The 139,988-nt window shown below is 37.4% G+C and overlaps 17 protein-coding genes, 3 non-coding genes and 1 pseudogene across 23 annotated transcripts; 9 read left to right on the top strand and 12 right to left on the bottom strand.

The window, feature by feature from the left end:
• Positions 1 to 15,830: 15,830 nt before the first annotated feature.
• Positions 15,831 to 19,184, bottom strand: LOC137710400 (probable inactive purple acid phosphatase 27). The gene is made up of 11 exons (XM_068449407.1): positions 18,821 to 19,184; positions 18,532 to 18,623; positions 18,282 to 18,348; positions 18,049 to 18,171; positions 17,767 to 17,859; positions 17,545 to 17,674; positions 17,243 to 17,457; positions 16,942 to 17,147; positions 16,730 to 16,855; positions 16,317 to 16,620; positions 15,831 to 16,231 (listed from the first exon to the last, which is right to left on the bottom strand). The coding sequence occupies exons 1-11, from the start codon at positions 19,070 to 19,072 to the stop codon at positions 15,926 to 15,928; spliced, it is 1,914 nt and encodes a 637-aa protein (XP_068305508.1). The 5' UTR covers positions 19,073 to 19,184; the 3' UTR covers positions 15,831 to 15,925.
• A 1,119-nt stretch (positions 19,185 to 20,303) lies between these two features.
• LOC137711566 (uncharacterized) lies at positions 20,304 to 22,722 on the bottom strand. Its single transcript, XM_068450819.1, has 5 exons — positions 22,350 to 22,722; positions 21,394 to 21,744; positions 21,162 to 21,240; positions 20,780 to 20,873; positions 20,304 to 20,692 (listed from the first exon to the last, which is right to left on the bottom strand). Exons 1-5 carry the CDS (start codon positions 22,668 to 22,670, stop codon positions 20,629 to 20,631), a joined length of 909 nt encoding a protein of 302 aa, XP_068306920.1. The 5' UTR covers positions 22,671 to 22,722; the 3' UTR covers positions 20,304 to 20,628.
• A 422-nt stretch (positions 22,723 to 23,144) lies between these two features.
• LOC137710138 (uncharacterized) lies at positions 23,145 to 25,692 on the bottom strand (annotated as a pseudogene).
• A 10,266-nt stretch (positions 25,693 to 35,958) lies between these two features.
• On the bottom strand, positions 35,959 to 40,102 carry LOC137710623 (ubiquitin-like modifier-activating enzyme 5). Of its 2 annotated transcripts, XM_068449696.1 has the most exons (14): positions 39,804 to 40,102; positions 39,258 to 39,326; positions 39,056 to 39,169; positions 38,828 to 38,956; positions 38,585 to 38,653; positions 38,231 to 38,383; positions 38,111 to 38,147; positions 37,647 to 37,729; positions 37,453 to 37,527; positions 37,197 to 37,271; positions 36,950 to 37,036; positions 36,726 to 36,841; positions 36,505 to 36,551; positions 35,959 to 36,355 (listed from the first exon to the last, which is right to left on the bottom strand). In XM_068449696.1, exons 1-14 carry the CDS (start codon positions 39,891 to 39,893, stop codon positions 36,222 to 36,224), a joined length of 1,278 nt encoding a protein of 425 aa, XP_068305797.1. In that variant the 5' UTR covers positions 39,894 to 40,102; the 3' UTR covers positions 35,959 to 36,221. The 2 variants fall into 2 exon arrangements, with proteins under 2 accessions (XP_068305797.1, XP_068305798.1); XM_068449697.1 differs by lacking the exon at positions 39,804 to 40,102 and having other exon boundaries at positions 39,052 to 39,169.
• A 10,655-nt stretch (positions 40,103 to 50,757) lies between these two features.
• On the top strand, positions 50,758 to 52,427 carry LOC137711037 (F-box protein At5g50450-like). Its single transcript, XM_068450233.1, has 3 exons — positions 50,758 to 51,040; positions 51,137 to 51,299; positions 51,381 to 52,427. Exons 1-3 carry the CDS (start codon positions 50,871 to 50,873, stop codon positions 52,110 to 52,112), a joined length of 1,065 nt encoding a protein of 354 aa, XP_068306334.1. The 5' UTR covers positions 50,758 to 50,870; the 3' UTR covers positions 52,113 to 52,427.
• Positions 52,428 to 55,099: 2,672 nt separating this feature from the next.
• On the bottom strand, positions 55,100 to 56,167 carry LOC137710137 (uncharacterized). The gene is made up of 4 exons (XM_068449088.1): positions 55,981 to 56,167; positions 55,679 to 55,817; positions 55,455 to 55,479; positions 55,100 to 55,183 (listed from the first exon to the last, which is right to left on the bottom strand). Exons 1-4 carry the CDS (start codon positions 56,165 to 56,167, stop codon positions 55,100 to 55,102), a joined length of 435 nt encoding a protein of 144 aa, XP_068305189.1.
• Positions 56,168 to 59,308: 3,141 nt separating this feature from the next.
• TRNAL-AAG (transfer RNA leucine (anticodon AAG)) lies at positions 59,309 to 59,389 on the top strand. The gene has a single exon. It is a non-coding gene; the product is annotated as a tRNA-Leu (tRNA).
• Positions 59,390 to 61,846: 2,457 nt separating this feature from the next.
• Positions 61,847 to 62,633, top strand: LOC137711612 (zinc finger protein SHOOT GRAVITROPISM 5-like). Its single transcript, XM_068450868.1, has one exon. It carries the CDS (start codon positions 61,897 to 61,899, stop codon positions 62,407 to 62,409), a length of 513 nt encoding a protein of 170 aa, XP_068306969.1. The 5' UTR covers positions 61,847 to 61,896; the 3' UTR covers positions 62,410 to 62,633.
• A 5,095-nt stretch (positions 62,634 to 67,728) lies between these two features.
• LOC137711170 (TITAN-like protein) lies at positions 67,729 to 72,609 on the top strand. The gene is made up of 7 exons (XM_068450378.1): positions 67,729 to 68,188; positions 68,382 to 68,506; positions 68,671 to 68,991; positions 69,126 to 69,202; positions 69,307 to 69,361; positions 69,593 to 70,020; positions 70,539 to 72,609. The coding sequence occupies exons 1-7, from the start codon at positions 67,905 to 67,907 to the stop codon at positions 70,557 to 70,559; spliced, it is 1,311 nt and encodes a 436-aa protein (XP_068306479.1). The 5' UTR covers positions 67,729 to 67,904; the 3' UTR covers positions 70,560 to 72,609.
• LOC137710136 (arabinogalactan O-methyltransferase 2-like) lies at positions 71,354 to 72,292 on the bottom strand. Its single transcript, XM_068449087.1, has one exon. The coding sequence runs from the start codon at positions 72,290 to 72,292 to the stop codon at positions 71,354 to 71,356; it is 939 nt and encodes a 312-aa protein (XP_068305188.1).
• Positions 72,610 to 73,513: 904 nt separating the features above from the next.
• Positions 73,514 to 76,424, bottom strand: LOC137711334 (nuclear transcription factor Y subunit C-1-like). The gene is made up of 2 exons (XM_068450564.1): positions 75,544 to 76,424; positions 73,514 to 73,724 (listed from the first exon to the last, which is right to left on the bottom strand). Exons 1-2 carry the CDS (start codon positions 76,254 to 76,256, stop codon positions 73,721 to 73,723), a joined length of 717 nt encoding a protein of 238 aa, XP_068306665.1. The 5' UTR covers positions 76,257 to 76,424; the 3' UTR covers positions 73,514 to 73,720.
• Positions 76,425 to 79,536: 3,112 nt separating this feature from the next.
• LOC137710135 (uncharacterized) lies at positions 79,537 to 82,794 on the bottom strand. Its single transcript, XM_068449086.1, has one exon. It carries the CDS (start codon positions 82,792 to 82,794, stop codon positions 79,537 to 79,539), a length of 3,258 nt encoding a protein of 1,085 aa, XP_068305187.1.
• A 4,911-nt stretch (positions 82,795 to 87,705) lies between these two features.
• Positions 87,706 to 90,953, bottom strand: LOC137711133 (protein NUCLEAR FUSION DEFECTIVE 4-like). The gene is made up of 3 exons (XM_068450340.1): positions 90,384 to 90,953; positions 88,646 to 89,589; positions 87,706 to 88,545 (listed from the first exon to the last, which is right to left on the bottom strand). Exons 1-3 carry the CDS (start codon positions 90,717 to 90,719, stop codon positions 88,050 to 88,052), a joined length of 1,776 nt encoding a protein of 591 aa, XP_068306441.1. The 5' UTR covers positions 90,720 to 90,953; the 3' UTR covers positions 87,706 to 88,049.
• A 6,851-nt stretch (positions 90,954 to 97,804) lies between these two features.
• LOC137711602 (thylakoid lumenal 17.9 kDa protein, chloroplastic) lies at positions 97,805 to 99,521 on the bottom strand. Its single transcript, XM_068450858.1, has 4 exons — positions 99,196 to 99,521; positions 98,633 to 98,747; positions 98,287 to 98,356; positions 97,805 to 98,199 (listed from the first exon to the last, which is right to left on the bottom strand). The coding sequence occupies exons 1-4, from the start codon at positions 99,486 to 99,488 to the stop codon at positions 97,979 to 97,981; spliced, it is 699 nt and encodes a 232-aa protein (XP_068306959.1). The 5' UTR covers positions 99,489 to 99,521; the 3' UTR covers positions 97,805 to 97,978.
• Positions 99,522 to 100,516: 995 nt separating this feature from the next.
• On the top strand, positions 100,517 to 100,598 carry TRNAS-UGA (transfer RNA serine (anticodon UGA)). Its single transcript has one exon. It is a non-coding gene; the product is annotated as a tRNA-Ser (tRNA).
• A 296-nt stretch (positions 100,599 to 100,894) lies between these two features.
• LOC137710631 (non-specific phospholipase C6-like) lies at positions 100,895 to 103,573 on the bottom strand. The gene is made up of 3 exons (XM_068449706.1): positions 102,327 to 103,573; positions 101,594 to 101,770; positions 100,895 to 101,371 (listed from the first exon to the last, which is right to left on the bottom strand). Exons 1-3 carry the CDS (start codon positions 103,435 to 103,437, stop codon positions 101,070 to 101,072), a joined length of 1,590 nt encoding a protein of 529 aa, XP_068305807.1. The 5' UTR covers positions 103,438 to 103,573; the 3' UTR covers positions 100,895 to 101,069.
• Positions 103,574 to 106,854: 3,281 nt separating this feature from the next.
• On the bottom strand, positions 106,855 to 111,960 carry LOC137710514 (CBS domain-containing protein CBSCBSPB1-like). Of its 2 annotated transcripts, none has more exons than XM_068449557.1 (15): positions 111,541 to 111,960; positions 111,132 to 111,314; positions 110,588 to 110,756; positions 110,311 to 110,443; positions 110,051 to 110,221; positions 109,805 to 109,889; positions 109,604 to 109,717; positions 109,389 to 109,455; positions 109,085 to 109,190; positions 108,934 to 108,992; positions 108,449 to 108,558; positions 108,217 to 108,350; positions 107,820 to 107,905; positions 107,624 to 107,713; positions 106,855 to 107,392 (listed from the first exon to the last, which is right to left on the bottom strand). In XM_068449557.1, the coding sequence occupies exons 2-15, from the start codon at positions 111,266 to 111,268 to the stop codon at positions 107,207 to 107,209; spliced, it is 1,647 nt and encodes a 548-aa protein (XP_068305658.1). In that variant the 5' UTR covers positions 111,269 to 111,314; positions 111,541 to 111,960; the 3' UTR covers positions 106,855 to 107,206. The 2 variants fall into 2 exon arrangements, with proteins under 2 accessions (XP_068305658.1, XP_068305659.1); XM_068449558.1 differs by having other exon boundaries at positions 109,805 to 109,883; positions 111,541 to 111,959.
• Positions 111,961 to 119,180: 7,220 nt separating this feature from the next.
• LOC137711762 (U6 spliceosomal RNA) lies at positions 119,181 to 119,278 on the top strand. The gene has a single exon (XR_011065109.1). It is a non-coding gene; the product is annotated as a U6 spliceosomal RNA (small nuclear RNA).
• Positions 119,279 to 125,810: 6,532 nt separating this feature from the next.
• Positions 125,811 to 126,562, top strand: LOC137711541 (uncharacterized). Its single transcript, XM_068450791.1, has one exon. It carries the CDS (start codon positions 125,914 to 125,916, stop codon positions 126,121 to 126,123), a length of 210 nt encoding a protein of 69 aa, XP_068306892.1. The 5' UTR covers positions 125,811 to 125,913; the 3' UTR covers positions 126,124 to 126,562.
• Positions 126,563 to 132,672: 6,110 nt separating this feature from the next.
• Positions 132,673 to 134,992, top strand: LOC137711651 (agamous-like MADS-box protein AGL19). Of its 2 annotated transcripts, none has more exons than XM_068450906.1 (7): positions 132,673 to 132,878; positions 132,970 to 133,057; positions 133,845 to 133,906; positions 134,030 to 134,129; positions 134,266 to 134,307; positions 134,428 to 134,469; positions 134,607 to 134,992. In XM_068450906.1, the coding sequence occupies exons 1-7, from the start codon at positions 132,697 to 132,699 to the stop codon at positions 134,718 to 134,720; spliced, it is 630 nt and encodes a 209-aa protein (XP_068307007.1). In that variant the 5' UTR covers positions 132,673 to 132,696; the 3' UTR covers positions 134,721 to 134,992. The 2 variants fall into 2 exon arrangements, with proteins under 2 accessions (XP_068307007.1, XP_068307006.1); XM_068450905.1 differs by having other exon boundaries at positions 132,684 to 132,878; positions 134,613 to 134,992.
• A 929-nt stretch (positions 134,993 to 135,921) lies between these two features.
• LOC137711103 (gamma carbonic anhydrase-like 2, mitochondrial) lies at positions 135,922 to 139,675 on the top strand. The gene is made up of 2 exons (XM_068450306.1): positions 135,922 to 136,352; positions 139,006 to 139,675. Exons 1-2 carry the CDS (start codon positions 135,980 to 135,982, stop codon positions 139,380 to 139,382), a joined length of 750 nt encoding a protein of 249 aa, XP_068306407.1. The 5' UTR covers positions 135,922 to 135,979; the 3' UTR covers positions 139,383 to 139,675.
• The last annotated feature ends 313 nt before the right edge of the window (positions 139,676 to 139,988 follow it).

Here is a 139,988-nt window from a genome sequence, read left to right as displayed (position 1 = left end):
ATTCGTGGGATTTTATCACCCATAACTTCAAATGTTGTTCCTTGCTGTTTTAAGGTGTTTTTAAGTTGTTTTAGAGTGTTTTAGTATGTTTTGTTTTTATAACTCCGAAAAGCACATAAAAATTTGAAAAATTGTTTTGAAAAGCCTAAAAAGAGTGTTTTGAGTCGTTTTTGTGAGTTTGTGTCTTAGGGTACCTTCCAACACAATGATAAGGATTTGGTTTGTAATTGCATGACTGTTAAAAAGAGTTATAAACATAGAGAAAAGTTTGATTTACTCTTGGTTTATGCTTAGTTATGGTTATAATGTATGACTTCACATGCAATCATAAAAGAAAAATTCGTTTTTGTAACATGCTTGAAGGAAGGAACTCAAACAAACGCTACAACCCTGTGAGACTCGAGCCATTACCTTCTTTGGAGAGTTATTTTCTGTGATTCTTTGTTTTCTAAAGTTGTTGAATGATCTCATTATTCCTTGCTTGGTTGCTACTTAGAATGCAATTGTATCATGATAGAACTAAATGCTAGAACTTATATCCGTTTCATTCAAAGCATGATATTGAGTTGCATAACATATATCAAGATGAAGTTGTGTAGTTGCCACCATAGCCAAATAGCCTTACTTCCCATATTTCGTATATATTGTAAGTCTTAACACCGTTGAGCCTCGTTTAACCTATTTTCTTTGCTAACCATATCTCCCCTTACCTAGCCTAGATTAGGACCATCCGTACCCTTGTTCTTAAAAGATAGTGAGCATGACTTAAATGAATTCCTTTTGAGTACATTTTGCAAGAAAATGAGTGTGGGGGAGTAAAAGTTTGTTCTTAAGTTTGTATGTTTTGAGAGTCAAAAGAAAAGAAAAAAAAAAAAATTGTGAAAAACATATGAAAAAGAAAAACAGAAAAGAAGAGAAAAGAAAGAAAGAAAAAAAAAAAAAAAAAAGAGCTTGTTCCCCCTTGTTGTTCAAAAGTTGAGTTTTCATTCAAAAGTGAATTCTACGTTAATTCAAATGCTTTGCTCGCTATTTCTTTAAGAACCTTTGTTTTCCATATACCTTCTTTGTTAGCCAAATACCTTTAGCCCCGTTACACCCCTTTGACTTCTATCTTGATCGTTATGTGTTCAATAATGTGGAGTTTGAAATTGATATGAGCTTATGGAATCACTGGTTCTCATTCTAAGTAGTAGCATTCCATTCATGAGATCATATTCATGTCATTATCGTAAATCCAGAAAATGCTTTCCTTGTTATAACATATGTGAGTGTTCGTCTACATGTTTACATCAATCTTCTCACATATAACTAGCGTAGGGTGTGTAGTCAGAAAATCTGTGTGAAAAACGAGTGCATATCTTGTAAGGATTTGAGCAATTTCTCTAAGGCATGTTACTACATTCGAAATGTGTTTTAAATGCTTAATTGTGAACTAGTATGTGGTGACTATGATTAAGAATGTACTTAAGTGTAATGATGGCAAAAATCTGTGGGAATGATGATTTTTAACTTGTCATGTGCTTTGGAAATCCCTAAGACGGTTGTTGGAAGGTTTAGGTTGTGTTTTACTTGTTTTGTTTCGTTTGGTTTTGTTTTGTTTTTCTTTCTGTTTTGCTCGAGGACTAGCAAAAGATAAGTGTGGGGGTATTTGATAGGAGCATATTCATGCGACTTAAATGGCTTGTTCTCGTGCATTTACGTTATGTTTCTTTAGTTATTTTAGTACTTTAAGCTATTTTCGTGTGTTTGTAGGTCCAAAGGGCTAAAGGAGCAAAAAGATGCATTTTGGAGACTTTTGGAGCACTTTTGGGCTAAGGACGGATAGCTTATGCTTGAAGCCAAAGTGTTGGACGAAATTGAAGACCTAATTGGAGCCAAAGTGTTGGAACCTTGTTCTCTTTAGTTTTAGGACATTTAAACCTTTCCTAATCCCAATCATGCCATGCATAACACACATCCATTCTAACACATTGTCATTGCACATGCATTTCCTTCATTAGTTAACCCACATGCACTTATCACTTATTATCACCACATATCATATCACTTAATCACTTATCACTTATCATCACCACTTAACCACTTATCATATCATAACCACATATCATATCACTTATCACTTATCACTTAACATATCATCCACCTACTTCACCTACAACATCCACCTACTTCACCTACAACATCCACCTACTTCACCTACAAATGACATAGCCATATGTTCCCTCCACTACTCCTATAAATACCCTTGCATTCATTCATTCATGGACATCTCATTTCATACACAACACACCACAAACACATCCCTTTCTCTCTTAGCCTTGAGTCTCCCTTAGAATCCAAAAACCATCTTTCCATTTCCATCACTCCTCACTCCATTCCACACTTCCATTCCCCCAAACCAACTATCCTTAGACCTTATGCTACAATAAAGAGGAAGAGAAGAGGGCCTAAACGTTCATACAATTCAAGTTTGAGTTGTTGGAATGTTTAGGTGTTTCTTTGATTTCAATGTTTAATTTTAATTCTCTTTGTTTTGTATGAGGAACTAAACCCCCCCCTTAGCTAGGGGGTGATTCGAAATATATGTTTATGCTTGCATTTTGATTTGATTACTTCTAATTGCATTTCATAAGTTGTTGATTCAATTTGTTTAACCGTTTGATTGATAACTTATTTATGTATGTTTATTAAGAATGCGCGCTTAATTTTCATGCATGAATATGACGCTAGAATATAAGTGATTTTCACCTAATCGTTATGTACTTATATTCACAAGTAGTGGAGGTTGCTTATAAACAATCGCGTTAAATGAATTCTTGGCACGAGTTTCATGCTCATCATAGTAACGAATGCCTCGTCAACACTTATAGTTTTCATAATGCTTAATGATCTTTGATTGTATCTTTATTGTGCTGTTCACGTAAAGGACTTTTGGAGAATGTTGTGAATTGCGTTGCGCTAACCCATCCAATTCATTAACTTAAGGAAAACTTGATGGTTAATTTAAGCGGACCTAATTAACTTGGAGTGTTGAGAATTAATGATTTATTGAAATGCAATTGGAAATCGTTTTATTATGCAAGTATAACATGTATGGAGATGAACCCCTTAGCTAGCATTCATCCATAAATTTCATATTTACATTCTGTCTAGTTTATTAACTTGTTTCGTTATTTCAATTTTCGTAAAAACCTCAATCCCCCTTTTGCTTTAATGTTCATTCTAGTTAGAATTCAATTTAGTTTGTGTTTTTAAAGCATTTTGAGTTTTTGGTTTGTCTTAGTGTTTTGAACTTTAATTTTGCATTCTTTGAGTCTAGTTTAGTGTTTTAAACTTTATTTTACGTTTTTGAGTCAGTTTCCAAGAGATTTGCAATCCCTCCTAATCCCCGGTCCAGAACGATCCCTACTTATACTTATACTACAATTGTCAAAAAGAGGGTTTAATTTGTGCGCGTATAAAACTCGCATCATATTTCACGGTATTACAAATGCCCATATGTAACCTTCTAGGTTCAACATCTTTTGGCTATTTGTATTGTATCCAAGTATATAGGTCTATTTTTCTACGTTCTTACAAAATTATAATGGAATTTGCCTTTCTCCATCTTTAGCCCATAATTTTGTTGATGGAAAAAAACGGGACTCAATATCACCACAGCTCATTGATGAATTTAGTAGCTACTGGTAAAAACCAAAATTACCATTGGTTATCATCAATCTGTGATCCCACATTCTCATGTGCATGCGCATGCATAAAAGCTTTTCATTTCTTTTGGGATATCCATTGCCTCTTCAAGGGCATTACACTATCTCTTCCAGGATAGTTATAATTTAGAGAATGCGGATCATAACCTCATTTTGAGAGTTATAGAGCTTGGATTTTAATCTCCACTTCGGGAGTTGAGTCATTAGAACCTATACGTCTATCATGCTTCATGCATGAGACATCAATATTCTCATGTCCGCGGATTGACCTTTTCGGGACAAGTATCCTTACGGCAACTGTCATGCGTCTGGCATGCGACAGTTACGCTTCGGGAATGCAATAGTTCAGTAGTGCCATATTCTTCTTCTTTCGAAGGACTGAACCTTTTGAGTCTTAGGGGTTGCCACGCTTCAGGCGTGTAACAGATAAATCATTTGCTGCCATATTATTTTGTCCAACAGGGACATTAATTCTTGTAGGCAAATTTGCAGCAAGCATATGTGATTTTATCACTTTCGTTGCATCATTAAATGCATCTAGCATTTGATTTGCATATCGTTGCATCATTCAATTATTCTCACTTTGTTTGTATATTGATTGCTTCATGAATCAAAATACGACAAATTCTCTTCGTTCTTCTGGAACGGTTTTTTTCTCATCATTCTTCTGGAATGATATTTGCTCATCGTTCTTCTGAAACAAAGTTATTTTCTCCCCCTAACGGCGGGAAAATTGTCTTATCAAAATGACAGTCCGCAAACCACGCGGTAAATATATCCCTAGTCAAAGGTTTTAAATATTGAATAATAGATGATGTTTAACATCAATGCCTAATCCGCAATGATGCTTCATTTCAGTATGTTGTGGCAGTGCAATAGGCACATAGATAACACAACCAAAAACTCGTAAATGTATAATGTTTGGCTGGTTCCCAAACACGAGTTGTACTAAGAAGTATTGATGGTTATCAACAGGTCTCAACCAAATCAATAATGTATCATGTAAAATGACATGTACCCATGTAAAAACTGGCAATTTTATTTTCATCAGCAGAACGCGGGTAATCAATTTCATCCGCTTAATAAATGCTTCTGCTAAACCATTTTTGAGGATGGACATAAGGAACTTCTGGTCCTTATTTAATAGTCTGCAGACTGAGACTCTTATGACTTTTATTGCAATTAAGTTGAGGCACTGCGGCACTTCAAACTTAAGGTACTTATCAAGGAACTTCATGTCCTGATCTTTTTGTTTGATGGAACTTCAGGTCCAATCATTTTTATTTGGTGAGGATCAAGAAACTGCAGGTTCTGATCTGATCAAGGAACTTCGGGTCCAGTATGTACTCATCGTAACAAAAAGAAGTACAATAAATAAATTAAAGCAATATGCGGTAATTCCAGCCATAATGAATAAATTGCATTTAAGTAAATAAAGCTTGGGACAATGGCTTTAATTTAGCACCATTCACATAAATCAAAACTTAAAGCAGTAGGCGGTAAAACCGTCCATGATAAATAAATTGCTTTAAAAGAAATAGAACTTGTGAAAGGGTTTTAAACCAACACCAATTCACATAAGTAACAAGAAGTATCATACCTCATTTTATTTATTATTTTTCTTTCTTTTTGTCAGCACTTATTCAAACCTTACTTTTCTTATTTCTGTAGCATGGTGCCATGCACCAACAGAAACCATTTATGTCATTTTGACTAAATGGTGTCATGCACCATTCTGCACCATTCAAATCCAATATATATATATATATATATATATATATATATATATTTTGTTAGGTTGCAGTCAACATCTCCCTTTTTTTTTCTTTTCTGTCTCTGCCAATCTCGAAACGCATGACCTGCTGGGTAGTTATGGAGGTTGCTCAAAATTCAATTCACTCCAAAAAACGCTACCAGAGGCTGGCGTGGTTCTTGCATGACCCAGGGAACATGTCATCGTTAAGCAAGAACCTCTTTACAGAGACATATATGACAGTGGGGTTGACGAAGGCACAAGAGAGGAAGGTCTGTGTGGATTCATTCTTGCCATCACCATCTCAAACAACCAAGTATTCATGGGAGTTCTCAAGATCCGTCGAAAACAACGTGATCTGGGTTTCCAAGTCTGATGAGATTCTTCTGGATCTCTGGAAACCAGTTGTCAAGTACGAGTTTTCTCATCTCGTGACGACTTCAGGTCGTAAATTTCAATTTTTCACCGGAATTCGGTGGGGCGCTTCTGGCGCAGTGGGAGAGACGAAAAATGGACATACCTTTTATTCTGTGAGATTTTAGATGACTGAGATGAGAGGTGGATAGTGCTTTACCGGATTTATGGCGTTATGCTTTCCACTGACATAAGAGCTTTTCGTGCTGATAACGTGTTGTAAAATCGATGGTGTGTGTGCAGTGGAATAAATAAAACAAGACACAAATTTTACGAGGTTCCTCTACAGTCAGTGTGACTGGAGTACGTCATCGGGCAGTAGTGATGCTTTCATTATAATTGGAATAATAAGAGTACAAAGATAACTCTATTAATTCTCTCCTCTCCTCTTCCTCTCTTTCTCTTCCCTCGTCTCTTTTTCTCTCTGTGCTCTCTCTTCAAAGTATACGGAGTGCTCTATTTATAGAGCAACTCCAAGCACACATCTTTGACATTACAATCTCCACATATCAATATTCTGCCAAGGTTTTCAACCCTTTGGCAATGTTTTCAATGTTGTGGCAGGTATTCAATACTGTGGGCATTCATTACCCACTAGTATTTTCAACAAATTCATATATGTTATAACTAAACTTGTCCTAATATTTTTGCGGTCTCCAAATATCTTACAGAGTCTATCGTCCAAAAAACAAAAAAATAATAATGTCAAGGTCACATCAAAATTCATATCGACCATAAAAACTAGCAGGCCACACAAGAAAGTAGTTGTCTGCCACTTTGAATTTTTGACTCTGAAATCAACGATCCATATCAGGTGACCATTGTGATCCAACGGTTGCATTTTTTTTTTTTTTTTTCACCCATATTTCTGCTCTCCGCCATCCAAACCGTCTCCAATCCTCTTCTCGTGTGTCATGTATTTGGTGCCTTTCATAATTGTTTTTCATGCGTTTTGAGTGTGAAAAGAATTTAAATGTAATTTGTGTGCTCAATGGATGGTTTAGTAAATTTCATATTTGTCGAAATTTTACAACTTTTAAATTAAAATGTTCATAAAAAAAAACTAAGATTACTTGTATAAAATATTCTTTTTTTTTTAAATGTTAAGAAAGAAAGAAAAAGACTAAAATAGTTTTAGCATTTCGCATTTCCTTATTTGGAATTTAGCATTAGGATATCTTATCCTTACTGCAAATAGGACACAAAGAAATGATTTTTTTTATATGAAAAAAAACGAAAGCGTGTTATATGTACAGTGATCACAGCATATCTTGTGAGATATGCTCCGCAGCTCCTGTCCGAAGAAATTTTGGCCCGCGAAACTAAAAGTCTATCAGTTAATTGACAAAGGTGGATAATTAACTTGTCTCCGCTTCTACAGTTGTTTCGAGGGAGGATGGCCTTTAGGAATGGGATTGTGTTGAGCTTGGTGTTTAAAATATCTGTATTAGTAGAAATGTTGATATGTAAATTTGTGAAAATATTTATAGATATACTGAATATTGAATATCGATATCGGTTGCTATCAATAGAAATGATGAAAGTTTAACAATAAAATTTTAGGGATTGTCAAACATTAATTTCGAGGAAATATAAAATTTTCTCCAATATGTAATCAATATGTCAGAAATATTAGCAATATATGCTTATTTTAGCTTAATTAACAATGTGAAGTGAAGTTTAGACTTCAACCCCCATTTCTATATCTTTCTCTGATTTTTTGCATATTTTCATAGAAATGTCAACCGTATCAAAGAAATTTTTAAACTCTGGTTGAGTCGAGCCAAAGGGATTGTTTAATACTTTGTTCTTTGATGTAAACGTTACCATTCAAATCTAATGAAATTTCTAACTTTAGAAAGAAAAAAAATTATTGCGTTTCGAATTCAAATTCTTCTACTATTTTTAGTGTAGAAAAATTATATATATATATATATATATATTGTAGGCATAACTTACTGAACAATTATGGAGTCCATAGAAAGAGAGGGTGCAACACATAGAGAGAAGAGAGAGATGTGTAATTGTGAGGTGTGTGTTCTATTTCATCCCATTGTACCTTTATTTATAGTAGTAGAGAAGCTTAATTCCTTACCTAAATAAGATTACAACTCTAATAGGATAATATGTAACCCTAGAGAATATTCCAAGATATCCTTAAATACACTAGGATTTACACAATCACATTCCTAATCTAATAAGACTGCAACACTATATAAATGTAAATTTTTAAAAGTAATGTTACTCTTACCATTTCAATTAAGAAGAATCTTATGACAAATGAGGCAGATAATCACATAAATAAAAAAAATAAAAAAACTACGATTTTTTCATTAATAAAAAAAGATTAAGAAATCCATCTCTTGCCATCGTCGTCTTGGTTCTCAAGATTAAAAAATCAATCAACCTCTAATTTTTAAGTGTCATCAGTGTATGTTCCTCCCTTCCTCTTGCCATCGTCACTTTTTTTGTTGAAATTATTGTAGGCTTCTTGTATTTTTTTTTTTCTTTCAATTTTTATATGTCACTAGAGTTTGGATGGAGTGCCAATAAAAATACGAGAGAGAATAATTGAAAGGAATGAGGGATGAAATGGATGAGGATCCTCTTTAGATCACTCGAGATATGAATGGAAATGAAATGAGAAAAGAAAACATAAAAATCACAATCTATATATTTTTAATTAAAAATCTATGAAATTTAAAAACTCAATTTAGCTGATGTAGACATGTTCAACTCATACGCCTCCAAAGCGAATTATCGTGAAGATGTTCTTCACAACCTGCCGACATTGTTGGAATTTTGGCAAAGAAGTGAAAAAAAAAAAAATACAAATTTCGAAACTCAAATGTCAGCTCCAATAAAGTCTAGACTGGGAGGTAATTAACTCTCTCTTGGTAGATGTGGCCTCTTACACACCAAGCATTTGTCTTGGTATTTTATATTATATTGAAACAACTTTAACATTTCAACAGACATGAGAGGTCATGAGTATGCATAAGATAGGGTTTTCTTTCTTCTTGAACCCTCTTCGCCAAGCTCAGCCATGTTCATGGTTTTATTTCCAGATCACAAATTTATATAAGAAACAAGGCAAATGGTACTAATGGTATATTTGGTATGCAATTTTTTTAGCTGTTGATGAGCATATTTGAAGTCTTCCATGTTTAAAGGCCCGATATCAGCACTCCCACTCAAGCCGGAGCTGGTTTACCTTCTGCTAGGGCTGCAGCTACCTCTTGCATGCCATCAGTGAAACATATAAGATTAAAGTTACGTTAAAAAATGGTGAAAAAACACGAAAGATCGACCTTTTTTTTCCTTCTCCAAAAGCTCTTTAATCGGATGGCGTGCAGCAGTTACACATAGATCCTGCATTGTAGTAATAATTTTTCATATAGACACTAGATCTGTCATCAAGGTAAAAAGAAAATTGTTACTAGTACTTCGAAAAAGAATTCAGATCCTGACTTTCCGTTATAATTTTAAATAAGGAGTAGTACAAAATGATGTGTTTGAAGTGCCAATTACAACTTCCCACAAGAAGCAAGAAAATGAGAAAAACAATATCACACATTTATATATTACCTTAAGGTTACACTCGCTATTGCATCAAAATCAGCATCAGAAGATAAGTCCTCTTTGGCCAGTATGACTTTCAATATCTTTGCTATATTGGGGAGCATCCGGCAAGTTTACCATCAACGTGTGTTGAATGCAAGAAGCTAATATAAACGAAGGAAGTGTGACAATACGTCAATCTTTTGAAGGCATAAAATGATGGCTTAAAGGCCATCCCACAACCTTCTCTAAGACCTACTTCAACCCTTAGAGCAACTCCAGCCCATGCCCAATGGACTGGCACCAAGTGAAGAAAATGGACTGGCACCACATTTTTCTGCTCCAGCCCGTGCAATTGACTGGCACCCAGCCCGTGCCAGTCAACAGCCCAGCCCAAAATGGACAAACCCATTCCCCGGTCTGTGTCTTGGCGCGTGCAATACACGCGGGTTGCGGGGCGAGTAGCCGACAGGCGTTGCAGGCGGCGGGGCCCGCTTGCAGGCCAACTTGCATGAGTCCGGGAATGTGCTACGTGGCCACCTTAGAGCCGTTGGATTTCCAACGGCTAGTTTTTGTAGGCCGTTGGATTTCCAACGGTAAAAAAAATTTAAATTTAAATTTTAAATTGGACCGTCCGATCACAGATCAACGGTCCACGTTTATTTCACCAAAAATTTTAAAAAAAAAAAAAAAAGGCCCAACGGTTAGAAATTTGACTGTTGGCCACGTGGCAGCGTGTTGGCTGTTGGATTTGATTATTTTTCAAATCCAAGGGTCCAGATTAATTACAACATTAAAATTTATTAAAAATTAATTAAAAAATGTCAAAATTTTTTTTAAAAATACAGAAAAATTTTAAAAAATTAATTTTTTTTTTCTATAAATACCTAACCCTCATCTTCCACCTTACACCACATTTCAATATTTTCTACACTTTCTACACTTTCTACATTTGAATATTTTGTACACTTTGAGAGAAAAAAATGACTTCGTGGAAGCTCAGTGAAGATGTTACGTTGTGTGAATGTTGGGTTCGCACTACTCATGACCCGATTACGGGTAATGAGATGGATAAGCGAGAAATGTGGAGTAAAATTACGAAATCGTTCAACGATGTACATGGAAAAGATGTACATGGAAAAGATGCCAGATCTAGTCAAGGTCTTCAAGGTCGTTGGAAAAAACTCAACGCATCCTTTACTTGTTGGAAAAACGCCCTCTCTCATGCTTCTGGTAATTTGCGTAGTGGGACAAGTTTAGCGGATGAGGTAACAATATTTTTATTTATTTATATGCATTCCACCCGATTTGATTATTTTAATTTATTTAATTTCTTATGTAATTTTTATGTAATATGCATTCCAAATACTTATGTAATTTTTATGTACTTTTTATATAATTTTTATGCATTAATCCACAATTCTTATTTAATTTCTTATGTAATTTTTATGTAATATGCATTCCAAATACTTATGTAATTTTTATGTACTTTTTATATAATTTTTATGCATTCCACAATTCTTATTTAATTTCTTATGTAATTTTTATGTAATATGCATTCCAAATACTTATGTAATTTTTATGTAATTTTTATATAATTTTTATGCATTCCACAATTCTTATGTAATTTTTATGTAATTTTTATAGACACTACAAGCACAAGCATTCTACAATGCAAAGAACCATAACAAATCATTCAACAAATGGGAATGTTGGCAAATTGTCAAAGATTGCCCTAAATACCAAATTGTGGCAACCGGTCCAGAAGTTGTCATGCACGGTATGGGTCTACACAGTTCGCCAGAAGCAGACACAGCCGAACAAGAAGCCAACACATTTGAAGACACGGAAGGGATACCTGAACAAGTGCCAGAGACCCAACCGACTCGTCAATCCCTCAGGCCTCAAGGTAAAAAGGCATCAAAGAAAAAAGGTAGTTCTTCCAAAAATGACTACACTAAATATATGGAGGAACTTACTCGTCAAGGTGAAATGAACATGACATGGGAAAAGGCTAGAGATGAGGAAAAAGCTGCTGCTGTGGCAGCAATTATTGCAGCTACTGAGGCTCGTGATGCGGCGTCTGAGAGACAAAGAGAAATAGTTAATCGAGAGAACGAGATGATTAGAGAAGCACTTCATCGAGAGAATGAGATGCTTAGAGAAGAAAGGATGGCTCAAACAGATCGTGACACTATGAACAAGTCTTTAGTAGGACTGTCTCCGAATTCAAAATATTTTTGGACATCAGAAAAAAGAGATGTCGTGCGAAGGAGGCGTGCAAGAGATGCCGAAACAAGTCAAGGGGGTTCCAGCTACAGAAATCCTAGCAACCAAGATCCTAGCACCACATATCCTAACTCCACAGACTTTGTATAATTTCGCATTTATTTGTACTACTTTACTTAATTTCTTATGTAATTTCTTATTTATTTTTAGAACTTTATTTAATTTCTTATGTAATTTCTTATTTATTTTAAGAACTTTATTTAATTTCTTATGTAATTTCTTATTTATTTTTAGAACTTTATTTAATTTCTTATGTAATTTCTTATTTATTTTTAGAACTTTATTTAATTTCTTATTTATTTTTAGAACTTTAAAACACCATTTAAACTTAAAACACCAAATAAAATTACATAAAACACCATTTAAACTTAAAACACCATTTAAACTTAAAATTACATAACCTCACCATTTAAACTTAAAACACCAAATAAAATTACATAACCTCACCATTTAAACTTAAAAAAAAAAGCAAACACACTAAATAAGATCACTTAAAAAACAATACACTTTATTCTTCAACCACAAGCCTTATTTTAATTATCTTCGCCTTCGTGCAATCTCCACTGATGGTCAATCAAGTCATTCTGGCGGGCTATGTGCCAGTATGGCTCTTGCAATGAAGTGTATCGTTGAACGATCAATTCATTGTAACGTCCATCCCGTTCCAACGGCTCGTGTTGCACGGGATCTTCGGTCCGGTCATGAGCATAGTAGATTTGTGTTCTTGAGTTGTTCATCGGATCCGGCTCGTATTCATCGACGGCATCATAATCATACTCATCTTCAACAATCATGTTGTGAAGAATAATACACGTCATCATGATGGATCGAAGAGCCTCGACATCAAACATTCTAGCTGCACTCCTGACAATGGCCCAACGAGCTTGCAGGATGCCAAAACAACGCTCGACATCCTTCCTACACCCTTCTTGACACTTTGCGAAGTGTTTATCTTTTTCACTCTGCGGGTGTGGCACTGTTTTGACAAATGTTGACCACCTTGGGTAAATACCATCTGCAAGGTAGTATGGTCCCTCGTATTTAGTACCATTAACCCAATATGTGCATCTCGGCCCACGCCCTTGTAGCAGTTCGTCAAACACTGGAGATTGGGCAAGGACATTTAGGTCATTCTGAGCTCCTGGAACACCAAAAAAAGCATGCCAAATCCATGTATCAAAAGAAGCCACCGCTTCCAAAATGATGCTTTTGGCTCCTTTTCTGTCGCCATAAGCTCCTTGCCACGCACTTGGACAGTTTTTCCATGTCCAGTGCATGCAGTCGATGCTTCCAATCATGCCAGGGAAGCCTCGCATCTCACCCTTCCTCAGAAGCCTTCGCATGTCCCTTGGTGTGGGTTGCCGAAGGTACTCATTGGTGTAGAGGGCTTCAATTGCAGAGCAAAACCGCATTAGGGACTCCAGAACTGTTGTTTTTCCCATCCTTGCGATCTCATCCACTTGATCTGCAGATGCTCCATATGCAAACATTCGCAAGGCAGCCGTAATTTTTTGCTTAGGAAGAAGACCTAGCACATGAAAAGCATCCTCTTTTTGCACAAAATATGGATCATGGTTGCAAACATCACTCATGATTTTAGCGAACAAACTTCGTTGCATTCTAAAACGACGTCTAAAAACATGATCAGGGTAAACGCTGTTGGGAATAAAATAATCTTCCAAGAGATCTTTACCTCGTCTTTCCCTTCTTCTATCGATGTTTGCCGCACGTTCGGGTTTGGCTATCTGACCCATAGCTTGCATGATACGGCGGGAATGTGAGGCCCTCCGCCTTCTATGGTGATCATCCTCATCCTCCTCCATTGCGAAGACCTCATCTCCACCTCCATCTTGGTCAAGATTGACCAATTCTTCCTGTTGTGCCAACAACCTTTTCTGCTGCTCTTGCAACTGTTTATACGCTCTCCTTGAAGAAGACATTGTAAGAACTCAAGATTTGAAAACAATAAAGAAGAATTCTGAGCTAAAAAAAAGGATTGAGTTTAGTGTGAGGATGGATGTAGGGATGTAGGGTTTATATGGACAAAAAAAAAGAAGATGAGGTTCTGGACAATGCCACGTGGCACTACGTGATTGGTTGAAAATCTTAGCGGAAATCTATTCAAAAAATAGTACGTTCGGATAATGACACGTGGCGTGACGAGATTGGTTAAAAATCTTATCGAAATCTTGCCTAAATTATTGTAAACAGGAAGTGACACGTGGGTTGTCGGGATTGGTTGAAAATCTTAGCGGAAATCTATTCAAAAAATAGTACGTTCGGATAATGACACGTGGCGTGACGAGATTGGTTAAAAATCCTATCCGAAATTAAAACTATTTTTTTTTTATTATTTTATAAAAAATTATTTAATATTTTAAATGGACTGGGTGCCAGCGCATTTTGTAGGGGTGGAGATCGTTTGTGCCAGCGCATTTTTAGACTAGGTGCCAGCACATTTTTTTTTGGGGTGGAGATGCTTTGGCCTATTACTGTTCATTGAGTCTGTTACTGTTCAATTAAGTGGATAAATGGGCTGGGTGCTGGCACAAAGTGGATAGGGGTGGAGTTGCTCTTAGAGTAAAACTCAAATTTTAGGTTCTAACTTACCCCAATTTGCTCCAACCCTTGGGGTGAATATGAGTTAAAATTCAAAACTCATTTACGAGGCAAATTTAGCCCGGGATTCCCTTTGGATTAGGGGGCTGGCCCACCATATATGTATATATTTTTTTAGTTTTATATTTATAAATTCATTGAATCCAATGGTTAAAATCTAATTTGATCAAATTCAACGGTAACAAAAAAAAAAAAAAAAAATCTAACGGTTCAAATTTAAATACAACGGCTAAAGTAATTAAAAAAAATTTATTTTATCCGTTTCATATTCTTTCGTAATGTTCCACAAGTTTCATGGAGCCGGTTTAGTGATTTTTTAATATTTATCGGAATCTAAATATTTTTAGGCTAAAATGTTCATAAAATTAAATTAGGATATTCTACATAATTTTTTTTCCTTAAAAGTTACTTTAAAAAAAAAAATTCTAAATTCATTATTTAATAATTTCGGGCTAAAAATTTAACTGAGAAGGGTTGGAAGAGAAAAACCGTTTCTAGATTAAAATTTTTAAATTTTAATCCAAGGTTGGAGATGGTCTAAGCTTGCAAAACAGGAGACAAAAAAAAGTCACGTAAGTTATCAAAAACTCATCAAAACCTCACGAAACTAATGAGTTCTTGACATATCAGAAATAGCGCGCTTTCATTTGCAAGTATTTGATCCTTGATGCATAGTGTCTTGACATTTCAGGTGCTGCTTCTCTGTATATGTTTACTTTGATCACTCGAAAGTCTAACCGCAACCTTCCTTCCAAACATCCTTAACGTAGGCTGTTTGGTCCAGTGTGACATTAGCAAGAAATGCGACTCCAAAGCTTAATGTCTCGTTCGAGTCACAAATCTCTGCTATTTTGCAAATTTCTTTCTTCTCTCTTGGAACCCTTTCTTCACAGTTACAGTGAGACTTGCTCACTCTGGAAATACAATGGACACGCTTGCGCTGCAACGTCTTCATTGTGATCTTTTTGTTCTTTTATCTGCATAATTTTTCGAAAAGTTCAATAGCGCTTGTCAGATTCATATCACAGGGCCAACTTATTGACTTGGACATGTCTCTAAAAGTACCATTGATTAACTGAATTTGTGACATTCCTGGACTATGAAGGTGAGCTTGCTTCGGACAAGACAGCGGACATAGCAGAGGGTTTACTTCATCAATTCACGTCCATTACGAACATAGTAAAGAGTCAACAAGAAATGCAGAAATACTGGACATAGCAAATGATTTTATAGTTCTGTAACGTAATGTGATGGCTAAATTTCGGATGGATACCTTTCAGTCGTTATACCAATTAAGCGATTTAACTTTGTAATGTGGCGACCTTTAGATCTGAAATTCCTTAGAGAAGCGCCTTCTCCAAATGTACTGAAAAACACTTAAAAGACTTTTTATACTGAACATATTTTAACGTTTTCTACCAAAAACTCACGAATACGCGGTCTTAAATGCAGTTTTAGTTATCTGAAAGCGCTTGAAATCCCCTTCAAAATACAATAATACTTCAAGAATACATTGTCGATTGTTCGATGCACAATTTCTTGTCAAGAATACATCATTTGTTGATCAGAAAACAAGTGTTCATCATGTAGCTAAAGTAGTTGGTTCACAGCCATCATGAACACAAGCCAAAACATCTTTATAATCCCTTGAGATAGTGAAGGAATCATACACCTTCCCATCCTTGCTCTTCTTGTACTCAAACAGAAGCGACGAGTGGTTAAATGCCGTAAGTTTTACGAAGCCAAAGTCGGAATCTCTGAAAAGGCTCCAACTCGTTTGCACCGGGCCAAAAGCCGATAAGTGGCTGCCTCCTCCACCAACAACAACATGTATAGTTCCATTCACAGTTCCCGAGTAATGAGACTTTTCTGTATTCACACACTGATTCTGCAGCACACGAACGTCATTGATGAAGGATCAGAATACAACATGTGTGCAATTTCTAGTTAATACAATCTTTTGTGTTCGTTACCTGGTAAATGGGGCATGTTCTTTCGTAGTTATGGACATGACCGTAAAATGCAATGTCCACCTTGTACTTTTGCCAAAGCTTTTGCAAGCTTTCCCTTCCCATAGGCTCGCCAAATGCGCCATCTTGCCACTGTGTGGACGAATAACCAAGAACACGATGAGCAGCAAATATCAGCCAAGGCTGTTTCTGCCTGTCCGCGGACGCAAGGCATTTCTCAATGAATTTGTACTGCTCAGAGCCTTCCCTCCAATCATGCTCACTGTCAGCTATGCAAAAGTGGAACATCCCATAATCTGTCGAATACCTGTAAAAGAACAGTTACAATATGCTTAACTACCCAATTTATCGGATGATTGGTATACAGCAAAATAATTGGTTAAGTAGCTTGTGACACAAGCATTCTCGTTATTTACCAGAACTTCGCTCTGTTCTCAGCAGGAACATAAAACATAGTCTCCGCCAGGACACCACATTCGCCACCTGAATCATTGCCGTCATAGAAGGATCCTGTCCCTGGTGCATCGCGTTCGTGATTGCCACTGTCAGAACACTTCATATGAGTTTCAAAGGGAAATGTGAACTTATACATACATGCACAGAAACAAGGATAAATCAAGCAACAAACCTTGCAATCATATATGGCACATTTGATGCAATCGGCTCCACCTGTGACGTGAACTGATCCCACTGTGAGATGTATCCATTGGCATAGACAATATCTCCGATGTGAAATACTATGTCAATGTTATCTAAGTCCTTTATCAGTGTATCTGTTGTATTGAGTGAGCCGGGCTGATAATCAGCGTATTCATTTGAACCGTCACGCTCAGCCTGAAATTTATGAAACGAAAAGTAAATTTTCATGACTCAGCTTGATAATATGAACATTCACCAAGCCAGATAGTTCTTATTTTTATTGATGTTACCTTTCCCATGTCGCCAAATATAACTACGCGCTGTAATGAGTCCTCCCCCGGGTATGGTGATGACTTGAAGTGGTAGGACTTGCTCCAGATATAGGAACCATCAGATAATTTATGACCGAGCTTGTAAGTGTACAATGAGTTTGGCCACAAATCTTTTAGAAAACTTGTATGGATGAAACCAGGATCCCGCCAACCAACTGTTCGAGCTGGTGGACCTGCGAATCACAAGAACTTTGTTACATTAATTTTCTTGTTTCGATTGGCCTTATCTGTATGAATTGGATTGATCATATGATCCGTACCACACAAGCTTCCTTGAGGGAAAGTCAGTGTTCCTGCTGGAGATCGAATTTGAGCTTCGCCCTTGAGACCCCACTTCACAAAAGGTACAGCTTTGTTGATGTTGTAGCCACTTGTCCAGGTTACTGTCATCTGCAAAAGAACAAAAGAACATTATTATAACTCAATTTCCGTCCAGATTTTTATGAGAACGGAAAGTGGTGGATAAAATTATATGAACTTACTTCATTCCAGTCCTTCCCTTGAGCAAGACGCGGGTAAAGGGGTACATTCGGATTAGCAAAACTTATAGAATTAGAAACTGCCACCAGTTTTGGCTGCATTTTGTGGATATATAGTTAGACAACACTTGAAGTGTCACAGTTAGCGTGAAGAAACACACGAAAATGGTGACACACTTGAAGTTTGATTAGCCTTTCCAAAAGCAATCAATTAGCTGAAATATTGAAACAGTGATATTTAATATTGTATGAAGCAAAGCTGAAAGAGAAGGGACATGAACGCACGGTAGACAGCCCGCCTGAGAATAATGCGAATGAAAAATCCGCCCGTTGATTGATCAACTGAAACTTCAAAGAAGCTTTGCCCGTTTTTGTATAGCCAGCATTGGAATCATTGGCAAATCTGTACTGAAATGAGAACATCAAGATTTCAGTACGCACGTCAACGGTTAGAGAACAATAAGAGCTATAATTTCCTCAAATTCCAAGAGAGATTATGAATTTGAAATAACACAAACCTTTATCGGAGCTGAGCATATATTTGGAGCCACTTCTCTATCGTCGGTAGGTGGACAAGTCGATGAACTGCCATAAAAGATTGAGTTCGTGAATCTACTAATTTTTTTTTGGTGTGAAAGTATGACATTCTATATTAATCTAATCAATGGGGAAAGCATCCGCTCTAGTCAACGTGACTACACCTACGCTTGCAAGAAACGGATTATGTTGAAAACAACGGAGATTAAGAGTTAACAAGATGGACATTACTTGAAATCTGCAGGAGAAAAGACTGCCAACCAATCATCTTCAGCAGGCTTCGGACTTGCAACTTCAATAGTTACCCACTGAGAATCTTCCCCCTGAGCATAAAGTGAATTTTTCAGCCAAAATCATCGTGAAGATTATATAGATACATATATATATATATATATGTATATATGTATATGTATATGTGTATGAGAAACTTCATAAGGGGATTCCGCTCCGCTGTTCATGTAGCGGGATACCCGATGTATATACGTATGGGTTAATAGCGAAGAGATACAGGTTGACATACTTTGGTGCCAAGAAGGACAGGGTAAGCTTTGACGGAAGCATTTTCGTGAAGCTCGTAAACAGCTCGGTGGATTTGAATCTTCGACAGCGGCTGCACCCCGTCGCCGGCGTGCTTCTTGTGACTGTGATCAGCTGCTGTGAACTGCACCAGCAAAACCAACACCAACACAACTTTGACGGACAAGAAGCTGTAGCCCTCCATCTGTCCAAACTTCTGAGACCCCAAGTGTTTAATCCTTGATGTTTCAACCATCTTGTACAGTAGCAGGCCAACCAAATTTGTCTCTACCTCTTTCTAGCCTTTCGTAATTGTTGACTAAAATTGCCGACTTTTGTGTTGAATTTATTGTTAAGCCTGCACCACGTGAGTGAGCAAGAGAAGCTGCATTTCTAAGATTCTTATTATTTATTTCGGTGAACAATCGATTGCGTTTTAGAAGTATTTCTCTCTACTTGTACGTGAAAGGTTTCAAATTCGAGTTGTGAGGATGGCGAGTTTAATATCAATATTACGGTTGGCTCGTTGTTCGACTTAACTAAAATTCTCAATTCTTTTAGTTTAATATCGTCAGATAAAATATAAAATTAAAAAACATACAAAATCAGAGTCTCACCCATATTCCTTATTGGTTAGGTAATAAACAATCACATTTTTAAATATTAAATTTAACCTTGTACAGCTAATTAACTATTTTAAGAATCTTGCAGTGTGTGGATAGCCGATTGACAGGACTGTTTTCGTATAAGTTAATACTAGAGAAATTAAATTCAAAATTTAGTCTCGCTAGCATTACTCGTTCGTATATCCAAATCTATAAAACAAGAACGGATATGTAACGAATGAATCCGATTCTTCACATCTCATACTTGAACAACCAAGTATCATTCTAATTTATGACTTCTGATTCCAAGTCGGTAAGCACGCAGCCAGTGTAAACACATACCAAGCACACGGCAGTTTCTAAGCAATAACTTAGTCTACACATTTGAACAAGTAGACTTTGAAAAACCTAAAAAATGTAGAATTATGAGAGCATATTCTCCGTATCATGCTCTTGCACCACAAGCTTCTTCAGTTGACGAAATTAAAATCCAATGCAAGTCAAGGTTAATGATTCATTAATTTAGGAGAGGCAGTGTCAGTACAATTACAACGGAAATATATAATCTCAGAGAAGTAGTATCCGGGTTTCCCACTGTTCTAAAAATCCCCATCTAGTGCCGTCTAGGTCTAGACGCTACGAGGTTGGCCACCGTCCCAATTAATGCTTAAACGTTTGAAAATTAAGGAATGGCGCATATACCTGTATAGATGCCCGTCTAAACTACCTAGGCACCCGCCTAGGTTGCGACTCACTTAAATAGAAAATAAATAACTTCATTTTACATTTTATTTTTTTCAATAAATTGTAAAAGACTTGTTGAATACTTAAATAAACACACATTATATGCTAGTTCCCCATGTTTTCATTATGTTCCAATACTTCTTAATATATATGTCATTCTATTTTGTAGTTTATGATGTAATTACATATATTTTAAGTATACACAGACACTTATTTACACGAAATATAATAAATTTATTTAAATTCGCCTAGCCCCTCCCTAGTTGCCTAGACGCTAGGCCCCAACTTGCCGCCCGACTAGCGTTTAGCGTCTTTTAGAACCTTGTTTTCCTAAGAAGAACCATCATTCGGATCAGTTAAAAGCGAAAAAAACTAGTAATGTGCCAGCAAAGCTCTAGCTACATTACAGAACTACAAAAGTGCAGGCAGGACTCCGGCACGAGCTTGGTGTTACACATTCCCTTCATTTATTCGTATCTACGCGCGCTAAAAAGATGGGGGCAAGCAGCTTCTCCAGCTCCACTAATCTGAAACCACATCAAAATAATTAGTAAACAAACAGAAATATGTTCTGGAGCATAAAATGCAGCAGAAAACATCAATCGTGGACTTACATCTCGTATTTCTGAATTGCTTCCTTTCGTTTCATCGCATATGCATCACTATCTTTAGGTACATTGATCAACGCATTGCATACAGATAGTGGAGCTGGGAAGCAGGTCAAAACAACAGAATTTGTGTCAAATAACAAAATTAAGAAGAAAAAATGCAACAGCTTGTATAGCATTTAATATAATCTATATAGCTATCAATAGCCTTTAAACCGAGTTTATTTTGTTCATTAAACAGTTTATTTTGTTCAATTTTAGGCAATGGCTCCATTCTCCGTAATGCAACCAAACTAGAGAATGTGCTGTCGAAAGGACAAGCACATCGATCATTCGATTTAGAATGGTTTTCAAATATTCCCTAGATTATAAAGAAAATGGTCCATACATGGCACTGGAGCTTCTTGTTTCATCTGCACGTCTTTGTGAACCTTTAGAGCGGCTGGTGTGTCGGGCTGCACGATACCCTGCTCAACACGAGCAATATAACCAAGTAAACCATCTAAACAGCATACAGAAATACATAGCAGTCGAGTGAAACTTTTGAATAGATTATGATCATTTAGTGGATGCATCCTCCATTGCAAGAAATAAAAACTACTGAGACAAACAATTCTTACTGATGCGGTCCATATGGAAGAAGCATCTGCATCTTCAGACGGACGCTTGGAATTTTCTAGGGTAATTGGGCTAAAACAAGAAGTATCCAATAGCTTCTTCTTTTCCCGCCTCTTCAATATCTTCATATGGCACTTCTTGATATAGTGCATCAAATGATACTTAGAATGCCTAGAGCACAACTCTGCTTGGATATCCGGGTTCTCAGTTAGCCAGTCTGCTATATCTTTGGACTTAACCACGTCATCTTTATCCAACGATTCTAACCAAATGTAAACTGGTCTCCATTGATCAGTGCGTTTAAATCGAGCATGTGGAATATCAACATCACCTTGGTTTTCTTCCTTTCCTTCCTGCCATTTAACATTACAGAAACCATGTCAAAACTTCTGCATAATACAAAAAGAGCATTAGTCTAAAACCGAAAACCAAAGCCAAGTTACATAATATTATCAATTCAAACATCAATGGTGTGTTTCCCAAAATCGATTAGTAAATTAGAAAAAACACCAATGACAGTTATAAGTTTTACAGAAACACAAGAGCTTAATTAGAGAAAAGAACTCCTCAACTATCTACTCGCCACACTCTAATGGATTCTTAGTTGCGAAATTCCGTTCTTACCTTTCTCCATTGCAAAGCAACAAGAGTATTTTTCTGAAGCATGGGGTTCGAGGTGGCCTTTCGCAAAGTGTAACCTTATCAAGGGTTTATAAGCGAAAAGCCCGATCATTTTAACTCTATCCATAACCACATTTGCCTAGTAATCTGCCAGAAGGTATAACCACATTTGCCTAGTAATCTGCCAGAAGGCACCCAAAACTTTCACTAATTTGCCTAAAAATCTCATCTTTCTAATCCCAATAGCTTCATCACACAAAGATTACACCTTTAACAAAAACCCAATTTTTATTCGAAGGATTATCAAAATTTGAAACCGAATTGGTGAATTTGGGACCTGACTGGGGAGTCGCATGCAATTCTGAATGGCAATGAGGCGGTGGCAGAGGTCGGCCCGGGGCATGGATTTGATGCCTTGGGGTATGAAATCGAAGTTGGAGTCGATCCAGGCTTCGACCTCGTCCATGGAGACAGCCTTGGCCTCGGGAAACGAGCAGAGCCAAGCTCGGGCCATGGTCTCCCATTCCTGGGAGGACTGCTCGCTGGCGTTGTCGGTGTCGGAAACTCTCTGTTCCGCCGCCGCTTCTTCTTCTTCGGTTGCCGCTGGCGGTGGTGCTGGTGGTGTCGCTGCTAGGGTTTCGTCACCGGAGCTCGACATTTTGCTTCCCGCGAAGAGAACGGAAGCTGACAGCGCTGCGAATTTTTGCAGCTTTCTGTGAACTGCAATTAAAAATCGGGGGCGGAAACGACGTCGTTTTAATGGTGACATCTATTTTCTTTTTATTCATATTTTAACCCCAAGGGTTGAGCTGGGTTTCAAAAATAGGCCACAGAATCGTAGTTTTAGCTTTTCATACCCTGTTTAAATTGTACCAATTTAAAACTTCCATCACGTTGACCAAAAGGTCCGCTAAATGCAGAAATGATCGTGTGTAAGAGGAGAACAACTCGTACAGTCACCATGACATCCAGTACCGATAATACAATGCTATATGACGTCCGATGACGATAATACAAAGCTATATGATGAGATGCATGTCACGGGACAGGACGGGACGGGATGCCAACATGCCTCACAAATTCCATCTAGGAACGTGAGACTTCATATGGTATAACATCATGACATGCGAAATAAAAAATAAGGATTATGTTTCTCATATATCAAGAGTATATGTTGTAGTTCTTAATTCTTAGCAAAAATAAAAAGAGTAAATGTTGGAAGCTAAGCAATTTTCTTAACTTAAATTTTGTAACAAAATTTCCGGAATGCTTTCTCAATAACTGCATCCATTTCTCTATATAGTTATCCCAAGCAGAACTACCTGGTCTTGTGTGCTTTGGCCATCTTTTTCTTTCGTTTCTTCAGAGCCTTCGGCACTTTAATTTTCCGAGCTTCCCTCTTCTCTTCTTTCACTTTGTTTTCGTGCTCTTTTATAGCAGCCTTCTTTTCGAGAGGATCCTGTGCCTTGGTTTCGGAAGAGAAACTCTGCCCTTCTGAGTCACTTGAGTTCTCGTCATCTGTATCAGAGTCGGATTCAGTCTCAGGATTTTCAGACTGCTCTGCTACAGCAGTAGCATCTTGTTGCTGCTCTTTCTCCGATGGAGCTGGTTGACCTTGAGGAAGAGCCTCCTTCAGTCCTGTAATCGTTTTATAGTACATGTCTCCAGTGTCCTCTCCGCTAGTTAACCGTATTACATCCCGCTCAGCATTCTTCACGTCATCTAATGTCTTCGGAATGTGTAACTGGAAAGAAGAGAAGAAAAACATATCAATATCTCAAAATTTTAGGTGCCCACAATCACGTAAATACGCAAAGTCAAAGCCATTAAATAAACACAGTTACATTGTCATCACCTGTACAAATACAGAGTCTGCAATTTCCTCCTCTGCAGATATATCTCCTCTTGCCGTAACCTTTTGTTGTACCTGAAGTCAGCCAGTCAAACAGAGATCTTATTTAAGTTGTTTATCTATTTATTTATTGTTTGTACGGACCTAAATTCTTTAATATTTGAGAACAAAATGGAAGAAATCAAACCATATCGACATAACCCTCGACCGCATCATCAGCAATTGTTGGATCAACTATAAAATCAAGGAGCTCGCGAATTGTCATAACAGCTACACCATGTTTTCTGAAGAAATCCTGTATGCCGACAAATGCTTGGTAAGCTCAAAACACGAAATGCATTACTTCTACTTTTCATAAGCAATGGACGCAGAACTTTAGAAAGTGACCTCAGTATGAAGAACTTACCGATACATGGACACAATCTTCACGTAGGAAATCAAGGGCATGAGGGTGGTTCAAATCAACTGCTTGAGAAACGTCGATAATGTACAAGTGACCCTGCCAAAAAGGAAGGGATGACACAAGAACATAGCATATTATCAAGTAAAATAAGCTCCAACTTCAAAGTGGTTAAGTGCAACTCACCTCAAAGTAAAGTATGTTGTATTCACTAAGGTCTCCATGCACCAGTTTGCTCTTCTGATACATTGTTCGCATAGCAATAATCATCTGGCAAAAAATTACTCCGTCATCACTTCAGTACCCAAAGAAAATATCAAACACAAAAAACATTTTCCTAGGATTGCGCTTGCAGTATCCATGTCTGAATCGGTAGTCCCCTTGTACATATCTATCCCTGTCCCTGAAATTTTTTGGCCGGCAAACAAGTAAGATATATTATAAATCTATTGCTATAAACGCACGTATGGAATCCAGCATGCTAACTAGACAGAAAAATGGAACAAAGAATGCAGAGATGTTGGACGACTACAAGGCTGTGCAAATTGCATCTGCCATCACTTCATTTAATAAGGAATGTTTGTAGGGTTTGGTGCATTGCCAACTCCCAAAACATTTTTTAAGAGTGGGGGACAAGAGAACTTAAACAAATACTACACCCATTCTCCTCCAGATTTGATCCTAGCCCTTCATTGAGGTTTTAGAATGTACACTTGTCACTCACACACACACACAAAGCATTTAAACTGAAAACTGTTGGCGTGAGTCAACTTTATGATTTAGGAATGTAATTAGAATAGGATTACTTGACTGATTCCTTGGCTATTTGGGATTCTTGTTTCCTAATTTATAGGGCCTCATGTATGACTATATATATGCCTCCTAGAGAGAAGAATAATATAACAGATTAAACCCTAAACACATATAATTTTATCTTGGTATCAGAGCAGGTTTCGGCCTGTCTCTTCCCAAACCCTAAAACAAGTCAAACCCAAAGCCGTGCATTCTGCAAAGATTGCATAAGAAAAAAGAAAAAAAAACAAATCCTGGTGTTCTTAGAATTTGAACCCAGAAACCAAACAAAACCCTTGTGGCTTTGGAATCATCAAAGCTACATCAAAATTTGATCTTGCCAAATCACAACTAACCTGGTGCGATGGCAGAAGATAGAAAGTTTGGAGAGTTGGTTACCGTCCAACCCATGTCCAGTTCGCTGGAGTCCACCAACATCAGCGGCGTACCGTTTGGAATTCGATTGAATGACACAAACTTTAAAGTTTGGTCAAAGATGATGGAAGTCCATGCTGCAAGCCTCGGCAAGCATGGATATTTGACTGGGAAAATTCCAGTTATGGAAGAAGACTCTCCGGGCTACACAAAGTGGGTCACCGAAGATGCGATCGTGCGAGGGTGGCTGTTGAAAACCATGGAACCACACCTGTTGAGTCTCTTCATTGATCTTCCGACAGCCAAAGATATCTGGGAGAGTGCAACCCAGATGTTTTACGACGGATCCGATGAGTCTCAGTATTATGAACTGAGATGTAAGGCTACACGGACTAAACAGGATGGTCGTCCTGTAAATTTATACTTCACAGAACTGAAGGGAGTATGGCAAGATCTTGATAAAAGACGTCCTATCAAGATGGTTTGCGCAGTCGATCTTCGAACCCGTAAGGAAGAGCTGTCAAAAGATAGGGTGTATGATTTTCTTGCAGGCTTAGACAATGACTTTGATCAAGTCCGGAGTGAAATCCTAAGAATGAAACCCATTCCTGGGATTGAAGAGTGCTTCAGTTTGGTTCGACGTGAAGCGCAAAGAAAGACAACTATGCTTGGGACAAAAGCCACGACAACAAGCTCCTCTATGGCAATGGTCACCAAGTCCCCATCATCGTCCATGCGTCCACCATTCACGGGAACACCACGTCCGAATCGTACCCAAGAAGACATCGACAAGGATAGACTTCGTTGCAATCACTGCAATGGAAAACGGCACACTGAAGAAACATGTTTTGAATTACATGGGTATCCAGAGTGGTACTGGGAATTGAAAAAACAGTTGAAAACCAAAGGGAAGCGCATAGGCCAGGCCAAACTGGCCGAGTCTGGAGATGGAGGAGCTGCTATAACAGCAGGCCGAATTGGATCCAATTGCAACATTGGGCAAGTTGCTATGGCAACAAAGTGTTTTGAGCCTAGGCCCCACACATCAGCCCACGGCTTGGAGAAACAAATAGGCCACAACCTGGGAGGAAAATTGCAACCCACGGCAGAAGAAGGTACTGACCAGATGCTCTCGTTGACTAAGCAAATATCAAATGAGGATACAGGTAACATGAGTACTGCACTCTTAGCATCCATTAAACGAGATTCTGGCTGGATAATAGACTCCGGGGCTACTGATCACATGACATACGACAAATCATTATTTCACCACATGACTTCCCCACCAAAGGAAAACGTTATCACGGCAAATGGCGAAGTTGCTCCCGTTACAGGAGCTGGTTCGTTGTGTGGCATATGTGCATCTTCAAAAAAACCAACGGAGTAAATTGGACCCCTGTGCGGTTCGTTGTGTGTTTTTGGGATTTAATAGCCAACAAAAGGGATACCGATGTTATCATCCCTCTACTAGGCGTTTATACGTCACCATGGATGTTACGTTCTCTGAAACTGAAATGTTCTTTGTTTCACAACAAACCCACCCTACTCGTCAGGGGGAGTTGGTTGGTATACCAGACGAATATCGGTGGTTTGATATGCCACTAGAGCTATCCAATGGGAGAGTGGAAAACAACCAAGAAAATAATAAGCTTGCTGCTAGTACACAAGGCAGCGGCCCAATCATTAATCCATGCAGTGATTCATGCATTAACAGCGAACCAAGTCCTGATCCGTGTATTGAATGTGGGGAACATGATGTGGGGTCTTTGGGCAGCCCAAGTGCTGACCCACATGCTGTTTTTGAGGAGCATGCTGCGGAATGCAGCATTGGACCGACAGGAGAGCCTTTGACTAGGCCTATAAATGGGCCTGAATTGTTTGGGTCAGCGAGAATGGAAATGGATGGCACCAAAGCAGCAGCAGGTCCAGCAAACCATAACCCTTATTCTCCTCTGCCAGTACACGCTCATGTCCCCGAGGATATCCAAGAGGTACGTTCTAATAATTCAAGTATTATTGAAAATTCGTATGTTTTACCTCCTAGGAAAAACCGTGGTAAACCACCTGACAGATTCTCTCCGGATGGAAAAGTGAGATATGCAATTGCACATTATATGTCAACACATCGTTTATCACCTAAGTATCAAGCGTTTGTGAGTCAAATGGCTGGAGTCAAGATCCCAACCAAAGTGGAAGAAGCCCTGCAGGATCCTCGTTGGATAGAAGCCATGGAGGTTGAGATGGAGGCCTTACAAAGAAATGGAACATGGAACGTGGTACCACTACCACATGGGAAGAGACCGGTGGGATGTAAATGGGTATTCACCATAAAACACAAAGCAGATGGATCCATAGATAGATACAAGGCAAGATTGGTTGCTAAAGGGTACACGCAGACATTTGGAGTTGATTATCAAGAAACGTTTGCTCCAGTTGCAAAAATGAATACTATTCGAGTTCTTTTGTCCTTAGCTGCTAACTTTGATTGGCCCTTGAAACAGTTTGATGTGAAAAATGCCTTCTTACATGGAGATTTGGAAGAAGAAGTTTACATGGATTTTCCACCTGGATACGAAATACCAAATGGAGGTGGAAAGGTATGCAAACTTCGAAAGGCCCTTTATGGACTCAAACAATCACCTAGAGCATGGTTTGGGAGGTTCACCCAGGTAATGAAGAGTTATGACTACAAACAAGGAAATGCAGACCATACACTGTTTATCAAACGTATGGGAGGTAAAGTCACTTTGTTGATAATCTATGTGGATGATATGGTAGTCACTGGTGATGATACAGAAGAGATAAAGAGGCTGCAAAGTTATCTTTCTTCGGAGTTTGAAATGAAGGATTTAGGGGGCTTGAAATACTTTCTCGGAATCGAAGTTGCTCGTTCTCGCGATGGTATTTACTTGTGTCAGCGCAAATATGTACTAGATCTTCTCTCTGAAACTGGGATGTTGGCATGTAAACCAGCAGAAACTCCCATCGTGCAGAATCATCACCTGGCAATATACCAAGATCAAATTCCGACTAACAAAGAGAGGTACCAGAGGTTAGTAGGAAGATTGATTTACTTATCACTTACGAGGCCAGATATTGCATATGCAGTTAGTGTTGTAAGTCAATTTATGCACTCTCCTAGTGAGGATCATATGGTAGCCGTAATGCGTATATTGAGTTATCTGAAAGGTGCACCTGGGAAAGGATTAATTTTCAAGACACATGGACATATGGAGATAAAAGGGTATACTGATGCTGATTGGGCTGGGAACATTACCGATCGTCGCTCCACATCTGGCTACTTTACATTTGTAGCAGGAAATCTTGTAACTTGGAGAAGTAAGAAACAAAACGTGGTGGCCAGATCCTCAGCTGAGGCGGAATATCGAGGTATGGCACATGGGATTTGTGAATTGTTATGGATCCGAATTCTTCTCACTGAAATAGGTTTTAAGCCTCGGAAGTCGATGTTGTTATATTGTGACAATCAAGCGGCGAGAGAGATAGCCAATAATCCAGTCCAACATGATCGTACAAAACATGTGGAGGTGGATAGACATTTCATCAAAGAGAAGTTGGAGGTTGAGTTGATTGACATTCCGTATGTGAAATCCGAAGAACAGTTAGCTGATGTGTTAACTCATGCAGTGTCGGTGAAGGTTTTTCAAGACTCACTCGACAAGTTGGGCTTAGGTGATATCTACGCACCAACTTGAGGGGGAGTGTTGGCGTGAGTCAACTTTATGATTTAGGAATGTAATTAGAATATGATTACTTGACTGATTCCTTGGCTATTTGGGATTCTTGTTTCCTAATTTATAGGGCCTCATGTATGACTATATATATGCCTCCTAGAGAGAAGAATAATATAACAGATTAAACCCTAAACACATATAATTTTATCTAAAACTAGCTGTTGGGACCAAACCCTTCTTTTCTTCTTTCTTCTTCGATGCAGCAACAATTCATCCATTGAAGCTCCACTTGCTGCCGTCGATCCTTGGAACCAGAAGCAGTTTAGGGTCCAACAGGAGCTGCTGCCCCATTTGTTAGCCATCACTCCATCAGCGCCTCTTCTCCCCCTGCTAAATCTTCCCACCACCATGAATCTACCGCCTGGCAGCCTACAGATCGTCAGACCTGCGTTTTTGGCCTGCCCTGTCTAATAATGGAAGCTCAACTGTCTTAAATTCCTGGCTCCGCCACTGGTCGTCGTCCTTGGAGTCCAAATAGTCCAATGTATCTCCGACGTCCGAGTCCGACGTCCAAAGCTCCTCTTCCTCTTCGTTTTCTTCTTCCTCCTCTGCTTCTGGTTTTCCTTCAGGAGGTGCTTTCTCTTTCTCTGCTATTTCTTCAACGGCGGCCATTTGCGATTGGTATACTAATTTTTGTGGGTATTTTGCAGAGGAGGGAAGGTTGTGGGGAGCTGAGCTGACACCGTGTGAGGCGGCACAGTCGGAGTCCCGACGGAGTTTTAGGTGGCTTTGATTTCAGAAACGGCCAAAAGCCGCTTGCGATACAGGGTTTTGCGCGCGATGGAAGACGCCACGCAAGACTATGAAATTTCTTCTTAATTAGAAAAAGCACCACCATAACTGTAAGTTCTATACAATATCACCTCGGAAGTCGAAAGGGTTAAATTGAAAGAACAAATTTAAACTCTTAGTTAGGTAATTTTCATTGCTCGAGACTCCCTTAGCAGGAGCATCTCGAATGGAGTCCCTTTAACTATAAAGTCCCTTAACATAGGGATAAAATTAAATTTAACTTGCATATGATATAATGTTTTAATGGATAGAATGTCAGGTTTTCACCAATACTTATTAGGTACGAAACTCTCGCTAACCTAAATAATTGAAATAAACTATCCCTCACCTACATAATTGAAATAGTTTTGAACTTTCTCTATTCTTCTTTATGTTAATATTTTTCTTTTTTTTTTTGAAAAAAAGGTAGCAAGATATAATTAAAAGGTACTGTTAGGAAGATCAAATTTTTAACATACTTATTTTTTATTCGTAACACATCATATAATTTGTAAATTTTGTTTAAAAATTAGTCTACTTAAGGTTACTCATAATTAAAATTGCAATTAATCATTCTCTTCTCTCTGTTTCTCTCTGTCTCTCTCTCTCTTTTTTATTTTTATTTTTTAACATTTATTCCGTAACTTCCATAAGGATTAAGGACTGTCCCTTCCATAATATGCATGCGTACGAATTGCAAATACTATATATACACACATATGTAGCTAGGGTTTAGCAAAACCCTCAAATCGATTTTCCATCGACGATGAGGCAATTACAAGTAGCTCCTCCTGCTTCTGCTTCCGATGAGATTGAGAACAGGGATGCTAATGCAATATACACAGACGACAGATTCAGTGCTCTTCCCGATGAAGTTATCATCGTATCTTGTCCCCTCTTCCCTTCTCAGATGTCATCCGAGTCGGAAGCTTGTCGAAAAGATGCGGGTAAGTTTGTTCCTCGATTCCCACCTTGAACTTCTCTGAATTTCCCTCAGATTCCACAGCCACCTTCGAAAAGCGGTTGGATCTGCTGGCTTCCTTGTACAGCTTCTTCTCCCACCGCGATTGCAACGACAACGTCGACAGGGTACAATTACAAACTCTTAATAATAATTGGGAATTTCCGTACCGTCAGTTTAAGTGGCAAATCAACATCCCAAATTGGAGGGAATATGAGGCACGTCAAGTTGGCGCTTGTATTCGTAAGGCTGTCGGGTGCCGTGTTGAAAATCTTTCTGTTTTCGCCGGGAGACAGGCTCGTGACGCCGTCTCCTTTGAAGCCACCGCGGGTTGGCTACCAGTCCGGGGAAGTCCTGAACCGTTAGAGTTTCCTTGTTGCTTTTTAAGTTGTAGGTCTCTGAAGTCTATAGATTTTGAAATGCTTGGTACAATTATTAAAGCTCGCAGCTTTAGTACCTGCATTATCTCTAGTCTGGTACGTTTGAGGTTGAAAAATGTGATTATGGAAGATGGTGAGGGATTTTGCAAATGGGTTTCGTCGGCTTGTAGAATTATTAAGGAATTGGTGCTTGAAGATGTGGATAGGTTACAAAATATCACCATTGAAAGCTCGTCTTTGGAATCATTTCGGCTGCTCATGTTATCGGGGCGGCATCCCCTCCACCTTCTTCATATCTCTGCTGAGAAACTTGAGCATGTAAATATAGCCTGCGTGACTCGAGAACTTAGGGGCAGGAGAATGGAAATTTCTGCTCCAAATCTTAGGTATTTGAAGCTGCATTGGAGAGGAATCAAGGTGATGAGCATTCGGAATCCGGGGGAATTTAATTGTTTGGAGAAAGCAGACCTTGAAGTTGACTCCATTGAGCACGGAGTTGATATGGATAACAGCACATCTCGCGACCAGTCCCTCCTCTCTAGGGTTATTCAGACTGTAAAAGTTCTTACTTTACGCTACAGATGGACTATAACAACTCTCTCCAAGGAAGGTTGCACTGCACCACCATTACATAATGTTCGGTGCTTGCGAATTAGTACTTGGATTTGTTACGAATTTGACAACAACCTAGTCCCAACGGTGGCCTCTCTTTTCAGAAGACTTCCTAACTTGAATACCTTGGAGATTTACGTATCCTATTTATTTGGCATAAAAAAACATAGATTTGATAGGAGGTATTGGCAACTCCAAAACCTAGATTTTATATCTCAGCTCAAGGATGTAACCTTAGAGGTTTCTGAAGGGTCTAACGACTCTAATCTAATCGAGTTTGCAAGGTATGTGCTCGAACATGCTCAGAATTTGAAGAAAATGGTTGTGATTTGTAAACCCAGTGAATCAAGGTTGTTAAGTTTAATAAGGTCAAGCATGAGTATTTCCAATGCCCCAGTTGTCTTTCTGGAAAAAGGCTCTAAGAAAAGCCAAAGCGAGGGAGCAGGGAAAGAGCATGACCATAGTAGTAGGTATTCTCGCTAGTATATGCAGCTAAAAGTATTAAGCTATATTAATTACGATTAGTTTTATTTTTTCTATTCTGTTCAATGTCAATTTTACATTGTGAATGTTCAATAGAATTTCTTATTTATTCATTTTCAAATTGATGAATGTTAGTAATGGTCATAGGTTCAGTTATGTTTTTTGTATGGTTTTATTTCAACGTTTATGCTTTTAGTGAATTGAATAAATTAATAGACATGTGTATTTTGACGGAATAGTTTCTTGATATTTTGTCATACATATTATGATTGGGAATATTCCTATAAGAAATTGAATGGGTTTCATGTTTCCAACCTCTGCAATGAAAATTTAATCATAAAATGATTTCATATTGAGGAAATTTAATTGTCATACCTTTCATTTGAGTTATAAAAAGGATCTCATAATGTTTAGTTGATGTGCTTTGGTGATACCTGCACTCAGGTTTAGCAAGCATCTCATAATGTTTGGTAGTACTTTGGTTTCTTTTATCTTTAAGGGAAGGGATCCTTATTTTTTTATTTTTTATTTTTTTATGAAAATAGGGTTTAGTTGTAGTGTCCATACTACATTGAACTTTAATGCTGAACTGTTTATTTTTCAAGTTGCACCTCATAGATCATCTTTGCAAAATATTAGCCAAATCGGAAGTGTTTAAGACATCTAATTGGGTTCAAAGAAATTAACAAATACTTTGTTATATAAGAAAAAATGAAATTTTATCTTGATAATTAAATAGGTAAATGGTTTCGGATTGAATTGAATTTTTGCAAGGATGATCTATGAATCGAGACTTACAAAATAGATGTTCGGATCATTGAAGTTCAATGTGGAGTGAACCCTACACCTGATCCCATTTTTTTGAAAAAGGAAAAGGAAAAGGGATCCCTTTGCATAAAGGCTTGCTCCTTTAAATTTTGAATTGTAAATCTCATGAGGTTGCTAAGAAATTGCGTTTGCACGATGGAATGAGGATCCTCTCCATATTCTCTTTACGAGAATCCTGAGAATCCTCCAATCACATCCGTTCATCGTACATCGTGCGGCTAGTTTTTGTCAAGTACTGTTTATATTTAATCTTAAATAAAAAGATTTACAATGATTTATGACCATACAATATACGATAAACGGATATGATTAGAGAATTTCCAAGATCCTCAAAAAGAGGATTCGAAGAGGATCCTCATTCTGCACGATGAAATTGCCATGTTCAAGATTTTTTTGTTTAATGTTAAAATTTCCACATGGCAATCAATCCACGTGGCATTTCTTAAACCACGTGGCATCTTAGGCTCTATGAGTGGGATCCAAATTGTAAAATCCCACATCGCCTAGAGAAGTGATCTTTATATGTATATTATCATCTCTACCTAGCATGAGGCCTTTTGGGAACTTACTGGCTTCGGGTTCCATCGGAACTCTGAAGTTAAGCAAGTAGCACGCGAGAGCATTCCCAGGATGGGTGACCCATTGGAAAGTTCTCATGTGAGTTCCCAAAAACAAAACCGTGAGGGCGTGGTTGGGGCCCAAATCGGACAATATCGTGCTACAGTGGAATAGGGCCCAGAAAGTGGTCCCGCCTGGGCCGGGATGTGACAATTTGGTATCAAAGCCTAACCCTAGCCGTGATGTGTCGACAAGGACGTCGAGCCCCTAAGGGAGGTGGATTATAAGATCCCACATTGTCTAAGGGGGTGATCCTTATATGTATATTCTCATCTCTACCTAGCACGAGGCCTTTTGGGAGTTTACTAGCTTCGGGTTCCATCGGAACTCCGAAGTTAAGCGAGTAGCGCACGAGAGTATTCCCAGGATGGGTGACCCATCGGGAAGTTCTCGTGTGAGTTCCCAAAAACAAAACCGGGAGGGCATGGTTGGGGCCCAAAACGAACAATATTGTGCTACGGCGGAGTCGGGCTCGGGAAGTGGTCTCGCCCGTGTCGGGATGTGACATAAATCCTCTCCGGATCCAAGGATCCTAAACCTAAGGATCAAATGATTCGACCTGTTGAAATTTGATCCAACGGTTACAAACAGGAGACCCGTTTAAAAGTTATAATAATTGTAGCCGTTGGATCAAATTTCAACGGACCGGATCATTTGATCCTTAGGCTTAGGATCCTTAGATCCGGATCCCTATGAGTGCAACTTTTGGCAGGATAACTGGGAGAGATTTTTCAATGTGATCGGTACACGGGGTAATACACCATGTGTTACTATACAAATTGTGGGATACGTGTGTTAAAAAGTTAATAACTTAAAAAATAAAATTTCACCACTTATATAAAAACACGTAGTGTACCACTCGTGTTCCGGTCACAATAAAAAATTACTTGATAACTGGGTCTGATTGGGTGAAGTGGTTACTAACAGTAGTGAAAGTGGCGAGATGCTAAAGTTTTTGTTTGTGCGTGCTTAGAGACTTCCAATATAGGTCTACATTTATAAGAGGAGAATGTAGCAATGATCCTTCAATTTTAACTGAATTTGGAGTAATGGTTCCTCAATTAAAAATTTGTAACCAATGATCCCTTTCTCATCAAAGATTCAAAACGTACGGATAAGATCATTTTCATTAACTCCGTCAGAAGTTCCGTCAAAATGGAGTCACGTTGAACACAAGTGAGATTGAATCAATGGCTAATATGAAAAACCAAATGAGAAAATTATAGCAATAGTCCTTCAACTTTAACCAAATTAGAGCAACGGTCCCTCAACTTTAACTCAACTAAAGCATTGGTCCCTCAACTTTAACTAAAAGTTTTGACGGAGTTGACTAAAAGAAGTATAGCTACACGTGTTAATAAGTTAAGAGATTAATAATCATAGATTATAGTTAAGAGACCAACACTCTAAGTAATTAAACTTAATAAACTAATACTACAATTTTCTCGATTTATAAATTGTACTAATTTTATAAAATGACCACAAACTCTGAAAATTAGAAATACTTTTGTCTCATGTGCAAATTGCTCTAAAAAGCACAAAGACCTTTGTCTCATGTGCAAATTGATCCCATCGATACGTTTTGATATTTATTTTCTTCCCAAAACCCCTTTATTAATAATATCATATAGAATTATATAATATTGTATGCACGTAAGGTGCACCAAATACTTTTTATTTTTGCAAGTTGAGTACAACATTTTGGATGAAATTAATCATCTAATTTTAGCCCCTAGTTGCTAAAATGATTAGCTCTTGACACATGGTTGATATTTGAGCGATATGTCGTCACCAAGGAAATTTGATTTTAGTCGAAATTTAATCAAAAACTTTGAACCACATGGTTATGGGATGACACAAACGTCATCGATATTTGAGGGGTTCATACATAAAAAATTTCCCATCACATCTGTGGTCTCCAACTCGCTCTAAAGTGCAAGTGGCTCTTATCACAATGATGAAAATGTATTGAGCTCTTACATGACGGTGTAGATTCAAACCCCATCAATAGCTAAGTTAACATCTAATCTAACATCTATTGTTTGACAAAAAAAAACTCTCTAAAGTCGTATGCAGCCGTTCGGACATAAGTTTATGAGAATTTAGGCAACGCAAAAAGTCCAAAAGGACAAACCAAACAGGCATACATGATTCATAAGTCCGAGGAGAATAAATTTGAGAATTTAACCGGAAATTTCAGATAATGTAACATGAAGAAACCTCCATGTCTTTGAAGTGTGAGAAGTTAGTATTATCCATCTCATGTACACCCCACTTCTGGGTGTGACCATAACCTTAAAACCACGAAAGCTGCAGGTCGATTTCGATTGCTAAAGCAATAATTGGGATGGACCATATCAAAAAAGAACGTCTACGATGTATTCAAGAATTTAAGGCCTCAAGTTGCTTTCGAAGATCTTCTAGGTCGTCGATAGTACCCTCTGTAGCTTCAGTTGGCGGTTTTTGGAACTCATCTGCACTGGGGAGCTCGCGAACAAGACCTTCTGGAAGTGCATCTGATGACAGGTGAATTCATAAATTTGGAAACCCATAAACAGATCAAATATAAAAGGAATTGTAAAACCCTACATAATTTCAGTTTTAAAAGGTGGAAAAGTGTTTTGAGTGAAATCAATAGAACTTGAAACATTAAAGGATAAATCACCTGAAGTTTTGGCATCTGTACTTTCCGGCTCGGTATCATCAACAACACTGCAAACAAACACAAACCGAACGTATGTTTTCATTTCCACGAAACTAGTCCTCCGAAATGCATGTCATTCTTTTTATATGCAACATAGGAAACATCCCTGATGTGCGTAAGTATTAACATGAAGAAACATTAACTACTAAATATGAAGAACGTTCCATTGTTGGTAGAATTACCTTATTTCCCATTCATTATCAAGATGAAGTGGAGATTCCGGAACTGATGATGCTTCAGCTTCCATCTTTGCTTTAATTGCAGCATCCCTAGCTGGCTTTACAAGCAAGTATTCTTTCTGCACGGTAGACATTGCCTCAGCGTCAATGACAAACCAATTAACCAGATGTTTAAATAATCATTAGGTTCAGTTCCAGTGCCCAAGGCTGGATCTTAGTTTCTTTACCTGCCGTTCCAGACAAGCAAAATTAGAACACTGAGGGTTTGGCTTCATTTCCATGGTTGGGAAGAAGTCTTTAAGAGAATTATATCCCTGCAACCAAGAAAATCAAAATTTAGGCGGATCAGCATGGAGCAGTGACGAAGCATTTGATGCTAAATGTTAAAAATATAGATCTATGAACTTACTAAATCCTTTGAGATGTTTTTGCCAAATAAAAGCAGAACAAGAGAGAATGCAATATGCAACTTACCAAGTATGGGGAGACGTTTCCAAAGTTCAGCAAGTATTTTAGTGTATTTTGGACTAGAAGCCCAGCAACAACTCCCTGTAAGATGAAACGAAAGTTAGTTGCTATTGCTATATGAATAACAGCTGTACAATTGTCCATAGTACCACAACATAAATCTGAAGCAAAGTACCAGTGCAAACCCAAACACTAATAAGTTTGAATGACAAAAGTCCCAAGAAGGGACAGCCACCAGAGATTGGAAGGGAAACCTTCTTACCATAGTGGTAGGTAAAGATGCAGCACAAACCCCTTCACGCTTAAGTGTACGTTCATCCACTCCAGATGCTACAACCTAAGGAAGAGATACAGAAGAAGAAAAAAGTTATCACTTTTCCAGCATTCATGTTCCATATTTCTCACTGAGAATCCTCCAACATCATCAAAATTCAAACAAAAACAAAACAAGCATACCAAAGGTGGTGCACATGCAAAACATGCAGTTTCACCAGGAATCAGCAACTGAATATGGCCTGAAACGGCATCCTCAGACACACCTGTCAAAGTTTATGTTCTTCGTGTGAATTTCCACGTAAATTATAACTAGATTTCGTATAGATATGTATTTCAAAAATTTTCTTTTTTCAAGATATAGCCTGTATGTCTCTTTGATTAAGAAAAACACATGCAGAATAAAGTTTGTATGTCTAACAAATGCGAGTACCATATATTTCATACATACAAATGATACATGCACATATATCTACAACTGAGATGCATCTGATCAACTGTGCACTTCAGCCTTGTATATCTGATCTAGATGTGGGTATCTTAGGTCCTGATTACATCTCACCAAATATGAATGTCAATGCATGTTGCACACCATGGGACCTTCAGTTAACGCTTAGGGTACTACAATTAGTAACTACTTTGCTTACCAGACTCCATCCATGTCTGATTCAGTTCATTGCAAGCCTGTATCAGACAGGGAAAGAAATTAGACAAAAGTTTTCTTGGAGGCAGAAGGAACAAAGACAACTAACTATATAACCTCATACCTGATTAACAGCCATTCTTGCTTCATAATTATCAACACAGCTTAACACAAGGTCTATTCCAGTGCCTTCTTTATTTGGGCGAAACGATTTATTTTTTAAACTAGACATAAAGGTATCAAAACCTTGCACTGTTGTGATGTTCAGTGTATAGCTCTAAACACAAAGAAGTTGATCAGCACGGTTATAAAATATAGGCACTATGTTTGAACAATTAAATATACAAGGATCCGTACTAATAGCATCAACATATAATCACTCATCTACGCCTAGAAACTATAGATGGAAATTCAAGATTGGATGCATTTTACAGACATAATGAAATTAGGTAGAAGAAAAATCATGAGAAATGATTACCTCGAGTATAACATCGGGATTTATGTCTGAAAGGGTCTGTACAGCAGCATCTGTTTTTGTCATGCCACTCTGAAACGGAAAAAAAAAAAAATCACATTAAAATTTTAATCATGAAGTACTTGGAAATTATAATGATGATCGCAGCACCTAACCTTTGAAGCAGAAAATGACATGACTGAGACAAAACTAGTGAAGACAATTCAAAAACAAAGAATGACGAATGAGAAAAACAAGTATCAATACCTGTTCTGGTCGAAAGAATAACCTATTCATGTTAGCTAACTCTACTTTGTCATAATCATACAACAAAAGGCGACCAATACCACATCTTGTAAGCATCTCAGCTGCTACACTTCCTACACCGCCTACTCCCTGCAAACAAACCAAATAGGAAATCAGGCATTGATATAACAAAATTAAATTTGGTTCTACAATAACAGAAGGAACACTAAAGAGGAGATAAATACAGACAACAATGGCAACTGAGAAATCCCGTATTCTTTCATAGTTCTCCACAATACCCATCCTCTGAAGTGCCATAAGCCTACTGTAAGGATTGCTATCTACCACCTCGGCGCTCATATCCTGTCAACACAAACATGTAATGCATGAACCAACAATACAATCATCATCACACATTTTGACAATGATAGTAGATAAACCGTAAAATTACCTTCACTTTTGAACGCCGGACAGGTCCAGACTTTGAAAGGCTCGTAAGGCGTTCTACGCGCAATTGTAGCTACAAATTACATTTTTCATGAAGCAAATAGAAAAGTCAGTTCTACAAGAAAAAATTACAAAACTTTAAACTCATCCTTTAAACTTATCAGCATTCGGCGAGCTGAAACTCACAATTTACTAAATTTTCATAAATTAAACTTCAAGCTGAACAAAGATAAAATCAATTATCCTTGTTTCTTTCTCTTAATTTCTCAGGAAACAAACAACCACCATAAAACTAAACTAATAAAACATGCAACCAATAAACAAGCAATCCTAATCAAATGATTGCGCAAATATTACTGAAAATTATCACAGATTAACGACCGGCACCTGAATTTTCACATGAACAATTAACAATATTTAATAAAACAAAAAACTGATCCGTTTCAGCCAAATCAAGCAGCTAATTCGATCGAAACCAGTAAAATCCAAACCAAAAGCTCTCACAAATTCTCATCTGTATCTCAAACGAATCGGAAATGTGAGATTTCACCTTATCGATTGGAGCATGATGAGAAGGATCGGCCAGCGATCTCTTCAGCGATTCCAGATCGTTCAGCATCTCCTTCAGTTCCACCTCCATTGCCTCTCTCTCTCTCTCTCCTCCCTCTCTCTCTCTCTCAAAAAGGCTCTTAAATTCGGTCCTATTCGGATCGCTACCTTCCTTGCGAGAAGCGTTTACATGCGATGCACTTTACCGTTGCGAATTGTTTTTATTTATTTTTTTCTTGGCGGAATTGGAATTTGGCAGCGAAGGAATTGCCGTCACTGTTGCCACTTCGCCGGAGCTGGTCTGTGAGTCTGTGAGACTGAGAGTGGAACAACAACCAACTTTGCTACCTTTTGCGTTGTTGGGCCGAGTTGAGGCCGGCCCAATTATAATTTGGGCTCATGTACGACAGCAAAGCACGCTTTTGGGGTGTTGGCACGGAATTCCACTTTCGTTTTTGTTGATTGACGAAATTAAGCTATTATTATCCTTGGTCAAATTAGCAAGCTACACGACTTAAATTGTGACAATTTAGTGGTGTATTCCATTGGGATATAAGGTCAAAGTTGAACTTCGTTGCCAATAGCAATATGGCTCGTGATATTCCTCGTCCTATGAAGTGGGAGGTTTTATGATCGATTCAGTTTGATGATAAATTTGATATCTAATTATTATGGATGTTTTATTGTACATGTTAGCCTAAATTTCGCACCCTTAATGTAGAATATTGTCATATCAACAGTATAACTTCATCCAAACTACATGAATCAAAGCCATTATTTTCCCTTTGTATGTAACGTAAAGGTGGAGCCTAAAGTGAAGGAAACCTTTCGACTTATTGTAATATTGTGTGCAATTGTGCATCCCGACTTTTGTTCCTGCTGGCGAAATTTCAGATGGAATTATCAATCATACAGTTTGATACGCCACCCCAACAGCCACCACCCAATTTTTTGTCAACCATATATTTCCATGTTTTAGTGGGTCTAAGTTGTGGTCTTGTACAACTTCCCACACCTTTCAGTTTCCATTTTGTCCTCTCTCTAGAATTCTAGGACCATTTTAATCCTAAAGAAAAATTGATGGGAAGTAGGAACATATTCTTTGGTGCACTGAACCAAGTAAAAGCTTTCATGAACTTGGACTAATTCAATCCTAGGTATGATGGTATCTGTTCGTGATTGAGATACGATTGGAACTGAACTATGAATCTATTCTAATTTTATTTCTTCCCATTTAGGACAACACCAAACGCAACTCATATACAACTTTTACTATGATGAATCCCATGTTCTTCATCAATTTAGATGTATTCGATCTTACGTATAACGTGTGTGTGTGTGTGTGTATGGTATGTAGTGTGTGGTATTTACAAGGTTATCATTTTGTAGTTTTTGGCTTTGACCAAAAGCAGACAAGCAAGCTGTTGTCATTTGTCAGGAATGCAACCTTATAGCTGCAATAGCAACAGTAAAGCTCATGATAAAACCGATAGCGTACCACATATCATGGTATTATTCATATATATGTGCCCTTAGCGTGCACAAAAAGGAAGGTGCACTCCTAGGGTTCTAGCTTCACAATTGATCACAATCCACATTTGATGACCTAAAAACCTTAGCCAACACTAAATCAATCGATCGATCGCACAGATTTTGTGTCAGTTCGGAAGGTAGCAGCCGAGCTTTTCGGCCTTAGCATGCCGCGGCAAGAGAAGCAACAGCACCATCCATGTATCATTACAAGAATGAATGCCAATCAAGTAGTGAAGTTTCACTGCATATATTCTTCGTTTAGTAGTGAAATTATTGTTGCACAAAAGTTGCAGATAAATGGGTCTCTAAAATTTGTTTGGATAGATTTGGGAATCCTTCAACAATGAGCATTGTTTTACAAATAATTTAGGGTTTAAATTTATCATTGAGTCTTTTTCACTCAATATGCATGCATGTGAAGAAGCACTTGGTGTTGTGATTATGCCCCTCAACATGAGTTATAATCACTTGTAAATTCTCTCAACAAACTTGTACACTGCTTTTGAATAGAACAGCTTATATAAAACGGATTAACCGCTAAATGACATGCTTAATAATGAAGTATTATGCCAATAAAAAATTTATGCATGACATACAATGACTTAATAAATCCCTTTCATATATATCCATATCGATTTTAAAGAGTGGTTTATCCTTCTATCTCAAATTCTCATAAGCACACAAAATTGTTAATTTAAGATGTGGGGAACCTTACATCAGTCAGTCACTGTCATTCCCTCTTGAGTTGCGAAGTCAATAAGCGAAATCTATGACACTCAGAAATTTGCATCATTTACTTGCCCAGGTATTTGAGAAAACAATCATGGGAATATAAAACAAGAACAGATGACCGACCATGCTCTAGAAGTTATCTAAAAAATTATTAACCCCTGATGATGCAACTTTGCTTGTTGTTATGGCTAATTAGTAATTAACTCCTCCTAATTAATATTAATATATATATATATGATATAAATATCTGTGGGTATATCTGTCTCTTTTGAAACGTGGGTTCTCACTTCTCATTATGTTTTTCTGGGCTGGAGACGATGAAAAATATTAAAACAAATATTTAATCGTATTATAGTTGCTCCGAAAGTACCGTTGTTAGTTAATTAGTATGTGTTCTTGTGTATAGATTTATATATTAGTACTGTCGTTGGAGACTCAAGTGAGGTCTTCATATATTAATTAAGCAGCTAGTCATCGGATTGGGATAACTTGCAGAAGAAGATGGACATTATTTAGATGTTTATGCAGCACGCAACGCAACCACGTATATAATTGCATCGCATGGATGATGAACAAGTTAATGTCGACATTTTCTATTGATTTAATCGTTAAAACAATAACTTTCTTCATCAACTGAGATTAATCATGGCTGACTTCTAAGTTCTATATCTTTCTCTATCAAATGAAATTATTAATTGTCGCCCAAGTTTCCTTTTCGCGAGAAATTTTAGTAAAATGTGATATATATAGCATTACTCAAGTTTCACACATAATATCGTATGTACATCATATACTTACGTAAAATCGTCATAAATGTAGAGATTTTTCACAATATGAATTTTACATAATGACGCCACAATGGAATGACAAACGTATCCTTTCTCTACTTAAAGTTAAATCGATATCTAATATCGTAATGCATACAATCGAGTTCATACTACACATAAAAATATAAAGAGTAATGTGTAGGTAGATCAAATTTTAGACCAAATTTGCAAATCATGTTATGTATCACCAATAGAAAATAAGCACGTTAATCAGTACTTAAGTAATAATCCAATCATCAACAACCACGTCATATGATTTACATAATTTGGTCTAAATAATTAGTCTTCCTAACATTAACCGAGTATAAAATATGTCACCTAGATGAGCCATCGCACACCTAATTAAAAGATGTGGACAAGGTTTTGGTCGGTAATATGGTACAAATAATTTTGATTAACAAATTTGTCACTTAGCGTTAGCGTAACAAAACTATGGCCGGACCCCAAAATTGAAAAGATCTAAGTCTACTTTCTCACGAGGCTTCAGTAATGATGCATGTATATAGCCAACTAACTGGTTCTAATTATTTGAGGTCTTTAGCATTAGCCATATGTAATCCATTAAACGACGTCGCAACTACCTTAAAAAGCTTAAATTGATTGATGACATTGCCACCTTAACCTAATAGGCAAAAGATTAAGCCAAGTGTTTGAACATGCAGTTAGCCTAATAGCCTCCTTTCCAGATTAGTTTAGTGGTATAATTTTGTCCTGGACCAAAGCACCTACATTGCGACTGCTTTACATCATGGGGGTTTTAATTAATTAATTAATTAACCATTGATTTAGCTCCTTGTGTCTAGATTATGATTGAGTTAAACAAAATGATTATAAATCTGAATAAATAAATAAACGATAAGGCCTAAAGAGATACAATTGTTAAATTGTTAATATCTGAAATGTCAAAGGTGAATGCATGCTTGTGGCAAATGGCGGCAACGCAGCACTCAGTTTCCACCAAACTGTTTTGAAATGGGCAAGAGTTGTATTCCACCAACAGATCCACATCTTCACGCCTTATCCAAATCCTCATTTCGATAACCAAACTGTAGAGGTTTGGAATTTTTTTACTATTTTTGGTATTCAATTTTCGTTCATGTCCCCACCGAGGTGAAATATATATGTATCCACGTTAATAACTTGGTTTGCAAAACTTTCCCACCTCACAACTTGCACCATCATGCCCTAGGGTATGAAATGTGTAATCAAGATAAAGATGGGGGCAGATGGAGACATCGTATTAGGGCCTTGACTCTGATGAAAAGTTTTGAGTGCATGAGCCGGTAATATTAGAGTGATTTTTGAAAGAATCGAATCGGAAGTAACAAACAGCATTCTTATGAAGAACTGTTTCTTTGTTTTATGCATATAAATGGCGAAAAGGTCTCCAAATTGAATTATTATTTTGCATATATTATCTTTAAATGATGATAGAAAGCATGAACTATTCCGATTATGATGCTCAGATGGTAAAGATTCGTTAATTGTAAGTAGGGAGGACAAGTAGGTTTTTCTATGGGAGAACACAAGTATTATAATTATGTATATGCTTATGTATAAATTCATTAAATTTCGTGGTATACTATAGTATGTTTATACTTTTTTTTTATACACAAGTGTATGATTAATATGAAAACCATGAACGAAATGTATCCACAACTAACATTAAAATACAAAAGTTAATTACAAATTACATCACTTTAGAAAATAATTAACATTAAACATCAAAATATTTCATAATTATTTTAACGAAATAAGTTTGAAACACTTGGAAATTTTTTAAACCGGGAATTCAGAATTGTCGAAATCTCTAATTAAATGCAATTGAATTTTCCCCATTTCAAATTTTCAGAATAAAAATACTATTCCAACTTGCACCTTAGGTAATACCGCCATGTGTTATTTGTACGAGTGACGTAATTAGTTTATTTCTAAAATAAAATAATAATAAAAGTACGTATATAAAATAAACAACTATACTTTGTGTGACGACACTTTACGCGACAACGATTGGCGTCGCACAAAACTGTTTTGCGCGACATAGGTGCACCTGCGTCACTCAAACAGTTTTGCGCAACGTTTGATGTTTAGTATCGCGCAAACATACTTTGCGCGACAAAATTTACTGCGTCACTCAAGTTGCCATCGTGCAAATATATTTTTGTACTAGTGCTAGATTAATAATACTACATAACAATATTGCAAAAAGTCTAGAAAAATGCCTCCTACATTATATAATAATCCCTAACAACTAATATTTGCATGAAAATTTGAGACTTAAACAATGGTTTATGCATGTGACAACTTCCATGTTTAATTACAAGAGAAAAGATAAGACACGTATATATATTTTTTATAAAAGGTTGTGAAACTTTCACGACTCTCAGTTTGCAACTTGCACGACCATGGGCTAGAGTATGAAATATGTAATGAATCGATGGGGGCAGATATAGACATCGTATTAGGGTTTTGACTGTCATGATTTTTTTTTTTTCCATAAAATCGTAATACCGTTACGTCTTATAGTATGAGTGTGATTATTTTTTTGTTTTTTTTGTTGAAAATTATGAAAGATTACATAAGAATATCATGAGACTACAAGACATCAACTATAACTGCAACTAGCAACTGATAACAAGAAGAAAGAGCTTGCTCAAAAAAATTGGACCCAAACTGCATGACAAACCCAAACAAACCAAATCATCACTAACAAAATTCTTTTCACTATAAATATGACGAATTTCACAAGACGTGCATAAAGACACGATAATTCAGTACTAAACTTTCTAAAGGATGATTATCCACTTTTGCATTTAAAATCAATTGTAGTGAAATTGGAGATCCAATTTCACCATCATTTTCTTATTTCCATTATTCCATCCAAGTTGCAGCTCAATAAAACATCTCAACTTCAACACATAGAATCTCACCTCGACCAAAATTAGCATAAAAATACTTAATATTATTAAAGTAAATACGTATTATTACATAAATGAGTTGACAACATCACATGGTACTGTTACGATCTGTTCACAAAATTTATCATACATCAAATGAGATTATATTTATTACAAGAGATTATACTTGCATGAATATTCGAACTTACAAAATGGTGTATGTATGTGCCGACCTTCCACCTTTAATTCAACGAGAAAAAAGGATATGCATGCACACATTGGTTGTTTGGATTGAATAATGTAAGGTCTTACTCTTACCCAATTTTCTGATGGCAGTTAGGACCGAGAAAATGATGAAGACTTAGACCCTTCGACTTGGAAAGTTTGGCTTTTCCGTCGCTCATACTGACAGCGCTAAAAATAAAGTAATAGTCAATAAACATGTTTTTCATGCTGCTTGCCATGAGAACGAAACATATATTCTGCAATCAATAAAGTTATTTAGACACACAGAACAGATGCGTTACTATTCTACGTAGAATCTACGTACGTAAAATAGTGTACTAACAAGTGTTCTAGTTTTGTACATTCAAATAACAGCCACAAATTGTGGGCAAATACACTTCTAAGCATATAAACATTTATATTTTTTCCATTGCACAAGATCCACGTGCTACCAGTGCCGGTCCTAGTGCCATAAATTGTCGACAGCCACCTTCATTGTGGCCAAAACTTTTTTCCAATTGCTGGAAAATTTCAAGTTCAACAATGGCTTAAAAAAAGCAATATGTGCAACTTTTAAGCTTCAATTATGTTTTGTTGTGTGAGTTTATTATTGTTTTAGATATATACACACCAAAATTAGAGAACATATGAAAAAATTCATTACGAAACATGTTTTTTTGAAGGTCAATGTTGGACAATGACCTTTAAGAATGAAAATTTTGAATGGCCGATTGCAGAAAAATTTGATTAACCGATTGTAGGAAAAGGTTGGTTGGCCGAAAGAATTGAGTGACAATCATGTAATTATTTTGAGTTATGATAGTACTTATAGAATTGTTGTGGTTGAATTTTTCATTGGTACCTATACTAAAATCATGATATTTTAGCTAAAAGTTTTTTAAGAATTGGTAACTAAAAGATTCTGTATTTTTATTCATGTGTTTACTGAAAAACAAGAAATAAAAAAGTAAGTACATCTCATACCCGTTATATTCCTCGAATATCTAAAAAGTAAAGGTATGAGATAACTAAGACTATCTCCAAATGAGATGTCAAATTCTAAGTGAAATGTCATATGATTAAATTTGAAAGTAGGAGCAAGCTCCAACCGATATGTTAATCCTATATGGATTGACATTTGAAAACTCATATGTTAATCCACATAGGATTGACATATCGGTTGGAGCTTATTTCTACCTTAAAATTTGATTGCATGACATTTCACTTAGGATTTGAAATCTCATTTGGAGGTAGTGTGAGAAAATGTGATGTCAAATAATTTTTAATTATTTTATTGTGTGGGTCCCATTACTACACCAATTAGGCCATCTCCAACCGATGGCTGGTCAGAGGGCTCGTTTTAGCCCTCTGGCCCTCCAAGATTCTCCAAGATATTAATATTTTAATTAACAGTACATGGCCATATTTGCCTCTGTCTCCAACCGAGGGCCAGAGGGCTTGTTTTAGCCCTACCACAAAAAATCGTCTCCAATCGAGGGCCAAATGGCCAAACATAATTTATTATTTAAATTTAAAAACTACAACAACTTAAATTTAAAAAAACAACTTAAATTTAAAAATTACAACTAAAATTTAAAAACGACAAATTAAATTTAAAAACTACAAATTAAATTCGAAAACAACATTAACTTAAATTTAAAAACTAAAACAACTTAAATTTAATATCCATAATCAACTTAAATTTAAAAACGACAAATTAAATTTAAAAACTAAAACAACTTAAATTTAAATTCCATTTTCATCCATATCTACAGTTGAGGATGCAGTTTCGAACACCAGCGTAGGAGCTCTCTTTGGCGGATCTTCAAATAACACCCACCCTTTACAAATTTCCCAACAACTGTGAAACTGAAAGGGTTTTGAGCTGCTCTCCATATACAATTCCTCCGCTTGGCGTACCTAGAAAAAAATTAAAGGAAATTAATTTATGAAATTAAATGTAATATAATTAAATATTTAAAATAAATTGTGAAAACATTTACTTCGTCGTAGTAATTAGCGCCGCTTTCATGTCTACTTGCGGCTGCTAACAATGCTTGATGCCATTTGTTCAAACTTGGCTGAAGATGTTTCTTTCATCTTGAAGAACAACTCTTGTGGTTTCGAATATTCACTGGAGTGGTGCCTTCATAGAATTCTAAGTATTTTTTGGACACACGAGTCCAAACACCGTCATTTGTTTGACAATTCCCCCTTACACTATCTTCCGACACCCATCTATAAGCCTTGCAAAGAGCTTCATCTTCTTTTCGGGTCCAAGCCCTACCTTTCATTGCAGAAGAGGCCATTTCAAAATTATTCAAAAAATTGAAGGATAGATTTTTGAAAGAGGAAGGAAAATGGTAGGAATGGTGAAAATTTTGTGAGGAATGGTTTAGGTATTTATAGGAAGAAAAGAAGGCCCAAAAAACCCTTAAAAAAAAAAATTGAATCCAACGGTAACCGGCGCCAGCTAGCTGTTGGTTTCAAAATTATTTTTAAAAATTCCTGTCAGTTATAACTAACAAGATTCTAAGTATTTCTGGCCAGCCCCAGGCTGACTAGCTGGCTGCTTGCAGCTAGCCCTCCAGCCCTCCAACCCTCTAGCCCTCTCCGATTCCGTGGGGCTCTCCGAGATTCCACAGCCCTCTGGCCTAGCCCTCGGTTGGAGATGGTTTTCAGGCTATTTTCGGCCCTCTGACCCTCTGGACCCTTTGGTTGGAGATGACCTTATAGATCTTAAAAATTATTTTAATTAATTTCTTTTTAAAATAGGCCCTACAAATATTATTTATAATGAAAAAATATATCGGTTGGAAAAAGATAAAATTTGACATTGCCACGTCAGCCATCAAATTATCATTTAACATTTATCTTTTGACATCTCCATTGGAGATGGTCTAAGGCAGACAACTTATTCTATACTTGTTCATTCTCATGATCACACTAAGTAAACATATCCTAAATTATTATTATTTTCTTTATCTAGTTACAGTAAAAATGAAATACGCACAAATAACATTTCACTCAACTATAAACATGGATTTGCTTTTTTCCTAACAATGGAATTGTTTTTTTTTTCTTAACAAATGGATTTGTTTTCTTAACTATAAAACTAAATTGGATGTTAAAAATCCAATGATGGTCAGAGGGAGGCTGAAATACCTCCGTGAGTTTTTTCGGCTCCTCGAAAGGATGAACTGTTGTAGCAAAGCCACCATCTGATCCCTATTTTGGATGAATAAAATTTCAATTGTGCCCAAGTTTTATATATTTTGACCATCCTTGTAGTTTGAATCTAATCACTTCCCAATTCCAAAACAAGGAAAATAGTGATTAATTGTAGAAAAAAAGTTTATAGCTACCAAACCAAATATATAGTCTAATTAGATGTTTAAATTAAACTAAATATTATATAAGGGGACTTTTCAAATCACTTGTCAAAAAGAAAAAATGTTTGCAAACCTAAATTTGTTACAAAAAAGATTTTTGATTGGCTAATAGTTTAATTAGACGTTATGTCTAGTAAGGTATTTGACAAAGAACATGTACTACATCATTATGAATACGACCATAGTGAAAATTCCAAGGAAGTTTTCAATTCCATCTCTCATGGAAGTTTCATGGAAGTTTAAGGCCAATGGAAGTGATGTCACATCCTAGATCGGCTCCGCCGTAGAACGACATTATCTGTTTTGGGCTACGCCCCATGGTTTTGTTTATGGGAACTCATACGAGAACTTCTCAGTAGGTCACCCATCCTAGGATTGCTCTCGCCCAAATTCGCTTAACTTCGAAGTTCCGATAGAAACCGAAGCCAGTGAGTTCTCAAAAGGGCTCGTGCTATAAAGAGGGGAGCCTGTACATATAAGGCACATCACCCCCTCTCCGTTGGTCGATGTGGGATGTTACAGGTGTTGTTAGCAAGTGGTGGAATGTCGTGGTGAATAGAATTTTTCTATTTAATCTACTACGTTATTTTCAACTCTCTCATCTCTATAATTTAGTTGAATTACGTTCGTTTGCAATTTTTTTAAAATGATTAAAATCGATTTTGGTAAAAATATTTTATAACCAATTTTCAATAAAAATATAAATGAATTTAAAAAAAAAAAAAAAAAAGCAGTTGAAGTACTTCACGTAAGAAATACATAATTGATATTTTAGTTTTTCAAAAAAAAAAACTTGAAATCCTCTCGAAATCCAAAACAATTTTAGTCAAAGCCGTTTTCAACCATTGCAAAACACTTCAACCGAGCTTTATCATAGATTATTCAATTATTGTTTTTAGAAATTATCAATAACTCCAAGGAGAATTATGAATAAATAAATTGATTGAAAAAAAAAAAAAAAAAAAAAGGATTCGAAGGTGATTCGGCTGAACAATCGGGCGCGTACTGGGCCTGCACCTGCTGGCCTAAAGCTCAATCGGGGATCCACGGTGAGTCCTTTGACCAGTCCTTTCGTCTCGCCCCAAACCACTAGAGCCGGAGAGCATTTCCCACTTAAAATTAAATTAAATCAAACAAAAAACGTAATCAAGAATTAAAAGTTAATTTAATTAATTAATATCATTATTTAACTCTCAATCAATTAATAACTGATTCTCTTCAAATCAATCTCGCGGGCCCCACGCATTGGCTTGTCTTTTGCTGTATATAAGTCCCTCCCGACGCCATCGTGCTCGCCCTTCATGTCCACACTCACACAACACACAAACATCCAACCATACGCAGAGAGAGAGAGAGAGAGAGAGAGAGAGAGAGAGAGAGAGAGAGAGAGAGAGAGAGAGAGAGAGAGAGCGCTTGGATTATGTGAAGGTTCTGCAGAAGAAGAAGAAGAAGAAAGCTAAACATGGAGGCGGCGACGCCGCAAATAAAAAGGCTCAGAAGCTCCCGGAGATCGACCACCGCCGCGAAGTCGGATTTCTTCGACGGCTTGCCCGACGATCTCGTCGTATTCATCCTCTGCAAGCTCAGCTCCTCCGCTTCCTCGCCGTCCGATCTCATCAGCGTCCTCATCACGTAAGCACTGTGAGAACTCGGATTTCTTTTCTTTTTTTCTCTTGGTTTAGATGAAGGTGTTAATTTTTTATTTTTGGAAAATTATATAAATTTTAGGTGTAAGAGATTGAACCGGTTAGGACTCTACTCCCTGGTGTTATCAAAAGCCGGTCCAAAAGCATTCGCAATCCGGGCCAAAAACTGGTCCGATTCGGCTCACCGGTTTCTCAAACAGTGCGTCAGCGCCGGTAACGTTGAAGCCTCCTACACTCTCGGAATGGTCAGACACTTAAATTTATCTATTTTTATTTGATTTTTTTTTGTAATTTTTAAAAATAACTTTACGCTTTTGTTGCTACAGATCCAATTTTACTGTTTACAAAACCGAGCAAGCGGAGCCTCGCTCATGGCAAAAGCCGCCATGAGATCCCACGCGCCGGCGCTGTACTCGCTAGCGGTGATTCAGTTCAACGGCAGCGGCTGTTCGAAGAAAGGGAAGGACTTAAGAGCCGGCGTGGCATTTTGCGCGCGAGCCGCTTCGCTCGGCCTCGTCGACGCACTCCGCGAGCTCGGCCATTGCCTCCAGGACGGTTACGGAGTCAAGCAAAACGTCGCCGAGGGACGCCGATTGCTGGTCCAGGCCAACGCGCGGGAGCTCGCGTCCGTTCTACGTTCTTCCGCGGCGTGGCGGTCCCACCACTACCAGCACTTCTACGCGTGCTTGACAGGGCTGGTCTGCTGCCCTCTGCTGAGCGACTACGGATGCAACGTCCCCGTCCAGGAGTTCCACCCCGTAAACCGGTTCATGAGGGAGTGGTACGGGTCGAGTCGGTGGATGGCGGGGCAGGGTATGAGGCTGTGCTCTCACATGGGGTGCGGGCGGCCGGAGACGAGGCCGCACGAGTTTAGGAGGTGCTCGGTTTGCGGGACGGTGAATTATTGCTCGCGTGGGTGCCAAGCGCTGGACTGGAAGCTGAGACACAATGTGAAGTGTAAGCCAATGGAACGGTGGCTGGCGGTTGACGGTGAGGCGGAGGAGGAGTTGGGGGGACTGGTGGAGGGTGGGGAAGGTGAGAATGTGGCAGTTGGATAATAAATTGATATATTTAATGGAAATATAAAAAAGAAAAAAATTTAATTAATTTCGATGCCTTTTTTGTTTTTTGTTTTTGTTATTATGGGTTAAATTACATATATGTACATTGTACAGTATGCAGAAAGGGCAATTAGCATTTTATGTTGGACTTGTTAATAATCTGTCAAGTTAGTTGGGTGTGGGGGAAATTCGTACTTACATTTACAAACCCCACAAAAACATGCATGCAAATTGCAATGCCTATGGAGTTATTTTATTTTATGCTGTAATTAGTGTGTTTTTAAATAATTAAAGGCAATATGATTTATTAGATTTTGTTGACTGTTGTTAACTTATCCTAAAAAGCGTTAACCTAAAATTGGCATGGGAGGAATCAATACGTGTGCATATATAGGGTATCATAAGTAACAGGCTCTTCGTGCAAAAAGATTCTCATTTTTTTTCTAAAAAATAGAGACTAGGTGTGGAACCTACTACACAACAAATTTCAAGGATTCGAACCGTTTAGTTTGTAAGTCTTGATTCATAGATCATCCTTGCAAAAATTCAATTCAATCCAAAATCATTTGCCTATTTAATTATCAAGATAGAATTTTATTGTTTCTTATATAGCTAAGTATTCGTTAATTTTTTTGAACCAAGTTAGATATCTTAAACATTTCCGATTTGGCTAATATTTTGCAAGGATTATCCATGCAACTTGAAAAATAAAGCCTTAGGTCAGAAAGGGGTAGGTCAACTACAGATAGAAACACCTCGCCTCCGGCTGTTGTTGAGAGCTAGTTCTTCGTGTTCCTGGAAAAAAGAGTAATCTGCATAGGCCGACTAAAGGCTTTCACTCCCGACCTTCTTGTTCGTAAGTATTGGGAGATAAATATAAGTTCCGAACAAGCCCTTTCTTAGATAGCTTCGTGCCCATTCCTGTTAAAGTATTCTACGGGCAGCTCAACCAAAGTAGGTCAACTTAAGCGAATCGTTAAAATTCGATGTCATATGGACTCCACAACTAATCCCCATTTTTATACATAAAAAAAAATATTGAGGATCTCTTCCCTTAAAAGCTTTCTAGAAATAAAATCATTTACTTGTGATTGTTTTCTATTTATTTATGTTGTACTATTTAATGCTGTCGTGTTTCTTTTTTCTTCTTTTTGATTTCTGAGTTTCTTATGTCTACTAAAATATATGAATGGGTATTAGTTTATTTTTAAACTTTTCCATGTTAAGACGTAAGGAATCAGAAAATTGTTGATTTTTCTTAAAATCCGTAATCAAATATCTAAATATTAGAAATCGGTCAACTAGGGTGCTAGTTAATTCAATTTCTTTTGCTTACTTTTCCTATTTTTAAGTTCTCTCGTTCCTTCCTCATTCTATTTCTATTAAGTAAACGTGTTACCAACAATTATGTTAAAATGGTTGTTTGATAACCATTTCGTTTTCATTTTTTAGTAATGATTTTCAATTTAGTATTTTTTTAACTGAAATTTGTTCTATAATTACTTTCAGTTTTTTTTTAAAAAAAAAAAAAAAACTTAAAAACCAAAAAGTGGAATTCAAGGCCAAAATTTGAAACTATTTTGATTAGTTTTAAAAAATGTGGAAACAAAAACCTAAAAAACTAAAACAAAATGATTATCTCCTTATTTTCTCACGCACCTTATGTTACTTTATCATCTATAATTTTTGTTATGAACTACTGATTTTCACCCATCATTTACTGGCCAACCCTTGCAATGGATCAAATGTCAAAGGTGTTCAAAATGATTTAACAAAATTAACCATTCTTACCAGGAATCATAATTTTATCTTCAGTTTAATTGACAAAATTAAGCTTTTGTTTTTTCAATTTCGTTTTCATCGTAGGCCAGCCACCCACAGAGGGATTTAGGAATTAGGATCCCAATTTCTACATTACTTTCCGTCCATGTACCATCTGAACTTGTAAGCATGTGCGATAATACCACCTAAACTTGCAACTTTTATTTCTTACCACATGTGTTATCTTAACTGTTGGAATCTACCACCTATGTTATTTTCCGTCCATTTTTCCATTAATTGTAAGGGACAATTAAAAACCCTTATTCCCTTCTATCTCCTCCTAAAACCAACATAAATGGTGTTTCGATACATGTTTTCATATATTCCAAACTTCCCGCAGAAATATTGAAATCGGAAGATGAAAAGTCACTTCCACAAGAAGATCACAATGGGTTGCTAGCAGAGCAGAGTGCAGAATTGAACATAAACATTGTACCTACAAGTGATTCATGATTCAAGAGACAACCAAAAAACGGATGCGTACAGAAGCGAGGCGAAAAGGTGTTACCGCGAGCATGAAGATCCGTTTACCAGTTTATTGTACGGTTGATGTTTCCTGACCTGCAATTTGAGACGCAACAACACAGATATCAGTTAAGTTTTCGGCACCTGTATTAAGTAAAAAGGATGTGTAGGTTCACACAATTGGATAACTCTTTGGAGGTTCACGCAAGCAATCTCATAGACGCATTAGCATTATAAAGGCCAAATTAGCAAAACTATTAGGGACCGCTCATCGAAACAAGGAAACGCGAAGCTCAATAGATTAAAAGCGTACGGTTCTAATTGTTAACAGCATATGCTAAATCAAAATGAATTTGATAGAACAGTTCAAGAAATGAATGAGACTTACTTTCACGCCAGCCAACGATAGTAGTATGTGGGAAGCAATGTAGGAGACATCTGGATTGTTTAACCTCTTTTCCACAAAATATACAACTTCAGCGACTCCTGACTGCAAGTAAGAAGAAATTGGCAGGAAAAAGAAACTGTTAGACACTGGCAACGTACCAGATTGGACGTGCAAAATGCAGTTTAAGTGATGCTCATTACTAGAGTTTTGGCGGGTTGGGAGGGACTACGAAGGGAGGGAAGGCAGGAGGTGGGAAGGCAGGAGGTGGGAAGAACATAAGCATGGTAGTTTCAAATTTGTATACCGTATATTACAAGCACAAAAAAAGCATAGGAAAAACCTGAATGATTATCTTGGCACACTCATTGCAGGGGAACATGGTCACATAAAGCCTCTGCAAAGAAATAGAGAACAAGCATTCACACAGTACTTTCAGTCGCAGAGGGCAACAAAACAAAAGAACCACAAAAGAGAAAAGAAGTGAATATCGTCGACCATCATTTAAACTTGAGCACATTTTACGAGTTTATACCGAAACATATCCACGTAAAAGTCCCTCAGGGATGATCATTTCGTCAAGTTGGTCGATGACAACATTTCAGTTCAGCAGATGGAGATGATATGTTCATGGTAAATGGGAAAGGGGAAGTGTAATTAGAAGTAACCTGTCCAGCAGCAGAAGCAACATAACTTCAAAACAAAATCAGAAATACCAAGAGCAATAACCAGAGATTTGAAAGAAAATAAAAATTATTAGTAGGGGTAAAGGATAAATCAGTATACAATGAAGCACAGCCGTTAGATATGATCATATGCGTGATAACGGTGGAAAGATAAATTTCACTAGTGCAGTAGAAAGAAGACAGATAATAGATGCCAAGTTGCCAACTTCAGAACAAGTTCAGAGTAAACAGCAGACCACGAATCAAGAAATGGAGCAGATAACAATGACCTGCTTGTTAGAGTTTTTGGATCTTTCCGCTGATAAAAATGCAATTGCCATGAAATAATCATCCCATGACAAATATCTGCAATCAAAACAAAAAAAAAAAAATTTAAATTTAAAAAGCCAAAAATAATATGACTGAAAATTAACCATTTTCGTAACATTTTGCCACTAATTAGGCATACATTTGTTACTTCAACACAACAGCCTGACCAAAAACAAAACTTGGAATTTTCGACACTAACCCTTGGCGCTTTGAAGGGTCAAAACGGCTCTGAGAAGGGCGTTTCCTGAAACGACGCCGTTTTTGGACAAATCGAGTTTGGCGGACTGCCTCTTAGGGTTTGAAAAGAAGAAGCGGCAAGTGAGCGCAGAGGCCAGGGCACCGAAAACGGCTGCCGTGGAGACCAGAGCGAGCTCGCGGCAGTTCATCGAGTTCGAAAGGGCGAAACTTCGGCGGCACTGTCACTTTCCCGAGAAGAATTCCAGCTTCGAGCTATGGTGGTCGAAGAAATAGCGGGAAAATTAGGTAGAGAACTGGGGTGAAGAAACCGAAACGCGCGGCAAAATGCGGTTGAGAAAGTTTTGTGGTTTGTTTAGAAATATGTAGCCCAATCCAATAGTCTTTCTTTAGGTGGGCTAAGCCCATATAGAATCTTTGTGCAATAATCTACAACTTGTGGAGTAATATGTAAGCCCAATCCAATAGTCTTTCTTTAGGTTGGGCCCCAAGTTTATTTTCAAAATTCTTATATTAAAGGACACAATTTACTAGCTTGAAGAAGTAGCAACTGACACTGTAAATATACAATGCTAAATTTTTAAATTGCTAATTAGGTTGCTACCTTCGTTTGAGATGTATTTTTCTTACGGGGCATAGCAAATCTAACTTTGTTACCTAAATACTACCTCCCTTAAAGATGCTCTAAGCACATATATTCATAATTTCCATAAGTGCCATGGAGCAAATCTTTTCGGCCTCGATTTTTTTTTTTCAATGACTCCTTAAATAATGGCACATCTTGTGATGTTTAAAAACGCAATGGAATGGTTTTCAACTTTTCATGACGTTTTTCAGGCATCACGATAAGTGGTTTTCTTAGTAGTGGTTGTTTGTGTGCGATGGTCATTTCCCGAAGATTGTTAGAATGGATTCCAAGTATAATACTTTAGGTATGATCTCAATGTTATTTGGGCAAACTCTTAAAATTAATGGAGAAGATGAAATTCAAAATTGGGTACGGTTCATTTTATTTTTGGAGAAGATGAAATTTAAGATAGTACAATACTCAAACAGTGTGAGATTCGAACTTAAGATATCTAATATAGAGACAAAAATAGAATATTCTAGCTCAAACTGATTGTGTACATGCATACGATAGATTATCAAACTGATAATTTAAGCATATTAAAAAATAAATATTCTTAATCATTTTAAACTACGAATCTCTGGCCGTCATTGTTGTTACTACTCAATAGTCATAAGGTGTAGGTCCTCCAAATTTACCGACATTTCGAAGGGGACACTCCCACTGTCCCACACTTGACTTACCATAGGATTGTCCTCCTAGGCATTATCTCCCTAGGAATACTTTAGGGTTGAAATACGTGATAGAGGTGTAGGGATTGGGGTGGGGTGGGGTTGGGGACCCAAAAGAAGAAAAATTGATGAAGGTCTTAGTTGGAGGGCATGATAAATTAATCATTGTCCTAAAGTTTGAGTGAGCTCCATCACTACCCCCAAATGAGGTGGGTTAATTTGGGCAGATAGAAAAGGATGATACCCATAGATTAGCGGCACATACCCTTAGAAAAGCCCTCTCCAATTCCCAAACTTCCACATGCACCTTGCCCACCCCAAAACCTACCACTTTCCCTTTTAAAGAAAGAATAATGATTAGAAGACTAAATTTATAGACTAAATTTTGTAAACTAAATGACATGAAAGTTGATGATTGGATTATTACTTAAATGTTGATAAACGTGCTTATTTTCTATTGGTGACACATCATTTAGTTTGCAAATTTAGAATGGGTGTATTCAATTGAGATTTTGAGGGATTTTAATTCTTTTAATGAATCTAGGTGTATTCAATCAGGATTTTAAGTGATTCTTTGAAATTCAATGTGTATTCAATCAAGATTTTAAGATAGTTTATTAAAATCATTAGAAATCCGGATGTATTCAATTATAATTTTAAAGAAGTTTATAACATTCCAGGTATATTCAATTAGAATTAAAATTTAGAGAATTTGGAAAAGTTGAGGAATTAGAGGGAATTGGAGAGATTTGTAGTGTATTTTAAGCATCCACAAATCTCACCTCTTCCCATGAGATTTCGAGGGATTTGAATCAAAATTTTACATAGAATCTCTACAAATCAGTTAAACTCCGTAAAAAATCCATGTATTTATAAATTCATTAAAATCTCTCAAATTCTCAATTGAATACACCCCCTTTAATATATAAATTTAGGGGGTGTATTCAATTGGGAATTTGAGAGATTTTCATGGATTTATAAATTCATAGATTTTTATGGAGTTTAACTGATTTGTAGAAATTCCATATAAAATTTTAATTTAATTCCCTCGAAATCTCATGGGGAGATGTGAGATTTGTGGATGCTTAAAATACACTACAAAATCTCTCTAAATCCTCAATTTTTCCAAATTCTAATTGAATACACCTAGAATGTTATAAACTTCTTTAAAATTCTAATTGAATACACCCGGATTTCTAAGAATTTTAATAAACTATCTTAAAATCCTGATTGAATACACATTGAATTTCAAAGAATCATTTAAAATCCTGATTGAATACCCCTAGATTCATTAAAAGAATTAAAATCCCTTAAAATCCTAATTGAATACACCCTATATTCATTAAAAGAATTAAAATCCCTCAAAATTCCAATTAAATACACATCCCTTAGTCTCCTTAGCATTACTCTTAAAGAAAACTTTCCACTTGATTTTTATGGTGGCATCTTAGTGACAAATGAATACCAACAACCTAAGTTATTGGTGGGACTTGTCACGTCCATGATCCGATTTCACTTGCATTTCAATCACACGTTGATACACATATAATTAGTTTTTAGTTTTTTAATTTCCAATCGACAATTATTGTTCATGAGAATTGAATTTGGTACCTCATTGAATAAAATAAAAATTGAAGCGTGGCAAGATCAAATCCTCGTGTGCAATAAAATGGTTGATTAAATTGAATTTATTAGTTTCAATGAACTTTGAACACACTATAGACGTATCATCATGTATGTTGTGTAAATGTCGTCACTTTTTTTATTCATCATAAGAGGCTGTTTTTTAACTTTTGATCCTCCTTTAAAAAAAATAAATAAATAAACGTATCGTCATGTTCTTCAAGAGATTTTTTAATGTGCATAGAACACCACATGTCATTATGCAATTGGAAGAAAATTTTTTTCTAAGTGTCCCTCTAATTATATAATGATATGTGGTATTCCGGGCACAGTGAAAAATCTCCCGTTTTGCGATGATGTGCCAGTAATATTACTGTCATATATGTATCTTTCACATGTAATATCACCAAGTTGATATGGCCGAGTTGGTCTAAGGCGCCAGATTAAGGTTCTGGTCCGAAAGGGCGTGGGTTCAAATCCCACTGTCAACATTCCTTTTTGCCTTTTTGTTTGCAGCATTCCTTTTTCTACTGCATCATGTCACATGTTTGTCTATACGGAATGTGATCTAAAATTATCATGATTCATGACCTTTAAGAGTTCATTAAAATATGAATGTTTAATTTAATTTTAATTCTAAACTTTTCATCCATGAATAATATGCAAGTTTCACATTTAAATTCGTAATCTGAAACTTCAAAAAAAAAAAAAAAAAGATCAAATCAAGTTTATAGGGTTCATTGATCACATAGCCGATCATTCATTTTCCGACTCATAATTTTTGTCTTTCTAAGTAGATATGTCATAAGAAGCAAAATAAGAATCTAAACATCATGGAATCTAGGTAAATAACCGACACAGTTGAATCCTACATGTTTACTACAATAACTATAATTTTTTACCTCCATGCGTATTAAGACATGAGTATTGAAATTATTCCAATTTCACACGTTTCTTGTGTTAGTGCATATCAAATATAAAAAAAAACTTGAGTTTTCACATTTAAATTTGTAATGCAATACTTGAAAAATCAAGAATCAAATCACCTATGATTAGTTGATAGCATATTCATTCCTTTTTTCTCCTTTTTAATTTACAATTTATATCGTTTCAAGTAAATAAACATGCCGAACTCAAAAATTGTATCGGCCAGCAAGTTAAAAGAATTTGATGCGCACAATGTTCCTCTTTTATTAAACAGCAAATTTCATTTGATGAATTGATAATATACCAAACGTTTTGTTATTAACGTGTTATTAAAGTTACCAACCGCACGTTATAAAGTACATACGTCAAATCCAAAGAAGTACTAAACTCAAGCAAAGTTGTGCGTTCAACTGCGTACCCACCATTTTTTCGGTGAACCTCCCAATCACACGATGTCACAGTAAGGGAGGTCTGTTAGGGGGGACCCGGTGATCCAACGGTTCAAGTGGCAGGATCAGAGACCCAATCATGGTCCTCATCTCACAGTTCACACTTTGAGGGTGAGCCCATCCCCACGTGCCAATCTGCCCGAAGCGTGAGCTGCCGAGATAGAAAGTGGGTCGCTTTTTTGGAACAAGAGGGCCGACAACCTTGGGCCTACCAATAAAGCTTATAAATCCACGTCCAAAAAAACAAATTTTAAAAAATTATGAGGAGAAAAAAAAGCCCATCTCAAAACCGAAACGCACGTGAGATTGTAATTATTACACGCCCTTTCCTCCTCGTCCTTGAATTGCAATCCTTTTCGGATTTTTGTATCTAGAAACAACGAATTTAGAAATTCAGATTATTCATTTTAAATTGCGTTGTTTTTATTAATGCATTTTGCGTGTTCATCGCGTACGGATTAAGAATCCAAGTCTTTCTTTTTTTCTCTTCAGTAGTCCAAATCTCTAAATTCTCATACTTCAAACACAGAAATTCAAAGAGGATCTCGACTACTCATCTCTCCCAAAAAGAAAAGTCAAAGAGATTAAATATTAAGAATAAAGGGGGAAAAAGGAAAAACCACTCCATATAAGTCCACATGAACACATAAAAAAGGCAAATCATACCCCAATTACGTTATCCGTTAGTTTTTTCATAGGGTTTGGGTCTTCTATAACGGACATTGGGATTCACGTTGTTCAAATCTTTCTAAAATTGTGTAAATTCACCAATATACCCTTCTACTTAAGAATAGGACGTTTAAAACTCATGTGAGTAACGTTTTCTTACCCCATATATATTTTTTTAGTAAATTGGGGGTCAAAAGACCGAAGAAAAACAACTACTATTGACAAAACGGGTTTGAGGAAACCCAACTGCATCCTCAAAGATCAATGTATCCACAAGAGGAGGAGGCACATAAATTTCATAAAGACCAATGTCAAACTCAGGGCCTAATTCTATCATTAGCCACCTTATCATTTTCACGATAAACATGTGAAAGTGAGCTAATTCAATTCCTCCGCAATAACTCCCAGCAAGCAGTAATGAGATGAGTTTGACAAAAAGATGGATTGACCAGTAAACATTTCTTGGATATATGTAAAGACTGTTTGACCATAAAACATTTATCAAACTATATGCAAATGAAGGTTATAAATGTCTAAGGCGGATATTATAATATAACATGTGAGACAGTTTGACAAGGGAAGATTTCTCAAATTATATGTTAAATATCCTCGTTATCTATCTTCATCACCCGTTATGCCTTTTTTTATTCTTTGATTGATTAATCTCCTTGACTTCTCTTTTAAATAATTAATTTTGAAATAATATAACATGTGAGACTGTTTGACAATAAATAGGCGACTCTCTTGATTAGTATTTTTGACTTTCTAGATTAAGTTCCATTATCCCTTTGAATAATCCACAAATTAACATTAAACATGGGCATGATGGTAATTTGGGTTTGCTTGAGTTGCGTGTATATATAGGGCACACAAGTTTTGGAATATCGCACAAGCTATTTTGCATCAGTCATATCTCTACTCAAAACCTTTCATTTGCTTCTTTTTTATCTCCAATGGATGGAGATGATCAAAAGGAGTTGCAGCTCCTCCCGTCTCCTCACTTTATGACATCTCGGCCGTCGGGTTCTTCAGTAAGATATCATCGATCAAAGTCAGCGGTGCAGGAAGGGCCTAATAATTCCCAGCTTGACCTACAATTATCAATCAGTGTAAGGCCAGCCAAACCTTCTTCCTCGGATCATTACGTCTTCGCAAATCCAAACACTTCCGAGTTTGATGCCTTGAATCCCAAGGCAGCCGGCCGCGTGGAGTCTTTGAAATGGCAGGCGGCGGAGCAAATCAGACTGGCGGCAATGGAGAAGGCCTACGCGGAGCGAGTGAGGGAGCTGACGAGGAGAGAGATGGAGTTGGCTCAGTCGGAGTTTGCGCGTGCCCGGAACGTGTGGGAGAGAGCGAGAGAGGAAGTGGAGAAGGCTGAGAGAATGAAGGAGAAGGCAATGCTTCAGATGGACTCTACGTGCATGGAGATCACTTGCCAGTCGTGCCGGCAAAGGTTTAGGCCGTAAAAAAGAAAGGGTCCGTTTGGTTCGCGGATTCAAGACGAGAGATCAAGAGAAGAAGATTTTTGTGTATTTCTTTCCTGATTGAGTATTGGATTTTGTGGAATGTTTCTTTGGAGAAAACACAAGGAAAATAATTACAAATTGATGAATACAATAAAAGTGTAACATGATGAGATTTGAACTATGTTCAGTTTTTGTGATGAAGGTGTTATGTTTAATTTGTAAAATTTAGAGTTGAACCAGCCTATGCATGTGTGTTCTAAATGTTTAATTTGTATTCCAACTGGATAAGGTTGAAGGAAAATTTTCTTTTGATACGAGGACTAATCCTCACCTCTTACTTCGCATCCTCTAGCGATCCTGAATATGGTATGCACCAGAGAGGAAAGAAAGCAAAATTTTATTTACACGAACCAAACTGGGTCAAGCTTGAAGCGCATTTTTGTTTTTGTACTAGGACAAATTCTCCCATTCTAGTTTGCACCCTCGAGTATCTCTGAAGATGTACACCGGAGAGAAAATACGGCAAAACTTTGATCACACAAACCTAATTGGAAGAAGTTTAATTAAAGCCCCATTTTATATGCTGCATAATTCTATCTGAACAATTTATGCATTAATTGACTGGGGAACTTGATTGAAAAATGTTTAATTATCTGGAGGCTACAAGATAATTTCAGCAAAAATACAGCATATATATTAATATGAAATAATTTGGAATCTGGACCCAAAAATTATGCTTCTATGAATGCCAAGGAACATAAACAAAACCAGACTTTTTAGGCTTCCATATCGAGCATGTGGACTTGGAGCAGACTGCAAAAAAATTGACTCAGTTCATCAACCATTCTCTTAATTAAAGAGAATAATTAGGATTAGGATTTTAATTAAGCTAATTGCATTTGACTGACTGAACCATCATACGTAAGATTGGCCAAGATTGCATAGAATTCAGAGCAAAGAAAAAGTATCCTCTTTTATCAGTTTCTGAGCCTTTGCAGTTATGGACTTCGCAGTATCTGAACATATACAACAAATTAGCCTGTTGGACTTGGGTAGAAATTAGAATTAGTATGACAAATTATAAAAACTACTTTTTTAACCTAACTATGATTTCTTTATGCCAGAAAACGATATTTTATGCTATATTGTTTAAGTTGATTTGGGTGCAATAAGGCAGGCACATTATCCGATGATATTCTTAAATCGCAAGCAAAACCACAAAACTAACAACCTTAGTTTGAATATTGTACATCTCTTTCTAAATGTTTGAAGAGATTTTTAAGTTCGAATATCTCACCGTTGATTGAAAAATGTAGTCGTAAGAAAACCCTAACTCCAAGATTTTTTATTTTACATGGATTAGAATATGTATATTGAAATTTGAAACCCAAGTGAAGTGAAGACAGGGAAAGATCGATCGGGCTAGGGTATGGTCAAATCTGACGTAAAAAGCGTCAAGTTTCAGAACTTGATGTCGATATAGAAAGGCAAATGGCAAATGAATCAGAACAAAAAGGGGCAAGTAATTCAGCGGCAACAAGACATTATTGCTGTGCATCCACTTGGATTCAACCTCTTAAACTTTTGTTCATGAAACCAAACACCCACTACCCATGTCTCCGATCCAACACAAAAAGGAAAGCATTTCTTGGGATAAGATCATGACTCTACGAAAAAAGCTTCAATCACAGCACTCAACAGTACTAGTGACCAAACATTCATCGATGCCTTATACGTAATGAGTCATTCCTCCTTAACTGTAAATTATTATCTGGTTGACGCTACACAAAAACATCTCATTAAAACCTCAAAAGTAAAAGTTTTGCCGACATATCGATTTATGAATGTCTTATTACATGTAAGGAGACAAGTATTTTCTCAAGCTAGCTAGCTTCGTTTGTCAGTAGCTTCTACACATAGTCAAATACAATTAATCAGGGAAGGATATATATGGTTGCCTACAATAATGCAATGACTTTGATTCTGGATGAGTTCATAAGAGCAAGAGCTAGACATAGTTTAGTGGGCACAAAGGATCACAAACTTTCAAAAACTAGGTGCTTCTGAAAAGTGCAAGGAGGCATGGGAAGGAAAACAAAGGGTAATAAAAGATTTGGCTAATTATTTCAAGACAGATCCTTTATTTGATTTTCGAATCCCAGTATAAAAAGAAAGATACACTGCCTTAACTAACTGTATGTCATCCTCTTTTTTCACTTTTTGGGTTTACTGCTTAGCTCCCCAACTGTCCTAACATTAAACTTACAAAGACAGAAATACCCACCACCCTTTCCTTGTTCACAGTTTGTCCTTTGAAAAAGATGATTCCCTAAAACAATCTTTTGGTCTGCAGATATGAGCATGGCCTAGTGGTTTCATTATCATGGCTGCTTTTTATTTTAAGTGATTTTCCTTTGCATGTTTCTATATTTACTCCTGTGAAAAGGATCAAAATCTTCACCAATGAGCAAAAGAAAGATAATATTTTAAAGAATTGAATGTACTTGTCCTATAGGAACCCAACAGTTGTTATCATGAGATGCCCTCTGCTCAAAAGTTGGAAACCAATGATGGAAGTTCATGGCTCTTGAAAGCATAAAAGTTAACAAAAATAAAATAAGGGTATTATAACTCAGTTAATTAAGAATATTCATTATTGAACTCGATATTCTGTGTTCAATGAAAGAAGTTAAGTTGAGGTTCTTTCTCAAGGTCAAGTGCCAATGAGGGGAGTAAATCAACTTTTTATAAGCCTTTATGAGGTTTCTTAACTTTCTGATATTAGAACAATTCTTCACGTCCTCATACATCGATTTCACACGTAGGTAAACTTGCTATGATACTAAGAAGAAAATTGAAGTTCCACTTCAAAGCTGATTGTCATGCAATTAGGAAAGTTGATCAACGTCTATAAGCCCTTGCAAGGTTTGTCAATCTTTACGATGTTGACAAGTCTCCAAATCCTCACATTCGACTCCTCTCTTTCTCAATACCATTTGTACCAAAAAAAATATAATTATAAAAAGTGCCTACTAATGTAGCCTAATTGATTTAAGGTCTTGTGGTAGCTAAGGTCTTTGAAATTACCACATGTTAGTTTTCGTCCTGTAATTCTCATATTAGTTTCTCTGTCGAATTTAATTGTATAGTGGTCTTTTCAAATTTGTCTCTCAACTTAACAGAAAAGTTGAAGGAATTAAACAAAATGACTATTAGTGCAACAAATGACATAATTTGAGGACGAGATAAACTATTAGTAGGTTTAAGGACGAAACAAAACTCGTGGTATATAATATATCATAGTCCCTTCCTAAATTTAGCCTTGATTTAATGTATGATGTAATAGTAAACTTTGATGATATATATACAGGCAGTACTCTGACATATGACTACCCACAGTATGGGTGATGCCTTGTCTTTGAATTTCTTATCTGCAGAAATACCAAATACTACCAAAATACGAGGGCCATCCATCAATTCTTTCAGAAGGTTGGAAGAGCAAGGGGATAAAAGATGTAGGGCATCTGCTTGTTGAACCATCAAACTAGGCCATCATGACATAACCTTAACATTTGTCTTTTCATATTGTCCACTTATGATGCATTTGATGCTCTTATTTCTGTAGAGATTTATACTTTTAACCATACATATAACTCTACATTTTACTTACTCTTACTATCTTTATTACATTAGGGTTATACTGTTGTACCATCCACACACGCGACGACTATTGATTAATATTTACGTATTGGTGCGTGGATGGTTGATATATTAGTATGAGTCATGACTTGAGAGTGTTAGACGATCGTGGAAATTAATTAATGTTCACGTATTGATGCATGGATGGTTGATATACTAGTATGAGTCACAATGCGAGAGCGTTAGACAATTATTGATTAATGTTCTCGTATTGGTGCGTGAACGGCTGATATACTAGTACGAGTCACAACTCGAGGGCATTAGACTATTATTAATTAATGTTCATGTTAATGCGTGGACGGCTGATATGCTAGTATGAGTCACAACTCGAGAGCATTAGACAATTATTAATTAATGTTCACATATTGGTGCGTGGATGGCTGATATACTAGTATGAGTCATGACTCGAGACCGTTAGACATATCAAGTGAGACGTTCTTGGTAGGACAAAGAAATCTTTTTCCAATATCTCGTAGATGAGCAAAGGGGGAACCACAGAACCCACAGATATCACAAACAAATAGACAACACATTCGTACGTTTGATATTTTTTTTGTACAAGTTCTACAGAGCATTCAAGTATTATTGTGGAGCATATAATTAACTGTTCATATGCTGTGCAGCATGACTGAATCTAAATGGAATTCAGAACCAACCATTGTCCATGTGGCACAGAATAATGTTGTAGATATTATCATAGAACCAACTTTTGGAGTTTTGAAAAGTAGTCGAATTCTCGACATGTTAAAGACTTTTAGCTGTATTTTATTTTCAACATTTTAATCACTTGCGAGGAGTTTGAGCACTGCTCAAACGTCTCAAGAGAAGTTCGAGCACTGCTCAGGAATCTCAAGAAAAGTCCGACCACTGCTCGAGCTCCCAAGAGTAGTAGTGCCTATGCTTTTACAATAACTGAGAGCTGGCAAGATGTGGGAGACATGATAGGGTGGAGTTCATAGTCACATGCATTCATTTGTTCATAGATTTGATCTGGGAATGTTAAATTTCCATAAATAATGAAACTTTTGTACACATGTTTTAACAAGTAACAAAATAGAGATAGACATTAGGTATTATTGTTGTGCAGTCAACTCAAGTCTATCATCTTCCATGAACCAAATGGAGAAAAAAAGGAGGTCACTTTTGAAGATGGGAAAGTTCAGATGATCATGGATTCATGGTGGGACTCAAATTGTTGCAGTCATACATGTGGAAATGTGATTCACACCCCATTGCATCATTGGACTGTACCGTTATCTTGATATTTCAGTTGTGTGAAAGTTTTTTTCTAAGAACATAAACGCTTGATTGATTTGAAATACCGACATTTTGATGTTCCAGTTGTGTGAGAGTTTCTCTCTAACAACTAGAAAATTTATCGTCGTGTGATTGATTTAGAATACCGTCATCTTAATGTTCCAATTACCTGAACGATGAGACTGAGTTTCTTCCCACAAAAGAGAACTTATCTTGTAAAGTTTTTCTCCACCAGTAAAATCCTCAAAATTTTGTTACCAGCAGTAATAAAAACTTTACTCGAAATTAACCAAGGAAAAAATGTTGATCACGTCGGTCCAAACGTCGTGACTAACATTTTTTCTTGCAGTAGCGATATTCGACTATGGTACGGGAAACAGCGCCGTTATCACAGACTGTGAAATCGTTAACAGAAACCGCGACTTTAGTGGCAGTTAGCGACGGTTAAACGTTTGCCTCCAAATTCCGAACAAAATAGAGGGAGGAAAGGAACGATCACAGTCGAACCCTAAACCCTAACCCTAAAACCCAATCGAAAGATGCAGGAGAAGAGGAAAGAGATCACGAAGAAGAAGAAGAAGTACGAGTTCGAGTACTGCGTGGTTTGCAAGCTCAATCACGACCAAGGTCCGAGCCACAAGTACATCCCGAACCACACCAAGTCCCTCTCCGCCTTCCTCTCTCGCTTCCAGTCCAAGCTCGCCGACGTCCGCTTCTTTCTCAAAAACCCTAGCCCTCTCCGCCCCGAACACGCCTCCCGCAATCGCCTCTGGTGCGTCTTCTGCGACTCCGATATCGACGAGCTCTATAGCTCCTTCGCCTGGTAAGATTTCTGTCCTTAATTTTCAATTAGCTGTTTAAGTTTTGTTTGTTTGCCGAGAAATCAAACGAAAGTGGTAGAAAATAGGGAGACTTGTGCAGTTTGTATAATTGGAAAAAAATTGAATCGTGCATTGTGATATATTGATATATATCACATTGGGTTTATGCTCTGTTTTTGGTTTTCTAATTGTCAGTGGTAATGCGATTAATCACCTTGCGACCGCTGAAAATCTGAAGAATTTGAAGCATTTCTTGTGGAAATACGGTGGAGGAATGGACCGCATTGATACATTTAGAATTTCGGAAAATGAACTTGCTAAGGTATATATATATATATATATATATATATATATATATATATATATATATGCTTTCAGTTTCAGTCATCATTGATGTGATTTGTTGAGAAAAGATACTAGAATAGTGACTTCTAGTCAATTTTAGAGGCAATTCATTAACGAACGGTGATTATTTTGTGTCTGCAATGGGAGAAGAAGTGTAATTCACTGAAGCTTGAAGCTGTGCCTTGTGGTGAAGGCTCTCGAGGACCGGCATTTGGACCTTCGAATGATATCCATACTGAACTGAAATATGGAATTATAGATACTTCTGAAAATAATAGTAATTCATGTTTTTCCCATGGTGTCATTCCTTTACCATATCATACAAATGAGAATCAGGTATCCCATTCAGGACTCCCTCAAGATACAAATGTTGGCTGCTTTCCGCAAGCTGTTGCTAACGTTTCTTATCATGTGGGAATACGGTCTGGTACAAATTCCATAAATTCAAACGGTTTAACAGGTATGCATGTTCAATTATGTGATGTTGATATCATATTTATTATCTGTTCGGTTTGTATTTAATAGAAGCTCCTCCCGTATGAGTAAAAGGCTTATGCGTGTTTTGTGCCCTCTGGTGCTTACTCACTCACCCAGTTAGCAGGAGTACCCAACATCCTTTGGTTTCTAATGGTAGAAAATTCTCAGCTGATGGTTACTTCGATAACGAAAGGGTAAGTTTGATCATCCACACTCTTCACTAAAAGCATCTGGTTCTTGTGATTGCATTTAAATGAATGGCTATAAAATTGGAAAACACGTGATATGTTTGGTGTAGATGAGAGAGGGGTCTCAGCATGGAAGAATGACAAAAGGGCAGAGCAGTTCTCCAGGTATCAACCTTTGATTTTTTTTTTCTTTTTCTTTTTATGTTCGTATTCTCTCTGCTTCTGTTCAGCTGATCATCCTGATGCACAATGTATGCATAACTTGAGCAATGAGCCATCAATTCTTAGGAATTGTAGCAAAACTCGTATGCATCTGTCTCGAATCTGAATGGCTTGGCGTAGGAGGTTGATATAGTATGTTCTAGCTGTGGATCCTCATTTAAGATTTCTCTTCAGGTTTTCAGAATCTCACTCAAATATTATCCTTGGGTCCTAAAGAGGCTAGTGGAAATGTGCATACTGGGGCACCTCCTCCTTGGCTTCAAGCAGATGAAGAAATTCAGTTTAGTGTTCCACTGACACCAGTTTCAGGTAGCCTTATCTCCCTGTCAAATAAGTCGGGGAAGTCCAAGAAATTGAATCCAAACCGTGTCGGAGCAGCTTGGGCAGAAAGGAGAAAGAGGGAGATGGAGATGGAGAAAAGAGGGGAAATTGTCATGAGTGACTGTGATGCCAATTGGCTCCCTAATTTTGGTAGAGTTTGGCAGTCTGGTAACCGAAAAGAGTCCAGAAAAGAATTTGAGTTGGAGAAACACAAATTACGTAAGGTTGAGATTCAGTCGGACATGCCAATTAAGATACAGCCTTACGTCAGCAAACGAATGGTGAGTTCCATGTTCCATCTTAGCTTTAAGTTTTTGGTGGATTCAAGATTTTTAAATCTAGTTTTTTTTCCGTTTTAGTAGATTTTTCTTTGAAGTAATCCCCATCCCTCATATTGGTTGAGCATATTCACTCATATACATACTTAAACCCACTTTCCACCTCATGGTTATGAGGATGAGATGTTTGGCGCGGCCCCAAAAAGAAGTTTCCACCATTGGGTCTCCAAAGGGTTTTTTTTTTTTTTTTTTTAAACAAACGATATTATCTACGCTAAGGGGGTGGGGGAGGAAACCGACCCTAAACCCAAAGGGTTTAGTTTAGTGGCTTTTATTTTATTGCTTTGGGATTATAGATTTCTGAACTTATCACAGTCCAGACCATGCAGAGAACTGACCAGAGGCTTTCATTTTAGTGTTTTTGTGAGTAAAGTTCATGAAATTTAGGCAGACACAACACCACACACTCTTCAAGATTTACCAATTCCTTAGGCACTTAATTTGTTTCCCTCTTCTTGCAGAGAACTGATGCGAGTGAATAATTTTGCCGTGATGGTTATGCAAGTTGACAGTAGCTCCAATGACAGACATGTCGGAAGAATGAATGTGCATGTTCTCTACTTTTTCCCTTGAATTTGGAGGTGTAGATCTCGTCAAATGGAGCTGGAAGTATGAAGGCAGGCAGGTAGCACACTTGTGAAATTCAACCGGAATTTGATTATTAGTCTACTGTACAAAATAGAGCTGTAAGTTCAAACGACTATGGCACTCATTTGTATCCAACTTGAATTTTTCCTGATAAAATATATTCAATGAAAATTTTGCCTCAGATCTTATGCATGTTGCAAATGAGAACAATATTTCTTTGGTGACATTAATGCCTAGATCATCTTTAATTAGTTCATGTTCAAACAGCGTAATTAGTAGAATTGATTTTGTTAGGCACTGGATATCAGAGCCTGCAAGGCCCTGCACTTGGACTGCAGATTTATCATCTGTACATTTCCGCATTCCAGTCATAGACACAGAGATTTGCACACAAATAATGATTCTTATTTGTAAAGAAAATAAAATTAATTGTTGTAAATCTTTGTCTACTAGGTCTCTGTACCCCAAGAGAAATAGAAAGAGCTCCTACTCTATTTGTGATTGAAATCTCACAATTTGAAATAACCGTCTTTCTATCTTCGATGTTGAGCTGGTTCACGAGGAACTGCTTTGGCATCCGGTTTTCCTACTTTTTACCACTGCTCTATTGAAAAAGCTTAATAATCAAAGGAGCTTGTTCTTTGTACTTATGGCTCAGGGTGACAAGCTAAATTATAAAGCTATTATGTTACTCTATCCTAATTGCTTTGGCAGGGCAAAAATTTGTAGAATTTGATTGGCTTGTGATCCTAAAGTTCCATAATCTCCCCTTGGAAGAAACTAAGTTCGCATCACACAGAAACTCCCAGGAAAACCACTTCTCGATCATTCGGTCTACATCATGCACTACCACATGCGTAATGTTTGCATTTCTTGCTATCATACTAGCAGAATAGATTGCTGACATCCTACCCGGTTCCTCTGGTGCATTCCCGCTCGGTCCATCCACCACCACCACATCCCATTTAAGCTGGTAAACTTCTTGTGGTAAAATTTTCAATGCAAGTTGACATTTTGATCGTTGAAGCAGTTTTGAGCTGGGTGCGCAGTCTGGGTGTTCCCTTGCGTGCTTGAGCAGCCTGTACGCCTCTTTTGCAGGTATCTGGTAGTCCACCTTGTAGACTCTGGTGGTGTTGGAATTTGGTTTCAGTGTGCTTATCTTCTTTTGATCATCCTCTAGAAAGACAGTGATGCCGCCTGCATTGATTGATGACAGAGACATATACTGAGGTTCAAGCCCGAATATGAGGAGGTTGCAGGGAGCTTTCTGCGAAATGAGATTCAACAGCAGTTGGTATTCCTTTTTCATGAGGCCGGAGGTGTTGGCAGAGGCGTTTGTTTCTGCACGAAACTTGGTGCATGTGGAAGAGAAAGAACATGTCTTTCCCAGAGTAGGAGGAGGAGGAGGTGTAGTTACAGCAATTCTAACGAGTCTGAGCACCGAAACGATCGAAAGGATCAAAACAAGGAAAGGAAAGAGTTTGGTTCTGGAAAAGTTCATGGCTTTAGATCCTCTCGATTGCTTGTGTCTATGAGGCTGGCACTCTTGTGCTTCTGGTGAGACAGGAGAAGAGAACCGAACCAGAGGAGTTACGATAGAGCGAAAATGAGGCACTTCTGGTGGCATTTTTTCGGGTCTCTCTTTTCTTTCACCTCCTCTGCAGCCGCTATCACACCTTGTAAGGAGATGTCCGGTGGTGGGGTATTTGATGGTTGAAGCAGTTAGGCTGAAGGACAGCGTGGTGGCTCACCGGCTGGTTGAGTGAAGACCAAGTAAAGGTTTGCTTTGGTTTCAAGGGTTTCTTTTGTTTTTTTATTAGTCAGGTGCGTGGTTGTTACATAATAAAACGCTGCGTTTTGGTATCCAGTTGCTATTTGTTTACCTCTGGAAAATGAATAACAACAATTTCTACGGGTGAGTAGTTGCTGGGCAACTTTCAATGACTTTTTTTCCACCACTTGTTAGGCTCTAACAAAGTAACAATATGACTGATGATTATTGATTTTGATGGGTTGTAGGCACCGATGTAAACGATTTGGGAAGTGATTTTCACGCATCATTTTTCTTTCATGGCACACACTCGTTCACTTTTGACATTTCAGTTGAAGAACTCAATGAAAGATCTGAAGATAGAAATAAAGATGGACGTGCATAATGAGAAAAAAAAGTGTGCGGATATCACCTCTAAAAGTTTGTATAGTACGTAACTGTATTAGTCACGACTTGAGTGCTTTGGAGTATGACGTGCGCTGAATATTCTAACCGCTAAATCTTGATTTTTATATTTTGAAATAAAGATCTAATGGTTAAGATATTCAGAGTATCCGTTACTCTATACTCATGCAGTACCCAAGAAAGTACCGTCACATAATTTAATTATTAAAAATAAAAAAAAAAATCCCTAACTGAAGAGCCGTTGAAGCATCCGACATCGAAAAGAACTAAGAACATTCAATGATTCTACCTTGAACGCTGAAAATTATGACATCCTCAAACTATTAATAATGGTAACAGAGTTTCTCCGCCTTATTGCTTTACGAATGGAAAATGACTTTCACTAGCTTCTTACGCACCCCACATTATTCCTAGTCATCAGATTCAATAAATCAAACAAAATCAACGGCCATGATTAAACATGAGTGCGTAAGTGGCTAAAAATGATGCGTGTATCATTTTCTGAGAGAGAGAGAGAGAGATTAAACATGAATGCGTAAGTGGCTAAAAATGGTGCATCTATCATTTTCTGAGAGAGAGAGAGAGAGAGAGAGAGAGAGAGAGAGAGAGAGAGCTAAAACCTAGGAGGTTTGATTAATAAGAAATGAGCCACAATGATTGGAGTTGGCAACAAGAGAGAAGATAGCCTAAATTATAGAAGACTGCACATTTAATATTACACAGCAGTGATTTTCCAACGGCTCTGGATCAATAGTCTTACCAGGTCTTTAAGTCATCCTCATAAGAAAGAACAATAATATTAATTCAGCAATTCAAAAATCATCCGCCGATCGTTCCTCCGTGCCCCCCACGCAGCAAATCATCCTCAAATTAGTCTCTTTAACTGCATACAGAAATTGGAAACACTCGGTATTAGTATTTGTTTCGAGTACAAAGTTTCGTGCTACAGCTTAGAAAGTTTCATGCTAATGGTTCAATGATCACAATTCTACGGCCAATCAGTAAGGTCACCTTTACTGATGCACCCAAGGAACTAAATTCCCTTCACAAAATGACTAGTTTGCAGAAGGAACTAAAATCCCGGAAGGAATTTAAACCGACAATAAACTCAACAGGCATTTTGAAGCATCACCGCGAAATGCAGGTTTTTTAATGCATGATCACGAAGTTTTGTAATATACAGTCCATAGCAGGTCAGCGACGTGATGGCAAAGAAAATGCAGAAGGTAGTCCGTTCGGAAGATAAATCAATCAATCGATACAAAGCAAATTGGCTTGATTTCAGTTTTTGGGATGGCAAGTACCCGTCATTTAAGTTGACTCCAGACACAGAAAACATAAAGGCAACTCTGCAAAGAAGATCATCGGACAGTATCATAGACTACTGCAATGGTTCCAGGACCACTCTTCCCCGTTACATAGAAGGTGAAAGTGTGAAACTCATAAGGAATTTGACTTGGATCATCACTATACCACGAGTAAAGGGAACATCTTTATCGTGCTAATAATTTTCCTTGTTCTCCTCAAACTCTTTTCCCCAAACAAGCAGATCCATAAATCATCAAGCCATTGAATTTGAGTACATAACCCCATAGCAACAATACCCACAGAAATACTACTTTCAAGAATTGGATGCAAATGGCAGTCTCAAGTTTCATGTTGCGTCAACTTCGATACTATAAGACCTATTACAACCTTGAGAGTAAAACTCAAATTTTAGGTTCTAAAACTACCCCAACTTGCTCCAACCCTTAGCAAGTATGAGTTTTAACCCAAAACTCATTTCTGCGGCAAATTTAGGCCAGATTCCCTTGGGTTAGTGGGGCTGGCTCACTATATATGTGTATTTTTTTTTTTAGTTTTATATTTATAAATTCATTCCCTCCAACAGCTAAGATCTAATATGATCAAATCCAATGGTAAAAAAAAGATCTAACGGTCCAAATTTAAATCCAACAGCTAAAGTAATTAAAAATAATTCTTTTATGTGTTTCATATTATTTCATAGTGTTCCACGAGTTTCATGGTGTCGGCTTAGTAACTTTTCAATATTTATCGGAATCTAAATATTTTTAAGTTTAAATGTTCATAAAATTAAATTATGAGAGTCTACTTAATTTTTTTTTTTTTTAAATGTCACTTCTATAAAACAATTATCCTAAATTCATTCTTTAATAAAATTTAACCTAGAAGAATTGGAGGACAAAAACTATTTCTGGATTAAAACCTAAATTTTATAAGTTAAAAATTTTAGGTTTTAACCGAGGGTTGGAGATGGTCTAATTAGATTATCCAATTCATCCAAGATTTCCATTTTCTTAATAAGCAATGAAATATAATCTTTGCAAACTCGAAAGTCCAAATCACACAACACTCAAATGCTTCTCTTGGAATAAAGATAAGTTATGCCTCGAAACCTATAAAATTTAGCTCCTTCAAGCAACTTCCGTAACTCCTATTCAACGCAGAAGACACTCACAAAGAAACCATTTCAAACTTCACAAATTAAGCTACACATTTCGCCTAATCACGCTAACGAAAACAGAACATAACCGAAAAGAAGCTAAATTTGTCGAAGAAGCCGTGAAACTGTCACAAACCCAGTTACTGAATACTTCAAAAGTACAATTCCCACATCAAGAATCATCAAAGTTTTTCCGAAAAGAAGCCACATTTCGATAGATAAGTACGATACACAGTACCTTTGACCGTCGAGGTTGCCCTGTCCACTGCTCCCTCCACTCCCGTACGACCCATCATCCGCCGCAGTCTGCCACACCGACTGCCACGCCTGCGACGGCGGCTGCACGCCGTAAACCCCAGCAGGGTCCACCGCAGGCCTCCCTATCATCATCCCTCCGGGGCCACCAGCCGGCTGCCCCATCGGCGGATAGTAGTACGGCACCCCACTAGCCGTCGCCCCGACCATCCCTCCGAGCCCCACCGCCTCCTCCTTGATCTCGTCGCGGGGCACTATATCCACCAAGAAATCGAATATGTCGGTGCGGGTAATGGCAGCGGCAATGTCGTTTTTCTGGAGGGTCCGGCGCTTGTTCTCCTCGGCGTGGAGCCAGGAGCGGATGGTGAGCTCGAGGATGAAGAGCTCGCAGGCTTTGGCGAAGAGGACGGGGGCCTCGGCGGAGATCATGCGGACGTCCTCGTCGGCCTTCATGATCTTCTTGATGCGGGCAAGCGGCAGCTGGTGGTTCTTGAAGTCGTTGACGCTCTCAATCTCGTGGCGCTGGTAGGTCCAGAACATCTGGAGCTGCTGCTGCTGCTGCTGGAGGAGGTGGTGGAATGGGAGGGCGGGGACGGAGGATTGGGTTGCTCCGTAAGGGGAGGATTGGGCTTGCGGTGGTTGCTGGGTCGGGGCGGCGGCGGAGGTGGGGGCGCCGGAGTTGGGGTTGGGGTCCATTGGTGGGATGGGGAGGAACCAAATGGTGGGTTTTTTTGGGGGGAGTGGGGGTGTGGGATTGAGATTTGATTTTTGGTGATTTTTGTGGTGGGGATTTAAGGATTTCAAGGGCTGGAGATGTATATCATACGAGGGGAGAGAGAGAGGAATCGAGACAGGGATTGGATATAATACAGCACTGCAGATGCTCTTTTATTGGGAGGTATTCTTGTCTTCCAATATGCTTATACCACCTAAGTATTTTTTTTCTTTTTTTTTTTGTTTTTAAATACTGCGACATAAATTAAACCAAATGACAACGGTTACAACGAGTTTTCATACACTCAAATAAATAGACCTTGTGAGCCACAATAGATAACGATCTATCCCACACATAGAAGATTATTAAAATGAAATCTAGCACTGGTAATCGTATCTGCTAAAAAATTTGCTTCTCTAACAACGTGAGTCCAAGAAATGGAAAAAAAAAAAAGGCCGCCAAACTTTTAAACGCCAAGGAACATTGGAAGATCCTAAAATGGTATCAATCACTAATTTAGAATCAACTTCCACACAAATTTTCTTAAAACCTCTACTTCTCGCCATCCAGGGAGCATCCCACAAAGCCGCATTCAGCAACAGACATTGAATTTCCCCCCAAGTATCTAGCAAAATTGCACATTACACATAGGGCAAGTAGCAACGTTGCAATATATCGCCCACCTTTTAGTGTATCGTTGTATAAAAAATTAAGTAATCATTTATCATGGTTTATTTTTTATTATATTAACTTTTTTTTTTTTTTGTAAATACAAATAAGGTATAGTTGAACATTATCAAAAGTAATCGACGAAGAGCCTTCTCTTAAGTATCCTACGGATGCAGAATATGTTGCAAAGTATACATATTTGGAGTGAATATTTTATAGTACTATTTTGTTACTTAGTACTACAGTCTAATGATATTCATCTTTATTTGTAAGTGAGAGATCTTAGGTTTGATTCTCGCCAAAGACGAATTTGAACCATATTATTGATAGTTCATTGTAAGGTGAACACACTCGTGCCAATTTGTTCGAGTTTCGTATTGACAGGTGAAAAAGAAAAGATATTTTATACAAACGTCTCGCCCATAAGAGTTTCATACACTGGAATCTTGAGCAAATACAATATAGAGGAAGAGTTATTTTGAAATGATTTTCGGTCACCAAATTTCTATTTCTGCACATTCCTGCTTATTTATGTTTGTTAAATTTTGTTGGTTTGGTCACTTCAAAAATTAAAAATGAACAAATGTGTGCTAATGGGAAAAATAATACTGCAAAAATTGCTTCCTTTGTTATTAACACTTTAAAATAGTCACCATATGCATCTATCTCTCTCTTATGCTTTCATCAGGCATAAGTGCATAATATAAGTCTGTTATAAAACTAAAAAAATTAAAAAAAAAAATAATATCGAAAATCTAAGAATTAAATCTCTTCAACCATGATGCAAAACAATCTTTTTACTTATTTAATATACATGTATCATAGATTTTGTTTTTCTTTTTTTTTTTTGTCGATAATCTACTTATATCACATATAAATCATTTTTAACTACCTATATTATAAATGTTTTTTGTCACATCCTGATCCAGGACGGATCACTGCCCGGGCCCGCTCCACCACCGTAGCACGATATTGTCCGTTTTGGGCTTACCATTCCCTCACGGTTTTGTTTTTAGGAACTCACGAGCAACTTCCCAGTGGGTCACCCATCATGGGATTGCTCTAGCCCCCTTCTCGCTTAACTTCGGAGTTCTTACGGAACCCGAAGCCAGTGAGCTCCCAAAAGGCCTCGTGTTAGGTAGAGATGAGAATATACATTTAAGGATCACTCCCCTGGGCGATGTGGGATGTCACATTTTTTACCTGTAATCAACCTATTCGGAATTAGTTATATTTAATTTATCTTAAACACATTTCGCTTGGAAAACTTTATAGTTTCTTGATATAAATATGTTGTAATTAAACTTAATTTAGAAAACAGGTTGAACCGGCTCAATAGTTGAGGCGCGAACTACAGCTCTCCAATAAACAAAAAAATATGAGAGATTTCGAATTCGATGTTCCGAACTGGTGAGCCTCTAACAGAACTTGCAAGTTTGGCTTGCCGACTATTAAAAAGATTTAAAAGTCAATGAGCAAAAGCAAACACTTTGTAGTTGACTTATGCCTACTGTCCCTTACTTTAAACAACATTTACCAAAACAAGAATGAGAATCTCGTATCCAGTTTTCATGCAGTGCTTTATTCTAAGACACTCTCGAACTCTCTAAAAAAAACTTGTGCACGGACCCTCGGATCACGCTATTTGTAGCGTCAACATTGTTCCTACAAACACATAAGATTTTATGTATTTTAGTTTTACTTGGTATGACAACTGCTCTATTAAAATTTTCCGTCATCCGTAATGTAGTTCTCACGAAAACATAGGACTTTATGGATACGGATCTCATCTAGTGTTGGTTACCTGCCGAAGTTTCTCTCTATTTCTACGTTGCATTTTCTTAACCTACCAAACATTATTTTTAACTCCTTTTTGTGTAACTCAGTTTTTAGTACCATTTGCTTACTCAAAGCTATGAAAACACAGGGATTTCACAAGTATTCCTGCAATCTTAGCATTTTCTTTGAAAACCACAAGACCTGTAGAAACTTACTAAAACATTTACAAGACAAATACCACGATTCGATTCGAAATCCCTCAAAAATGAATGTGAAATGTTGAAATTTAATACGATCAAGAATCAAGTATATGATAAAGTTATGAGAACAGCAATCAAAAGCAAGTAACACAAGGAACTAACAACTTGAATATTTCATTCAGTTTACTCTTTCTGCTTTGGCTCAAGAGTTTATCCAAGTTTGATACAACACAGAAAACTTCGGTATACCAATAAAAAGATCTAGCAGCTCCTAGGTCTGCATTTTCGACCAGCTGCAACAACATCGAAAAGTCCTTCTCCGGGTACTAAAACTTCGAAAATAAAAGCTCCTAAACTGTTGTTCAAATTGAAAATACAACTGAAACTTGTCTCAAGGGCATTTGCACGCCTTCGGACTAAACTGTGGATTCATCAATATAAAGATACGAGAACTAAAACCGATATACCTTAGTATTGCGACTCATTATAACTGATCTGCTTAATTGGAGAAGAAGATGCAGGAAAAGGGGATGAACTTCCAATTCCACGGGTGGATACGAGATTGCGAGTCTTCTACTTCTGTTAACGACCAGTTCACTAAATCTGCAATCACTTAGCAGTCGGCACCCTTCTTTTTGTCTTCCCTGAAACATTTCCGACTATACACTAGCAACGCCGGCCCTTGGTGTTCCTTCTCCGTCTTCATCATGTCTGCCAAGTCTTTTTTCTCAGCCTCTTCTATCAAGCCTGTTTCTGTAGTTACTTTGCCATTATCCACCAGAGCCTCTTCCTTGGTGGTTTTTGACAATCCAACTGGATCTTCACCATCACATCCTTCACCTGTCACCTCCATGTCATCCTCATATTCTTCTGATTCCACCTGAAGCAGTTCCAAGGGAGTAGCTGCCGGATCAAGCTCCAAGTATCCTTTCGGAGCATTGTGACCTTCATTTCCGGTGAGAATTATAGAAGGGACCTGGTGAGAGAAACGAAAGAGTTCTTCCCTTGGAAATTTCATGATTTTACTTTGGTCCCAATGTTGGCGGAACACTGTTTTGAAACCCGCTACTTTAAGGAGTGGGACAAGTTTCACGCCTTGCTCCTCGTTGTAATCTTCAAGCACTTGCACCATATCATATTTCTGAATAACGTCATCTGGGGTATGTTCGTTCCAAACGGGGGACCAGTTCCTGAACAGTCCCCAGACTTCTCCTTTTGATGGATATATGCAGATAACTCCTCTTTTGCCTTTTGTCCACCTAACCACCTTGTGTGAGAAAGAAGGAAGATGGTCATAGACTACAAGCTTCCCTTTCCGAAGTTCCCCGCTAGTCTTAGAAAAACCACAAGCAATCCAATCTAGCGGAGCAATCTCACTGTTGGTTTTGGCGTTGAGCCAGTTCATGCTAAGTTTGAACGGTTTCAAAGATATCACACTGTGAACCATAGCATAATAACGGGGCATGGCATCATCTTCATCGTAGACGGCCCAAACCTGGTTGCTACCAAATGACTTTTCTGTACGATCCTTGTCGAAATCATGAAAATCAGGGTCTGGAACAGTCATTTTCACTGTATCTTGTTGCTCCATATCAGTGTCCACATGAGAATTGGCAAGGGAAGACTTCTTGGGATTCACAAATGCCGTACATCTTGTAACACTAGTTTTTACACCACGCTGACCAGCTTCTTCCTTTTGCTTCTCTTTCACCTGGTTATTATCTGCAGCAGCTTTTGGTGTAAATGAAGTCTTCGACGCAGGAGCCTCCTTCCACACTTTAAGCTTCTGGGAAATTTCTTTCTGAATCATTCCTTGCAACGCACTCCTCGCTTGTATTTTGGGCAGATCCCCTGTGAAGTTAAGTCCATGTGTTCCAGCTACATCAAAACTTCCTGTACCAACACTACCATTGTTAGTCCGGAATACACTTTCCATAGCAACTCCTCCATTAGTCATTCCCATCTCTTGCCCTCTCAGATGTCTTTTCTTCGTAGGCATCTCTTTGTTGGGTACGGAACTAGAAGCAGAGGCAGGAGACTCAGACGCTAAGGCAGCATCTGTTTTCTTAAAAGCATCAAGATTGCACGTATGCGCCTCCTTATTTGGAAACGCCTCTTCATGCCTTCTCTTTGATTCCCCAAATTCTTGGCGAACGTCACTTGCAGTTTGACCAGCACAGGAACCTGGTACTTGCCCACTGTCTAAATTTTCCGGTTCGAACAATTTGCCTGCCAAATCTTGTGTTGATGTGTCAACTCCAGAATTTCCAGCTAATCCCACATTTATGCTAGCAGTTTGTGAACTTCCTGGAGCACAGGTCTTCTTGGTCCTGTTGCGCTGCCCAGAACTCTTTTGCTGAAAGTAGGAAATCCATGGAGAGGATGTCAAATTGGGTACTTTTGGGGCTGGTGTCCCAAGAGCTAAAAAGCCCTGATTGCAGTTGCGACACAGAAGGTGGTGGTTCAGATAAGTCTTAAGATACTCAAAATGCATCTTGCAACTACTGCACACTGTCCAAAATGTCTGTTTCGGTAGAGAAGGAGGTCTACTAGGCTTGGTATTGCGTCTAGTAGGCTTGGTACTGCGTCTAGTAGGCTTGGTATGACTAGCACTAGCACTACTCTGATCCCTTCCGTTAGAACGATTATCGTTGGAGGAGGTATGGAAATCATTCCGGCACACTGGTGTAGTAGGCTCAACAGAAGGCTCAACAGAAGTAGCACCCTTCTGATCCCTTCTGTTTGAACGACTATCATTGGAGGGGGTATGGAAATCATTCTGGCACGCTGGTCTAGCAGGCTCGACAGAAGTAGCACTCCTCTGATCCCTTCCGTTTGAATGATTAATGTGGGAGGTATAGAAACCATCCTGACTTGTTACTCTTGTTGGCTCAGAATGAGTAGCACTCATCTGATCCCTTCCGTTTGAATGCTTATGGTTGGAGGAGGTACGGGAACCATTCTGACACATTGGTGTAGGCTCGGTAGGAGTAGCACTCCTCTGATCCATTCCGTTTGAATGATTATAGTCAGAGGAGGTATAGAAGCCATCCTGACTCGTTACTCCAGCAGGCTCATTACGAGTAGCACTCCTCTGGTCCCTTCCGTTTGAATGATTACAGTTGGAGGAGGTATGGTAACCATTCTGACTCATAGTAACAGGATCGGTATAACTAGCACTCCACTGATCCCTTCCGTTTGACTGATTAGAGTTGGAGAAGGTGTGGAAACCATTCCGCCTCATTGCAGTAACAGGATCGGTATAATTAGAACTCCACTGATCCTTTCTGTTTGACTGGTTATAGTTGGAGAAGGTATGGAAAGCATTCCAACTCATTGTCGTAAAAGGGTCAGTGTAATTAGCACTCCACTGATCCCTTCCGTTTGACTGATTATAGTTGGAGAAGGTATGAAAACCATTCTGACTCATCACTGCAGATGATTTGCAATCCGAAACTCTTTCAACCATGTAGCTTAAGCTCCGCCTCTGGTCATAAAGAAATCTCTCGGCTTCATCAGACAACAAATTCCAGGCTTCCTTAACAATTTGGAAAGCACTGTCCGCGCCTACAGATTTATTTTTGTCTGGATGAAGAGAGAGAGCCAGTCTCTTGTATTGCTTTCGGATTGTGTCCTTGTCAGCCAACGGTTCCACAGCAAGGACCTTATAGTAATCGGTCTCACCAGTTGTTCCCTTCTGAGCGGAGGTGTGAACATAAAGAGTTATCAAAAGTTGAGGAAGACCATCAAGCTCGGGATACAAGCTCTGCGCCTTTAAAGCAAATCTTAGAGCCCCAGAGAAGTCACGCTCTGAAGCCTTCAACTCTGCGACCTCTTTCGCCTTGAGGGCCTCGTCTTTATTACATTCCATTTTCACTGGTTGGTGAATCTCTGTGTCTGCGCACGATATTTCCTTTGATGCTTCTTTTATCGATACACTGCCACGTTGCGAATTAAGAATCAACCTGGATATTGTTCTTATCTGACACCCGATATTTTCAGCTGAGATTGGAAGACAGAAAAACCACAATAAGGAAACTGAATTAACTCAGATATTAGACAAAGATGCAAAGATTATCAAGAGAAATACAGACATGATCAATCAAACACAACAACTACAAACATAGAAAAAAAGAGCTAATGAATGCTTCTCCGATATATCAGTTACCGAATCTTTAACACCTGCTATTCTAGAATTCCTCAATTCAACGATAACAAATATACGCGGGAAATCACGTATCCACCAACAAGTTAAAGAACTGAACTTCCAAATAAACACAGGATGAATTGACAAAAGTACAGTAAGGATCATATGACTGCAATGTGACACATTCAACATTCAGTTATCGAATCTTCCTAATATATATCAGTTACCAAATCGTTAACACCTCCTAATCTAGAATACTCAATACAACGATCAAATAAATTAAGCGGGAAATCACGTATCCACCAACAAGTTAAAGAACTGAACTTCCAAATAAACACAGGATGAATTGACAAAAGTACAGTAAGGATCATATGACTGCAATGTGACACATTCAACATTCAGTTATCGAATCTTCCTAATATATATCAGTTACCAAATCGTTAACACCTCCTAATCTAGAATACTCAATACAACGATCAAATAAATTACGCGGGAAATCACGTATCTACAAAGCTCAACAAGTTAAAATACTGAACTTTGAAATAAACACAGGTTGAATTAACAAAAGCACATTGAGGACCATATGATTGCAATGTTACACAAATTCCACATTTAGTTACCGAATCTTCCTAAGATATGTCAGTTACCGAATCTTTAACACCTCCTAGTCTAGAATACTCAATACAACGATCAAACAAATTACGCGGGAAATCACGTATCTACAAAACTCAACAAGTTAAAGCACCGAACTTTCAAATAAACACAGGTTGAATTAACAAAAGCACATTGAGAATCATATGATTGCAATGTCCTAAGATATATCAATTACCGAATCTTTAACACCTCCTAATCTAAAATACTCAATACAACAAATTACGCGGGAAATCACGTATCTACAAAACTCAACAAGTTAAAGCATTGAACTTTCAAATAAACACAGGTTGAATTAACAAAAGCATATTGAGAATAATATGATTACACTGTCCTAAGATATATCAGTTACCGAATCTTTAACACCTCCTAATCTAGAGTACTCAATACAACAAATTACGCGGGAAATCACGTATCTACAAAACTCAACAAGTTAAAGCATTGAACTTTCAAATAAACACAGGTTGAATCAACAAAAGCACAATGAAATCCAACTAATCGGAAAAACCATGATCCCAATCAACAAGAGGCCGCAAAATGAAATCCAACGGCCTATTTTGTTCCCACGAAACTCTGGTAATCCTAATGACAGATCACAGGGTGTATGTATATATCTGAATTCCAAGTTTTTCATTTCCCACAATTCATCACAAAACCAAATGAGAATTCCTTTTAGAAGTAAAATCTCAGCTATCAAACACTTCAAGTGAATAAGAAAAAAACCAAACTCCAAGTTTGAACAATTAAGAACAAAAACCAAACATCCAGTTCTAAATTTACTAAAATTTGAAGATATTGATGAAATATGCAAATCCCACACAAGCAAAAAGACATGCAAACAATCCAAATAGCTGCCAATAAGAGTTCAAATTACACATCCAACCTGCCCAATTTCAGTAGCTTTGACTAAATCCCTAGATTCTCATTAGCATTGCTGATAATTTATGAGAAGAAACAGCAAAAAAAAAAATTCCATGTATGCCACAGTGAAACCATACAGAAACATATATACAAGAGATATGAACTTTACCAGTTTCAATATTTTGGTCAAAGAGACGCCTTAGATGAATTCTCCACAAAATTCTTATGCTCGCCCTCTATTTCCCTTGATCAAAATTCAAATAATCCCAACTTCAGGACTTTTTTTTTTTTTTTTTGGTGCAATTCTTTCAATGGCTGAGGAGTTTTGCATGTACATTTTTTCTATACATCCAGACACATATATATGGGTGTAGCATCAGCTTTTGCAAAATGATGCCACCTAATCATTTGTTGGCCTATGGTTAAAACCCTAACCATGGTTAATTTTTTGGTGAAATTGCAACGACAGTCCCTGTAGTTTGCCTGAGATTTCACTTTCGACCTCATAGAAAGTGAAACAAAAAACCTACAATGGCAAAATGAAATCTCGGATAAACTACAGGGAGCATCTATGTAATTTCAGTTTTTTGTAAATCGTGCCACATGTCCATTTTAAAACCCTAACCATGGTTATATTTTGCGCCGATTTGCAACAATTGTCCTAGTTTATTTGAGATTTCACTTTTGTCCTCGTAGAAAGTGAAACAAATTTCTACAATGACAAAAGTGAAATCTTGGATAAATACAGGGACCATTGTTGCAATTTGGCTTAATTTTTGTTTTGGTATGCATGGTTGCTATTTTCCTAAGTTGCCATATTTATTTTTCCCTAATACGGCAATTTTAATTAGGAATACAAGGTTAACAAATTTTAAATCTTGTTTTGCCACATATTTTATCTAAGTTTATTTTATTCTCATCGATGTTATATTACGTAATGTCCTTTTCGGTCACATTCTTGAACCATTGTACAAGTTATGAGCGTATCTATTTAAAAGAACTGCTCAAAAATGTGGCGTAACTAACTTCACAAGGCCGCACACACAACAACGTCAGGTTAAATGAATGACACATGAGTACCACTCCTTATATATGTGTAAAATTAAAACTTAATTATCACATAACTTTTTTTTTTTGAACAAAATTATCACATAACTTAGTTTGCAAGTAAACACAATGAAAATTTAAAATTTATTATCTTATCCTCCTATTTCACTTTTATTGTTCAAGTCATGGGTAGATTTTCTTTTATTACTCATGGATTTGAAATTAATTATGTAATCCTCCCAAAAATGGATATTTTTTGAAAAATATTTAATGGATATTAAGTTCAATGTATTTTCTTTTTACTATTTTTGGCAAACAAAATCCAATGTATACAACCTCAGATTCTCTTAGGTGGATATGCATGTATATGTGTTTAGTTTCTTTCCAAATGTTGAAGGATTTATGTAGATTTTTTTTTTTACCAAGAAAATTCATTTCATGCTGACGTGGAAACCAACAAAATTTTCCATATTAAGTAAGAGAGTTAGCTAATTACCTTATTAAAGCAACCATATTAGGCATTCCCAAAAAATTATATATGTTTCTTATTTTTGTATATATTCCATATTAATAATCTTGACTGTACGAGGAAGAGTTGAAACCATAACATAAATGGTGGTGCTATCGACACACCTCTTTTTATCTCTTACACACTTTTCTTAATTTTTTAACTGTCGGATCAAATAAAAAGATCAATGTACAAAAACTAACATGGGTGTGTAGAAGGTAACTAGAGTGTATAAACAGCTCCACCCTAATAGAAAGTGTGAAATACTACATTATGAGCCTATTTGGTGGGCTGGATGAGATTAAGCCTTAAGGATCGGATTAGATTGGCATGGACTTTAGGATTGTTGTGCGGAAGCTTCAAATATGAAACCAAAGCTAATACGGCAAAATATGACAAGACAAATAATTCAAAAAAACACAAGGATTTATACTGGTTTGGCGTAAGCCTACATCCAGTTCCGAGACGGCGAGGAAATTCCACTAATGTCAAAAGGAGATTACAAATAAAGTTTTAACTCTCAAACCCAATAGCCCACATACACCCAATAGCTCTCACTCTCACAAAGAACAAATGGAGAAGATGGAAACATATACCAAATTCCTTCTCTCCCAAAAGCCACAAAATGTAGCACAAATATCTTTGATTGAGTGATCACTAACAAAAGGGGATTACAAACAAATGGGAAGGAGCAGCACTGTTTCAAATGGGAGAGCCGAATGCTCTCTCCTCTGCTCTCCTTGCTCTCTGTATTCAGCTCAAAACATAAAATGAGCTCCACTCTTTCTACTCACCCTCCGTAGCTTTCTATCTCTTTCTCTTCTCTATTATTAGGCTGCAAAGGCAACCACCAAAACATAAAGGACCAAAACCCACGGGTGTAGAAGAGAAAGAAAACCTTTTCTCTTTTTTCTTCCCTAAAACAAGGTAAGGTGTTGTCCACCTTTTTCATATTTTAATAGCCGAAAGTTATATTGTCTTGTTGTCCACTTGGTCACAAATCCAACAAGGATAAGTTAGATAACTAATAACCCATTTTATTGTAATTCATAACTCATCATGTCTAGTTTGATCATCTCGTACTTTAACACAATAAACAATGAATTAGACTCAAATATATTTTAGTCGATCACAACTTATTCTATTTAGCCCACCAAACAGGTCCTATAGGCACTCTTGCCTTCAATTGGATTTTGGGCCACTTGGCGGGCTTCACTTTCCAGGTATCTTTCCTTAACCCTCAAGAAATCTCAGCCTTCTGAAGCCATTGATGTTGTAGCTATCAAGAAGTTGAAGCGTTAATTCATTTTTCATTGAACTGTAATATGTCTGAGCTCCAGTCATGAATAAAAAATCTCTGTGCTCACATATCGTGATCAGTCGGATGAAATATTCTTCATATCTTTCGAATGAAAGATGATAGAATGTATTTGTAGAACTCAACTCAATGAATGAGTGAGCCAATTATTATTGATATATACAGTCGGATGAAATATTCTTCATATCTTTCGAATGAAAGATGATAGAATGTATTTGTAGAACTCAACTCAATGAATGAGTGAGCCAATTATTATTGATATATACAGGGCTACAAAGTAATCGTGTAGACAGAAAACATAAAATACAATCAGTATAGGAGAATATAAATCCTTCTCGGACTGGGACTGGGCTGCTGCTTGCGTGTCCTTGTTGGAGATGGAGTGAAGAACCTTATCCTTGTTGGAGTGGGAACGTGTTGCAGCAACCAGAGAGGACTCTGGTTTATCATCGAATTGTTCTTCCGTTGTAACACGAAAAGGAAAAGAATTCCATTTCATGTTCAGTGCAGAACTTGGATTCATAGGGAAGAAAGGCCTTTCAGACGCAATGTGCTGATCGCCATAGGTATCCAGTTGCCTTTCGCTTTCGCAGCTCAACTGCTCGATCCATAGAGCTGCGTATAAACCCTCCTAGTCCGATAAATGACGATTAAACTTAAGACACAAGCAACAATGCAGAGTCCTGAAAGTATTCCACAAGTGATGGAATAGCATACAGTGCCAACACAAGTGAGTGAGTCGTCATCCCGGAGGGGTTTTATGAGCATTGAACCCGAAATTTGGCGTCTGAGCACGGCTTGTTCCTTTGCGTAGTGATCGTATATTCCACTGGCAATCACTTCTGAGAATATAAGAGAACCAGCAGGATTTGCCATTGTAAGAAAATTGTACAAGGCCCCAAAACTCTTCAGCCCGAATAGCTCTGAGGCTGCAGCTGGCAAAATTGCCCAGTGAGCACCATAACCAAGTCCTACCAGCACAGTTACCACATATATCTGCCCTGGCAATCCCACGGCATAGTAGAACAGCCCGAGTGCCATGATGACCTGAACTACCGCCATGGCCACGGGTCTAGGGTATGCGTAATCTCTGGTAAAAACAACACAGATGCACATTAGGACTAGTAGGTCATCATATGAAATGTATTAAGGAAATATTTACCGAAATTTATGATTGTAAATTATGTCACCTTACTATAATCTCAGAGAAGTAACCGCCCCCAACGCGTCCAAGAAAGTTCCAAATGCTGATCATGGAAACATAAATACTCGAATCATCGTACCCAAGTGACTCGGTTATTTGACCTAAATTGTCAATAATTGTCAAACCAGAACCAGCAGCCAGCAGTAGGGAAACAAATATGAGCCAGAAATCTGCCTTTACCAATGCCTGTAACAAAGTAAAATTCTCTCCTCTACGAGGGCCTTTTCGCCTCTTAACTCTCACTGCTCCGACAGCAGCTGCCTGGAACAGCTTAGCCTGAAGCTGAGCAATTCTTTTCTGTCTTTCGGACATGGGAAGCGAATCCACTTCCCGGGACTTCTCATCCTCCACCTCACTCTCCACCTCACTTAAAATGACCTCAGTCTTGTCCCGCTCAGATTTTCCAGCCTCTTCACTTTGCGATTCGAGGAGAAGGCTCTCCTGCGCCGAATGTGTTGGCTCGGAAAAGAAAACCAGTATGACGGGGATCACAATTGGAAGCAGAATGAGAATGATTAAGATAACTGCACACAATGTGATCAAAGTTTGACTTATGTTGACCAAATCCTCAAGGAGCAAAACTCCCAACAAATAAGCTGCCAGAACAAGGCAAACGCTGTAAGTAAATAGGAAGCTTGAATTGTCAGATGGCCTCACTTGCCTGTGACCTCCCACAGGCCTAACAATGAACATCAGAGCAACGGCAACCATCGATGGACCGACTGCAATCATAAAAATCAACGAGGATTCATTCGGAGCATTGATCATTGCATAAATCTGAGTCAGTATTGCGCCACTCAACCCGGCGTAGCCTTTTAGGATCCCGACTATAGGACCCCGGCTTTTGGGGAAGTTTTGCACACATGATATCAATGCTGCTGTGTTGAAGAAGGTCTCTCCGTTGGTTCCCACATATATACAAATGCAGAGCTGCAGAGAAAGGGGAAATAAAACTTGGTTACCAATTTTGGACACAACAAAATGCAGATGCAGACGAGTTTTGAAATATCAATGAACAAATTGCACGTCCAATTCAGTACACCAAAAGTACGAGCCTAAACGGGCAGCGAATAATCAATTGAACCAAATCCACACCCCAATTCAGCTTCGACATGAACAGAAACTGTATGACAGTTTATGCCAAGAAAAAAACATTAAGATAGACTACAACAACTCTTTCCAATTGAATGCACAAACAAATTTCCATAGATAATTCTAACCGTACATCAAAGACGTCTACAGAAGCAAAAGCAGCGAGCTCAAAAGGCAGCAAAGAATCAGCAGTCAACACTTTTAACTCCTCTCTTTTCCTACCATTTGATTTACCAACCGAAAAAATTTCGACCTATTTACCCTTTCCAAATCCGAAGCCCGGTTCGAGACTACTTTTATAGAAAGTACTCAAGTTCGTAAGGAGTTTTGCTAAAAGTGTTTTTGTTAAAAACATGGATGTTTTTATTAAAAATCCAACTACTTTCTAAAAAAGTTAGTTCGAAGTGTTTCCTGAAGAAGCGTGAAGCGCCTTACTTCTCCACACAGTGCTCCTATGATCTTGAATCACAAAAGCACTTTTGGTTGCCGGAAAACGCTTTTGGCCCTTATAGGAGCCGTCCCGAACATCCAAAACCAATCATAAAAATGAAAATTGAAAAAAAAAAAAAAAGACGAGAAGACTTTGATGAAGAGAATGAGACTTTGGATTGAAGTTGAACAAATTAACTCACCACCCAGAGAGGGAAAGCAGGCAAAGTCTGAGAGACTATAAGCCAAAGCAAGCCATACCCAACAAGGTTGAAGGCTGCTCCAATCACCAAAAGTCCCCATGTGGGCAATATTTCAGACAGGCTTCCAGCCACAAACCCGACAGAGTCCCCCAAGTCCTTGGCCACTCCAAGAATTGCCAACTGTCTCTGGCTGTAGCCCATGGTGGACTTGATCACAGGTGATATGCTCCCAAACAGGTACCCTATTCCTGCAAAGGATTGGATCCACATTGCACACACGAACACCAGCCATCTGCTGTTGGCGAAGGCTTTGAACTTCCCATGGAGTTGGACCATCTTGTATTTCCAGATGGAGTCGACCGCTGGCGATTACTGATCAGATGATGATCAGAGAAGCTAAGTCTGGTGCTGCATCACAATTCTATGTGGGATAGTTGAGATCTCTGATGAACGTGGAAAATGGATGAGAGGTGAATGATTGGTTTTTTGGTTGTCTGGCTTGAACTTGCTATATAAATATAATATGGATTTGACCGCAGGTGAGTGATATTTGTAGATCGCATAGCTGTAAACTAATCTTCCTGGTCTGACCAAAGGTCACTATAACTACGAGAAGGTCAATATGTGGCGTCTCTCTTATAATGATAACATGAGGGATCAACGGTAGTAATAAACCGATATTATCTTCAGTTTAACTGTTCGTGTATACTAATAGGTGTATCGATGATATTAGAGTAGTTTTTTTTTTTTTTTCCCTATATTGGACTTACATTCTGCAATAAGAAGACATGCTACTGTGCCATCTACGAAATAATTTTGAGTGATAGTCATACTTTTATAATATGAGTGACCAACATGTTATTAATCTCACTTCCTATAATATGAGTGAAAGACATGATTAATATATGTCATAGACCTAGTAAAAACAATCCATGTATTACAATATGAGTGAAAAACATGACGAATATTTCATGAACCGATGATCTAGCATTAATACATTGATACAGGGCTTATAATATGAGTGGATTGATGACACCACTTGATAACCACTTATTGGTGTGATGATTATACTGAAAAATTACTCATAATCAGCCTACGAAGCACTAACTTTGTGTGTTTTAGTTAAAGAATGACGCCAATCGATTTCAATTTTTTTTTTTTTAACAAACAATATTATTTACATTAAGGGGAGGTGAGCCGAGCCTCACAATAAGTTAGCATAATGTGGTTCAAATTCGCCTTTGGCCAGTCGATTTAGTTATCATAACAAATTGTAAGATTTGCTTCACTAGGGATAGAGTATTAATCAGGATAAAAATGTTTTAAAGAGTTCCAATTTCTTAATTTAGGTTCCTGTTCTTTTCCACATTCTATGAGGCAGTGGAGTACGTGTGTGGTCAAATAAGTTACCTGATAAGATATGAACGTGATGGGATCATAGGAGGATTGGAAATTAGCATCTCAAACAAATCTGAGGATGATTAATTTACGAGTTGACAAAACTAATAGAAAAAGTGCTTAATTACTTCTTAGTCTCTTGCCCTCACGTTATCATTTTTTAAGTATTAATTTGGAAATTTCATTACAGGTGTGATTTCTTATCTGTCATAATTTACGCAGTTTTTGTGCACATTAAAATATTCTCTCTCATGTGGCATGAATATGTTTTCTGTGTTTCTTATTTTTTTTTTACTCATTCTTTATTTTTAGACAAAAGAGTAGGACTCGAACATGAAATATCTCCCAACGTTAAGAGGAATGAAACAAAAACAAACTCTCGTACTTCCGTGTGTGCGCTCCAACTATTTCTTCGATAGTCAGCTAGAGATTTCTTTCGATTTGAATATAAAATGTCAAGATTTTGGAGTTGGTCCAGCAGTCCACTACTTGTTATATCAATATTGTCTCAACTTAACCATTTGCATAATCAACAAATGTTTGATTTTATCATAAAATATCTTAGTAATATAAGTACTTGAACTATTGATCATAATATTGATTAGATATTTCAGATTAATCCACTTAACTTTTTTTTTGGTCGGATTAATCCCCCAATACGAACGAGGATCCTCTCTCGATCCTCACATCGTACGGTCAAAAATCATTTTAAAATTTTTTATTTAAAATTAAACATAAACAAGCCTTTTTGAATCCAGTCTAATAGAAAACTGATCGCACGATGTACGATAAACGGACGATGTAAGGATCCTGAAATACTGATGAAGAATCCGAAAAGGACCCTCATTCCCCCTATATATAATCGACCTCGATTGTCACACGTGTATAAAATGTAAGGCCCTTTGTCAAGTGGCTGTTTCATCATTGGCCTTCTCTGTACGTTGATTTGATGTCTTCTCCTTAAGAATTGGAATCAATTTTGAGCCTGCATGTGACCCGGTAGTGACATAAACCCAAATTCCAAACCCAACACAAGGTCGTCGTTCAGGAGGGAGTAGACAATGTGTATCCAAAGGATACCTAACTACCAGTCTACCACCGCTACCTTTGCTATCACCACCGCCGCCTCCGCCGCATCTCCAATACCATCCCTACCTACCGCCATTTTTTGGCACTACCAAAATCAACGTCATATTTATAATACCAAATGGAAATTGGGTACTCATTCACAGAATCTGTGATCTGGCAAGCTTATCAACAGTTGAATGTATGTTTTGCAACTTAAAGCATCAATTGGGGGGTTTTTTTGAGATTTTGGTAACCTTAGACGTAAAGTTACAGATAGGCCTGGTTTGGTACTGAGGTGATTCTGAAAAAAAGCTAGTATCAAAAAAAGCTGGGAGCTGTTTTTGTGTTTGGTAAACATTCAGCTTCAGCTTTTTTTCACAGTTTTGGGTGAAAAAAAGCCAAAAACAAGAAGCTGCAAAACCCAGCTTTGAAAAACTGGCTTTTTTCACATCTGTTTTACATAAAAGGTTACCAAACACTATAATACTGCTTTTTTTTTTCAAAAGCACTTTTACAAAAAAGTTTACCAAACACTCTGCTGCTTTATTTCACAGCTGCTTATTCTCACAGCACAGCAGAAGTAGTTTTTTTTTCAAAACACAGCAATACCAAACCAGCTCTTAATGTCATCCTTTTTGACACTCTGTTTTCACATGCAGCGTTACACGCAAGGTTTTAAATATTGATCGTTACGGGAATATTCATTTTACAGATGTATCGACGGATATTTAAAGAAGTTATTTTGTACATGAATATAAAAATTAAGTAGTTGTTGAGAGTAAAATTATTAATTAGGAATGTGATTGTATAGACTTAAAAGTAGAATCTCAATATGATTGGAGACCAAATCCTCATAAGTCTGTATTACTTGCAAGGCTTCTCCAATATGTGCTAATATATACAAACAAATATGGTAACAGATGGAAGAGGGGTGGCCTAAGGGGTATGTAAAATAACTTTACCTTGGTTGAAGCTGCAGAATACTTGGCCTCGAAGGAAATTCGACATGGTAATTGAGGGCGGGGTAGCGAAGGACGAAAATGATAAATTCATTTTCAGTTTGTCGCTCGTGGGTCAAAAGCACAGGTTGGGGTGGGAGTAAATTATGAGGGTGGAAAGTAGAGGGAGGGGATGGGGGAAAATGAAGGTTTATGTTTGTAAAATGACGACAAGCAGATAGAAAAGGTGGAAGACTAATAAAAATAAAGCAAGAATGGCTAGTGATAAATGCTGGGGAAGTGGCGCTAAACGTAATAATGCATAATATTTTTAATTATTAATTACTTTCCCTGATTTTCGACTTGACCGTGGGTTAATCATGGCGGGTGGTTGCCATCTAATGCCAAGGTCGATTTTTAAAACGATGGTTGTCGCTAACCCCGAGCAAGGGCGAGATGCGGCAGCTATCAGATCTCTGGTTTTTAATTTTTTACAAAGAGAGAGGCTCGAGCATAAACATGCCCTAGGGTTTGTGAGAATTTGGCTATCTGTCAGTTTACTTTCCTAGCGCATGTGATCTTGCAACCCCATTCTTTTAACCAACGTGTAATTGAAGTGGCGGGGGCAAGTTGAACTTTCCCCTTCCCACATACACCAAATTTGTACAACAAATTATTTGTCGGTGGTCGGTTGAACTTTTCGATTTTTAAAACCCTTTTCACATGTGCCTTTTCTTTTGTGGAATCATAATAGTTTAACTAAAATAAAATTATGTAATCCAAAACTAGGGTACTTATAAGAGAAATTGAAAAATTATTCCATGCTACATAGTATTTAATGTAACGAATATTGAACATTTTAGATTAGTTTGAATTATTGATTTTATTGTGGTTCCTTCATCCATACTTCAATACTCGTAACAATTAACATCACGTCGCATGAAAAATGGAACACGAGAAATCAAAGAAAAGTGAAAATAAGCTTTGCATGTTCGGAATGGAAAACGAGTTTTCCACATTCCCATATAGCATGAACAACTGGGCAACATGCATGTTCCGATGTACGTGTCATGTGTTGCTCAATTTTCAAATGGATTATAAATTTGATACTCCTTTTTCTTTGGTCTGGTTTTATAAGTTTATACTTAATTTGTCCACTTAGTTAATACACTACTAATCAAGGAATTAGTTTAATCAACACCTGACATGACATGTATAGCCAACAATTGAAAATGAAAGAAGAGCCAAAGAGTAAATCAACTTGAATACGCATGCACCACATCGTCGATTGTTTGTTGGGAATATAAATAGAGTATTTTCTGTCACCTCCTAATTCAAAGTAGTGATTGTCCTTTTTTTTATTCGGATGCTGTTTATTTTAAAGAAAAATTATATTTTTATACTAAAAATCAATCATAGTATTATTCACTTTAATGAAAAATCATATTTTTACACTAAAAAATCAATCATAATACTATTCATTTTACCCTTTATTTTGTCATTGTCGTTAAAACTCAAAGTTTTCAAGCCATTTTCATTTGTTTTCCTTTAAATATATTTGAAAAAAAAAAATTATACAATTTATTCCTTCCAATATCCCATCAATTATAAACTGATTGACACATCCCAACTGAAAACAAGGCGTGTTGGCCGTCACGTGAACCCACATCGCTCAGGGAAGTGATTCTTATATGTATATTCTCATCCCTACCTAGCATGAGGCCTTTTGGGAGCTCACTAGCTTCGGGTTCCATCGGAACTCCGAAGTTAAGCGAGTAGTGTGTGAGAGCAATCCCATGATGGGTGACCCACTGAGAAGTTCTCGTGTGAGTTCCTAAAGGGGACAATATCGTGCTACGGTGAAGTTGAGCCCGAGATGTGGTGGGGGCCCGGGTTGGGATGTGACACTGATTTTGAAGTACTTTTAAAATGACTGAAAGTGTTTTTAGCAAAACTATTTTTGACACTTAAAGTGCACTTGCATTTTTACTAGATGATTGGTTTAAAAAATATTTTCACCCAAAATATTTTTAACCATTTTAAAAATACTTCCAAACGAGCTATATGAATTAACTGAATTAGCCTCTTTAACTCTCCTGCTACAAGATCAAAAGAAAAAGAATCAAGGGTTCACCGACCGCAGTTAGCAGATATTGATATTGGCTACCTTAGGTTAAGGGAGTAAGCAAAAACAGACTCTCATATATACGGAGAAGGTGTTATACTATATGCAGCACACTGAGATCAAGGTAGCCCCAGAACTATTAGGAGTTTGAGAAATATACTTGAGAATGTCTTTCGAGGATCTTCTGAATGTTTTGTACGAATCTTTTTTGTACCTCCTAAGTATTTGATGTAATACCTGTTCGGCATATCTCGACAGAAATGCTACAAGATCGAAAGAAAAAGAATCAAGGGTTCACCGACTGCAGTTAGCAGATATTGATATTGGCTACCTTAGGTTAAGGGAGTAAGCAAAAACAGACTCTCATATATACGGAAAAGGTGTTATACTATATGCAGCACACTGAGATCAAGGTAGCCCCAGAACTATTAGGAGTTTGAGAAATATACTTGAGAATGTCTTTCGAGGATCTTCTGAATGTTTTGTACGAATCTTTTTTGTACCTCCTAAGTATTTGATGTAATACTTATTAGGCATATCTCGACATGTTACATCGACAAAACTTGCCAAATTCTCTCAATGTCACTCGTTAAATTGTTTCGATATATATCGATATCTGTTGACATATGCGCAACATAATTTGACTGACAATAACATATCTACTAAATATTCGATAAAATGCCTTAGTAAATAATTTAATTGCGCACTTCCCTTCTGTTTTAATCTTAAAAAAATATATTGAGATCTCAAGATTCGAGCCAGATTTTCGATAAGACAAATTTACCTTATTGCCTTATCCATTGGAGTGGTGAAATGTTGAGGTGGCAAGATTATTGAATCGGATTTACTTTCTCATTTGCCTTGTCATACAACGCGCGAGACAATTAGATTAAATGATAATAAGAGATAACCACTATAACATTTACACCAAAAAAATGTCACGGGAAATATTCTAAAATCTTAAATGATAAACATTTACACCAAGAAATTTGACCTAAAACAACCATATGTCACGAAAAAAACCCATTCGCTAAGACTCATGATTCTGTTCTCTTAGAAATGACAGCTTATGGGCCCAAGTCAGAAACTGTAGCTCAGATCTACAATACTTGATCCTTGTTGCCGATTTACTCTTACATAGTTGGGACAGAGATTTCAGCCAGAACTTCTCCATCAAGTCTTCAAGGATTTGAATATTCAGATTTTTGAAATTTAATTCAATGGTTACAATTATTATTATTTTTAGAAGAGTTCTTTGTTTGTAGTTGTTAAATCAAATTTTAACGATCCACCTATCCAAATCCTTAAGATTTGATGGGATAAAATCCCTCTCCATATAATTGTACTTCAATTCTTTCAGTCATATGTTGTACACCACTTTGTCTGTTAGAGATGTTTTAATCAATGAACCTCATTCTAAATGGAAGAAACACATCAATCATAGACCATGTGCCCCTAACTAAATAAATGGCCCTTTCAAAAAACAAATGCTTATCACATTTAAAATATGGTCCTTTCAATATGTTTTTTGAAATGCTTATCACATTAAAAATACAGTTTCTTTCTACATCTAGGCAAAGTTAAAAAAGAAAACAAGTTAGACAAAGAGATTATAAATGTACCATATGACCATTAATAAGAGAGAAATTGGTAAAAGGTGTACTTAGAATGAATCATTTATAAATTCCTCTTATATACCGTTGTAATGCTCATGTAATGAATTTTCTAAATCCTGTTATTCCACTTTTTATGATCAATTTGTTTTTCATCTTGCCTTACACTTTGGATGTCCCTCGACCAAACATAACGTAACTTTGTAGATTCATCTACGCGCAACTACGACTAACAGATGTTGATTTATGCAAACCCGAAATCCATCCAAGTGTTCACAGTATTTGTACCACAATTTTATAACCGGGCATTGTAAATAGAAACTCAAAGACTAGCTCCAAACATGTGTCTCATACAAATTATATATATATATATATATAAGGGTAAAAAGGAAATTAAAAAAAACAAGAACCATGAACACATTAACTATTAACAAAATCCAAATTAATTATTAATTAGTCCATGGCTTCAAAACTTGGAGCATACCAACCCAACTGGTCAGTAATTTTCTTCATCCGCTCTTCTTGTCCCTGTGAATTTCCTAGAGCTGTTGTGAAAGGGTACAAATATGTTACTTTTGTGGCCATGCACCTGTACGAAGCCAAGTCTCCTTTCACCAGAAACTCCACCACATCTCTGCCAAAACCTCCATCGAACTCAGCTTGTAAATATTGCCCTGGGAAAATATTCTCTTGTTAATTTTCCCTTTAAATTTGGTTTAAACTTAGTTAAGTAAGGTTATGCATGTGCTTAATATACTTACCATCAGGGGTATCTTCCACGATCTGAATTTTTGGGTTCTTTTGGGTTTCTAAGATTGCTTCTTTCAACCTCTGCATAATTTTACGAAACAAGTGACTAAAAAATATTAAAACTAGGCTAGTGATTTTCACACCTTTTTTTTAACTCGAAAGAATTGGAAATATTCAGTTCGGAGTGGATATGACGAAACGAGGAGTGTTAAAATCGCTACCCTAAAGTTACTTAGCTTAAGATGCAAGAAAGTGAACGCTAAACATTCAGAACAAAGCAAGGATGATAGCTTGATAAAAGCACAAGTTTAAGTCAAATTTTAATAAGAGGGGGGTATGCATTAATTCTCTATGAACCTGAATTGCATTGTCTAAAGAATTTGCAGGAATCTCCAATGGAAATGCAAACGATGACGATATTGGATTTGTCGACACACAGCCAGGATTTATCGATGGGCAAGGTCTAATTTTCCTGCAAGTTCAAGACACACAAATCACATTTAGCAAAAAACAGCAAAGCACATTGTGGAAGGCAGAGCAAAAAAACCACAAACTTCTACTTTCTTTCCAACGAACACATTTTATTTCTCACAACATTATATGCCAATTACCAAAAATGGAAAGAACTAACAACGAGAAATGGATTCAGAACAAACCCAAGCAAATAAGTTATCTAAAACTCCTTGAAAAACACTAATTTGGGACTGTAGTTGGATTATATTCTTATGTAACTGTGATCTAACTACAGGAGCGGAATTCGAATTTAGGCACAAACGGGAGTGCACTACGCTAACCAACTTGACTAGAATGTCGTCTACTGAGACAGTAATTAACCCTTATTTGTACGTATCTAGCAAATTAAAATAGCAAAAATCCAGTTAAAGAAACAATGAATTGAACTTGAAAAAACTGAAGTGTACCCGAATTCAAGGCCAGTCTTCAAATTCTTGGCCTGAGAGAATGGAGTGGTGGGAGGAGGAGGGGCTAAATTGGACTGAGAGTTGAGAGAAGGGATTGCCAAAACAGGTAAAGGTGAGCCAAGTGTGACAGTGAGAGCTAGAGAGAGGAGACTAGGGAGGATTATCGGCTTTCGGGTCGAGTTCTGCAAACTGGATTTCGGGTTTTGGAGGCAAGGAGAGGTTGTGGGGATTGAGTGATTGGAAGTTGGAGGAAGAAGATGATGACCCATCAAATTGAAGCTCATGTTGGTCATGGCTTATCCTCAACCTTCTACTGCCATGCGCTCTCTCTGGTTCCATTTGATTAAACGTAGTGTTTTGGTCTCCAAAACAATGCCGTTTTATATCATGCAAACGACAACCACATGTCCAAAATGTGTCGTTTCTTTGTGCTTTTCGAATGACTCAACAAAACAACCTAAACAACCTAAGATCTTGTTTGATAACATAATATGTCGGATTATTGCTGAGGTAAATTTGTATTGAATGAGTGGCTAAAATCGATCATTTGGCTTGATGAAAAAATCATAATAATTTGACAACATGATACGTTAAATTGTATGGTAATAAAATATTACTATAAAAGCGCTTTCAGTAATTTTAAAAGCACATCTAAACGAGTCCTAAGTTTTAAACTTGCGCTAGTAATTGAGTTGGGAATTCATGGAAGAAAAAAAAATTGAATTGGGAGTTCATGGAAAAATAATTGAGTTGGGAGTTCAAAATTTAGCATTAGTTTTGTTGTTACCTATTGTATTTCTGTGTTTGTGTGATTTTACAATATTATCTCTATCAGCAAGGTGAGAATGTATACGTGTTTGAAATCAAATATTTTATTATTTTTATTATCCAACATGAGACGTAAACTCATAATTACTTTATGCAACAAGATAAATTTAATTTCATTTATGTATCGTTGAACACGTTTAAATTCGTATTTACTTTATGCAACATGGTAAAGACTAAATGAATTTAAACATGAGAAACGTGACGCACGACTTTATGCAACATCCGATGTAACTCTATTTTATAATTTTATAATTTTATTTTTAATTTTTGAGTATATCGATATTTTTATACTAAGAGGAGGGGAAGTTCGGCAAAACCACACAATGAGTAGCCTGATTTGGTATCAAATTTATCATCCATGAGATTCGAATTTAAAACATTTCACTTCCAAGTGAAGAGGGACACTTTCACAATTACCATCTTGGAGTTTATGCTCTCTTTTTCCTTTTACGCTTTCTTTTAAATAAATTTAAAACAACAGTACGAACAATTAGTCGATATGTCCGAGTGGTTAAGGAGACAGACTTGAAATCTGTTGGGCTACGCCCGCGCAGGTTCGAACCCTGCTGTCGACGATTTCCATTTTATTTTTTTTCAACAGGTAAATTTTATGTCTTTTTCTTTTTCATGAATTTGCTTATTTCCCACCATTCTCTTTCGTCTTTGATTGAGGCTTAAATTTTATCTCTTTATTATTTGTTGTGAACCAAAACCAATATTTTCTCAGAACACAATGGATGAAGTGCTATATTGGATGACATGTTTACTCGCTTAGAATAAGAAAGTCGTGAATCGGAAAGCAGAATCAATGAAGTCTCTAATTCCGGGTTTTTGATATACGTATTGCTTACCACGGTTAAAGTCATGCGTCTGAATAATTTCAATTCTCATTCTGTTTGCATAAACACGCCAATGGACTTGGATAGAAAAACTGAAATAACTCTATCAAATGCTACTTCCTTTACTGTCATTGCATTTCTACAACCACAAACACAAGAACTTATGTATGTATAGAAACCCTAAGAGGAGGAGGAGGAGGATCCAAGTTAATTTTTAATATTTGAGGACCTAGTTGTGAGGGAAGATCTCATATCTACAATTGCTGACTCTTCTGCTCCCAGTTTTATAGCCTCCTTGCTTGCTCTAATGAACCTTGAAACTGCACCTTTCACGTACCCATGAGCTTCCCTCACACTCATCTTCTTGCTCATTTCGTCCGGGTAGCTGCTCAAGAAGTGGTCGCCGTTGAGCACGGCCCCTAACTGCACTACCTCCCCCTGAAACTCGGATAAATTACTGTCTTCCTTGGCCTCCGTTTTCCTCAGAGGCACTACGTCCGGCAAGGTCACTGCAAGAACTCAGCAGAGCAGTATGCACATTAATAAGTTTTCTTACAATGTCAACCTCAAATTACACACAGTGACAAATGTACTTTCGTGATTGTTTGGGATTGATTGCTCCTGAAAGGGTCAAAAGCACTTTCCGACAACTAAAAACGCTTCTAATTCTGTTATTTTGTAATATCTCTGCACAAGTTAATTATAATTGGGAGCATAAACTAGATAGATACCTGGGCAGTCAGTTCTGGGAGAAGATAATTGCCCAACAACCTGCTCGAATGTCCCGGCCCATGCGTCTCTGTGAGTTAAGAAGTTAGAGCTGAGGTTGAACATTTTCTTTATGGTGGCGGGGATTGAAGAGTGCTCAAACTCGGAGTTCGGTGTAGGTCCTTGAGGACCACTCATCACTGAAAAACCAAACAAACCACTAGCAAATTACAGCAAACAAACGCAGAAGCACCACGTAATCAATGAAAACTTAGCAAATATGGGTTGAACTCAATACAATAACTTCCCAACAACCTAAATTCTACTTCTACTCAATCCACAATAAACAATGTGCTGAAGAAAACTCTCAATGAGTAAAAAGCTGTTTTCTTTTCTATACTTGGAGGCATTTATGTGCTTGTTCGGGACTACTTTTGGAATGGCTAAAAGCGTTTCTGACTGCGTTTGGCAGAAGATGTTAGGAAGTGTTTTTGGGTTATAGAAACACTTTCTAGATAAGCACCTGCCAAGAGCATAAGTAATTCCTACAAAAGCAATCTTAAACGGGGCCACAACAGAATCAAAACCAAATGATACTAGATGATCGATCACGCAGAACGAGCCGAGCTAATGAACCAATACCACAACCAACATTCAAGAAAAACTAATATCCACTTAAAATTGCTACCAAAAACAGTTGAACACGTCAAACATTCAACACAAACGCATTAAAAAACAAAGCGAATTCAATCTTACCAGTCCCCTTCTTAATCCACGGCGACACCATAATCGTCGGCACGCGAACTCCGAGCCGATCGAACTTAAAAAAAGAAGGAGCCGGACCGCTATTCCCGTCCGGGTTCGGAACATTAACATACGGAGTCTTGACATGATCGAAAAAGCCGCCATGCTCGTCGTACGTGATCACCAAAAGCGTCTCGTTCCACTGAGGACTCGCCCTCAACGTCTCATAAACATCCTTAACCAGCCTCTGTCCGTTGGCGACATCATGGGACGGGTGGTCGTCGTTCGCCGGCATGCCCTTGAGGTCGAAGTAACGCGGTTCGATCACCGTCAAGCTCGGGAGCTTCCCCTTCCGAGCATCTTTCTTGAACTTCAAATCGTACTGGTGGAACTTGAAAATGTACTTAAGTTTCCGCATGTTTCGGTAGAACATTGTTGTCGGGATGTTCTGGAAGTAGACACCGAAATCCAACCCGTTTTCATGGACCGAATCGAAGATTGTTTTTTGTGGGTACCCGGAAGCTAATTGTTTCTTGACGTGGCTGGTCGAGCCGTGGGACGTTGCGGAGTAGACGAACAGCCGGTTGGGTTGAGTCGGACCGGGAATTGAAGAGAACCACCGGTCGAACACCGCGAATTCGCTGACCAGGGCCGCGTAGACCGGAACGGATTCCGGTCTGAAGCCTTTCATGACGGTTTCGGAGAGGTTTGGGGACATTGACAATGCTTGTTCGACGAAACCGGTCATCGAAGGGAGGGAACCCGACCCGAATACCTGCTGCTCGACTGCTTCGAATGAGTGACCCGGATCCGGGTCCACGAACTCGGCGTCGTCGGAGAAACAGATGGATTTTTCCGGGTCGGCGGGTTTGGTTGAAACCGGGTTGCATTCTTCGCCAGTGACGCCGTTGATTGCTGGGTTAACGGATTTTTTCATCCAACCCAGTATGTGGTCGAAGGAGCGGTTTTCCATGACCAAAACGACGATGGTTTTGATGGGTTGCTGCTGCTGGGCAGAGCAGAAATGGGTTGGCCGGAAAGTCGCTGAGAGAGTGAGAAAGAGTGAGAAAACGAAGGAAAACGATGGAAAATGTGGGAAAGTTTTGGTCTTGGAAGCTCCCATTGCTTAGAGAGAGAGAGAGGGGGGGAGGACAGAGAGAGTTCTTCAGCTAAATGGGTTGCTTTCTTCTAGGTGATGAAGAAGAAGGAAAATCTGGATAAATATAGTAGTTATTTAATTACTGCATCTATGGTTGGATTTTATTTTTATTTTGATTTATTTATGGAAAAAACGGAGCGAGAGAGAGATCCAGGAGGCAATGGATTTTTTTGGGCAGAGAGTATAAAACAGCAGAGGAGAAGCTTCTGGTTTTGTAGTGGTGAGGTCCCATTCGTTTTGATGGTGCTTTGTTTCTTTTGAAAAAGGAAAAGTTAAAGGGGATGCGTAAATCACTTAAGTTTTGCAAAATTAATTAAATTTGTTTATAATTTTATTTTACTTTAATTTATGATAAACATGGTAATAAAGATTGTGCGTGGTCCCATCTATTTCGCAAAGTTTAGTTTTGCATGGGGAGAGAATGTCAAATCTTTGACTGAAATACGCGTACATATCCCGTGATGCTTTTCTTTTCAGTTTCTTTTTTTTTTTTTTTTTTTTATATAATACTTGCATGCCATGAAGGGATACACAACTATTTTTTTTTTTTTTAATCTCCGTATTAGAGCTTAGATGATAAGTGTCTAGTCACAGTCTCAATTAATTCGTTTAAAAATTAAAAAATAACGTCTAGACATATCGAGGTGCTTGCCTAGCCTCGCCTAGATCGTAATTCTCATTTAAAAATCGCCTAGGAGCTAGGCCCTTGCCTATCGTCTGACTAGCACTTAACGTCTTTTAGAGCCTTGCAAATAATGTATCTTGATCTAATAGCATTCATAATCAAAATCGTTCAACTTCTTAATCTTCATTTGTAGATTACTTCTACAAAAAAAATTATTTTAATACGAGATCATTTAATCATTCAAATACATAGAATAAACCGAGGTGTATGTACAGAAAAATTTGTTGAAGATGCAAAAATTTTACCTACAATATTTTTTAAAATACTAATGTCACCATGTGAGTGTTTCATACAAATTACTCTTGAGAAAAACAGAGGAATCATGGTGTGGTGGCATTAAATGACTGACGTTATTTCCTTGAGGAAGACAAGTGTGGTATGTCATTGAGTTCATAACTGCCGACAGCAACCCAATAAACCCGTGAGAAATAAACTAATGTCATTGAATTGTTGTAAGTTACTGCTTAGAATTCAACACACTCTTCATTTCTCATCCGTTTCGGAAGTAAATGATTTTTCTACTGTTTCACTAGATATGGTGAACGCCGTCTAATTCCTAAGTTTAAAGATCGATTAAACCCTATTTAGTCCAGTTTATGGCTTTTTATGTATTGGATTACGAATTGTCAGTAATCGAAATAATTTTCATATTTTCTGCATAATTTTCATACCAACATTATAAAATATTATGTCAAAAACATAAAGTAACGAAAAACCCATAAAAAGTCAAACTTTAAAAAAATCTCGATAGCATTTCTCTATTTTATATTGTGCAAATTCTGTGAGCAGAATTAGGAAATGGACCTGGCTTCTCTGCCCTTCCAGTTTCCATACACTCTCATCCCTTATTATTTTGTACGATCACGATTAAGCCACGTCAATATTTTATATTGATTTTTTTTTTATAGAGATAATAAGAAAAAAAGTAATAGTGATATAAAATGTTGACATGACTTAATCGTGATCGCACAAATAAAAGAGAACGAAAGTGTATCGAAATGGGAGGGCAAGCCTGGTCCTTAGGAAATTGGGGCACAGTTCTGTGGGGGCGTCAGATACCATCGTTCCTAGTGGACAAAAGTTGGTGGGTGCTGCTAAGCATGTGAAAGCATGCCACATGTGATGTGAGATTTGGTATCAAAAGATTATGGGGCTCTTTTTATTCTTTTTCTCTTTTATTTTTTTTTTTGGCCTTTTTCACTTTGGTGGGTCGGTGGGTGGGGCTAAATCCAATAGTATATAAACTTATAAAGTATGTAACAGTTTAATGTGAATGTGCGACTCTAAGTGACATGTTTATGCTTTTTAAAGTTGCCCTACTCACGGGATTCAATCATTTTGATGGCCCTGATTTAAGGTAATCAAGTTGTGGTTCATGTAGAACTAAAAATAATAATTGAACTTTTTTACAAAGCAATATAATTAAACTTGAAGGCATATGGGCTGTTGCAATCAGTGTTTAAAATATCAATATCAGTGGAAATATCGATATTGGTTGTCTTTGATGGAAATTATGGAAGAGATATCAAACACTAGTTTAAACAAAATATAAGAGTTTCTTCGATATTTAATTGATATGTTGAAAATTGGCATATCGATGAAATCTATCAATTTTAGGCGAAATTTTTGTGGAAATAGAGACAATATCGAAGAAATGTCAAACATTGGTTTGGTCTAATTATATGAGCTAAAACCAATGTCTCTTCTTCATGCAATTGAGTTCAAAATCCTCACTTTACAATCCATATTAGTTTAAAGTATAGTATCATTTTTATAGAAAATTCAAAATTATACGATCAGTTAGTCTAGCTACACCGGATCTCCATTGAACAAGTGCGTAAATATTCTATCATTTATCAAAAAAAATAAACTTAAAAAAATAACAATAAACTTGCAGCTAAAATAGTTAAGAAGGTTAACTATTACATAAACAGTCTTAAGAGATCATCATCATGTTAATATATCTTGTATTTAAAAATATAATAAAAAATGTACTTGTCAACTTAAAGATATGCCTGTAATGTAAGGAACCCAATAAATTGGCAATTTGACAGCAACTTAAAGTCAAATTTTGCTACCACAAAAAATAAAATTGCAAAAAAGAGATAGAAGTTCTTGGGCCAGGAGGGCCCACAAACCGGCAGAGATAATTAAGAATACGCAGCTCCACCTCCTCGCTGGACGGCCCAGACAGACACCAACCGAAGTGGATGTTGTGGTTGTCGTCCACCGCGATGGAAGAAAACGACATCAAGGAGAAGAAACCATACTCCATATAATTGTCTACGATATTTTGGCTCTCGGTATTTTCCCCTTAGGGGTCACCACATCTTCTGTTGATTTCCACTTTGATTGCATGGTTGCGATTATGTTACACTGATCCAATTAGCTGTTAGTCGAACACAAAACCTGCTGACCTTTCGTTGTACCACATAGGACAACATCTTACGATTACGAGTTTGCGTAGAAGACGATGATGAGCTTAAATTAGTATTGGAAAATCTTCACAAGTGAAGTGAAATAATGTCTTCTTAGATATCAAAAGAAACTGTTGTCAGCACGCCAAAATAATCACACTAGTTGCTCATATTTTTCTCTTTAAGGAGTATGACAGCTCGTAGTGCTAATAACATCTCTCGTGTCCATGCATCAGCTTGTCAATCATAGACCCAAATAAAGTTCCTAAAACGACACTCTTAACAACAACAATAACATAACACTTTGAACTGTTTTGACAAGAGGAAATCAAGAATCCAAATTCCCCCAAGTCCAAGAACTTGTACATTTCATGTGCGGTGTTTAGTTCTTTCTTTACACAAGTACACGAAGCTGCGAGAGTACGCATCGGAGAAAAAACAACGCCGCGCATGTTATCGATCAATGATCAGCAAAGGAAGAAGTGAATTTCACTCGTATATGTCGTATAGTTTGTATAAAAAGCACGTATGAAGCACGAAGTTTGCCCTCCCAAGTCCCAGCCAATTCCAATGAGTTTCTGCTGCTCTAGGAAAATCTGTCTAGGCTTCAAAACAGAAAAAATGAAATCACTCAGTTACCGGATCTCTTCAAGTACGCTAACACGCCTAAGCCGACAGCAACGGCAGCCCCAGCTGCAACAGCATTGTATGCTGATGCCCATGCAGAATCTGCATATGCATAATCCACATTTCCTGTAGCTGAACCCCTTCGGCTGCGAGTGCGTGTTCCTGAATAATCCAAATGCAGTCTCAAACCCTGCATAGTTGATCTTTTCAACGTCAGACTGAGCTCAATACCTAATCACAAACGTATATTATTGTCCCGGACGACATAATTTCATGACCATGGCCTATAATTTCAGTCTCGGGTTGGAATAAGTAGAGTACAGGATATTCTATAACCGAAAAATAAGATCAAATTCTGTTGGAAACTTCGCTATATTTCTCCTCTATAAGCATCTAGCAACTGTAGACATATAAATCATACCTTCCAACCAACTTGCTTTGCATGATCCACAGCTGCCAAAAGATCACTATCGGATGCCAGCATAACTTTATCACGGTCTTCATCTTCATACTACAAAATGCGACACCAATTGAAATAATAAGATTAGGATGAGGGAACTCTTGCGCCAGACTGAAAAACAGATTAAAAGAATTTAAGATGTTAATCTAAGAAATACCAAAATTTGAGGAAGGTTGTTGCGGTCAATGTCATCTCCCATTCTCTGAATGATGGAGGTTATAAGTTCTGTCAAACTCTGAATATCTGAAGAGGAAGCAAGTACAGAGGAAACTCAGTTAAGAGCTAAATTTATCCCAAGGAGCAGTGTTGGACAATAATATTACATGCTTCTAATTTAAAGCTCGATTGGGGTTTCGGGAGAAATTTGAGGGCAAAACCTAGAGCTAAAAATGGTCAGTCCTTTTGTGTAAACTGGATGCAACAATGGACTGGCAGTATAAGCCAACCATGTCCTGCAAATGTTCCAGATGCAGAATAGAAGCAGCGCACACACACACACACGCATGCACCCATTAAGTGACTAAATTGACAAGTAATTAGAACAAGGAGCATACTGCAAGTGAATCTATGCATTCGACCCCTCTTATCTTGAAGTTTGAAAGCAAAGGTATTTGGAAAATTGGATGGTGGAAATGGTAGCGATCTCCCTGTCTCTGCGCTCTCAGAAGCCAGTTTCAACGAATTTTCACTGAGATGACAATTATAATGCATAAGTACATATAAACGGCAAAAAGAGTTGAAACTTTCATGTTTATTATCCATCATATGCATGTATAGATGTATAACCTCCGAGACTCCTCATCATCATCATTGGGACCCAAGGCCATGGCAGAATCCCAAAACTTTTGCATCATAGTGGTTGCGGCCTCATTGCTCACTCCAGCTGTATTTCCAACCTGGTTAGCAACAAATATTAAGTAAGAAATCTTCTATTGCCGAAGGTGAAGAAATATTAAAAAGAATATTGAACAAAGAAAACAAAACAGAAATGTCAACATGATGTGTTTCTTCTGAATGTTAGATACCCTAAACAACCAAAGTGAAGCTTATGTAGGTTTTCCCCACCAGGAAATTTCAAGTTGTGAAAGCCACTAGTAAACAAGACAATCGAGAAGAGCAAAAGTGTGCAATAGGTTAGAACTACAGACTGATTCATAAGTAGTGCTGAAAGCAAGAGTCAGCAGTAGATAATATATTCCTGTTATCCTATACATATATAGAAAGATTGAAATAGATTGTAATAATTAACAGTACGCAAGGACTAGACTTACAGTGGCCACAGCAGCATGAGTGATATGAATTACATCAACAACAGCAACGACAGCTCCATCTGCATCCCAGTCATCATTAACTATCATAAACTAAAAGTCTTCTGTTACTTGACAAAGCAAAACAACATTACTCTTATTCTCAGTATTGTACCTCTGTCTACAACAGGAAGGTGCAAAAACTTTCCATCATGCATGGTATGCAATGCATCAACAATTGGTGTATCAACTGTAGCACATTCTGGGTTTGGAGTCATGACCTATTAATCAAATCAAGAGAATGCTAAGATAGTTGGACTATATGTATTCCTCAGTTATAGAAGCATAAAATGAGGCGCTACTTGGAATCAGCAGAGGTTACAACATCTGGCCTTATAGAACAATGACATAGGGATTCATTGCGGTTTTCATTAGGATAGCCCTAAGAACAATATTTCAAAACTGATGGAGACGTGTACCTTCTCTACAAGAGTGGTCTTCGGAGGAAGATTTTGTGATATTACACGCATTAAGATATCTTTTGAGCTGACAAGAACCAAAAGCACAGATTAGAATCTCACTTATCTATAAAACAATAAAATTATCACAGTGACAAAAAAAAAGATTTAGAATTACTGTGAAAAAGGTAAACTGCAACTTTTTTACTTTAAAAAACATAAGGCAATAAACTCACGTAAGAATTCCTCGTGGCTTGTTATCAACCGTCACAATTGCCGAGCTTACTCGCATTTCCTGCATCTTCTTTGTTGTCATCAAAACCGTATCTGCTGGTGAAACTGTTAAGACCCTGAAAACAAACATCTGTTAAATCAAAACTGGTAAATTTTATCAGTGTGTGGCCACATATATCATCAGACATAAAAATATTACCTACTTTGTACTATCTGGAATGATTGTAGACAAAGATGGCCTAAACAAACGCTCTCGAAGTGTCTCAACAAATGAATTGGAACCTGCATCTCCAGGAAAGAAAAACTTGCAAAAGTTACTATTGTTTTTTCAGAAAACTGTGTACTTGTCATCACGCAGGCCTACCAATAAAACACATAGATATTCCTGCAAAAATATCTAAAGTCTCTGACATAAACTTCTAACAGAAAACACTAAACTCTCTACCAACCAGTACTAGATGTTCCCCAATGTTTTTCAACACCTTCCACAGCAGCAGCAATAGCCTTTCCCTTCTCAGCTGCTCTTTCCATTCGAGCAATGGCATCATATAAACACTTTGCTATATCAAGTAAAGCAATGACCTCTCCATTCTCCACAACAGGCAAATGCCTGAATTTCCCTGTAAATGCAGAAATCATCATGTAGAAAGAGCAAGCGACAATAATAACGTATGCCAAGAAGTAAATTTGCCTCTCATTTAATACTAACCTTGCACCATTTTCTGAAGGGCCTCAACAGCAAGAGTGTCTGAAAGAACAAATATCGGGTTCTTTGTCATAACTTTAGAAACAAGGGTTTCCTCAAGATTAAGCTCACGGGAAATAACCCTTGTCGCTATATCCTTCAACCAAATAAAGGAATAGATGCATAAGGAAACATTATGGGGGCTAATAGAATCCTTGAAAATAAGCAAGCAAGTCTGGTTTTTTGTTTTTCTGTGAACGGTATTTTCTTGCAAAATGCGACACTGAGTTCAAAGTCATACCTTGTCCGTAAGAATTCCACAGAGCAACGCATTAGAATCAGTTAATAACAAAGCATCAACCCTACGAGCAGCCATCCGACGACAAGCTTCTTGAACACTAGTATTTTCAGGTACTGTCAGAGCCTTTGATAGCCGCAATCGTTTCACAGTCCGCTCTCCAGTTAGCCCCCTGGCCCAAAATGCAAACATAGAAGAGACTATTGTCACTTTCATTCCAATGCACAAAACTTCAACCAGAACATGCCTATTAATTATCTGTCCTCTACATTAAAAACTTATTCAATCTCAATATCTACCAGTTCCCAACTTCTAATCAGAACATCGAAATCAACCACCATAAAAATTTTACTGTTCTACAATTACACAATCATGGGGTTTTTCAGGCAACTCACATTCATGTAAAAGCTCAATTCTTTCAAAAAAATAAAAATAAAAAATTCATTCATTGAATATATACTTATACATATACATACACATACATAAATATATATATATATATATATATATATATATATATATATACACATCAAAAATCGATACACACATGGGACGAGAAGCCGTGAAAGATTTTCGGGCAGAATCAGGGCCTCCGTTATTAGCATCAGAGGATTTCTTCTTGTCATGCAACGATGCGTTCGTCAATGACAGACTTCTTCTCGAAGAACCGCCTTGACTAGCCATCGTCGCCTTCAATCAAACACCTTTTATATTCTCCCTCTTCAAATCCCTGCAGCAAAATTAATTATCCAAAAATTATTGTTCAAAATTCAAAGCAATTCACGAATTTAATTTCCAAATTTTATTCATTCCCATAATAGAAAGTTTCCCAATCTTTGATTCCGACGCGTTTTTTACATCTCCAAACAAAGAAATGAGAAAAATTTTGAATTTCAACGCGTTTTTATTGAATTTTCTTCGATTTTCTCGGCAACCAAACAGAAACAGAAACTCACCGGACCCAGAAAAAATCTCTTCCTCCTCTTCTATAATCCGAAGTTTAAGACTGCTTCAGAACCAGAATCCGAAAACCTCAACGAAAATTCACAATCCCATTGAATCGCATCTTATCCCAGGTCCACGTCCCAGGAATTCGAAACTACCGAGCGACTCGATTCGAATTGGACGGGATTCGAGGCGGTGCTTCGAGAAAATGAAACGCTCGCGGTCGGGGAATCTGGTCAGAAAATCGGGAATTTTCCGGGAAATTACACCGACCGGCGAGAGTGAATGAGACCCAGAGAGAGGGAGGGAGAAAGTTTCAATAAACCTAAAACGATGGGATGGTCGCCAATCGAAACCTCCCACGTCGATGATTCTAACAGAAGTTTTCAAATACCTCCAATTTTACTGGCGCTTTTTTTCAGGCCCTCCAAAATTCGTTTGCTTTGGTTTACGGATTTGGCCTTGGAATTTGAGGAACCGTATGCACCTTATCCTCGTCGCAGCTGGAACGGGGAGGGCTTCCTGGTCATTTCATGAAGAGGTTTGTGCAAACTGTGACAAAATGTGTATTTCTCGAATCTATGAAAAAATAGTCAACTCGTGCTCAAATATTAATGTTTCTTTTTCTTCTTTAAAAAATAATTGACTGGTTATGTACCATGTGGAATACGAGGATTGTAAGTCATCGGCTCAAATAATAATGTTGGTCTTACTTCTAATAAGAGAGGGTCAACCCATCAATAGTATTAGGTTTATGGTAATCTATTATATATAAAGAGAATAGAAAAGGTGAATAGTGATTTGGTGTCGCCATGCTTCAACAAAAATATATGGACAAAAATGCCCTCAAAACAAAAAACTTCAATGGCATTTCAAAATAATACATTAAATAAGATAGGGGTATTTTCGTCATTTTAACAATATTTCTTTAATAATTTACTTTTTGGTGCTTTTTTTTTTTAATTAGTACCTCACAATAAACTAGTAATAACGTGATTCAATTTCTTTATTTTTAAACACTTTCAAAACATCTTAAGAGATGTAATGTCGGTTATAAAAAAGGTTTTTCGCACGTGAATAACAATGTGATTAAATAAGTTATCAAATGATTGTTTTTTTTTTCTTTCTAGCAAACGATATTATCTACACTAAGAGGAAGGGGGTGGGCTTAGCCTCACAATAGGCTAGCAATAATGTGATTCAATTAGTTATTTATTAAATATTATTTTCTCTATTTTTAAACATGTTTAAAATATCTTAAGAGACGTGTAATGCCGATTATAAAAAAATGTCTTTCGCACACGGATAATAATGTGATTAAATTAATTGTCAAATGATTTTTTTTAAATAAACGATATTATCTACACTAAAGGGGAGGGGGTGGGTTTAGCCTCACAATAGGCTAGCAATAATATGATTCAATCAATTGTTTATTAAATATTATTTTCTCTATTCTTAATGTAAATTCTATAGACACCGATTTTATTATGTGAATTCAGTTGTTTTAATTGGTTTATGAAGGGTTTCTTCTAGTATGATCTAAGATTATTCATTTATTTCAAATATTTGACTTTCCTTTTGTCAATTTACGCATATAAATACATTTAAAACATATAAGTCTCGAGTAGCACGCTATGATTCAAAAAATGCTTTATGCACACGTGTGAGCACGTGCATGAAGGCTAGTACTATAAATTTCAGATTGTGATTAGTTGCTTGCGTAGTATAATTCTTTTTTATAAATAAAAAAATAAAGGAACTTTAACTAAAAGTATTGTTCACTTTAACGAAAAACCACATTTTTACACTAAAAAGTCAATCCTGATTTTATTCATTTTACCCTTTATTTTGTCCTTATCGTTAAAACTTAAAATTTTTATTAGTTTTCCTTAAAAAAAAAAACTAGTCATTTGTTATCTGTCAACCTCTTACAATTTAAATACACAAAATATTTTTCTTTAAAAACATTTTGTATTGATATAAGTGATGAATTGTCATGACAGGTAAGTATTCTTTTCCAATTCTTGCATCTTGAGTTTAAACTTTTTGCCTCTCGTAGCATAGAATAGTAGTATCATTTGTAATAAAAGACTTTTTAGTTAAAATGGTCTATAAAATTGTTATAACTCCTTACTTTGGTCATTGAGATTTAAAATCGATAAAAGTGGTATCTGAGTTTGTTCACCGTCAATAATTTTGGTTTTTTCGTGAAAAACAGCCGTTAAATATGGAGAAAATGTAAAAAATACCCTCAATTTTTGTTAAATTATTTGGCCATTGTTTATTAATTTGTGGGTATTTTTATCAGTTTGGTTCTTATTTAATAGAGATTTTTCACGGGAGAACCAAAATAATTGACATTGGCCAAAATCAGGGACCACTCTTATCAATTTCAAATCTCATGGATCAAAGTGAAAAGTTATGTCAATCTCATCAGGGACCATTTTGGCTAAAATGCCTAAAAAAATATGTATACTTTAGTTAAAAGCCTATGATTCAGGCTCGTTAAGTATGTGTATCATCTCAATCTTGACGTATTATGTGTTTACTAATGCATAAGGAATGAAAATGTAAGGCTATTTCCAACCGAAGGGTCCAGAGCGCCAGAGGGCCGAAAATAGCCTGAAAATCATCTCTAACCGAGGTGTGACATCCCACATCGCCTAGGGAAGTGATCCTTATATGTATATTCTCATCCCTACCTAGCACAAGGCCTTTTGGGAGCTCACTGGCTTCGGGTTCCGTAGAAACTCTGAAGTTAAGCGAGAAGAGGGCTAGAGCAATCCCATGATAGGTGACACACTGGGAAGTTGCTCGTGAGTTCCCAAAAACAAAACCGCGAGGGAATGGTAAGCCTAAAGCGAACAATATCGTGCTACGGTGGTGGAGCGGGCCCGGGAAGTGATCCGCCCTGGGCCGGGATGTGACAATTTGGTATCAGAGCCTAACCCTGGCCGTGGTGTGCCAACGAGGACGTCGGGCCCCAAGGGGGGTGGATTGTGACATCCCACATCGCCTAAGGAAGTGATCCTTATATGTATATTCTCATTCCTACTTAGCACAAGGCCTTTTGGGAGCTCACTGGCTTCGGGTTCCGTAGGAACTCCGAAGTTAAGCGAGAAGAGGGCTAGAGCAATCCCATGATGGGTGACCCACTGGGAATGGTAAGCCCAAAGCGGACAATATCGTGCTACGATGGTGGAGCGGGCCCGGGAAGTGATCCACCCTGGGCCGGGATGTGACACGAGGGCTAGGCCAGAGGGCTGTGGAATCTCAAAGGACCCCACGGAATCGGAGAGGGCTAGAGGGCTGGAGGGCTGGCTGTAAGCAGCCAGGCCGGGGCTGGCCAGAAAAACTGAAAATCCTGTCGGTTATAACCGACAGGATTTCGTTTATATTATTTAATATAAATGTATTCCTATCGATTATTTTGAATCCAACGGCTAGCTGACGTCAGCTAGCCGTTGCTAGCTGGCGCCAGCTAGCCGTTGCTAGCTGGCGCCAGCTACCGTTGGATTCAAATTTTTTTTTTTTTAGGGTTTTTTGGGGCTTTTTTTTTTTTTTTTTTTTTATTTTTAAATTCTATTTTTTTCCCTATAAATACCTAAACCATTCCTCACAAATTTTCACCATTCCTACCATTTCAATTCTCATATTTTCCTTCATCTTTCAAAAATCTATCCTTCAATTTTTTTAATAATTTTGAAATGGCCTCTTCTGCAATGAAAGGTAAGGCTTGGACCCGAAAAGAAGATGAAGCTCTTTGCAAGGCTTATAGATGGGTGTCGGAAGATAGTGTGAGGGGGAATTGTCAACAAATGACGGTGTTTGGACTCATGTGTCCAAAAAATATTTAGAGTTCTATGAAGGCACCACTCCAGTGAATATTCGAAACCACGAGAGTTGTTCTTCAAGATGGAAGAAACATCTTCAGCCAAGTTTGAACAAATGGCATCAAGCATTGTTAGCAGCCGTAAGTAGACATGAAAGCAGCACTAATTACTACGACGAAGTAAGTGTTTTCACAATTTATTTTAACTATTTAATTATATTACATTTAATTTCATAAATTAATTTCCTTTAATTTTTTTCTAGGTACGCCAAGTGGAGGAATTGTATATGGAGAGCAGCTCAAAACCCTTTCAGTTTCACAGTTGTTAGGAAATTTGTAAAGGGTGGGTGTTATTTGAAGATCCACCAAAGAAAGCTCCTACAGCGGTGTTTGAAACTGCATCCTCAGTTGTAGATATGAATGAAAATGGATCTCCAACCATTCAACCAAAAGGGGTAGAAAATCCGTCTTCGGGTGAAGGTTCCATATCTAGGGCTATGAGACGAAACAAGGCACGAAGGTTGAAGGAAAAGGGTAAGGCAAATGATAATTAGGCCGCTCAACATGAAGTGGTGGCCTCATTGTGATTATTGGCGGAGCAAAATGCCCTTGAGGCCAAAGAAATGAAGCGTAGGCATGAAGAACGGGCAAAACAAATACAAGAAGAGATGGATGATAAGAATATGGAAAGGAACACTTCGAATTACACTTCAATGAGTAAGGTCTATTTTGATAGGAAAAAAAAAAGAAATTATGAGCCTACGACAGTTGTTTACGTCTGACTATACTCCTACGATGGCGGATGATGAAGATGATGTTGATTATGGATATTAAATTTAAGTTGTTTTAGTTTTTAAATTTAAGTTAATGTTGTTTTCGAATTTAATTTGTAGTTTTTAAATTTAATTTGTCATTTTTAAATTTTAGTTGTAATTTTTAAATATAAGTTGTAGTTTTTAAACTTAAGTTGTTGTAGTTTTTAAATTTAAATATAAATTATGTTTGGCCCCTTGGTCCTCGGTTGGAGACGATTTTTTGTGGCAGGGCTAAAACGAGCCCTCTGGCCCTCTGGCCCTCGGTTGGAGACGGAGACAAATATGGCCATGTACTGTTCATTAAAATATTAATATCTTGGAGAATCTTGGAGGGCTAGAGGGCTAAAACGAGCCATTTGGCCAGCCCTCGGTTGGAGATGGCCTAAGTAGTTCTCACATTGAGATTGACTATGTCATACTCAATTTTAAACAAGTAGCAGTATGATGGGATTGTTTATCCCATACCTTAACAACTAAACATCATTCAGATACCTAAAAAGTAAGTAAATATGCCCCTAACTACTTGGTATGCTTGATTATGATTAACCGTGCTGAGTAACTGTGACATCAATCCTAAATTTTTATTGGATGAATCCAGGGTCTCCCCCGCATGTAGGCGAGGACTAATCCCTTAAGCTGGATCAGACCCCATTCGGAGGACAAGCTCTCTCAATGATGAGTGCTCCATTCACAAGGCTCGAACTCGAGACCTTACCCTTAATAACCTTATAGGACTCATAATGTATCTATGCAAAATGGTAATCGTTGTGTACTAAAAACTGGAATTTCTCGCATAATAAGTTGCAGCAACTTAGCTCAAGTGTGATGGGCGAGTTTGTAATCTCTCCTCAGAGTGGCAAAGTTAGCATCTATCATACATAAATTATTGTAAAGTGTAACTAAACCTATTGATTTTATGCAAAATATTTGTATTGGCTATTTGTGATCGTTGTTAGGCGAAGACATTATTTTCAACATGTTAGATGTATCTCATCCTAATTCTCTCAAGTTGTATCGACCCCTTGCGACTAGATTATGAAGACAACTTTGTATTGATTAAAAACAAGTTAGGTGTCACATTCCGGTCCTGGTCCCTACCATATTCTGGGTTTGATTCCACCGTAGCACGATATTATCCGCTTTGGGTCCCGACCATGCCCTCACGGTTTTGTTTTTGAGAACTCAGACGAGAACTTCCTAGTGGGTCATCCATCCTGAGAATGCTCTTGCCCCATACTCGTTTAACTCCGGAACTCCTAAGGAATCTGAAGCCAGTGAGCTCCCAAAAGGCCTCGTGCTAGGTAGATATGAGAATACACATATAAGGTTTACAGGATCCACTCCCCTGAGCGATGTGAGATGTTACATTAGGACTTTTAGCAATGGGTGGCACTATCCATACACCTCTTTCCACCTCACACACATTCTTTTGATTTTTGTTATTTAATTCTTTTTAATTTATTCGATCTAACGGTCAAAAATTGAAAGGTGTGTGTTGAAGATAAAAATTAATGTATGGATTAGTAAATTATGATATGATAATCAGATTCTAAATTCTAATAGTAAGGTTTGCGCAAAGCATCAATGATGCATTTCTTTAGAGAAAAGAAAAGGCCCATTGCGTGCGAATTTTGCCTTTATATTCAAGAATCTATATATAACTTCTCTAAAAAAAGTAGTGGTGTTGAATTTATCATACAGAACTTGAAATCCAAAGGAACGTTACCGAAACAAATAGCTAAATTTACATTGTAGATGTTATCCACATTTAAAAATGTCATTCTGCACTGAATTTTATAGAAAATTTTCTTTGTATTTTTATATATCTAAAGTATAAAATGATAATTTTAGAGTGTCAATAATAGCTCGCAATTACGAAAGAAAATCTCAAAAAACTAAAATACAAAAGAAATTGGCTAAAAAATAAAAGAGAATTAAAGTATTAAAGCTAGCTTGATTTGAGTTTACATAGTTCATAAGGAATCCACTTTTTTCGTTAACATGTGTTGTATAAAACTCATGTTCCTGTTGGATCAGAGTGTTCAATTTCTTGCCATCAATTGTTACAACAAACACAGAAGAAAAATGGTGGATTGGGCACCGATTTTGATTGGGTTGTTGCTGTTCATACTGCTCTCCCCTGGCCTCTTGTTTCAGATACCAGGAAATGTCAAGCATGTTGAGTTTGGTAGCTTCACCACAAATGGCAGAGCAATTATGGTCCACACTCTTATTTTCTTTGGCATCTTCACCATCCTCATTTTGGCAGTGGGAATCCACATCCACACCGGCTGATCCAGGTGATAGTCGAACTCAAGACCTGCTGACGTTGAGTTTTATCGCAAAATCAACAAGTTGTAAAGAGATTGATATTTCATATTAAATTTTCCTTGATTTGCAATTTCTTGTTCATGACTTAATTGGAGTTGAACTGTTTAGTCTTTGTTTCCCTTCTTTTACTATACATGTTAGGATATTGCTTGCAACTAACGTATCTTCATCAAAAAAGTTCTTTAATCGGAACTGTTAAATCTTTTAATATTTATTTGGAGATCATCCCTACAAAATATCGTTTAGTCATTCAAATATATCAAACAAATCAATGGTTCATTATGAATATGCTATTTGTTACCTACACCGGTAATTTATTTTGATATATTTGAATGACAAATGGTCTACGATTCAAATAATTTTTATATGAATGATCTTCAAATAAAAATCAAGAGATTGGGCGATTTTAATTATGAAGTGTAGAAATGAGCTAATTTCGAATACTTTAGTTTATGAGAAGGGTGAAATAGATGAGTGTTGTGAAATTAATTAAGGGAAATGTTAGGGAGAACACCTACTTAGGACAAACTTTGTAAACCATATGACATGGTTATTGATATGATTAGATTATTATTTAAGTATTGATTAACGTTCTTATTTTCTATTGGGAAAACATCACATATTTTACAAATTTGGCCAAAAGAATTAGTTTACCTAGCATTACTCATTAAGAGTTCCTTCGCAGACATTCGATAAAATTGGAACAATACAGAGAAAATTAGCATGACCCTTGCTCAGGGCATTACTCATTAAGAAAATTTAACATTTGAGCAATTCAGATCATTTGTTCCAAATTGCATAACCTGTCAAAGCTTGATTGGTAAGAAAATGAGGAAGAAAACAAAGTTAAAATATACACACAAATATATACAAATCATTTTTGGTATACAACCATATATTTGGATCTAGAAATTGAAAAAGGACCCAGATTCTCTCTCCTCCATTCATCCATAGTCATTCAAAACATTTCCAAGTTGATTCAAAACGCAATATTATGCCACATAAGAAAAAATCCAAATTGAGCCGTCGGAAAAAGATGGAATCGATAAAAGGCGCCATCACCCACCATGCTGCTGGGTCCTAATATGACGAGGTCGAACCAGAGTGTCTTCTGCATGTGTCATCGTCCCCATAATCGTCACCACCGCCACTACAATCACCACCACCACAACCACAATCGTCATTACTGTTGCCATTACTTCTTCCACCATTGTAACCTTTGCACCCTAACCACCACATCCCACTATTCTCACCACCAATTGCACCCTTACAATTGTTGCTACCATCACCGTTGCAACTAGTGTTGTCACCACCACCTACGACTACAACTACTAGCGTTACACCACCGCCTCCCACCATTGACTCCATTACCACTGCTGTTGTTTTCACCGTTGTTGCCAACAGTGCTACATTCGCCACCATTGCTACCTCTATTCTTCAACCACTAAACCTTATTATTGGCACCACCACCACACCCCCACTATTATTGCTACCATCACCACCACTACCCCCTGCCACCACTATCATTGTCACCACCCCACTACAATGTCCATTTTTATCATTATACATGATTATATCACTTTTACATCAAAATTTACCTCTCGCTTTTACATTGCTTTTCATATTCATGACACTTTCAAAAGAATACAGTTTATCAAATGCTAAATTGGTTCTTTTACATCTGATTATTCTTAAAGCACATCAGAAGCAATTTAAAAAAAAAAAAAAAAAAAAAAAAACACGAAAATCTCAACCCTTAATGGCAGGCCTAAAAACCCAATTCCAAAAGCAAAATTAACAAAAATGTAGTAATTTTTTTTTATAACAAGGAAAATGGGTGAATCGAACCGGGACCACGAGGGCATAGGTAAATAAAAAATAAAAAAAAATTAAAACTAGAGATCTTTTTTTTTTTTTTTTTAATTTTAATTTTTTTTAATTTTAATTAACATGTGTTTTATTTTATTTGTTATTAACATGTTTTGGGTTGGACAATTCTGTTAACAAAAAAACTTTTTTTTTTTCATGTTTTTTGCTCGTGAATTTACCAAATTTTTAGATAAAAAGCACTTTCCATGATCTAAACCTCAAAATTTGGTATTGCCCACTCCTAAAATGATAAAATTGTTATGTGAATGTATTTTGTATTGCATAACTGAAGCTGTACAGAGGTATGAATTTATACAAGAATTGTGAAAAGTTATTCTAGGTAAACTAAAACTAATTCTATGCTATTACAATCCTCTCCTACAATCACTCCAAGATGGATTATTGTAGCCTACAATCACTCCAAATAATATCAGATAGTTGACCATTTTATTTCTTTTAACACTCCCCTTCAAGTTGAAGTGTGGATGTCAATGACACCTAACTTGCTAAGATGCGAGTGAAAGGCAAGTGCTTTTAACGGCTTCGTAAATATGTCAGCTATCTGATTCCTTGTTTGCACATGAGTGGCCTTGACTTCTCCCCTTTGAATCTTTTCACGGACCATGTGACAGTCCAATTCTATGTGTTTGGTCCGCTCATGATACACAAGATTTGCTGCAATATGTTGGGCAGCTTGATTGTGCAAAACAATCCCACTGGTTCAGGGTGATGTACACACAAATATTTCAATAAGTACCTTAGCCAAGTAAGCTCACAAGTGGTTGCAGCCATGGAGCGATATTCAGCTTCTGCTGAAGATCTTGCGACCGTGACTTGCTTTTTACTTTTCCATGATACAAGTGACTTACTAAGAAAAATGCAAAAGCCTGTCATTGATCGGTGTGTGATCGGACATCTAGCCCAATCTGCATCGCAATAACCAATCAAATTGAGTTGGTTTCCTGAAGAAAACAATATACTTTGTCCTAGTGCTTGCTTCAGGTATTGGAGAAGACGGTGTGTTGCCTTAAGATAATGAAGCTTGGGTTCTTACATGAACTGACTGAAAGTGTTCACTGCATACGTAATCTCTGGCCTTGTGATTGTAAGATAGATCAATTTCCCAATTAAACGTCAATATCGAGTTGGGTCCTTGAGAGCATCACTTCATGTTGTTGTCAATACCAAATCAGGTTCCATAGGTACTTTGGCAGGTTTTACTCCAAGTAAACCAACTCCCTCCAATATATCCAGGGTATATTTACGTTGACAAATGGAAATCCTAACTTTGGAACGTGCAACTTCTACACCAAGGAAGTATTTTAATGGTTCGAGATCTTTAATTCGAAACAACCACTGAGAAACTTCTTGAGGTTACTAATTGCTTCCTCATCATTCCCTATAATGATCATGTCGTCAACATAAAGCAACACCACAGTAATAGAATTTTCACAAACCTGAGTAAACAACGAGTAATTAACACATGACTGTTGGAAACCAATTTCTTGAATGGCAGATGAGAATCGTTGGAACCAGCTGCAAGAGGCCTGTTTGATTCCGTATAAAGACTTATGAAGTCGACAAACCATGGTCTCCCCTTGTCGACGATAACGAGGACATGGTAGCATATATACTTTCTCATGTAGTGCACCATGAAGAAATGCATTTTGCACATCCATCTGGTGCAAAGGCTAATTCTGAACAGTGGCAACAGTCAAGAGACAATGGACATTAATTAGTTTAGCAACTGGAGCGAATGTTTCTTTGTAATTGATGCCCATACATTGAGTGAACCCCTTTGTGACAAGGCGGGTTTTGTACCGTTCGATGGTACCGTCGGAATGGTACTTGATCTTGAAGACTCATTTGCATCTAATGGGTTATTGGCTAGGAGGCAAAGGAACCATAGTCCAGGTGTGGTTGTCTTCAAGAGCTTGAATCTCAAAATGCATGGCTGCAATCCATCTAGGGTCATGACGGGTATACTCATAAGAAGCTGGTTTGACCAGGTGAGATATGTTGTGTACAAATGATTGGTGAGCATGAGATAAAGGAGAGTAGAAGACGTACCGTTGAAGCGGATATCACGTACCGGACATGGAGGAAGGGATGACGCTGGGCATAATCAAAGCAGCAAGATGAGTCTAATAGTCACTGAAAAGAGCAGATGGATGTTTAATGCGGTCAGATCGACGAAGTAGAGGAATAAGGGGCTGGGGTGGATGAGCGGGTTCTGGTGGTGGCGACGAGGTGTCTGGTGCGGGTGGTGAGAAGTTATCTGCGTTGTCTGTGGGAAAATTTGAACTTATGAGGTCTGTAGATGGGGAATGGGAAGATGAAAATGATGAGGTGCCTGTATTAGAGTTTGAATTTGTGAGGTCTGTGGGTGGGCTTGGATTTGATGGTGTAGGTGTTTGGTTTGAGACTAAAGGACTGTCATCATGAGGCATGGGTAATACAGGAGAATCTAGTCGATTTTCTGGTGGTGAGGTAGCAAGAGAAAAAATGTGCTCGTGAAAAATGACGTCACGAGATGTGAAGATTTGCTTGCTATCAAGGTCATAGACTCAATAACCTTTTTGGCCAAGGGGATATCCCAGAAAAAAACAGTGACGTGCACGTGCGTCAAAGTTGTGTGAGGGAGTAAGATTGGTGGCATAACATAAACACCCAAAAACCCGAAGATGAGAATATTCGGGTGATGTGCCGTGCAAGAGTTCGTAGGGAGATTTATATGAAAGTAAGGGTGTAGGAAGGCGATTTATGAGATAACAAGCAGTTTGGATACTTTTCCCCCAAAAACTTTAAAGGTAAATTGACTTGAAAACGTAATGCATAACAAACATTCAAAAGATGCTGATGTTTGTGCTCAACCACCCTATTTTGTTGAGGAGTGTGAGCACAAGTATGTTGGGAAATGGTGCTATAATCGTCTAAAAACACACGCATAGATACAAATTCACCCTCATTGTCTGCACGTAGAGCTTTAATTTCATGATTAAATTGTGTTTTGACCCAAGAAAAAAATGATTTCAACAAGGCTTGTGTATCGGATTTAAAACGCATGAGATGAACCCATGTGAAGCGAGTAAAATCATCTACAATGGTTAGGAAATAATGTGCTCTGGAGTGTGTATGAATTTTGTGTGGTCCCTAAATATCACAATGAATCAAATCAAAAGGTGCAACCGATTTTATTGAACTTGAAACAAAAGATAAGCGAGTTTGCTTTGCTAAAGGACAAACATCACAAACATGCTTAGAATCAAATATGATTTTTGGGATGGTCTGAGATAAAGAGTGAAGAGGGGCTGATGATGGGTGTCCAAGACGTTGGTGCTAAAGTCCCGAGGTGCGGTTAACATGATTAGCTAGGTGAGGGTTTTGGCTTGGTGTGAGGTAGTAGAGCCCATTAAAATGCTTGCCTAGGCCAATCGTCCTCTTCGTATCCATGTCCTGCACAACACAAAAATCCAGATAAAATATCACGATACATCTTAACGCCCGAGTTAATTTACTCACAGACAACAAATTCACACAAAATTTTGGCACATGTAAAACTCCATCGAGAGATATCTCTGGTGATAATTTAATAGACCCAATGCTTTCAATTGCAACTTTCCTCCATTTGGTAAACCAACAAAATCATGTTGTGTTTTATTTTTATTATGACTGGATGATAGATGAGAAATGTGATTTGTTGCCCCGCTATCCACAATCCAATATATTGTTGAATATGGATTATGTTGTGCAATATTGCAAGTGGGTGTATATATACCTGTTGCATGTGCGAATGGCTGATCTTTACCGTTCTTATTGCGAAGTAGAGACATGGGTTGATTGTACTCCTCGGTTGTGAACGTTGGGTTATTGGAGGTTGATGCCTTGGTTGTGTCAATGTTGGTGGCTTGTGACCGAGGCGCTTCAACATTGTGGGATGCTGGATTTGTACGTTTATTCCTGGGCTGCACATTCTTCCCATGCCACTTGTGACCTTCGGGAAATTCAATAAGGAAAAAGCAACGTTATACTGGATGCCCTCTTTCACAGTAGCTGCATTTTGGCATTGTCGAACGACTTGTTTGCATGGCATGAGCAGTAGGTTCACGACGATTTGCCACATCTATTTGGTGTTCGTGTTGTAGAACCAATCCATGGACTCGTCGTGTATCTGGGAATGGACTTATCATCAAGATGGAGCTTTGAATGATTGAGTAACTCTCGTTCAACCTCATTAAAAATTGCACGACTCTTTTTTCCTCTTTTTCTGCACGTATCTTAGATCCTTCACATTCATAAGCAATTGGCTCATGGTATGATGCCAATTCATCCCAAAGAGCCTTCAACTTTGTGTAATAATCTGAAACATATAGTTGTCCTTCTTGGTGTTTGACAATTGCTTGTCGAATTTGATAGATCCTTGAATCGTTTCCTTGCGAGAATCGATCATCAAGATCCTTCCATGCTGCTGATACAGATTTGCAGTAGAGTATACTGCAAGCGTTGTTGCCTTGCACGGATTGCCAAATCCATGACAAGACCATGTCGTTACATCTATGCCAAATTGAATGCTTGGCATTAGTGATTGCAAGGCTCTTGATTGATCCATCAATAAACCCAAGTTTGTTTTTGGCGCTAAGAGCGATGCGCATAAAGCGGCTTCACTGTCCATAGTCGTGTCCGTCAAGAAGCTGTGAGACTAAAACAAGGCTTGGTGAATCTGAGTGATGTAAGATGAGAGGATCAGATGCGTGTGGCATTGCCTCTGTTGGTTTTTCGTCGCTTATGTTGGCTGTGTTTAATGGAAGGAATTTAGGTTGTGTTCGTAGCGGAAGTGAAATGGGCTTCTAGAGTCACCAAGATCGGTGCTCTGATGCTATATAAAATTGTTATGTGAATGTATTTTGTATTGCATAACTGAAGTTATACAGAGATGTGAATTTATACAAGAATTATGAAGCTATTCTAGGTAAACCGAAACTAATTTTATGCTATTACGATCCTCTCCTACAATCACTTCAACATGAATTATTGTATCCTACCATCACTCCAAATCATATCAGATAGTTGACTATTTTATTTCCTTTAACAAAAATTGGTTGACATTCTCTGTAAATTTCTTTTGTCCAAAAACGGTAAACCAATATGCAGTGTGACTTCAAATTCTTAAAAAAAAAAAAAGCAATTTCCTTGTAAGATTTAAACATAAAAATGCTTAGTCCAAAAAGGCTTAAATCCCAAATTCAAATTCATGCTCATCCCCCCCAAGAAGATCCCATCCATCGAAATCCAGCAGTCAAGATCCTGACACGTCACAGAATTGGCACGTGCACTCGTCCATTGTCACGAGAAAAACACATGGCACCTAGGCACTTGTCCGACAATTTATGTTCCCAACCTCCTATCTCTTCACAAACTTCCAAAACCCATCCACTTTCCTCTCAGATCTTCCAAAACCCGTCTATAACTTTCTCCTCCTCCTCCTCCTCCTCCTCCTCGTCGCTGATCTGGTTTTGAAGAGAAGAGCAGGTGCAAAAATGGCAGACTGGGGTCCTGTGTTGATAGCGGTGGTGCTGTTTGTGCTGTTGACACCCGGGCTTTTGTTTCAGATACCCGGACGTGGGAGGTTGGTGGAGTTCGGGAACATGCAGACCAGCGCCGCTTCCATCGTGGTGCACACCATCATCTACTTTGGCCTCCTCACCATCTTCCTTATTGCCATTGGAGTTCACATCTATGCTGGTTAAGCTGTTTTATTCTTATTTATGTACTATTTACTTAATTATGTGAGTTGAGTGATTAGATTTTTAGAGTGTGTGAACTCGATCAACATTTTAGATCTCGTTCGAAAATGATTTTTAAAATATCTGAAAGCGCAATTAGAGAAAAGTGTTTTTGTGTTTTAAAAGTGCTTTATGCAAAAGCCCCACTTATTTACTTGCATTTATGCGAAGAATTTGGTTCAAAAAATATTTTTATCAAAAACGCTTTCAGTCATTTTAAAAACACTTCTAAACGATATCTTAATCTTGTATTGTTTAATTAGTTTGTTTACTATAATCTATGTTAATTTGCTTTAATCTTGTTTCTTTATCTTTGATCATGAAGCTTTGTATTTTTCTTACGCATTTTAGACCAACTGGCTCTTAGTTTAGCAGTATTTTTATTTTAAAACATTTGAACGAGGGTTTACCCAAAAGAAACGTTTTGAAAGGGGTTTCGAGTTCGATGTCGATGAAAATAAAAGTAAGCATTGTTGGGGTTGAAATGGTTGGACACATGGGGGTTAAAACAATATCTCAAGGGAAAATTGCGGTTTTACCTCTGAACTATCGTGTATTGGTAGGTAAATTGACAATCGCATGACGGATCGGGTGTAAAATAGCAGTTGGGCTAACCCAAACCATAGAAATTCATGGCGTACAAGAATTTGGGTCACTTGCAGTTCAGTCGTTCCAGACGGCGTTGGTCCTTTTTGGGCCCTTGCAGGCAAGAATTGGTGTAAATTGCAAGAGACTCATATGTAGATAGGGCTGGTTCGGTTCGGGATACTGAATCGGAACTTGAAGACCGAAAATCGAACCAAAATGTTTCTGGACGGACTGTGAATACCGAAACCAAACCGAAATTTCGGTTTTCCCGAAACTTGGTAACACCGAAACAATTTGGGTTTTCAGTTTGGAGTCGGGAATGGGCCTTTAGGTCCAATTTGTTTGCTTCCTGATTTAACTGGTGTTTGGGCTCAAATTTTATCAACCCAATTTTTCTGGGCTTCTGAAGTTTGTAATTTTTGTTCGGCCAATTCTTAATTATTCTTATGGAAAGGGATCCTCTCCGGATCTATTCCTCCTATTTCACCAAGTCCGAGGATATGGACTATTGAAATTTGATCTAACGTTAAAGTTATTATAACTTTTAAAGTGGATCTCTGTTTATAGTCGTTGGATCAAATTTCAATGATCTGAATCTCTGAACTTGATGGATTAGGAGGAAGAGATATGGATATGATTCCTTTCCTATTCTTACAGCCTTAGTTTTGGGCTTTTGTCACATACACAATTCCTTACAAAATCTAGTTTAGGATAACCAAGTTACTAACAAACTACTAGCAAACTACTTAATTTAATTTTCATTACTATCTCTATACTAGCAACTAGCAAACTACTTAAATTAAAACCATATGCAACCAAAACCCAAAAGCAACAAATTAAGTTACAATCTGGAATATTTTAAGTTGCAAACCAAAAAGCAACAAATTAAAGTTAGACACCAAAGTTGCAAATGAATTTTAAATTGTTTGTTTGAACTTGAAAGTTCAAGTTCATGAAGATTTCCCCCCTTCTTGTTGATGGTTGACCCATTCCACTTAATGTTCAAGTCATGGATTTAATCTATCAACCACCTTAAAAGACATCTCGACCTTTATAATTCATTTCACACATGTCATATCAAGCCTTTTTTTTTCATTTTTTTTTTATTGAAAGTGTAAGAGACAATTGAACCGCCCATGTGACAACAATGGTTGATTTAATCGGGATCCTCGAAGAGACTGCAACCGGGGGCATTTCCTCAAGTGCTTCAGAATTCTCGTTGTTCCATGTTTGGAGGAACCTGCCGGTACTTGCAATTTGCAAAGGTTGCATTCCACTATCACCCTTGTCACCCCACTTTCACCGGTGAATGGTATCTTAGTGGCATTTTGCGATGCCAAACTTGGGCCCTTTCTTCTATTACCTTTTTTCCGATTGCTTCCCACGGCCGGCCTCTCCATACTTCCCACTGCCACCCTCCCCATACTTTCTTCTTCCACTACTTCTTCTAATTGTATGTCACCATTCACATCAGGATCATCGTCCCAATCATCTTCATAATAATCATCATGAAGATATTCTTCATTTGAGAGAGCTTCTACTTGAGTGGGTGTAGGTGCACTAGATTGGCTTATTTATTTCCATTTACCCAAGACAGTAGATCTAATAGATTGGCTTTTAGACCCGTCCATTCTAACAATGCACAATAACATATCACAACCATTAGTTCAACATATATCCATATAGGACACATCCAATTTTCAATCAAATACCCAATTTTCAATCACAAAATGAATCAATCAAAACCTAAACTATTAACTCGTAAGAAAGTCACTGACCTTGCTTGCCAGTTCCAAATTAAGTAGATCCAAATTTGACTTCTTGTAAAATTTGTAATTCAATGGCCTGATCAAAATTTGAACAACACACAGAGTCACCGACTATTACAAATTTAGATTCGAATGAATATATTAAACAGGTTTATCAGCTTTGATCATTGGTCGTTGATGATAAGTCCCAAGCAACAATTACTGATATTTGAATGATGGGGTTGGGGTTGGGGTAGGGTTAGGGAAGACGAGATGGTAGGGAGAGAGGTGTGTGTGCCCATATTTTATTTTATTTTCAACTTTTAGATTTATTATAAGGGTAAAGAGGAAGGAAAATAATGTCTTTTCACATTATTAGATTTAGTAAGTGGAGTAGGAGAGGAACAACGGAAAAGGAAGATGGCGAAGGTAACTAGTATTTTTTTTCGGAAAATATAAAAAACGAAGAGCAAAAAGTTGATCTCTCCCAACGTTAGCAAATCTTTGATTAAAGAGTAGGGCTACACTTACCATCTATTTGTGTCATCATTTATACAATTTCTCTAATAGAGGTATGATCCATCAACACATTTGGATTCCATCTCTTTTGGATGTGGCACAATACAACGTGTTTCAGCTTCAGCTTAGCTATACCAATCAACATGCTTGACCTCTAGGGCAACTTGAAAAGATGTTTTTTTCCTTTTTTTCGATCGTACTTGAAAAGATGTTAACCCACGTTCGATTATTGCTGGAATCATAAAATAATAAAGCTTTTGATTTGATGATTTGTTAGCTGAGGGAAGAGCCATGGAAAGGAAAATGTGGGAGACATGTCGACAATTTTCTCTTAAATCACATGTTATGGGCAGATGAGCAATTCAAATGACAAAGTGGTTGATAAAAGAGATATGGTCACATGAGAATTTTATGGTTTGGATTTCAGTTTAAGCCTATGAGTTGCGAGCTGGAGTTGGAGTCTAAATACGTTTAAGAGTGCAAATCCTAGTAAACATGTTGATGACATGTTGCTATTCACGTACTAGGTCTAACGATCATTAGTACTCTTACGTGTATTGGTGTTATGCTATATATGTGAGGGGCCTTGCTGATATTGTTCTTTTACATTTAAGATAAAAGCGTTGAATAAAGTGCTTGAAAACATATATAAACATGGATTTACTGCTAATTCATTTTAGGTCAGAATTCTATTATTGAATATTTGATTCAATGGATGCGCATTGAATCTATAATTGACCTTGAAGTTGAGTTGACAAATATGAAGAAAAATTTTCAGGTGCTGTGAAACTCATATGACTGGTTTTTTTGTTTTTTTTTCATAAAAATGGGAAGGATATCTCCTAAAACCCCTTCTTTTGTGTGTGTGTGTGTGTGTGTTTTATGTGTAAAAGAGTTAATAATGTCATAAAACTATAAGCACTGTTCTAAAAATAGGTCTAGTTGGCGTCTAGACCATGGACCTAGGTCAAAATGTTCACTAATTGGAGAGGATTTAGGTGGCCGCCTAGGGGCTCTAGGCGGTTTGTCTACTACAAGTTGCATTGATGCTACAGTGCGTCTGCTACTGTAATGCTGCTTCTGATACTACATTTGTGTTAAGTATGGTGCTTTGTGGAGGTGGATTCGGTGGTCAGTGTTTATGAGTATGGTGTTGCGATGGTGGTGGATCTGCTGGCGATGGGTCTGCTGTTGCGGTGGTGGTGCATATGTTGGCGATGTGTATGGTGTTGCGGGGTGATATATCTATGGTGGTGGACTGAGAGGATGAGTGAGATTCGGGTTTCGGGAGAGAGATAATACAAAAGATGAGAAAAAGATAATGAAGAACAGAGAAGGGAAAGGAAGAAGGTGGGTGCGAACCTCAATAGAAAAAGGAGTTGAGTAGATTTGGGAAAAGTAGTGGTAAAATATTTTAACTTTAAGTTAAAATAGCTAGTAGTGCTGGAAGATGTGAATCGCTAAATTAATATTAGGGAACGTTAACGAAAAGTTTTCGGTATTATTTATTCTAACGAAAAATCATATTTTTACACTAAAAAGTTAATTCTGGTAATATTCACTTTACCCTTTATTTTGTCCTTATTGTTAAAACTCAAAATTTTTAAATCGTTTTCATTAGTTTTCCTTAATATCTAAGCCATTTGGCTAACTATAATAGCAAAAATTTAGCTACTATTGTTAGAGATACTCTTAACATATTAGATGCTTATGAGCTTAATTTCTACTACAAGTATAAACTTTAAAAGTATAAATATGTACTTATTTACCTCCACCGAGGATTCCCACTTTTGTTTTTTGTAATGTCCTATCAAAAAAAAAGTTTTAAGGTTGTGGTGTCCTAGGTTTAAGTCCATCGCCATCATATTGAGGTGGACTACCATTGAGGCACAGCTCCAATCATGACTTAACATGTCTCCATTCATCTCCCCTAAGATAAGTCGTAGTTTGACGCTGGTCACCACATTTTTCATGTAAAAGGGCATTGGATCTCATTAGGATGATCCTCTCGTCACATCCTATTCGTTTTTCGTATATCGTATAGTTAAAAATTATTTTAAATTATTTTATTTAAAATTAAGCACAAATAGCATCTAACGAAAATTGATCGCAAAATGATAAAATGTGAAAATCCCTAATAGGCTAATACCTTGAGAAAGAGGATCCGGAACGATCCTCTTCCCAACAAAAGTTCTTTACCTCTCATTTTATATACGTATTTTATTCAAAAGGTGTTGTTAGGTTTCACGAACCTTTTGAGTTATAAGTTTTACGCGTCAACAACTGATTGATATAATCTCGAATGCAATTTATATATACTAGCATATAAGCACACACAAAGTGTGTGTGTGTGAAATTTTTTTATTTTTGTTTTTGAAATAAAAGGAGAGTGGAAGAGAATGTGAGAGTGGGAAGTTTTTTTTTATTTTTTATTTTAATTAGAGATATGTTAGGATTACATGTAGATGAGGCCTTGAAAAAAAAAACAGCAAAATTTGATTGTGTGAAATTACACTTCTGCCCATATTTCTTAGTCATGTTCTGTTTTAATTAGAAGGTTAAACTTGTAATTTCATAGGATTTTGGTTGACAATGAGTGTTTTATTAAGTAGTAGAGATTAATGGAGAAATTCTTCTTATGCATTTAATTAATAATTACTAACTACATTGTTCATCACATTTTCTTTAGAGGGATTGCATTGTTAAATCACACTAGCTAGTAATTAGCTTACACGATACGGTATTTAACAAAATTAATTATGTTTAGTAAGTAACACTTCATGTGGTCAGCTAATATTTATTAACAATATGGTCTACACAAAACTTATTCAAATGTGATTCATAATCTATTGATTTAAAGTTGAAGGAGAAATCAAGTTCGAATTTCTCATTTATTTAATAAGAAACATATATACGAGGTTCATTATCGTTCTATCTTTATAAGAGAAATGATGCTTAGATGTAACTATAGCGTTCTATCTTTATAAGAGAAATGATGCTTAGATGTAACCTATAGCTAGAATGATATAATTTTACATACATATGTTCGTTAATTTATTTGAGGGTTCATAAACATGGGCACGTAGCTGGGGAATAGCACAACTCAAGGATCCGATGCCTTTTCGACGAAGATAGTTTCTTATCTAGTCAAGATTTATTTTCAATGACGTCACCATCCAATAAATATTTGCCGCTTGTTGAAAAAGTGCACTAACTGTCTAGTAACGATTAATACAAGCTGAATTTGTGACATAATAAAATCTCTCATTTTCCACAACATTTTTGAGTTACTGCAGTAGTTTTAGCACAGACACACCCCCGCAAGCCAAACCATAATATTAAAGAGGTTTGTGAGGAGAGGACTGAGGAAGTTAGGTTTCAGAAAAAGGCCGAAGCTTCACATAACTGAATGATTAGGGTTCTTAACAGTAACAGATTAGGGTTTGTCATTTTATATATAGTACCAATAATAATGAAAGAGAGTAGGATGATTGCAAAAGGGGAATTTGGTAGTGACGTCGTGTCAAAAATTAAAAAAAAAAACTATTAACCAGCACCTTCATCTGCGCTAATCACAAATCAATCTCCTAATTAATTACAAATTAACATGAATATTCTTCTATATATAGTATGGAACGGTGAGTAAGTTGCAGTGGACAAATATAATAAGGTATTAGTAAAAATGGGGAGGGGGAAAGTGGAGCTGAAGAGAATAGATAACCCAACAAGCAGACATGTGACCTTCTCCAAACGCAGAAATGGACTGCTGAAGAAGGCTTTTGAGCTCTCTATCCTCTGCGATGCTGAAGTTGCCGTCATCGTCTTCTCTCACTCTGGCAAGGCCTACGAATTTGCAAGCCACGAGTACGTTTAATTAACAAGTAATTAAACTAGCTAGGTAGGTTTAATGATGATCATATTAATTAATAATTTGTTATGTTAACTTGTGATGCAGCATAAATAGGACCATTGCCATGTATAGACGTGAAGTAGGGTTGCCTGAATCAAACAACTCAACCTTCAGAAGGGCCAGAACCATGGAGGTATAATACATTTATATATTGCTCTTTTTGGTAAAAATTTTATGGGATGACCGTACATAACACCTAAACATGGCAATACTAATTCACATGTCATGAAGTTCTGAAGAACACGATTAATATTTGGGTATTTCATGTCCTATCAATGTGACCACTAACAACATCATGTGAACTATGGAGTAATAGTAAATAAAAAAGAAGAAGATAATATATCAAGAAAAATAATCTAAGTTCTTAACCGGTACGTTTAGACGAAGGACTCCAAAGTTTCATGAAAGTTAGGCTAATTTTGTTATAGGATATATTGCACTACAAAAAATTATGTAGAGGGACCTAAAAATGACTAGAAGCATCATGTGAGAGAACTTTCAAATGACACCTTTCACGTGGTGGTTTAACTGGTACTTGAAAGTTCTTTGTTTAGTTTCCTGCATGCATTACATTAATTTTTAACAATTCAGTCTGAAACTCTTTGGTACTTCCTCGTCCATGGTAAAATATTTTATTCTTTCAATTCAAATGGGTCCCTAATGTAGATCCTAATTCTGTTCAACCGAGATAACCACTCTGATCTTTTGTCTAAGCTAAACAAATATATGAGAGTTATTCCCAATTGGTCCCTAGAGGGAAGAAAAACACCTCTAATTATCTAGTTATTAATCACTTCTAAAAGAGTAGTGAACCAAAAAAAACATTTTCAGAGTTAAATTTGCTGTCATTATTCTATCACATCTCGTCTCTGCAACAAATGGTAAATAAATTACTTTGATCTGCGGTTTTTATTTTGCAGTATTGGAGGAATGAAACCGAAGAGTTAAGAAGATCAATACAGAACCTCGAAATGCGGCTGAAGTAGGCCTTCTAGCAACTAGAACAATTTTATTCCGTTCATCCTATAGGAGGTTATGTATATATATGGTTGTTCTCAACATATTTTTAAATAATTAACATGGTATTACGAACATCTATATGTAGGAACTTGGCTGGAGAAGAGCTATCAACGCTTGGTATGCAAGAATTAAAGCAGTTGGAAAGACAGTTAAAAACTGGGGTTGAACGCATCCGCTCTAAATCGGTATATGCTCATAGAAAAACAGTAATACATAACTAATCAGTCACAACTAGTACTATATTTTAGGTTTAGTTTGTAGTACCAAAGTGAACACCTACAGATTTATGCTTAACGGATATGTGATTAAACTAATTAACAGAGACAGATCATTTCGGAGAACGTCAACTTGCTGAAAAGAAAGGTAACAACCCTCGTAATTTCCTACTTAATTACGTTGTTTCGATTAATTCAAATGCATTGTTACTTTGGACGTGCGGAAATAGTAGTTCGTGTAATTAAGTTGTATAAAATGCTGCTGCAGCATAAAGAATTGCAAGAAGAAAACAAGCGTCTGCAAAAAAGAGTGAGTAAACATTGCCTAATTTCCTCTACTAATTAGTTTCTAATTGCTTTGCAAATTGCAATCAAGCATATAGAAATGCATAGTTAATTGGACATTTTCGTTTGGTTAACACATGCTACTTTGTCTTGTGAATTGAGGTTAAGTCGAAGGAGTTTCATTTTGCTGATGTCACCTCGTCGACCTCGACAACTACTTCGGGAGCAAATGCATGCATGAGTGCATTTCCAAGTTACATAGACTTGCTAAACTAAGTATTATGTTAATTATGTTGATCGCTACTTAAGCTTGCTGTTAATCAATTATAATCTTATTGTGTGAGTGAACTAATTTGAAATTCAGGGTTATGTTCTCGCAGCAACACCAGCTGCTGCCTAATTAATTTGAAAAAGCTGCTTATATATAATTAGTGGCTGCAGCTTTTGCTGTTGTGAGGGACTGCGATCATAGCTTTTGCTGTTGTGTGTTTCTAATTTCTTGTGTACGAACTATATGAACTTCGTGGAAATGAATGTACATTATATGATGTTGTGGATCGATATTATGCATAAGTTTCTATCCATATAAAACATGATAAAAAGGAATATTTCTTTGCCTACGTACGTACATAATTTTTATCTTCTTATTTCAAAGAAACAAGAACTACAGAAAGAACTCATACAAATTAGACTGATTAAGATCAACTAAACTAAAACCCAAAGAGAAAAACAGAAAAAAGTTCTTATTAAATCACCCAAGAACTTCCACAATCCATGAATGGAGAAGTACTTCTGCACAAAACTCTTGAAAAAGTAATGATTCTCGACATATTGGCTACTGGCTCAAGCATGCCATAACATTAGAGAAGCATGAATTAAATAGGTAAAGTTGCAAACAAAATTCTGTAGAACATAAGAATATATGTATTCAACATGAACGCTTTTTATCAACTAACTCTTAATTTATCAAATTTTTCTTCCAAATGTTGAAAGATTCAAATTCGGATTGCCCTCCCGAAGACAAATGAACACTTTTTCAAGTATCGAAGTAATATATTCACTTTTAATGCTAGAGTTTAAACTTGATTCATGAGAAAATTTTCAGTGTGACTGTCACACCGCCACGTGATATTATTAATTCACTTATATTATAATCCGTATATCTACTTATCAACATTATACCATGTATCCATGACATATTAGCGTTTGTTGTTCATATGTTAATGCATGAGCGGGTATGGTAACACTACGTGACGGACAATTTCTCATCGTCGTATCCAAGAGTATTCTAATTCCACTTAGTTGGTTGGGGCTTACATTGATTGGATCATAATAATTGGGCTTTTGGCATAAAAATTCCCGGGCTTCCGCCCATAATACATACATCATAATCTACGGCCCACATCCAAATCAAACCCCCACCCGACTCGCCCACCTCGCTCTCTCCTCCATTTCCAGCTCCCACTCCCAAGCCACCTCTCCCTCTCTCTCTCTCTCTCTCTCTCTCTCTCTCTCTCTCTCTCTGCTCCTCTCCAATGGCAGCCGTAGCTCGCGTCTCCAGGAGAGCCTTAACCTCCTTCTCCAGCTCAGCCCAGCCATCCGCCTTCCACCGCACCTTCTCCGCCGAAGCAGCAAAAGCCGCGGCAATAACACCCTCGCCGGATCGGGTCAAGTGGGACTACAGAGGCCAGAGAAGGATAATTCCACTCGGCCAGTGGCTCCCGAAGATCGCCGTCGACGCATACGTGGCACCCAACGTGGTCTTGGCGGGTCAGGTCACGGTCTGCGACGGAGCATCCGTTTGGCCAGGGTCGGTCCTCCGCGGCGATCTCAATAAGATCACCGTCGGATTCTGCTCCAATGTTCAGGAAAGATGTGTCCTCCACGCCGCTTGGTCTTCCCCCACAGGTAGGTTCTTCAATTTTCTAGCTTTTCGATTTTATATTCCATTTGATTTCTTAATTTTTGGTTATTTCTATTTTTTTGTTTTGCTTGAGATTCTGTTAATTGTTCGATTAAAAGTGAGTTGGTAGCTGAATTGTAGTTTCAGATTGCTGCAGTGACTATAATTGTTGTGCATTTGTTAAGCTGTTGAGGTTAATTGGCTGAGAATTCGAAGAAAAATTTGAAACTTGTAAGTAAATACTGGAATTTCGTAGTACATTTGGGCCTTTCACTAGGTGTAATGTAACTCGCGAGCTGTTAGTTTTTCGGGTTCGGTGGTTGAGAAGATGGATAAGAGAAAGATGGCAAGAGGTGTACACATTTAAAGGAGATGAATTTACACTAATTCAGTGAATTTTTAATGGCTTTTAGTTCAGTTTTCTTCTCTTCGTTTGGATTTCGAGAAAAGTGATTTAAAGAATGGAGAAACAGGTACTAGTGGTAGATTTTTTGTAGGAGAGAAGGAAAAAAGGCATCGTGTGTTGGTGGGAAATTGTATCTTGTTAATGTAAGATGGATCATGTTTCGTGGAAGGTGTAGGCAATTTTAAAATCATAAATTTTACTCCTTTAGGATAAGTTGGCTGCGATTTCATTTTAGAAGAAAAAAAAGGGTAATTCCCTTTCCCATAGTGTCATCACAAGAAAATATAGATATGTCAATAACGGGCGATATAGTGGTTAGACCGGTAGAGGTTTGAGTCAATGTCCTTGTAACGACACTTCAAAAGGTTGTTACTCGTTATTTCCTCCTGTCCCACTCTTCATCTTGTGGGGATTTCATTAAAATTAGACGGGAAGGATAAGTGGATTGGAAACTCTCCTTTGTGCGAATTAGGGAAGTATTTCCTAATCTGCCAATGTGTACGCTGTCTCTTCTCTGCTGAGCGGTTGAAGTTTTACTTTTTGTAGAATTTGAATGATTTGGAAGTTAGGCAGCTTTCTTCTTTACTTTCATGGATATAAATTTCTCCTTACTATCTCTTAGAAGGAATAAAATATTTTGGGGAGTTGATGCTGGCTGTCTATTTTCATGCAACCACTGTTGAGTAGTGACTCTTGAGATATCCTTTCCTAGTTTTAATCCTTATGCAATGATTCGGAAGGAGTACTTTTGATGGTACAAATTTGTGCTTGCATTATTGCTCATGGTAGGAATTGGGATATCATTCGGAGGAAAGGCCTTAATTTTTTATGTCACCCTGTTGGTACATTATATCCGAAAAGGTTGGCAAGAATATTGACCTTTTTTTCTTGATTGCAATATTGCTTTGAACGTATGCCACAAGTTGATAAGGGAAACAAAGTTGTTGTGGGTGGTACGGGCTTCATGCATTTCTTTGTTCTTTGAGATTCATTGTGCTTTTGTTGGTGGGAAGAAAGCGACTGTCTTGTAGAAATAGTGTGATGGCTATCACCTGGGTGGTATGGACATAAATAAATAGAAGGGGATTTTTAAAAACAAGGGAGGGCAGGAGGTAGTGTTCTTTTAGAGGCAGCGTGTAATTGCCTCTGTCATTTGGAGTTTCTTTTCAGATATGGGGCCTATTAGATCATCCTTAGTCCATTCTCCATTTTCTGAGTTCATAGGTAGAGAGATATGCTAGGCATGGGTGTCAATCATTCATTATACAATATAGAAGTTCTCTTCGTTGTGAGGAACAGCGGGTTCCAATAATTATTGATGGATAAGATCAGTGGCATTTTTGCAGAGTTTTTTTTATTTCAAGCGATAAGTAAGAAAGTTATAGTGTCGATTAGTTGGCATTTGTATTTAATATTTTTAAACAGGTGACCGTTTATGGGCATCTGGCCATTCCTGAACTTATATCCATGCAACATCTCTTGCTAGAAACTTATTGAACGTTAAAGACTTACTTGGGATGTAAATACTGAGTTGGAATTCTTTAAAAACTTTGAGCATATAACCCTAGAGCATTGTATTTCTAAATTCGTTTTACTCCAAGTTTCCACAGATCTCTACATTGTTCCTGGTCCTAACCAGAGACTAACCTTATCCAAGTGATCTGATCTATCATCTTCATTGTCTTTGTGTAAAGAGCAAATGTTAATATTATCAATTTGTTTTAAAAATACACCGGTTGTTTGTGCATCTCTGAAGGCAGTAATGATTCTTTTGTATTCCATTGTTATTAGTTGATGTTTCTTGACATGCATATCAGGTGTTTTTCGGATTTTTTTTCTTTTTTTTTTTTAATTTTTATTGTTATTAGGGGAAGGGGGAAGAGTTCGAAACTATTACAATAATTTAGGAGAGGGGGAGTTTCGAAACCGGGACGCATGGGTAGGAACTTAGCACCCTATCCACTAGGATATTGGACCACATGCAAGAAATCGTTGTTAGGATATGTTTAAATATGCAAGGAATCTATTGCTATTTGATCTGCTGGGATTTTCTGAGGGGAGTTTTAACGAAAAGCCCACTGTACTGTTCACTTTAACGAAAAACCACATTTTTACACTAAAAAGTCAATCATGGTACTATTCACTTTACCCTATATTTTGTCCTTATCATTAAAACTCAAAGTTGTTTTCAAGCCATTTTCATTAGTTTTCCTTTTTCTGGTTTATAATACGCAACACGTTCATTATCTCAGGACTTCCAGCAGAGACATCCATTGAGAGGTTTGTGACTATTGGCGCATACAGTCTGTTGCGGTCCTGCACGATTGAGCCAGAATGCATTGTTGGGCAGCATTCGATCCTAATGGAAGGTTCCTTGGTGGAGACCCACGCTATCCTTGAAGCTGGATCTGTACTTCCCCCGGGGAGGAGAATTCCAACTGGTGAACTTTGGGCTGGAAACCCGGCAAGGTTTGTCCGAACTCTAACACATGAAGAGACCTTGGAGATCCCCAAACTCGCGGTCGCGATAAATGATTTAAGCAAAGAATATTTCCAAGAATTCCTCCCGTACTCCACAGTATATTTGGAGGTTGAAAAGTTCAAGAAGTCTTTGGGGATTTCCATTTGATCAGTTTCATCATCATGTTTCCTTGTATCGTTTAGTTGGAGGCTTTCCTTGCAAGGAAGGAAATAAGCAGCTCCGAGACAGCAGAGCTATCTTTTTTGGGTGTCTACCTTGTATTTCGATCGAATTGTTTGAAATATCAACCGACAATCGGATGTTTAATAGTAGTTTCCAGCCAAGACTTGTCCGAAAATTCTGATCACTTGTTTCCCCATTTGTTTAGCTCTTTGTTTAAGCTCAATGTGTGTGGTTGTAGCTGACTTGATGTCATATATAAAAGATTCACCATTGCTGTTCTTCTAAAGTCATATAAACATATCGGCATATAGCGATGGCATCTAAAAAGTTTTTGAGTCGTTTTTAATTCAACAATTATCGTCCATGAGATTCTTATTATTCGTTTGTATGGACTGTGGGATTATAGATTCTTAGGTTTGGTGGAAAATATTCCATCCAGCTGACCACTTCCTCTTCCTTTCCCCTTTTGGTTGGTGTAGCAATCCAGAACACCAACTAAACCATTATCTACTTTTCATGGAAAAATCATTTGTTTCACTACTTAGAGCAATAATTTACTCAAACGTTCACTTCTGCGTCTGAGATTCAGTG

This window comes from Pyrus communis, chromosome 12, assembly GCF_963583255.1.
Source record: "Pyrus communis chromosome 12, drPyrComm1.1, whole genome shotgun sequence".
In the NCBI taxonomy this organism is placed as follows: Eukaryota; Viridiplantae; Streptophyta; class Magnoliopsida; order Rosales; family Rosaceae; genus Pyrus; species Pyrus communis.
This window is presented reverse-complemented; position numbering and strand designations above follow the sequence as displayed.

Bases quoted from the DNA above. Each gene is read 5' to 3' on its own strand.
- LOC137710400 (XM_068449407.1), bottom strand. From the start codon at position 19,072: ATGGTTGAAACATCAAGGATTAAACACTTGGGGTCTCAGAAGTTTGGA. The intron at 17,458-17,544 runs GTACGGATCATA...TGTGATTCGCAG, and splicing joins CCCTCAAGGAAGCTTGTGTG to GTCCACCAGCTCGAACAGTT. The intron at 16,232-16,316 runs GTAACGAACACA...CGTGTGCTGCAG, and splicing joins GAACATGCCCCATTTACCAG to AATCAGTGTGTGAATACAGA.
- LOC137711566 (XM_068450819.1), bottom strand. From the start codon at position 22,670: ATGTCGAGCTCCGGTGACGAAACCCTAGCAGCGACACCACCAGCACCA. The intron at 21,745-22,349 runs GTCCCAAATTCA...GTTAAATGGCAG, and splicing joins GCATGCGACTCCCCAGTCAG to GAAGGAAAGGAAGAAAACCA. The intron at 20,874-21,161 runs GTATGGACCATT...CCTGCTTCCCAG, and splicing joins ACAAGAAGCTCCAGTGCCAT to CTCCACTATCTGTATGCAAT.
- LOC137710623 (XM_068449696.1), bottom strand. From the start codon at position 39,893: ATGGAGGTGGAACTGAAGGAGATGCTGAACGATCTGGAATCGCTGAAG. The intron at 37,528-37,646 runs GTATGCTTGTTT...TCTCTTCCTTAG, and splicing joins TTGCATGTGCACCACCTTTG to GTTGTAGCATCTGGAGTGGA. The intron at 37,037-37,196 runs GTAAGTTGCATA...TCTTGGTTGCAG, and splicing joins GAAACGTCTCCCCATACTTG to GGATATAATTCTCTTAAAGA.
- LOC137711037 (XM_068450233.1), top strand. From the start codon at position 50,871: ATGGAGGCGGCGACGCCGCAAATAAAAAGGCTCAGAAGCTCCCGGAGA. The intron at 51,041-51,136 runs GTAAGCACTGTG...TATAAATTTTAG, and splicing joins CTCATCAGCGTCCTCATCAC to GTGTAAGAGATTGAACCGGT. The intron at 51,300-51,380 runs GTCAGACACTTA...TTGTTGCTACAG, and splicing joins CCTCCTACACTCTCGGAATG to ATCCAATTTTACTGTTTACA.
- LOC137710137 (XM_068449088.1), bottom strand. From the start codon at position 56,167: ATGAACTGCCGCGAGCTCGCTCTGGTCTCCACGGCAGCCGTTTTCGGT. The intron at 55,818-55,980 runs GTTAGTGTCGAA...TTTTGATTGCAG, and splicing joins GACCCTTCAAAGCGCCAAGG to ATATTTGTCATGGGATGATT. The intron at 55,184-55,454 runs GTTACTTCTAAT...ATTTCTTTGCAG, and splicing joins TTGCTTCTGCTGCTGGACAG to AGGCTTTATGTGACCATGTT.
- LOC137711612 (XM_068450868.1), top strand. From the start codon at position 61,897: ATGGATGGAGATGATCAAAAGGAGTTGCAGCTCCTCCCGTCTCCTCAC.
- LOC137711170 (XM_068450378.1), top strand. From the start codon at position 67,905: ATGCAGGAGAAGAGGAAAGAGATCACGAAGAAGAAGAAGAAGTACGAG. The intron at 68,992-69,125 runs GTATGCATGTTC...TCACTCACCCAG, and splicing joins AAATTCAAACGGTTTAACAG to TTAGCAGGAGTACCCAACAT. The intron at 69,203-69,306 runs GTAAGTTTGATC...TGTTTGGTGTAG, and splicing joins GTTACTTCGATAACGAAAGG to ATGAGAGAGGGGTCTCAGCA.
- LOC137710136 (XM_068449087.1), bottom strand. From the start codon at position 72,292: ATGCCACCAGAAGTGCCTCATTTTCGCTCTATCGTAACTCCTCTGGTT.
- LOC137711334 (XM_068450564.1), bottom strand. From the start codon at position 76,256: ATGGACCCCAACCCCAACTCCGGCGCCCCCACCTCCGCCGCCGCCCCG.
- LOC137710135 (XM_068449086.1), bottom strand. From the start codon at position 82,794: ATGGAATGTAATAAAGACGAGGCCCTCAAGGCGAAAGAGGTCGCAGAG.
- LOC137711133 (XM_068450340.1), bottom strand. From the start codon at position 90,719: ATGGTCCAACTCCATGGGAAGTTCAAAGCCTTCGCCAACAGCAGATGG. The intron at 89,590-90,383 runs GTGAGTTAATTT...CTTTCTCTGCAG, and splicing joins CTGCTTTCCCTCTCTGGGTG to CTCTGCATTTGTATATATGT. The intron at 88,546-88,645 runs GTGACATAATTT...TGTTTTTACCAG, and splicing joins TTCTCTGAGATTATAGTAAG to AGATTACGCATACCCTAGAC.
- LOC137711602 (XM_068450858.1), bottom strand. From the start codon at position 99,488: ATGACCAACATGAGCTTCAATTTGATGGGTCATCATCTTCTTCCTCCA. The intron at 98,748-99,195 runs GTACACTTCAGT...TTGAACTTGCAG, and splicing joins AAGACTGGCCTTGAATTCGG to GAAAATTAGACCTTGCCCAT. The intron at 98,357-98,632 runs GTTCATAGAGAA...AAAATTATGCAG, and splicing joins CTTTAGACAATGCAATTCAG to AGGTTGAAAGAAGCAATCTT.
- LOC137710631 (XM_068449706.1), bottom strand. From the start codon at position 103,437: ATGGGAGCTTCCAAGACCAAAACTTTCCCACATTTTCCATCGTTTTCC. The intron at 101,771-102,326 runs GTAAGATTGAAT...TTGGTTTTTCAG, and splicing joins GTGGATTAAGAAGGGGACTG to TGATGAGTGGTCCTCAAGGA. The intron at 101,372-101,593 runs GTATCTATCTAG...GAGTTCTTGCAG, and splicing joins TCCCAGAACTGACTGCCCAG to TGACCTTGCCGGACGTAGTG.
- LOC137710514 (XM_068449557.1), bottom strand. From the start codon at position 111,268: ATGGCTAGTCAAGGCGGTTCTTCGAGAAGAAGTCTGTCATTGACGAAC. The intron at 108,559-108,933 runs GTAAGTCTAGTC...GTTGCTAACCAG, and splicing joins CTCATGCTGCTGTGGCCACT to GTTGGAAATACAGCTGGAGT. The intron at 107,714-107,819 runs GTATTTCTTAGA...CGCATTTTGTAG, and splicing joins ACAACCTTCCTCAAATTTTG to TATGAAGATGAAGACCGTGA.
- LOC137711541 (XM_068450791.1), top strand. From the start codon at position 125,914: ATGGCAGACTGGGGTCCTGTGTTGATAGCGGTGGTGCTGTTTGTGCTG.
- LOC137711651 (XM_068450906.1), top strand. From the start codon at position 132,697: ATGGGGAGGGGGAAAGTGGAGCTGAAGAGAATAGATAACCCAACAAGC. The intron at 132,879-132,969 runs GTACGTTTAATT...CTTGTGATGCAG, and splicing joins TACGAATTTGCAAGCCACGA to CATAAATAGGACCATTGCCA. The intron at 133,058-133,844 runs GTATAATACATT...TTTATTTTGCAG, and splicing joins GAAGGGCCAGAACCATGGAG to TATTGGAGGAATGAAACCGA.
- LOC137711103 (XM_068450306.1), top strand. From the start codon at position 135,980: ATGGCAGCCGTAGCTCGCGTCTCCAGGAGAGCCTTAACCTCCTTCTCC. The intron at 136,353-139,005 runs GTAGGTTCTTCA...TCATTATCTCAG, and splicing joins CGCTTGGTCTTCCCCCACAG to GACTTCCAGCAGAGACATCC.